Here is a 131,176-nt window from a genome sequence, read left to right as displayed (position 1 = left end):
TTTCGCATGCTTGAGCGCTGACGCGACTTTTTGGCAGTATCTTGCTGGTGCTCTAACTTTGCATAGACTCAGTCCATAGTGAAAGGCTCCGCACCTGAGCCTCGTTAGATTCAGCGGAAGTGTAATAAGTGCAGACCACCCAGATTGGGACAACAAGGGCATTTTCCAAATGGCAAACTTTTGAATTATGCCATTCAAGTGTCTACTCTTAGCTCGGGAGACCAAAAGGGGTGACCCCTAGGTAAAGAGAGGAAGTGAACATCTCCTTCATATCAAGTTGACGATTGTAAACACCTCATTTTGTCACCGTATATACTGTGCTTTTGGTAATGATGAACATCCCTCAAGACATAGGGGTCTGGTATTTATAGATTTGGGGAGTCTCACGCACTTCATGAAACGTCTACAAATCATTCATGAAAATAACCAAAATACCCTTAGAGGAGAAATCCGATGAACAATGATTGTTTGATTCAGAAATTTGTTTGTATGTTCCAATGGCAGATTATTTTGTTATACCTAAGTTTAGTACAAAAATGAGCTCATTTGTTAATTGAAAGAATAATTCATTTTAATGAGTGGGATTTACACTAGAGGCAGTCACTACTGACCAGTACTATCCTTCATTTCCAGACCAATTTAAAGTATGTGAGATATAATAAAAAATGCCTTTAATTTTAAATTATTCAATTTGTCCATACGAGGCCTAAGTATGGGCGTACCTAGATTGCAAAATCAACCCAACTAGTCTAGTTTATAAGAAAACTGGATAAAGCGGCAATATTTGACATTCGAAACTATGGTCATTTCGATATTTAAAAGGGCCCAATTTGCAAACAAGATTCTGTTGCTACATATTATCTAGGGTAAATTACACGTCACCCCCTGATTTTCAAACGAAACTCAGATTACCCCTTGGTTTTTGAAAAAACTCAAATCACCCCCTCTATAGTAACGGTGTTAGTCTGCTGTTAGTTATTGGTGTGAAAGGACTACTTTACCCTTGTACTAAAACATTGAAATTAAATTTACAATACTACCCTTCCTTCATCTTCAACATTGGTCCAAGGTAGTTTAGAGATTTAAATTTATTTAACTAGCTAACATCATCACTTAACAACATAAAACTAACGGTAGGACTAATTTGTCATATTGGGGTCTAAACCAGGTGGTAATTTGAATTTTTTCAAAAAACCAGGGGGTGATCTGAGTTTCGTTTGAAAACCAAGTGGTGACATGTAATTTACCCTATTATCTATTAATCAATAGCTCATTTAAAATGTAATGTCGACCTTATCATGTCCACACATCGACAGACAGAAAGTTATGTTCGGCAATATAAGTGCTTGACTCGATATCAAAGTCTATTCATTAGCATGGCTTCGTTGTCGAACCAAGCTAGATCGACAACGAATTCTGGAAATTTCCCAGTATAAGTGGATTCTATATTTTTGGATGTTGATAGCTTGTATGTGTTGGGAGTTTTTTTGGAGGCCATGAACCCATCTAGGTTCATTCCTTGGTTCCAAGGCATCCTTTAGACGTGATAGGTTATTTTGATTTGCCAAGTGGTGTTAGCAACCTTTTGTACCATTGATGAAAGTAACATAGAGAAAGCAAATTGGACGATTTGGATGGGGTTTGTTGACCCTAAGAAGTTTTAAGGGCTGTGTAATCATTCTTAAATCTATAAATACCCTCTCAGTTAGATAGAGAGAGAGAGAGAGAGAGAGAGTGAGTCAAGAAACACTAAGTGTGGGTGACTTGAATCTGAAGTTGAGGCTTCTCTCTTGAGTCAAGAGAAGTCTCCAACCTCTTCTCCGTGTTGGTCTTCAATTACGTAAAGTTCTAAACCAAGTTTTTGATTATTTTCACTCATCTCTTCTTTCTTCTTTACTGCATACCCCAAAGGGCGTGTTATCCTACCCCTCTAGGTAGTGGTCATACACTATGTTTTATTTTGATGTGTTGCATTGTCTTATTTCATGTTCTTTGTTCATGCACGTCATTTTACTACCTTCTTTTTCTTGCATCTTTAGTCTTTATTTTGTATGTTCTAGGCTTAGGCCATGTTCTCTACTTCCTATGTTCATGATTATCCTATGATGTAGATCCATTTAAATGCTCCATTTTGATATGTTATAGTCTTGCCATGCCATGATGATTTGCTCTTTTCTTTTAAGTAATGCTTATACAAGTTTTCGTTTTTATTTTGATTTATTTCAAGGAGAGGGGATTTGTACACGAAACCTTTTGCCTTATTTCAGTTCTCTTCCCTTTATTTATCTTGGAACCCACCCCCTGCTATCAATGGAGGCTGCGTATGTAGTTTTTGTAAGGGTATTTATGTAATATCCCTTCATATGTTCTAATATAATCCTACTTGTATTAATACTCAGGCTGTGAGGGGCAATCTAGTAATTAGTTCATCTAACCTAAACCCTAGATTCCTATAAATACTAGTTGGAGGCAGCAGTCTGGATATTCCAAACTAGATACTCAGGGTGTAATGCTTTAAGCAACCTTGTGCTTAAACCCTAAACCCTAACAATCTTAAAGCATTAGGTATTTTATCTCGATCAACTTTGGAGATCGAATTATGATTGGAAGATCGATTTTGCAATCCTTATTTTGTTGGCGTTTATCATTCACGGCAAGATGATCTCTATGATTGGCTTAGGATTTCGGATCTCTTTCTCTGGCTTTATTTTGTGCATTGTCGTTCACGGCAAGACGTTGTTTATTACTTTGATCCAAAGTGCGTCTACAGAATTTGTCAGGAGGTTTTTTGCATCTTCGCAAAAGAAAGCTTCTGCGTGCTTTGATTTATATATTTTTTTTAAAATAAAAATCAAAAGGACGTTCTACAGCTTTTTTGTCAAAGAACTTTTAATCAAAGGTATTCCATGGTGGTTTGATTACAAACGGTAAAACAGATATATTGCTTTGGAAAAGCATTAAGTCTCTTTTGGTTTTGTCAAATCAAATAAAGTGGAAGTGGAAGATCTATAGAATCGTTGTTTCAAATCTCTTTTCTACTTCCTTTGATTTGATTATTTAAAAAAAAAAAACAAATGAAAAGTAGAAGAAGACAAAACCAGTTTTTGTCCGTACAAACCTTTTGGTTGTTTGAAAAAAAAAAAGCAGCTTTGGTAGAAAGTTTTCTTTTCTTGGGTTCAGCCACTATCTGCGAACAGTCAACACCGCATCAGAGCCAACACCACTGCAATTTTGCGATCCTTTCCTCCACCATCTAAATTCAGGGTTCTCCATCTCAGGTATGATTGTTCCTTTGAGTATTTATTTTTATTTGAGTTATTCCTTAGACATATAAACAAATCATGTAACAATGGAGAAACATGTTGTTCCAATTGAGATGATCAAATTGAAAAGCTTTAGTGGCTCTGAGTTCAGTTCTTGGAAAAGGAGGACTCAGTTTGGACTGAAGTACCTCAATATTTTCTACACTATAGTAAATAAATTTTCTGATTGCACGGACCTAACTGAAGCCCAATGGATATGTGATGAAGACTTTTGCAAAGACTACCTATTGAACTGCCTGTCAGATAGGCTGGCAGAGACCTATAGTAAATATGAGACTGCAAAAGAGATTTGGGAAAACTTAGAAGCCCAATTCAAAAATGAGAAGGACCTATCAAAAACTCACTTGGTTGACAAGTTTATGGATTTCAAGCTTCAAGAAGATAAGGAAATACTTCCTCAAGTAACAGACTTTGAAAACTTGAGAACAAAACTGAACCAAGAAAATATCCCTGTTGTTGATGCATTTTTAGTGGGTGCAATTATTTTTAAGTTACCCTCTACCTGGCAATCCAATAAAATTGAGATGCATAGGAAGAAAACACAGGTGGGGCTAGATAATCTCAAACGGTTCATTAGAATCGAAGATGAGAACAGAGCCAAGAATAACTTAGAGATGGTGAAACAACAACAGGCATCTGCCAATTTAGTTTCACAATCCAAAAAAAATTCTAGGCAGTCTAAGCCACCTAAGAAAGAACTCCAACTGTTGGAGGCCAAAAAAACTAACTTTAAAAAGAAGGGCAGATGTCGCAACTGCGAAAAATGGGGTCACTATACATCTGAGTGTAGGGGTCCTAAGAAAGGGAACACTGACACACCACAGAAGGAAGTTCACATGTTGGTGGACAAGACTGAGCCTACTAACTTTGTTGTCATGGTTAGTAAGGGTAAGGGGTTGGCCAGTACATCTTTAGATTGGTGGTTAGATTCTGGGGCGACTTATCATGTTTGTAATAGCAAGGACCTGCTCACTGATGTTGTTCAAGTAGCAGAGACTGTCAATATTGCAAATAGAGACGTCTTGGAAGTGATTCAATAAGAGACAACGAACCTAGTTCTTTCATCAGGTAAAATACTTACTTTGAAAAATATTAAAATCTTTTCTGGTTTTGAAAAGAATTTACTTTCAATTAGAATTTTGCTTGATGCTGGCATGTCTATTACTTTTAGTAGTGGTAGAGTAACATTATCTGTTAACTCCTTTTATTTTGGATGTGCCTACAATTTGAATGGTATGTTTAGGTTGAGTTTAGCTAATGAGACAATAAACCAGGTTAGCCATACTTCATTTGATGCAAAAATACTACACTGTAGGTTAGGACATGTGAACTATAGGAAAATGCTCAAATTAGCTAAAACTCATAATTTACCATTAGACACTTCAATTAGATTTAACAGATGTGAAATGTGTGCTCAAACCAAAATAACTAGAAAACCTTTCAGACCGATTTCTAGGACCACTCAACTTCTTGAACTTATACATTCTGATATTTGTGACTTTAAAAGCTACACAACTAAAGGAGGTCGAAAGTATTTGATAACATTTATAGACAATTTTTCTAGGTATTGTCATTTATACCTGTTAAAATCTAAAGATGAAGCATTTGAAAATTTTAAAATTTTCAAGAATAGAGTAGAAAATCAGTTAAACTTGAAAATTAAAAGATTTAGAAGTGATAGGAGAGGAGAATACAAATTGATAGAGTTCAAGGAATTATGTGTCTCTGCAGGTATAATCCTTAAAACTACTGCTCCTTACTCACCTCAATCAATTGGCATAGGTGAAAGAAAGAACAGGACGTTAACAGAGATGTTAAACTCCATGTTATTGACAGCTGGCATGCCCTCTTGCTATTGGGGAGAAGTAGTGTTAACTACAAATCACATTCTAAATAGACTATCACATTCAAAACTGATTTCTACACCTTATGAACTATGGCATAACCATCCCTATAGATATGACACTCTTAAAGTTTGGGGTTATATAGCTTATGTTAGGATACAAGACCCTAGGAGACCTAAGGGGGGACCTAGAACAAACACTTGTGTGTATCTAGGTTGTGCAGAAGACAGTGCTGTAGACCAATTTTTGGATCTATCAACCAATGTGGTGATAGAATCTAGGGATGCTATATTTTTTGAAGATAATTCCTCAGAGATAAAGGCCTGACCTTGCCTAGTTTTACTAAAATGATTACAGAATCACCTTTGGAATCTGAACCAATTGTTTCTGACACTACTCCCACAATGCTCCCTGAATCAGAACCTAGAAGAGTATCTACTAGAGATAGAGTACCCAAAGATTTTGGTGAAGATTTTGTGACCTACCATTTAGAGGCTGATCCATCCACCTATAAGGAAGCGATGAGATCTAGGGACTCACTGCTATGGAAAAAAGCCATTGATGAGCAAATAGCTCTTTAATGCAGAATGAGACCTGGCACTTTGTTAATCTGCCTAGAGGGGCCAAGACAATAGGATGTAAGTGGGTACTGAAGAAGAAACGTAATCCGAATGGGTCTATAGCCAGGTATAAAGCACGGTTAGCAGCTAAGGGTTATACCCAGGTGAGAGGGATAGACTATTTTGACTTCTACTCCCCAGTCAGCCATTTGACAACGATAAGAATTCTTCTTGCCATAGCATCTATTGAGCATTATGTTGTGCATCAAATGGATGTAAAAATGATTTTTTTAAATAGAAATCTAACAGAGGAAATCTACATGAACCAACCTGAAGGGTTTGCCATGGAAGGCTCAGAAAAAAGAATTTATAAATTAAACAAATCTCTTTATGGTCTTAAACAAGCACCTAAATTGTGGCATGAGAAGTTTGACAAGACAGTAAAGAGCCTTGGTTTTCAAACCAGCAACTCGGATAAGTGCCTTTATTTTTTGTCTGAGTCAAACAAAGTCGCGATTATTTGCTTGTATGTTGACGACATGTTGATTTTAGGTTCTGATCTCTCTGTAGTGAGTGACATTAAAGTAACCTTGTCCAAAGAATTCGACATGAAAGATCTTGGTGTGGTAGACACCATTCTTGGGATGAGAGTAAGCTTCGATGAGCAGGGGATCATCCTTAGTCAGTCTCATTACATTGAGAGGCTACTTTCTAGTTGGGGACACAGTGATTGTAAACCGATTGAGACACCCTATGACTATAACAAACGGTTGAAACCTAACACAGGCGATACTGTGAATCAGTTAGAATATTCTAAACTAATTGGTAGTCTCATGTATGCAATGAGTTGCACTAGGCCAGACATAGCCTTTACGGTAGGCATGCTGAGTCGTTTCACTAGTAATCCTGGAAAAGAGCATTGGGATGCCTTGACGAGGCTGATGAGATACCTTAAGGGTACTCTAGGTTATGCTCTATGTTATACTGGATATCCTCCAACTTTGGAAGGATATTCTGATGCATCTTGGTGCTCAGATTTGGGAGACAGCAGATCCACTAGTGGTTATGTATATACACTAGGAGCAGCAGCTGTAGCATGGAAGTCCAAGAGACAGACTGGTATTGCTCTGTCATCTATGGAATCGGAACTTTATGCTCTAGCTTCTACAGGAGATGAAGCAGAGTAGATAAAGGATCTGATCATGGATATTCCATTGAGGAATTTTAAGTTAAACTCTATATCTATATTCTGTGATAATCAAGCAACAAAGACGATTATGAATAACTCACTATTTAATGGTAAGAGGAGACACATCAGGCTGAAACAGGCCATGCTGAATTATCGAACAGAACAAGGGATTATCACTTTGATTGATGTGAGATCGAAGGATAATATGACAGATACCCTTACAAAGAGATTGAACAAAGATCGAACATTCAAAATTATGGGGGAGATGGGGTTAAAGATCATTTAGTCAGGTCTTAACCTAACCCAGTATTATTTTGAATTATTCGAATCTCATATAGCCTTAAAAAGCATTCGAGACAGTTTACATGTTTCAGATAACTTAGTTAGGTTACTAAGTATGGGGGTTTATGAAACCATTCCAAACTTGATGGTGTAGCAGATTTTCATGTAAAGTTTTCTTACTTTGTTATTCCACAAAGGAATATGAAAATTGTTTGATATGTTTCAATGATATTGTGCTTGTCTTTATGTCATTCCAAATTTGATAACATGTCTTTCATAGTATGGTGTACCATTCCAAATTTGATGATACAACATAAATCTATGACTGATATGGCGAACACAATATTCCAAATGGAAACATGGTAAGGTCACTGTGATAGAGACTATATAGGATCGAGTTCTTATAAAGAAACTTGATGATGATGCTTATTGTTTTTTTTTATTTACCTTCAGCCATATATGGAATATACTAAGTTCTTATTGTTGAACTAGATACTATTGTACAAATGATTGAATTCATATTATCTTATGAAATTCATATTTGACAAATTACAGAAAATGGCGAAGATGGAGGAGAACGGTTGAATCTGGATCTCGATGATGATGACTTACTTGATGAATAAAGTCACATGGACTGCAAGGACTTTTCCTTTTGATTATTTGTTTTGGTTTAGCCACTTGCATTTGGAACTTCGGATTTAGTGTTGAGTTTAGTTTTGATCTAAAACCCTAGTTTTATTTCTTGAAGTTTACTTATTGGTTATTTGATTTATTGGATTATTGATATTCAATTTATTCAATTTATATTGATTCAATTACTGATTGAACAATGATTTTCTATACATGTGTGGTGGATATATGTAGAACATAGGAGGAGATTGTAAGGGTATTTATGTAATATCCTTTCATATGTTCTAATATAATCCTACTTGTATTAATACTCAGGCTGTAAGGGGCAATCTAGTAATTAGCTCATCTGACCTAAACCCTAGTTTCTTATAAATACTAGCTGGAGGCAGCAGTCTGGGTATTTCAAACTAGATACTCAGGGTGTAATGCTTTAAACAACCTTGTGCTTAAACCCTAAACCCTAACAGTTTTTAGGCAGCCCTTCTTCATCTCAGGCGATTCGAATGTTGCCCCAGAACCCTACGCCAACTAAGATGAGGGGCGTGGGAGATAACTTAGAGATCCAACATGCAAAACAGACAAGGAGTCAGGATTGACATCCCCTACAACCATGCTTAGTATTCTATTTGCAATCTTCATGATCAGTTCCTCAATGATTTACCATTCGGATTAGACCCCTTCATGGTTTTAAAACCCTGCACTAACATGAGATCGGCGTCCATCGATTCAATTTTAGTTTAAATCATATCATTATCAATTGAGAATCAATAAAATCGGCCGCAGCCATATATAGTTCATTGGTTTACTGATATTTTACTGACTAAAAGAAGGGAAAATAATAGAAAAAAAATGAAGATCCAAGTGCATTCATGACGGCTTCTAAAAAAATGAGTTGGGAATCAACATTCATCAAAATCGGTAGAATCTGATTTTGAGTTGAATCAGATTATTCCACCGATTCTGATTCAACTTTTTAAATCTATAGACCCATGAATGACCTATATCCACCCAAGACAAACTAACCCCAATGATATTCTAGTCATCTATCAACACAACTTGAATGATCCATAGCCTCATCTCAATCTTTGCCTAATGTTACAAGACAGCAATAATGAAGGCCATTGAAGGCTCTAAGATCAATAAGATATGCCAGCTAGAGAGCTGGACTCACAGGGTAAGTAAACAAAGCATGGAAAGCTGTTTATCTTGATTTTTCACAATGACCACAAGATTAAGCTAAAAGAATTCTTATGAAGCTTTGTATTTACTACAAGGAGTCATAAACAGCCATCTATAGGAAAGATTTGGATTTAATTTGCCAAAACTATGCTTGAGTAAGCTTTTTAAGCCTTCAGCTCATGTAGTTTGGTCCACTGTATCGCACCCTTTGGCATTATGATTTCTGAATCAAAAGAAAATTTGGTACTTAAGATTGTGTCCTGTTCAAATTTATTGGGGCCATGGGGAGGAAACTACTGGTTATGGAACCCTAGTGGGCATCATCCACTGTCCTATCAGGGTAGTATGACAAGAACATGAAAATCCAGATTCTGAGTAACTTATATGAACTGTTTCGGGTGAAAACCAAGGAGGTTACCAAATCCATATCGCTTAGTCTATGAAGCTGAAAAACCTGATTGTGTCAATTTAAATGCTGCATTGCATGCTCAACAAAACAGGATACATGACAACCAGAGACAGTGCCATATGTTTTACATCAGCTACTCAAATGCAGGGGTGACTTGAAACTCCACTCAGCCTGCAGCTATTGTTTAGGTTCTTCTTTCCTCATTTTAACTTTAATAGAAAATAAATGGGCTAAGGTTCTTTGAGCTGGCAGCGGAGATATGTTAGCTCTCTCTCTCTCTCTCCTCCTGACACTCTTTCTGAGCTGGCAGCGGAGATATGTTAGCTCTCTCTCTCTCTCCTCCTGACACTCTTTCTAATCGACAAGTAGCATTCTTTTTCCCCAAAACAAATTCCAGACACGTGTAATGCTTTTTCTATTTTCCTCAAAAGAAGCGTGTAATCTTCATGTTCCACCTTTACATTGTTAAGATCATAAATGAATGTTACTCAGAAAATATGAATGCTCCATTACCACCCCAACCCCCTCCCCCCCCCCCCAACACACACACACACACACACACACAAAAGGCTTGGCTTGTGCCAAAATGGTTATCTGAAGAAAATGCAAAACCAAGCCAAGATAAATGAAATCAAGATCATGTTTCTACTCGCATCAGGAATTGATGGTGTCCCAGAAAAGTTTATTCTATCTGCTTGATCTCTGCAAACAGTGAAGAACTAAATATGAGTATAGAATTAAAGTCGGCAATAAAATGCTAAGATATCTATTCCTTAAATGGTGTATAGATATATAACAAGAGACGATAAGAAAAATGTTGCAGAAAGCTGGAACTTACTTTTGTAAGTAGGAAAGTAATCCACAGTAGATAGTGTTGTCAGGCAAAGAAAATTCAGTCTTGTCAGTCAACTTTGGGTTCACTACACTCATATAAGCTTCCTGTCCTAAATACCAAGAGTCCAGGTTCTGTGCACGCAGGTTCCATATGCCCACATTGTCAAGAGACACTAGAATGGCAGTCCATGCTTCAGGGAACACCTACAATCACTGAGCAGTAAGTCTTCCAAGATCTTGCTTGATAAAATACCATGGGTGATGTAGTTCAAGAGAACAAGAAGGGCAGCAGCAAACCAGGCCTTCAAACTAGACCAAGAGAGGATAAAATACCATGGGTGATGTAGTTTTGAGTGTCCAATGGGTTGGATGGGCAATGGGCTTTATATTTTGGATTCATTTTTGTAATGGGCCAATTCTATAAACCCAAATATTAGGGATTTAAGTTATATACAGGATTAAGTAGTTAGTTCTATTTTAAGTCATATACAGGATTAAGTAGTTAGTTCTATTTTATGTTTCTTATTCGTTTAGAATATTAGGTTTCTATATTTTGGAGTGTAGATTTACTAGTAAGCTTTATTCAATATAATTAATAAAGGTGTACGCATTCCTAGTCTCCAACGATTTTGAAAGCCACTGAATGAGTGCTTTGTGCATGTGTGTGGATTGTGAGAGACATCCATTGTTGTGACAGTCCTAGGTGAGACGCCTTTGAGAAGATGGGTGGGAGGCCGCCTTCAAGTTGGTGGGAGACCAACATGTCCTTCTTTTCTTCTTTCATTACTTTTTTATCACCTTGTTTCTACCGAATACATCTTACCCTTCTGCTCTGTTACTTGAATCACGCACTTCCATTCCATTGACCTGTGCATGGAGCTACAGGGTTAGAGGTGCTTAGTTGTCGTTTTCTAGTCATTGTTCCCAATTAAGAAACTTCTATTTTCTTACTTCCTATTTTGGTTTGCAGGATTTCTGTTAATTATTCAAGTTCTGTTAATGTCCAAGTTAATACTAGTTGTTAATACTTTATTACTTGACTTTCTAATTCTGGTTTTAGAAACTAGCTAATTCTGTAACAGTCCCATAACTTCACATCTAACCATTAGATTTTGATCAAATTTTGAGGTCGTGTTCTCCACCCAATTAGGTTCACTCGACCAGAGTTCTATTTTAATCAGATTGGCTTGTTGTTAATGTATGGCTAGGACACAACTATCCAACCCCCAAATAGGATCATAAACAACCCAAACACAGTACCGATTTCAGACTTTAATGACAGTGCATATATATGAACTCAACAGCATATATCAGTAGGTTCGAACTACTCACACAACACCTACAGTATTCAACGCGTGTAATAAACAACCCCAGCCCAATAGGTCAACAATCAGCAGCTGTATCAGTGCTACCGCAGGTCTGAAATAGGGTCTAAACACCCAGAAAAATTCCTATCAGAATTAGCACTTGCACATAGGATGTGCTCCATGTTTCCATCGAGTTTTGGTTTTAAAGGGGTGATTAACTCCTAAAATTCTCAGACCCAAACAAAGGATAGGGGCTGAGATATCATAGGGTCACACCAGTAGAAACTAAACTCAGATTATGCTGATGTTCATTAAACCAGTGTCGAATGGTGCTCTTGAAGAGTGGAATCCGCCCTCAAAAGATCAGATCAAGTTGACAGTTGGATCTGAACTTATGCCAATTCTTGAATTAGGGCAGAAAAAAAAAAGGAGATTTTTTTTTATCTCCTAAACCATGCCTCAGATCAGGCCAAGCTTCTGGTGGTCGGCTCTGATGCTCCAAAAATCATCCAAAACTAATGGGTGCTTGCTGAGATCTGAGGATGCGAAGTAGTAGCAGGTTTTACAGAGAAAACCCAAACCACAGGTGGTCTTGTATCTCTGATCAGCAACTTTAATAGCAGCAACTTGGGGGCTTCAATATATAGACTTCAGTAGATAAACAGCAGCTCCAAATATGACTTTGGTTGCTCTTAGTTATACTCAGTTGCAGAAAACGGAATAGGGAAGAAAGAGTAGCCGATGGGAGAAGAGAAGGGGAAGGAAGGCTATCTCAGCCAAAGGACTCTCACCCTGTAAGGTCTCTCAGCTCACAGCCTCTCACTGGACAATATTGCACAAAGCACAATGTATTCTTCATTAAAATCATGGGGGAGGACCAGCAGGTCCATTACATTATATAACTAAAACTTTCTTTAAAAAAAAAAAGTACAGCAAAGGGAAACTTATTGCTTGTTCCCCAAACAATTACATGGACTTTGCTAAGCAACAAAGGACTAACAAAAAAGGCAACATTAATTGAAAATAAAAAAGGAAACAAACTAACAATTAAAATAACTTGCTGTCCAAGTAAACCAATTCTCACGATTCTGGTTTTGAGAGAACCAGCAACTCCCAGCCGCATGGGCTGGCCCAGCCAAAGGCTGGTTGGCTCTATGGCTCATGGGCTGGCCCATATTATTAAGTGATGGACCAGCCCGTATATGATCCCTGCGGCTAGAGGCCATGGAATCGATCTGCATCAGTTGTGAGTTACCGAGATTCTCTTATTTCTGGTTTATCCATAGCCCTGCGATTCTAGATGTTTTTTTTTTTGGTTTCCTGATCATTAATGGTTTGGTAATTAGGAATCCATCACTGGGCCTCGAAAAAAAAAAAAAACAACAACAACAGAAATTTGTTTGTGGCTAATCTGCACTTCACATCTTCAAGCTTCAGTTCATTTGCAAGAAATGTGACAAATTCATCATTTGACATAGATTAATGAATAAGAATCATCCTAGTATAATCATATTTCACTCGGCATAAACAGTCAATAATTCACAATCACCCAAAAGACGGTCAATCAATTCCATTCCTCCCTTAAGTAAAAAAGTTTATTTTATGTATCCATATATTTCTCTCTGTTACATAAACAACAACAACAATTCAGCCTTATCCCAACTAAATGGAGTCGGGTACATGGATCCTTTCAAAACAAAGTAGTGAAAAACTAAGGTCCTCACAAAGGGAAAGGAAATTAAGAGGAATGCAGAATAAAAAGAAGAAATGAGATAAGAAAAGTGAGAAGTGGCAAATGAAAAATGAAAGTAAGAGGAAAGAGGATAGCCCATGAAATCAGGAAAATTTCAGCTACATGGTGTCGACAACATGGATCCTTGCCTTCCAATAGGCTCTATCTAAGGTCATACTTGGCACAAGACCCAAACTATGCATGTCATTCTTCACAACCTTACCTATGGTCATTTTAGGCCTGCCCCTATCTCTTTTAGCTCCTTCAATCGGAATCTGATTACTCCTCCTTACTGGAGTGTCCCCAGGCCTCCGTTGCACATGGCCAAATTATCTCAGACGACATTCTCGGAGCTTGTCACTGATTAGGGCAACTCCCACATCAGCTCTAATGCCTTCGTTCCTCACTTTATCCTTCCTAGTTTTGCCGCACATCCATCTTAACATCCTCATCTCCGCAACACATAGCTTCGCTATATGGCACTTCTTAACTGCCCAACATTCTACCCCATACATCATAGCAGGTCGGACAACAATCCTATAGAACTTTCCTTCAAGCTTTAAAGGAATGTGTCGGTCACACAATACTTCAATCGCACTTCTCCACTTCATCCATCCCACTTTAATTCTTTGTGAAACATCATCATCTATGCCACCTTCTTTGTGTATGATATAGACCCCAAAAATCTGAAATAGTCACTTGGCGGTATCTCTCTCCCCTCAATTTTCATCATGTCATCATCTATCATAGTGTGACTGAAGTTACACATCCTATACTCCGTCTTTGATCCACTAATCTTAAAGCCTCTTGTTTCCAAGGTCAATCTCCACATCTCTAACTTAGCGTTTATCCCTGCTTTTGTCTCATCCACCAAAACAATATCATCAACGAAAAGCATACACCACGGTACCTCGTCTTGGATGTCCTTGGTTAATTCATCCATGATAAGCACAAACAAAAAGGGCTTAGGGCTGATCCTTGATGTAACCCAACCGCAATTGGGAATTACTTGCTTGGCCTCCCACAAATCTCACACTTGTCACCACACCCTCATACATATCTTTAATTACATCTATATATTTACTCGATACCCCTCTCTTCACAAGAACATGCTGGATTAAATCTCTAGGGACTTAGTCATAGGCTTTCTTCAGGTCAATAAAAACCATATGGAGATCCTTCTTGCTAGCTCTACATCTTTCCATGAGCCTCCTCAGTAGGTAAATAGCTTATGTCGTGGATCTACCTGGCATAAATCCAAATTGATTCTTCGAGATATGAGTCTCTATTCTTAAACAGGCTTCAAACCTTCTCCCAAATTTTCATAGTATGACTCATTAGTTTTATGCTTCTATAGTTATTGCAGCTTTGAACATCACCCTTATTTTTGTAGACCGGAATTACAATGCTTCTACTCCAATCATCTGGCATTTTCCTTGTGATCATAATCTTGTTAAATAACTTGGTTAACCAAGATACCCCACACACTCCTAGGGCCATCCACACTTCTATTGGGATCTCATCCGAGCCTGGTGCCTTGCCTACTTTCATCTTTCGTAAAGCTTCTTTAACTTCCGCCACACCAACTTTTCGTACATATCTATGATGTGCGGTGTCTTGACGACTAATGCAGCTAACCGGTTCAGTCATATTCGAACTATTTCCATTTAGAAGTTCACAGATATACTCATCCCATCTCCTTACAAAGTCCTCATCCCTTACCAATACTCTTCCATCCTCCCCTTTCATACATCCCACCTGGTAGAAATCTCTACTCTTCCTTTCTCTCATTTTGGCTATTTTCTAAATACTTTTTCTCCTTCCTTTCTGTTTAGATTAATATAGAGCTCCTCATATTTCCTTGCCTTAGCCATCCCCACCATCTTCTTAGCCTCGTTTCTAGCCTCATTATACCTCATTTTATCTTCTGTTTCTTTAGCAGGTGGCCAAGTCTTAAACCTCCCTTTTTTGGTCTTGATCAAGGATTTAAGTCTCGGACCGTATCGTATTGTCTCGGCCGATACGTCTCGGTATCAGACATGGTCAATACGATACAGGCCGAGACGTATCTTTTTTTTTTTTAAATACAAATGTCGCGACTGTATCGAGACGTACCGATACGATACGATACGTATCGATACAGCCGAGAGTTTTTAAAAATATTATTATATTATATTTAAAAAAACGATACGTATCGAGACGTATCGAGTCGTCTCGATATGTATCGCTATGTATCAACCGATACATAACGATACATATCGAGACGACTCAATACGTCTCGATACGTATCGTTACTTAAAACCCACATGTCCATTTCATTTCTAAAAACCAGAATGTCGAACTTTGAGCAGGCTGGCCGAAAAAACCTCTTTCCAGCTTTGAGAAACCCTTCAAAAAACACATTTAAACTTGGTTTTTGGGTAAGATTTGTTGAAGGCTTTTAATCCTTTGCCAAAAACGACCCTAAAGCTGGTGAAATCACATCATTTGGTGCATCTAACAGCCCACATTTGAAATCAAAAGCTGTTCTTGAAGGGAAAGGTAAGTTTTTTGAAAAAAACTTGATTCTTTTGCTTAAATCTTTGATTTTTGGTTTGAATCAAAGGGAATATGTTAAACTAACATAGAAATTGCATTCTTTGTATACATTTACAAAGATTTGACTTCAAATCCATGTTTCTTTGGCATTTTTTACCCAAAACCGAAAATTCCTTCTTTAAAATGACTTTTTTTTTTATTTTCTTCTTAAATTTAAAACAAATGCTAATGTATATAGTATATGTAGTACATTATGTATAGATCTATGACATCCCAACAAGATTATACATTTACCCTAAAATCTGTATTTTTTTTAATTTTTTGGGTATTTTCTGAATTTATAAAATACTTTAAAAAATGTCAAAAATCATGATTTTTCCATCTATACTCTTTCATTATAGTTTGATAAAATGTATAATTGGCTGAAATAGAAGAGAAGAGTTGGATTCATATATGTAGTACATTATGTCAATTTTTTTTCATTATTTGAAAATTTAAATAATGTGTAACTAGTTGTAGAAAATATAAAAATGTTTAAATATTGTTTAGGGCAACTTTGCTAGGTAGTAAATACATGAAAATGATGCAATGCATGACATGCATCATAATGTTTGTCTATACTTGTATAAATTATTGATGTGTGGATTTGAATATTTTTTAATATATATCTTATATAGTTATCTACTTTTGTTTGGTATTTAGGACGATGCCGCGACAACAAGACATTGGGTGGTCTTATTGTACCAAGATATATGCATGATATATGACACAAATTGCTTGTTTATATTGTTTTTTGTGTCCAAAAGTGTATTTTCATGTGTATTTTGATCATTTTCATGCGTTTCTGCACCGATCGATACGTATTTCCGATACGATATGATATGATACGATACGTCTCTTAAAATCGCTTGACCGATACGATACCCGATACCGATACTTAAATCCTTGGTCTTGATGGCTACTTGGACCTCCTCATCCTACCACCAAGTCTCCATAGGGGCCTGACGACTATCCGTTGCTTCCCCTATACTTCTTTGGCAACCCTCTTAATATAAGTCATCATCACGTTCCACATCACATTGGTGTCTCCCTCAAAGTCCCACTTTTCTTGTTTGACCACATTTTCAACAAATGTGCCTAGGGACTTCCCTTTTAGTCTCCACCATCTTATCTTAGGGTACATAGGTTCCCTCCTCCTACGCTTCTGTGCACTAAGGCACATATCCAAGACCACCAGTCTATGTTGGGTGGTTAGACTCTCTTCAGGAATAACCTTACAATCCTTACACAATATTTTATCTACTCTTTTAGTTAGGAAGAAATCTATTTGACTGGTATGAGTCCCACTTTCGTAGGTAACTAAGTGTTCCTCTCTTTTTTCATAGAAAGTGTTCACAATGGATAGATCATAAGTTACAACAAAGTCTAGGATTGAGGTCCCTTCCTCATTCCTCTCCCCAACCCCGAAGCCTCCACGGGCACCTTCATAGCCCCTACAATTGCTCCCAACATGGCCGTATAGGTCACCTCCAATAATAATCTTTCCATCCTAACTAAAACCCTGCATTAAATCATCCATATGGTCCCAAAATTGGCACTCACTACTTTCATCAAATCCTATTTGGGGTGCGTAAGCACAAACGATATTGACAACCTCTTTCTCCAACACTAGTTTGATGGATAATAAACCTATCACCCAATCTTTTGACCTTCACTACATCCATCTTTAAATCATTATCCACTATTATCCCTACTCTGTTTCTAGTACATTGGTCTCCCGAGTACCAAAGTTTGAAGTCGTCCAACACTTTAGCTTTGTTACCCTTCCATCTTGTCTCTTGGATTCAAGCTATATTAATCCTTCATCTACTCATAACATCTATCAACTCCAGGCTCTTACGCATTAAGGATCCAATGTTTCAGGAAGCTAATCTTAACCTACATTTCTAGGTTGGCATAATTCCTCTCACTTGTCCTTGCCTACTTATCACCGCATTTGGGCGTTGACGCAGCGTGGCGCATACGGGGGACGCCCTAGAAGAAAGAGGACAAAAAGACATGAAATCAAGAGAAAATGATCATAAAACAAAAGGATCCGTGTAAAAGGTGATTGGCTAAATATACTAATGTGTCGGCTGCTGACCTGACACACCACTATATGAAAATAGATATATTTATTAGAAAAGTATAGACAATGAGTTCCCAAGCATTAAATATAAGGATAAGAATAAAACCAATACAAAGAATCACGTAGGCATCAGACACTAGGTTCCCAACCAAGTAGGTCGAAAGGAAGAAACATCAAAAGCTGACACAGCAAACTAACAGAGACCGTCAATCTCTATTGTAAGTACCTTCTTAGCCTAAAAACAAACTTCGCCAAATAAAAGACAAGAAAGAAAACTTTTGACACAATATAGCACCACAATAACAAGAAAAGAGAAGGGCCACCCTAATGTATCAGCAGCAAATAACAAAAGTATATCAGACAGACTACTTGCGAAATGAGCTACAGGCAGTGTACCAGAAATAAGGGAGCTAACAAATAATCAGATCATAAATAAACAAGTAGCGGCCTTAAACAGCTCTAGAATTGGTAGTTAAAGCAACAAATTAAACATAGTAATAATCATAATGGAAGGCAGCCTAAACATTATGTGGATAGATGCATAAATTCTACAATGTAGGATCTCAGATGGGATTAAACTTTATAAAAGGGTAGACCTCAAGGTTTCTTTCTCACATGTTATGTTTCAGCCCAGTCAGAGTTGGCCAAGTGGCAAAACAAAACATTGGAAAATCCATGACTACTAGGAGGTCGCATGGACAGACAAGGGAAGGGTTTTACTCTATATCAGAGGATCTATGATTAAATTTGGGTCTTGAAATTTAGCACATAGCTATTCCACACCATTCCTTCGATAATCAAAGGTTTGAACTTCCGTATCACTCTTCCATAAGGAAGAACAAGGAACATCCATCCAAAGATTCCATGTTTACCACTGTCCACAAAAAGTTTTGCTAATTAAAAAATCTCATTTATCATGGTATTTATTACCATCATAAGCATACCAGAAACAGAAGGCTATATGCACTAAAATGCATAAGCAAGGACGTTGACAACACAATCATAGTTGTCAAGGCGTTGCCTAGCCGTCTAGGTGCCCTTGCTGGACAAGCGCCTTGGGCACTAAGGCACCACCCAGTCGCCTTTTTGATGTCACGCCTTGATGTCCAGGCCCCCTCCAATGCCTTGGGTTGCCTAGACACTGACAACTATTAATACAATTACCAGTTCACAGGCCACAGCTACTCATTTAATTCAATGACAACACAAGTAATATGATCTGCAATTTAGCATGGAAAACGAATTTTTTGTAAGCAATCCCATGATATTATCATCGTGTGTATTTATTTGGTTGGGGACAAGGCATATGAATACCTTTATGGAGCACGGAGAAACCAAGAAGGATCACTTGATTTATTAGGACATTGTCTACTTTGCTAAAAGAAAACGGGCTTATTTATGATGAATTAGGACGAACAATTTATTATTTATATTTTTCTGAAAGTGCTCCACTCAACAAGCATTTTAGGCAACAGAATTTTACTAATATACATGGCAGAACTGTAACAAGTATGGGTATATCGCTCATGTTCACAAGTATGAATTCACTTAGATTGTCCCACGCTTGCACTTGTATACACTTCAACAAGATTTTTTGGATATCCACTGAAAAAAAAATACTGCATTCTGAATCAGTCACATTTAAAACACTTTAGTGCTGTCAAAGAACAAGGATTCTAACAAACTCTTTCGAATTTAGAGGCATTCAATTAAACTTTTGTATTATTCAATCAACATCAGGGTAAAATAAATACTACAAGAACTTTTGTGCTACGACCCAATCAAATCAAATAGTCCACTAACTCACCATCTGAATTACAAACAAGAACCACTCACACAGAAAATCTTGCCAACACCTTTATTTTTTTGGGGGGAAGGGGGGGTACATACCAGTTCAGAATCAGAGGTGTTAGGAATGATGTGACTTGTCACTAATGACAGAGGTCCTCTTTATTCATAATGAGATTACAACCCAAGGGCTAAAAAGGTAAAAAGGCAAATAAAGGAAAACCCTAATTAAAATAAGATGCTAAAGATACTAATCTCACGGTTCTCAACTCACCACTCTAGTTGGTGCAAATATATCATACATGCCCAACTTGGAGACCAGTGGGTGAAAAACCTTACAATTCAACCCCTACGTAAACACATCAGCAAGCTGATTTATAGAACTAACAAAAAGGATACAAACAATCCCTTGCTCAAGTTTTTCCTTGATGAATTGTCTGTCGATCCCATATGTTTTGTCCTGTCATGTTGTATTGGATTATGGGCAATGCTAATGGCAGCCTTGTTGTCATAGTAGAGGCACATAGGACCTTCAGAAGTAACTCCCAGATCACTCAATAACCCCTTAAGCCACATGAGTTCACATATCCCTTGGGCCATGGAACGATATTCTGCTTTAGCACTAAACTGAGATACAACAAATTGTTTCTTGCTTCGTCATGTGACAATATTACCTCCAAGGAAGGAACAATAACCAGAAGTAGATCGCCAATCATCAACAAATCCAGCCCAATCGGCATCAGTAAATGCTTCTAGTCTTAGGTTCCCATTGTTAGAGAAAATGATAACTTTTTGTTGGGGCAGACTTCAAGTACCTCAATATACAGTGCACTATATCAAGGTGGGATGTTCTAGGATCATGGAGAAACCGACTCACAAATCACAATGCCTACAGCATAGGAGATATCAGGTCTAGTGTGGGACAAGTAAATCAGCCGGCCAACCAGTCTCTGATATTGCTCTCTGTCAACCAAGTCTCCCATGGCACTACATAGCTGATGATTGACCTCAATAGGAGAATATGCAGGCTTACATCCAATCATTCCTGTTTCTTCAAGAAGGTGCAAGACATACTTTCGTTGGGAAATAAAGATACCCTGGTCTAATCTGGCAACTTCTATCCCAACAAAGTACCTAAGTGATCCCAAATCCTTCGTCTCAAACTCCTTTGCTAGTAGAGATTTTAAATGGGAAATTTCAATATCATCATTTCCAATGATTACAATATCATCTACATATACAATCAGGGCTGTAATTTGGGTACCACTTTTCTTCACAAACAGGGTATGATCAGCTTGGCTTTGTGAATACCCAAACTTCTTCACGCTTTTCAGAAAGGGACCAAACCAAGCCCTAGGAGATTGTTTGAAGCCATAAAAGGACTTCTTAAGTCTGCAAACATGACCAGTAGAAGGCAAGGGAGTAAATCCTGGGGGCAAGTCCATATACACTTCCTCTTCAAGATCTCCATTCAAGAAGGCATTCTTAACATCCAATTGTTGAAGATTCCATCCCAAATTGGCAACACATAACAATAATGCCCTGACTGAGTTCATCTTTGCAACTGATGCAAAGGTTTCCTGATAATCAATTCTATAGGTTTGGGTGAAGCCCTTGGCAACCAAACGTGCCTTGTATCTCTCAATGGTGCCATCTGCCCTTTGCTTGACTGTGATCATTCATTTGCATCCAACCAATTTCTTCCCTTTAGGACAAGGAACAAGTTCCCAGGTACCATTTTTGTCTAAGGCCTCCATTTCTTCTATCCTGACAGCCTTCCACTTCAGATCTTTGATAGCTTCTTTCCAATCCTATGGGATAAACACAGAAGAAAAAGAGGAAACAAAGGCCTGATAGGAGGGAGATAAATATTCATAAGAGACAAAATGTGAAATGGGATGTTGTGTGCAAGAACACAAACCTTTTCTAATAGCAATGGGACGGTCATCATGAATAGAAGGATCAAACACATTATCAGCGGGAGAGAAGTATTACCTGATGGTGTGGGCGAATCTGGTGGAGGCGCCACTGTGGATAATGGTTGGTCGTTTACGGTTCCCTTTTTCTTGAGTCTACTCCGAGTGTAAGTTATTGTGTCCTAATCAGGTACAGAGTGAACTGTGAACCAATGTCTCCTCCTTACCACTAGTACTGTCAATAATAGGTTCCCCGTGGACAGGAAGCTCCCCCTGAACTGGGAGACTATCAATAATCATAGGGGCAACTGACATCTCTTCCTCAAGACTCTCCCCCTGAAGAGGTGCCGTAAAATAGGGTTTCGACTCATGAAAGGTTACATCCATGGTGACATAAAGACGGCGAGAAGGAGGGTGGTAACATTTGTAACCCTTCTGGGAGGCCGAATAACCAAGGAAAACACATTTAAGGACCCAGGGATCCAGCTTGGACCGGTGAGGAGAGGAATTGTGGGCAAAATAGACACACCCAAAAATTTTGGGTAGAAGGGAGGAAGCAATAGTAAGATCGAGAAGAAAGGAAAGAGGGGTTTTAAAGTTTAGGACACTAAAGGGAACTCTATGGATAAGGTAGGCAGTAGTAAGGACAGCATCTCCCCAATAGGGTTTAGGGACACCAGTAGTAAACAGTTAGATTCTAGGTTTAGGAAATAAGAAGGGAGAAGGAAGAGATTGGAGGAGGAAGAAGATAGTAAGAGAAGAGAGAAGAGGGTGTTTGGGCTGTAATCGATTGTGAATTGAGAGACTTCTCCATTCACCATATATTCATTAATCACAACTAATATGGAATTACATCCACCTCCCTAGGGAAGTAAAAGGGAAATAAAGAAATAAAGAAGAATTACATAATAAGGCAACTAGTAATAGAACTAGTTCCTAAACTACCCCTAATACATGACTTCTAACACTCCCCCTCAAACTGGAGAATATATATCATGCATTCCCAGCTTGCTTAGGAAGGAACTAAACTGAGGAGAGCCAAGAGCTTTGGTGAAGATATCTGCCAACTGATCACCAGTCTTCACAAAAGGAGTACAAATACAACCAGAGTCTATCTTCTCCTTGATGAAATGCCTATCAACCTCAATGTGCTTAGTCCGGTCATGTTGCACAGGATTGTGTCACAGTTGAGCACATCTTCTACATCTAGTATGGCTGGATCCTCATCATCCTCAGCTTTGTAGGTCTCCACCTCAGCTTCCACTAGCGCCCAGTCTTGGGTCATTGACTCGGGTGCCACAGACCACATGACTGATACGTCTCATTATTATGATTCCTATACCATTTGTTCTGGTAAGGACAAGGTTAGGGTAGCTGATGGCTCCCTTTCCTCCATATCTGGTAAGGGTAATATCCCTATGTGACATCATCTATTTCACATTCTTCTGTTCTTCATGTCCCTAACCTTACTCTAAATCTTCTATCTGTGAGTCATCTGACTAAATCTCTCAACTGCTGTGTCACATTTTTTCCTTCTCACTGTCTTTTTCAGGATTTGGTGACGAAGAGGATTATTGGTAGTGGACGTGAGGAGAAAGGCCTCTACTTTTTTTATCCGTTTTTGCCCACAGCTCATTCCTATGTGTGTGGCCGAAACGATAGTAGTTCTGTGGATTCTGTTATGTTATGGCATTGCCGTCTTGGCCATCCATCTTTTGTTGTAATGAGGAAACAGTTGCCCCACTTATTTTGATCTATTGCCTCTTCTCATGTTTTTCAATGTGAAACATGTATGTTTGTCAAACATTGTAGGTCTTCATATCCTTATCATGGTAATAGAACTGTTGCTCCTTTTCATATTGTGCATACTGATGTGTGGGGTCCTTCCCCTACTACTTCTTTATTTGGCTATCGTTACTTTGTGTCATTTATTGATGATTTTTCCCGTACCACATGGACTGTACTTTTGAAGCATAAGAGTGATGTTTGTGATGCCTTTCAGAATTTTTACCAAATGATTCTTACCCAATTCGAGACCCGCATCAAAATTGTGCGTTCTGATAAAGGGGGAGAGTACATGTTTGGTGGCCTTCAAGCCTTCTTTACTACTCATGGCATTATCCATCAGCTAGCGTGTATTGACACGCCCCAACAAAATGGGGTTGCTGAGAGGAAAAATCGCCATCTCCTAGAGGTCACCCGTAGTCTCTTGCTGGGCATGCATGTCCCCAAGACCTTCTGGTCTGCGGCTCTTCTAACCGCCTCCTTTCTCATCAATCATATGCCTACCAAGCTTCTTAACTACAAATCTCCCTTGGACATCTTATCTCCCAAGGCCTCTGTCTTTTCTCTTCCTCCTAGAATCTTTGGTTGTGTTTGTTATGTGCATGTTAACAAATCTGCTCACACTAAACTTGATCCCAAAGCTCTTAAGTGTCTCTTTCTTGGGTACTCTTCTACTACCAAGGGATACAGGTGTTATCATCCTTCTTCCCGCCAAAGTTTCATTTCCAAGGATGTTACCTTCCTTGAATCTGTCCCTTTCTTTGTTCCTTCTCAGCATCCTCTTCAGGGGAAGAATTGTGGGAGTGAACAGGCTACTGATGATTTCTTCCTTTCTCCTCTACCTACATCTCCTTTTCTACTTGACATTGGAAAACACAGGACTGTAGATGTGATTGAGATTAATGATCAACCAGGGGGGAATACAGATTTGGTTGTTGAAAGTGGTTCTGGTAAGGAGAAGGATTACCACATTACATACAAAAAAGGTGAAGGCTTACATAATACAAGAAAGAAGACCTACCAAGAGTCCTCTTCAGATCCAGATCCACATCCTGAGATTCATCCTTCTCAATCAGGTGACATTTCTTCTCCTCCATCTGATTTGGACCTTCCTATTGCTATTAGGAAAGGGAAAAGAACTTGTACTAATCCTATATCCCAGTTTGTTTCCTATGATGCAATTTCTCCTACAGGCCTTGTCTTTATTACGGCTCTCTCTACTGCTTCCATTCCCAAGAATGTCATTGATGCTATGTCTGACCCAAAGTGGAGCCAAACCATGTCTGAGGAGATGATGGCACTTGAGAAGAATGGTACTTGACAACTTGTTGACCTTCCCAAGGGACGTGTCCCAGTTGGATGCAGATGGGTCTATACAATCAAATATAAATCTGATGGCAGTATTGAGAGATACAAAGCAAGGTTGGTGGCCAAGGGGTACAGCCAAGTCTATGGAATTGATTACCAGGAGACATTTGCCCCTGTGGCCAAGCATAACTCCATAAGAGTTCTTTTATCCTTAGCTACCAACAACGATTGCCCTTTATATTAGTTGGATGTGAAGAATGCCTTCCTTCATGATGATTTAGAAGAGGAAGTGTACATGCAAACTCCACCAAGCTTCAAGATGCCCTCAGCTGAAGGGAAAGTGTGTCTCATTAAGAAGGTTCTATATGGTCTCAAACAGTCACCAAAGGCATGGTTTAAGCGCTTCCGACAGACCATTCTGAAGAATGGATATTCCCAAAGCCAAGCTGATCATACTCTCTTTACCAAGCGGAGTAATGGTACTATCACAGCTCTCATTGTCTCTGTTGATGATATCGTGGTCACCGGAGATGATACAGCTGAGATAGGTAAATAGAAGAGCTACCTGGCACAGCAATTTGAGATCAAAGATCTGGGTCCCTTGAAGTACTTCTTAGGAATAGAAGTATCAAGGACCAAGAAAGGAATCAACATATGTCAGAGGAGGTTTATTCTTGACCTGTTGACAGAGACAGGGATGTTAGGCTGCAAACCAGCTAGCTCTCCTATTGAGCAGAATCACAAACTAAGAGAGGATTGTGGTCCCTCTCTTATTGATGCAGCCATGCAGGGAAGTATCAAAGGCTAGTGGGGAAACTTATCTCTCTCTATGACTCGGCCAGATATCTCTTATGCAGTGGGAGTTGTCAGTCAATTCATGCATGCTCCCAAGAGTGGCCATTTGGATGTTGTGTATCGCATTCTAAGGTATTTGAAGTCCTCTCCAGGGAAATGACTGTTGTATGCAAGGCACAACCATTTGAGAGTGGAAGGTTTCACAGATGCCGATTGGGCTGGTTCCATTACAGACAGGAGATCTACCTCCGGCTATTGTACCTTTGTGGGAGGTAACTTAGTCACAGGGAGGAGCAAGAAACAGCATGTTGTGGCCAGATTTAGTGCCGAGGCAGAATTTAGAGCTATGGCACATGGAGTATGTGAGCTCATCTGGCTAAAAAGACTTGTTTAAGAACTGGGGTTTGACACTGAAGGGCCCAGTAGACTTCTCCATTCACCATATATTCATTAATCACAACTAATATGGAATTACATCCACCTCCCTAGGGAGGTAAAAAGGAAATAAAGAAATAAAGAAGAATTACATAATAAGGCAACTAGTAATAGAACTAGTTCCTAAACTACCCCTATTACATGACTTCTAACACTCCCCCTCAAGCTGGAGAATATATATCATGCATTCCCAGCTTGCTTAGGAAGGAACTAAACTGAGGAGAGCCAAGAGCTTTGGTGAAGATATCTGCCAACTGATCACCAGTCTTCACAAAAGGAGTACAAATACAGCCAGAGTCTATCTTCTCCTTGATGAAATGCCTATCAACCTCAATGTGCTTAGTCCGGTCATGTTGCACAGGGTTGTAGGCAATACTGATGGCAGCCTTGTTGTCACAGTACAGTCTCATGGGTCCTTCAGTGTCAAACCCCAGTTCTTGAACAAGTCTTTTCAGCAAGAGATTTACATAGGAACCTCTTCCTTGAGATCCTTTGATCCTTTGAGTTCTAGGATCTCAAAGAGAGGGAAAAAAATAAGGAAAGGAAGATGATAGGACTCTCAAACCTAAAGTTCTGATACCAAGTTAGATTCTAGGTTTAGGAAATAAGAAGGGAGAAAGAAGAGATTGGAGGAGGAGGAAGAAGGTAGCAAGAGAAGAGAGAAGAGAGTGTTTGGGCTGTAATCATAGTACTAAAACTCGCGAAATTTCGGTCGAGATATCGAATATTTTGAGTATCTCAACCTGTCTGAAACGAAACGCAAGTCCGAAATGAAAAAATGCAATATTTCGAATATTTTGGTCATCTCGTTTCGGAAATTTCGGAAATCTCGGACATTTTTTGCATTTTACACCCACAGAAAAATACCATATTTCGACCGAGATTTCGACGAAATTTCGGTATCTCGGAAATTTCGGTCAGACCGAAACACCAAAATGAAACGAGCTTTAGTACCATGGCTGTAATCGATTGTGAATAGAGAGACTTCTTCATTCACCATATATTCATTAATCACAACTAATATGGAATTACATCCACCTCCCTAAGGAGGTAAAAGGGAAATAAAGAAATAAAGAAGAATTACATAATAAGGCAACTAGTGATAAAACTAGTTCCTAAACTACCCCTATTACATGACTTCTAACATAAACATCAAGGCATGGGTCACGTCCAAGAGATGACGATTTTTCCGTTCAAGGATGCCATTTTGTTCTGGTGTCCGAATACACTTAGTTTAGGAAAGGATCCCATGGGAAGAAAGGTAATGCTGAAAATTATTATCAATATACTTCGTACCATTATCGCTACGAAGAACATGAATGATAGCATTAAATTGAGTCTTAAGCATGGCACGGAAAGATTGAAAGCAAGAGAAGAAATCAGACTTATGGTGTTAAAGGTAAACCCAAGTGAGGCGTGTGCAATTATCAATAAATATAATGAACCAACGAAAACCATTACGATCAATGGTCCTAGAGGGACCCTAAACATCAGAATGAATGATTGAAAAAGGAACGTCACTTTTAATTTCACTAATACATAGTTGTCAAGGCGTCGCCTAGACGTCCGGGCAAATCTTTAGGGACCTAGGCGACTGAAGATATTATTCATAAATAAGCAAATACCCCCGTATTTGAATCCAATAAAAATAGTTAAAAAATAAAATTCCTAAAGGATAAAAAGTCAACACCCTAGTTCAAGAACAAAAACTGGATTTTTGGCGATAGGTGAAATTTTCAACTTTCTAATGTTGAGTTTTTTCTCAAATCTAAAAATTCCATAAATCTTAATATGGTTAAAACATTGCTAAAAATTCAAAGTGCGGTAAAATATTCATTTGTTTTGATATTTAAAAAAAGGGTTTTTGACAAATGCCACCCTAAAAATGCCCATTTGTCCAAATGCCCCCTACAACTTTTCTAATTGCAAACTCCCCCCTACTTTTAAAACTTTGTAGCACTTTGGTCCCCGCCGTTAATTTGGAACTTTAAATGTTAGTTTCAGGATATCTAATGACCAAAATGCCCTTCTGATAAAAATCCACCAGAATTTAAAAATAAAATGACCAAAATGCCCTCATCTTCTCAAAATGGTTTAGGGTTTAAAACTGAAAATAAAACCCTAAACCAGTTGGGGAAGATGAACCCTAAAATCAAACCTCCAAAACTGAAAATCAAACCCCCAAAATTGAAGGTGGCCCTTTTCAAATCTCCCTGAGAATTCAACTTCGATCGAGCGGGTCTCTCTGTTCTATAAACTCAAAAGTCTCAAAAATAAAATGAAGGAAAACCAAGAAAGTTAAATCTAATAAAGTTAGCCTTTTCCCCTCTTAAGTCTTCAGTAAGTTTCCATTCTCTCCTACCTTTAGCCTTTCTAATAATGGTTTGCATTTTGCCTTTTTGTTCTTCTCTCATTCATTTTATTTTTCCTGAACTTCCCATCATTAGTTGTTATGAGTTGCTTTGTTTCATCTTTAATTATAATCTGCTCAATCAGCATTTAAAAGAACTGGGTTTGTCTTGTTCTAGTGGATTTCTCTTTATATCTTTGATTTTTGCTGTGCTAGTATTTGTTTTGATTGAATCATCATTTATCCGGTATGGTTTTCGTTCTATTCCACTGACCCAATTTGTAGCATTTTTTTTTGTTCAAAACTTGATTCCGTATTATCTGCTGTGGGTGAAGGCATCGAAAGCATGGATTTTTTGTTAAACTGATGAACCTATTAGCTTGAATGAAATGAGTTCTGGTTTTGTTTTTTGGGTGGTCACTTACTTTTATCAATTGTTCCCCAATCGGAGTTGTTCTTGAAAATTGTAAGCTGTTGTCCACTAATCTCTAACTTACCAAGATAGCCAGAATTCAAGTTAGAGAAAGGTTCTAATGTTGTAAACAAACATCTTCAAAAAGCAAGGTTCTAAGACTCGGGTCTCGGTGGCATCTCGACCAAGCCAGCAACCGAGTCGAGTCGAGATCTCGGCGAGTTGCTGCATTTTTTTTTTTTTTATTCGGACCCCCAACTTGGTGGGTTTTACACATATTTTGGGTCTGAAACTTGGTATCCAACCTATTTCAGGCCATTTAAACACAATGTCATGCCCAGATTTGCCAAAAAACAAGTCCAAATATGAGTTTTACTTTGGAATCCTACAAATAGGTGATGATTCTTGGACTGTTGGAGTTGAATCTTCACTTTAGCACTTGAATCTCACTTCAAACAATGCAATCCACCCAAGATTTGAAAGAAAGAGGAAGATATTTGAGGGAGAGAGTTGTTTGAGTGTTTTCCCCTTTGTTTAGAGAGCTATGGACAGAACTATTGACATTTCCGAGTTCTGTCCATTGCCCTCTTTTGATAAAAATGGGCACATGGGTCAAATGGGCAATTAAAATGGGTAAAAAACCATGTTCTAACCCGATACCGAGATCTCGGCGAGATATTGAACTTTTAAAACTAAAAAAAAACTAGAAAAAATGTGTACCGAGACAATACCAAGATCTCGCCGAGAAAGTGTAATTTTAGAATGCGTATGGCATCTCGTCTCGGGATCTCACGAAACCGAGAAACTCGGCGAGATCTCGGCGAGATGTCACGAGTTCTCGAACCATGTCAGAAAGAAGTTACGAAAATTGATGAAACATGACTTCAATGGGAAGGTTGGTGCAGTACAAACATAATGTTATTTGAGCCTGTGGGCCTTAATAAGTGTGGGGATTTGACTGGGTAGTTTTTGGATTCGCTCTCACAGATCAGAATTTAGATCTGATGGAGAGTTGGAGTTGGGATTTTGGAAGACCCAAATAACTTCAATTTTGGAGGTTTGATTTTAGGTTCATCTTCCCTAAATGGTTTAGGGTTTGATTTTCAGTTTCAAACCCTAAACCATTTGGAGAAGATGAGGGCATTTTGGTCATTACATACCCTGAAACTAACATTTAAAGTTCCAAATTAACAGCAAGGACAAAAGTGCTACAAAGTTTTGAAAGTAGGGGGGAGTTTGCAATTAGAAAAGTTGTAGGGGGCATTTGGACAAATGGGCATTTTCAGGGGGCATTTGTCAAAAACCCTTAAAAAAATTCATTCAAAGCGATTTTGACAGCATTCGCTTACACCAGATAAGGTTTGACCGGAACATAACTCCTTCAAAATAAATCAAATTTTAGCAATCTAGGATTTGTTGGAAAGCAGGTTTTGTGTTCTACCTAATACAAAAAGTCTCATGTAAAAATAAAATCATTTGATCAGTCAAACTTCTTAGAGAACAAGAACATTTTTCTAAATCGAGAGCAATTTAATTACTTATTGATAAGATCATATTTTCTAAGAATATATAAACCAAATGTATGTTTTGATTGTTTCAAACTTCCAATAGCTTGTTCTTCAGTTCTATTGTCTTCTAATTCTATGTTGATTTTTGATGACTTTATGTGGCTTAATATTGATTTTTGATTACTTAATGTGACTTAATGTTGATTTTTTATGACTTGATGTTGCTTAATATTAATTTTTTATGACTTAATGTGGCTTAATGTTGAGTTTTGATGATATAAGGTACATATTGTAGCATAATAAATAATGTTAGAAAAGAGGGGAAATAAAAATAACACTTGGGTGCCTCCTAGGCGGGTGCCTTGCCACCTAAGCTCTTAGGTCGCCTCGCCGCCTTGACAACTATTAGGATAAGAGTCTCGTGTATGCTTTGCAAATTCACACACATTACAACGGTGCTATTCTAAACCATAAATTCTAACTAAACCAGAAAACACAGAACGTAAAATATGAAAAGAGGGGTGTCCCAAACGGCGATGCCAGTGATGAAGCTTGGTTAATACTCTATCAGAACAAGGAGTGTGAGCTGAAGTGTGACCAGGAAACACAGAACGTAAAATATGAAAAGAGGGGTGTCCCAAACAGCGATGCGAGTGATGAAGCTTGGTTAATACGCTATCAAAACGGAGAGTGTGAGCTGAAGAAGGGAGAGGTATTGTTGGTCTGGATTCCAAGTAGTAGAGACCATCACGGACCCGACCATACCCAATCGTTGCGCCCATCACCAGATCCTAAAACATCTAATGAGTGGAAAAGAAGTGAACTGAACGATTCATTTCACTGGTTAAACGATAAATGGACAACAAATTTGCACATAATTTTCAGACATGTAAAACAGATGTAAGAGAGAGATGGGAAGAGCAGGGGACTAAACCTTTACCAGAAATGGAAGACATAGACCCATTGGCAACACATACCTTGTCTCGGCCAGAGCAAGGAAAATAGGTACAGAAGATCTCTGAGTTATTAGTCATGTGATCAATAGCACCAGAGTCAATTAACCATAAGGGACTGAAAGAACCAACATGGAAATTATCTGACTAGGCAAGATTGGAGATAGAAGAAGAACTAAAAGTAGTCAGCTGTGTCACCAAATTTTGAATTGCAGCCATCTGATCCGGAGAGAAAGGTGCCAGTGTAGAAGTAGCAAGGGAACTATCAGTTGCATCAAAGAGGTGCGCCTAGGAACGAGTGCTGCTTGGTTTGGGATTGCGTCCATTCTTAGGGCGTCCATGAAGTTTCCAGCAAGTTTCCCGTGTATGATGAGGGCGACCACAGTAGTCACACTTCATGAGTTTCCGTACAGAGGAAGGAGCCTTGGAAGTGTCCATAGTGAGAGGCGCAGGTGGAGTAGTAAGCAAGGCCGACCTTACGGGAGTAGCAGGGGGCATCATAACAGTCCGACGATGTTCCTCAAATTGAACAAGACTATATGTCTGAAGAAGAGTAGGGAATGAATCACGCCCTAGTATCTGAACCAGGACCTGATCATATTCAGGATTCAAACCAGTCAAGAAATCATATACACATTCCATCTCCCTCTCCTTTGAAATGTGCTAACATCTTCAGGGTGAACCATGGGAACGGGATGATAAAAATCTAATTGTTGCCAGAGGATGGTCAGGGCCGAATAATAAGTAGTGAGAGATAACTCTTTTTGAGTAGTGTTGCGAACCTGTCGACATATCTAATAAATCTGGGCGTAATTCCCTGCTTGTGAGTAAGTCTGGCGAACTGCATCCCATAGATCCTTGGCAAAATTGAATAGAACAAAGCGGGACTGATAGAGGGCTCCATAGAATTAGTAGGAAGGACATAACCAACGCATCATTAGAAGACCATGCGGAAGCTGTAGTGGGATCCGTTGGTTTGAGAGTTTCTCCTGTAATAAGGCCAGAGTAGTTGTGTCCTCAGAGTGTGAGAAGACATGCTTGGGACTAGGAAAGATAATTCTGACCATTCAATTTTATGGGGCCAGGTTGGAGAGTGTGATGCCTAGTGGTACTTGATCGACCATAAGGGTGCCCCTCAAGTGTGCCAGAGGGTGCACTTAAAGAAGTAGTACTCGTATTGTCATCACCCATGATAACCAAGAAGAAGAAAACTCAAAGGCAATAACAAATAAGGAAATCGTTAACACCAACAAGAGGCGGCAACACCGACCACGGGAGAGGTCAACGGTGAGGCACAGCAACCAAGGAGGGTTGCGGCGGCACCGGCAAGAGGAGCTGGCGGAGAGGCGTAGCGATCAAGAGGTGGGTCGTGGCGGAAGAAGGCACGGCAACCAAGGAGGGTCGCGACAGAGAGGGGCAGCGACCAAGAGGGATCATGGTGGAAGAAGGCACGGCAACCACGGGGTCGCGGCGGCAGTAACGAGGGCAACCAAGGGGTTGCAGCTCGCAGAGCAGTCGCAGCAACCGAGGAGAGTCGCAGCGGAAGGAGACATAGTGGAGCGAACAAGGCGCAGCAACCAAAAAAGGTGGGTCACAGCGGACGGCGCAGGTGAGGCCACCTGAGGCAGGGTTGTGGCAGTGAATCCGGTTCATTGGAGAAAGTGGAAGAATGCGCGGTGAGAGAGGTGCAGGAAGGAGAAGGCTAGTATGGCATGGTTCAAGTTTTGTCTACCATGCTAGATGAGGAGGTGGTGGCCCCCAACGGACAGTGGCAGCGGTGGTGATGGAGAAGAACATGAAGAACGAGAAAAACTTTCAAGGGTTTTGGGCTCTAATACCAAGTTCAGAATCAGAGATTTTAGGAATGATGTGACTTGTCAGTTGTCACTAATGACAGAGGTCCTCTTTATTTATAATGAGATTACAACCCGGGGTAAAAAGATAAAAAGGCAAATAAAGAAAAATCCTAATTAAACCTAATGTAAGATGCTAAAGATATTAATCTCACGGTTCTCAAAAATACCCAACTCAACCTAGCCCAATAACTTGGGTTCAGCTACACAAATTCTGTTCTGCCATTCAAAAATTTACTTTTGATAGAGTGAACAGACGAAAGATTTGAATCAGAACACATATATATGTGACAAAACTTGATCTAGAATACCAGGATCAAGGAAGAAAAAGAAGGAGGGAAGAGAGAAGGGAGAACAATACGATAGAGAATAGGAGATGAAGGAAAATTTCCATAATTGCTCCAATACAACTTGATAGAGCTAACAGGGAATGAACGAAAATCGCCATAATTCCCACGACTCACTCCATCTGTTCCAGTTGCTGCAGTGGTAACGCCTGACATGACTGTTGATCCCAGATGAATCACAAACAAAAAGAAAAAATTATCTGCAGTGCATGCCTCAGTAATGGAAGCAACCGATCTTCGCAACAATCAAATCTCCATGAACAAGGGCTCTCAGGCCATATAGATCCAAGCCAAAGAGCACAAAAGAGACAAAAGGGCCCTCGATGGAAAAAAAATACCACCGAGGGCAATAGAGACAGTTCGGCCCGATGAGAAGAGGGGCCTAGAGAAAGAGAAATGACAGAAAGGGAGGTGAGGGTGGAGGACAGTGCTAGGGTTGTGGCAGCTCCACAGTGGTATTAGGGTTTGGATTTCAAGGTGGATCCTTGCTCTGATACCATGATGATTTTTGGGGAATAATGGCTTGTATCTCGAATAACAGCAGCCATGCTTTATTTATAATAGAATAGAATGAGTACAAGTACAGTTATGCCCCTAGGGACAAATCTACCCTTATACCCATATTACAACAGTTTTTTCACTACTACTTCAGAATTCTTTAGCACTTGGCTCTGTATCCAATCCATTCGAGTATTTAATCTTACCAGGTTTGTGAACAAAATGAATATGGAGTGGATTTATCTTGATCCATATTCACTCTGTTTTAATCGCTTATCCATAAGCAGTTAGCTATCTGTTAGATCCTACCTTTAAGGATTCATATTCAAATTCATGGATTAATCAAATATTGTATCCAAATCCAGATATCCAATCAACTGGAATTTTTTATTAAATAATTTGTATCCCTATAAAAAGTGATAAATATTGCTTAACTCAAATCCACCGGGCACCGATACGCCTTTACACCCCCCCCCCAAGAAAAAGGTCCACCTACATAAACTGAAAGTACTTTTAAGGGGTAATACTGTCTGACAAAAAGCAAATATAAACTTAACCAGATTGAATCATGCTATATCCATATTCTTTCAATTATTAACTGGACAAACAATAACAACTATCAGATCCGAATTGGCTCCGACTAAAGGTGGATTAAAAATAAAATCCCATGTTAACACCTGCAGCTCTTCCCCTCAGCGATCAACTGCTCCAAACAGAATTTCATTATATAACCCACCAACCTAGCCCCAACCACGTCTTTTCCTTGAATTAGGATATGATTTTCAACCCAATTAATATGCAGGTGGAGTAGGATTCAGTAGTTAAACTTTACCAGGGCTAAGCACAAGCCAAACCTCACCACTAACACCTGCAGTAGAAGCTAGACAGGGGAGTTTAAGATGGTACTAGCAGACATATGCAGTTGGTATATTAGGGAACCTAAGGAGTAAAGATTTTAGGAGAGTTATATACCTGTGTAGTGCAGCGAGCAACTCCATCCCATTTGTTATAAACATTTCTGCTGTTCTCTGTCCACACTCCATAATCCATACTACAATCAGATAAAAGTCAGAAGCAGTCAGTTGCTACTTCCCAATTGGCAGATGGGAGGAATAAAGATATAAGAATGTCAAACCGTAGTACTTACCCCACAACAAAAAATGCATATCCGTCCATGTGGTAACTTTGAACAGTAGTATCATTGTTTTGGAGTATTATTTCCATAAAACCTTTGTAAGTACCATTAATTACCGATGTGTCAACCTTTGCAGGTCTGTTCATCATTCTATTTGGGAAGTCAAGCTTGTAAACTCCAGGAACATTATATTGTTGGGCAAGCCTTAGGGGAGTTTCAGGTGCAAAATATGAAATACCATTCAGGGTAGCGCGCCACTTCCCATCTATGAGTTCAGCTGGTCTGTTAAGCAGCACATATACATCAGTGACAGTAATCTGACCATATTTAAAAGATCCCTGGGGGTTAGGACGAGCAGCACCAGCAGAGACATTCATTCTGAAGATCAGAGCACCAACATCAGAGTGGAGAGACATAAAATGCCAGATTCAAGAGAAAAACCACTAGGTTACTTCAAGTAAAGTAAAGAAGATGACAGAAATAAAGTTTTGAAATAATATACCACCTGATGGACCTCGCTTGGTTCATAGAAAAATATGTGTCATACTCATTTGGTGGGTCTGGAAGAGGACCTGAAGCAGGACCCTGAGAATTGGAGTAATGCAAGATGGCAACACCAGTGACTCTATCCCAGGAAGCAGATGAGCTAAAAAACCGAGGACTCGCAACAATGTAATAATCGCTGCTAGCATTTTGATCCATTGTGACTAAGAATGAATATGACTGACCCACATGAATATCCATGTTTGAGTAGTTCTGTTGAACTGTATAGGATCCTTCTGTCTCCACAAGAAGTAGATTGTGATTTTGGATTCTGAAATTCAAGCTGGTTGAGATGCCAACATTGTGTATACGGAATCGGTATGTTTTTCCTGTTTCAGTATCAAGGAGAAAAACTAAATGCAATCTGAAAAGATGTGGACAGCACAAACATGGAGCCCTTTCAAATACTAAAACAAAGTCACACTTGTAAAACGTAACAAAATTTTCTCCTCGGGTGGATTCAGAAACTTTTGAAAAGGGAGAGGGAAAAGGAATATACAGAGTACACACACACATGCCCACATATTGAACCTTGTGAAAAGTATCATGAATCTTTTCAGAAAATTTTGTGCAGAAAATAATAAAGAACTTCGAGTTTCTAGAAAGACACAAGTTCTCTCCCTTTGGGTAGTTATATCATAGATTGGGTTTTTTATTTTTTATTTTTTGGGTTACATTGTAAGAGGACTAATTTATAAGCCCAAAAAATGAAGGTGAAATTATTATATGGTTATTAGTAGTTAAATTAAATGTTTGAGTTAGATTAAGATATTCAATAGCTTTTAAGAGTTTTGTTTTGAGTTTAATTACCTTATTGAGTATGTGTGAGTATTCGAAAGTCCTTTTATGAATCAATTTAGGAATTTCAGATCTTTATATATGTAACACACCCCCATCAATTAAGGATGTTTTGAGTAAAAAAATTTGAGTATTTTCGGGAGTTATAGTGTTGTTGAGCAGTGCATACGAGATTTGTATCCCAGACATGATTTCCTACCTTCCTTATTCTTCTGATCTGCTTTTATCAGGTGTGATCTTACCCTCTTCTCTTCTACTATTCTTCTTCTTCTTACTTCTTATTTCTCTTGATTCCACACTAGGTGGAATCCCTGCTTCTGGTTCAATTTTCAGATTGTTAGATTTGATCATCTTCCTTATTCTAGTTTTATTTCATCCACTATTTGCCCTGCTCTTTCCTATTGATTCTACATAGATTCTGGTATAATTGTAGTTCTTGCTTTAAAAATTTTTCTAAAACCCTGAACTGTATTAATTGGTATCAGAGCCTCACCTGGCCATGGATACAGCTTTATTTCAATATTAGAGTTTGCTTGCCCAATAGAAGAACTACTGTTTTATTAATTTATTCATAAATGAAGGGCAACGTCCGTGGTGAAGTTGTTATCTAAGACAAATGAAATCATCATTAAATTTGAAGGTTGTGTCATCATCAAATTTTCAAATTCTCAATACTTAGTTGGAGATTGTTGTGAGGTGTTTGATTCTTCCAAATGTATCATTAAAGTTAGTCCACAGGAATTGGAAGGGCGAAAGTATATAGTTAACCTAAAGCCTTCTCACATATTACGGATGTTATTTCTTCAAGGACTGTTTGATGAAGAATCCTCAAAGCCAAAAGAAACTGTCCCTACAAAAGGCTTGATGTCCATGAAATTCCTACATCGCTTGAGAAAAATAGCAAGTTATGGCAACAGAAGAAGAAAAGTTTGTTGTTCGTTAGAAGGATACAACCCAATTGTTCAGGTGCAACAAGATGTGATAATGGATGACAAGGAGGAAGTCACTAATGTTGTGAACATTCCTCCTATTAATTTTGTTATTCGTCACAATTTTCAAAACACAAATGCAATAACGAAGATTCATATTCTGAATTTTGTTCGAGTTGCAAATAAAGAGCTACAAGTGCTCTCTTAAGTGTTGTTATTTCTCCTTTTCTACAAAACTCGAGGACGAGTTTTTTCTAACACTAGGGGAATTGATGCAGTTGCATTGACATCAATCCCATGTGGAGGCTTATGAACAAACTAGGGAGCCCCAAAAGGTGCTTTTGGCAGTCCAATGGGATGAAATTGGCTTTGGGGTAGTTATATTATTGGTTGGGCCGTTTATTTTTTGGGTTTCATTATAATGGGACTAATTTATAATCCCATAAAGTGGGGGTGAAGTTAGTGTATGGGATTTGTAGTTAAGTGTTTGAGTTAGATTAGGATACTTAATTGCTTTTTAGAGTTCTATTTTTGGTGTATTTACTTTATTGAGTGTGTGCAACTGATTAGAAGTCCTTTTATGAGTCAATTTACAAATTTTAGAAGGTTTTTATATATTTTATACACCCCCATCAATTAAGGATGTTTGAAGTAAAGAAATTTGGGTTTTTTGAGAGTTTTGGTGTTATTGAGTTGTGAATATGGGATTTGTATCCCAGACCTGATTTCCTTCCTTCCTTCTTCTTCTGATCTGCTTTTATTAGGTGTGATCTTATCTTCTTCTCTTCTACAATTCTTCTTCTTCTCATCTCTTATTTCTCTTGATTCTACACCAGGTGCAATCCCTGTTCTGGTTCAATTTTCAGATTGTTAGATTTGGCCATTTTCCTTCTTCTAGTTTTGTTCCATCCAATATTTATCACTGCTCTTTCCTATTGATTCTACATAGATCCTAGTATAATTATAGCTCTTGTTTCAAGAATTTTTCTACAACCCTTGAACTAAATTAGAGCCTCTTCGTAATTTGTTTATTTTTTTCTTTTTCTTCTTTCTTCCTCCTTTTTAAAATAAAATGACATCATTAATTTAAAATCAGAGAAATTCCGAGACTTCTGCAACATAGGATTTGAGACGGAACTAATGTGATAACATGATATACTCTTATAACCAAGTGCTACAAACCTGGTTCAACGTTTATGATCTGGAAAGAAATACCATCAGGAACAAGTGACTCATTGTAGCGATAGGGACCAAATCCATTAATGAGGACACCATCAGGCACTCCAAGGTCAATACCATCTCCAACATTCTTCCTCAATTCCTGATGTTTCATTGAACTGGTTAATTTTAGTAGCCAGCATTCACCCCAAATAATATAAGAAGTCAAAACAAGACAAACCTTATGACTCTTGGTATACCAATCACTGATAAAGATTGTAATATCACCATCTGGTGTCCCGAAGGGCACTGCGATGACTGCCCTGTTGTTAATGATGATTCCTCCATAACCACCAGCAGCTCTCTGAAAATTTAGGGAAGGGAAATAAAAGAAACTCCCTATCTGATCTTTAGCCTGAAATTGATATGTCCAATTCCAGCCAACAGGAATAGGACAATTAGTCCCTGACACACCATCCTGCCAAGAGTTTTTCCTTTGTTGTATGCCATTCCTACATCAAATCATCATAAATCATAAATAACATCACCAACTTTAACATCTGCCAAGACCATCATTATAGAGGAAACAACCTACTTACCAAGTGAGAAGTAATGGCTCATCTAACTGATTCTTGACATTCACAACAACGTTCCAGTTAGTTGTTGCATTGAGAATTGGTCCAGGAAAATATCCATTAATTCCAATTACCTGAAAATTGCAACCCAAATTACATCAGCAGTCAAATATTTCACTAATTAAAAATGGAAATAAAAGGATCAAAGAAAAACAACCATGTAACTATGGAGTTCTTAAATAATTAGATAGTTCAACTGGCTAAGGAGATACCAAAGATGACAAGTTCATATATTTACAACCTACTAGCTAATATTGCAAAGTTTCCTAATCATAATAAATTATAGGCACCTTCACATCCAGGATTTTTTTTTTTTTTTTTTTTTTTTTTTGGGGGGGGGGGTGGGGGGAGGGGAACCTAAATGTATATAGAGAGAGTTGAAGCCTCAAAAACAAGGACTAATCCACAAGGCAGAAGTTCTTAACATAATACTTAACCTTTCCATAAATCTGCAGCAGAGGTTACAATACCTATCAAAAGCTTTTTTAGTTTTTGGCATAAAAACCCTAACCAAGGATTTGAGTAGACTAAGCTTGACTTGAGAAAATATAGAACAATTACATGTTTGTATGTAGAATTGAAATGCACTGGAACAATACAAAGTGCTGTGCCACAAGTGCAGCCCAGCTTACAGTTCGTCATCCTGGAGGTCCTTAGCTCCTATGCCCTGGACAATTGCATTAGGCTTGTACTTCACGTTGCCAAATCTACGCCATAATTTCCTAGGACAATTTCTTCTCTTTGCTTTTTTTTTTTTTTTTTGTGTGTGTGTGGGGGGGGGGGTGGAGTGGGGTGCAAAGCCTACCTAGAACCGTAAACCAATGCTATCTTTCGTAAATTAATAATGAGAACCAAATTCCTTCAACCTCAGTAAGCAAATCACTCTTACAAAACCTGATTCCCAACAATTTTGCTTAGTTGAACACACAGAAGTGATTACCTCTAGTTACTTAAAACTAGCCGCACTCGCAATGACATCAGAAAAAACTAAAAAAAACCCCACTGTACACTCTTACTAGACTATCTCTTGCACTTTTTGTTCAAACCCGTCCATCCTAATTGGTTCCTTTTCTTCTTTTTTCCAAGTAGGTAAGCTAGGTAGTGAGTAGTCAGCTAGCAGGCCAAGATGAGCTTGAAGCCTAGCACTATAATATGAAAATACTCACATATTTTAACTATGCAAGCTAATAGTGAGCATATCTACTACTCTATTGGGTTTCCACTTTAAATACATCCTTCCTTCCCTGCATTTTCTCAGTTTCTCAATAAATAGACACTAAACCAGATATCTTGGCCACAGAACTGGGTTATATTTTCCATGAATAACAGTCACATACGAGTTATACATATCTTTCACAGGTTTCTTCCTCACAATGAGAAGATCTCAACTGGAAATAAAGGAAATGAGTAGAAGAAAGAGAAACAACAGGAAACAAACCTCTTGCTTGACACCAAGGGGAGAAGCAGTGATGTATGAGACTGTCCAATCGTAGAATATAAATGGGTCTTCGGCAAAAACGAAAGAGGATAAACAGAGAAGGAAAAAGAAGCAGAAACAAAAGATACCCAGATGAAAATGCATCGGATCTCTGTGAGCTGAGACTAGAAGGAGAAACAAAATAGACAACAGAACCCACTGAGACACTTGAACCGGCGAAGGGTTTTTTTTAAGTAAGAAGCCAACTATTTATTGAAACGTGAGCAGCTCAAAGTGTCAGAGTTACAATTATCCGACAGCCATGGTGTGGAGATAGGCCAAGATGTCCGACACGATACGGATAACGCCCTCCGAGCTAGGGAGTCGGTCACACTGTTAATCTTCCTATGAATGTGATGAAAGGAACAAGACTCAAAGAAAGTAGAAAGATACTTAATATCTCGAACAATAGTGAGAATGTCCAACTGAGTAGGTCCGCTGTTGTGCACTAGCCGAGAGATTGTTTCCTTGTTATCCGATTCCACTATAAACTGAGACGGCGAAGGGTTTTTAACCTTTTAGTCTTCCAGTGTGTAAACTGAGACTGTGAGTCACTATCACTGTATCAGATACTCACAATTTCACATCACATGGATGAAATTGGAAGAATATGGCCTGAAAGTTGAATAAGACGGTTTTGGGTACCTGAGTTTGCATCTTGTGGGCCCTATTCTTCAATCTCCTCTGACGGTGAAGAGATAGAACCACGTTTATAGCACAGAGTAGCAGAAATATTACACAGTACAGAGCCCACAAAAAACCGCTAGAGAGTAGAGACTAGAGAGTGTTCAAATTGAGAAAAGGTTTTAAATTTTAATCGTTAATGGGGAATAGGGCCTACCAATCAGGTCTTTTGGACCCAACAAGCGCCAGCCAGTTCATAAGCAACCCTACCAGCCAATCAGGTTGAGTTGAAGACAATTGAAAGAAGAATCATTCTGTACATAATTAATGGAACAGGTCCCCACTCCCCCCACTCCCCAAGGGAACTTATTCATTTCCCATGAAATTAGGGTCCTTAATGTGAATTGTGCCCTGATCTGTTGACCTTGAGCTTGGTGAAAGTTTTAAGTTGTCTAACACAGATCTTTAGGAAGGTGATGGCAGCAGTGCGTGTTGCCCAACTCATTATCCATGAGGCCCGTTTGTTTAGAGGAGAAAGTGGTATAGGATTATTGGGAAGATAGGACCCACATGTTGGTGGGGTTTTGTTAAGTAAAGTTATTTTATTCATAAATAGTAATCAATTATGTGGGATTTTAGATAGGTTAGGGATGGGATTTTGAAATGCCACATTGCCAGACAAAATAAAATTTATCATGCAATAAGATAAAGCTTTGAATTTCGTTTCTACCAAAAAAAAAAAATTTTGAAAAAATGATTGACAACAAATAGACAACTAAAAATTAAGGAAAAGTCTCAAGCACATTCTCTCATGCTCGGATCCTTTGGTTTTTTATTTTTTGGTATGGATTGGCTAGTGTGATACACATTTTTTTTCTAAATAAACAGACCCTTAACAGGTCTATTTCCTTTGAAGAAATAAGATAATTCAAGTACACTCCCTAATATGTTCTCTTTCGATCTGTGTGTGGTGGATGCATGCATAAAGCTGTCATTACTCTTTCTTTTTTTCCTTTTGGTAAGATAAAACTTTCATTTTTACCAAAAATAAATAAATAAATAAAACTTTCATTACTCAAAGAGGATTTGCCTATGGTACAATTGACACCAAAATTCACAAGGGGACCCTCTACCGAAAGAATAAAATAGAAACCTCCTCTCCCACTTTACATATCACCTCAAAAAGCTTAAGGCAAAGGTAATGAAGAAATTTTTTTTTTTTTTTTGGTAGTAAGGTGATGAAGAAGTGTTGCTCAATCTTAAGCTGCCAAATACTATATTTGGGTTTTTCCTATTGGTGCTTCTTGTAGGGCCTCATCATTCTAGGACCAATTATAGAAGATTTAAATAAAGCTGGTGCATGGATGGAAGAAGAGGAATTTATCAATTGGAGAATGATGTCTTAATATATTGTATGTCCCTATTGAGGATGAGTTCTACCTATGTCCCAAACAAATTTAGCGTAATTTAATTAAAGAACATGAGTTCAAATCTCTTTGGGACCTACCTATCAAAAAAAAAAATGTATATTTAAAAAAAAAACTGCAATGAGTCCCTTCTTATCTTTATGTGGAGCATCCATGAGTTTGAGTTTTCACTTCGTGGCATGGGAATATGTTTGTAAGCCAAAACAGTTTAGTGGTTTGGAGTTGAGCAGATTAGAAGAAATGAATAGTGCCCTATTGGATATAAATGGTTGCATGTGGAGGTTTAACTGCGAAGAAGTGGCCCTATGGAGATAGGTAATTAAGAAAAAGGTAAACCATTCCTCTGAACCACAATGGGAGGTTACGCTAGCACCTCTCTCTCTCTCTCTCTCTCTCTCTCTCTCTCTCATACAGTATTGACCTTATTCTCCTTGATATGCATAAAAATACTCCATCAATGACCACTCGACACGTGGCACGAGACCATTCTGCAAGTAGCCGACAGCTGAGATATCAAGAACCGCCTGTGTCAGAAATTTGGGTTTCTTATAAAATCCTAAACAAATCTCGTACAAGTACCTAGAACATGATATAATAAAATAAAAAGAAGAGAACCAATGTGTACCTTGAACCAACGTATTTTGATGAAGAACGATTACAAATCCACGAATAAACTTGGATAGCAAAATACCCCTCTTAGGGTTTTAGTATGTTCCAAAATACCCTCTCGATATCCATTATTGCCCTCTCCTGTACCTCGGTGAATGAGATCCCATTCACCGTGGGTAGAGGGAAACTCGGACCAATAACATAAGGTTAAAGATTATTTAACTAATAACAAAAACCCTTTACAAAAAAATCTCAATAGAGAAGTGACAAATAATAAACAATATTAAGCCCATCTCCATGAACATCTTTACACAATCTATGAATATTTTTCAACCTTCACCTTCTTTTTAACAAATTATCCATAGTCAACACCATTTCAATACAACAGTCCACATAAAAATGTGGCTTGACACCCATCATTCCAAATAAACATATTATTTTTTTTTTTTCTTTTTCCTTATAAGATGGTCATTTTTATTGTTCATGCATTTTGGTGGCTTCTTATGCTGTTGGGTTTCTTTTCATTTCTTGTGTCCTGGTCTCTTTCCCCCTTGACTTCAATGCTTGAAGCTTTCAGATGATTTCTTGTGACCTAGATCTCTCCGTTTCCTTCAATTAGCCATTGGATATGTGTTGCCTAAAGAGGTGAGGAGAGGAGTGGCAATGTGAAGTACTGAGGAATTACCCTCTCTATTTACGATTTTGCTCTTCTCTAACTGTGGCGGAAGTTGGAGGATTCAGCCCAGCAAAAACAGGAGGGTTTGAATCATTTCATAGAACCAGGTCCCCCCATTACTTCTATAGGTGACACGTGTCATGAAAAAATAAAAATTTAATAATAAATGAAACATAGAAGGAATTTATTTCTTATTTATTTATTTATTTATTTAAAGTGGAGAAAATTTATTAGAAACATGAAATTAAACATGCATAGATCCATGGCGGTGTTGCTAGCTGCTTCATCAGTGACAGGTAGCAGTGGCAACAGAGAGAGGATACTTGAAAGTATTTGCATAGTTGAAGCCGAGTGTTTGTGCAGGTGGAATTGGATTGCCGTCGTTGACAAGACAGTCATTGATGGCAATACGTCGGAATAGTTTTGGGTTAATCAATCGAGCTGAAGCGAAATTTCCGCAGCTAAGATGAAGGTCGGAGACGGAGCAATTGATGCATGTATTTGTTATCTGTACAATGTATGTTGGGATACCATTTGGAAGTGGGTCTCCATTCCCCTGACTGATATCTATATTGTTTGCGCATTTGTCGCCGGAAACTCGAATATCATCTTCATCATCATCATCGTCATCATCATCAAATATCAAAGCGAAAGAGAGAATATTAATTAGTATTAGTAGCAAAGATGGCAATAACTTCAAAAATAACCAGGCCACCAACCCACATAAATATGCATGATTTGCAGTTATAATTAAGGAAAAGAAGGGGAAAGAGGGGAGCTAGGGGTGGTATGACATCAGAGGTTGGATCAGGTTCTCGTACGCTCTTAAGTGCACAAATGGAATTTACGATTCACTCTCTTGGATTCCATCTATGCGCCTGAGAGCATACGAGAATGGTTCTCATACAAGAACTTGAACCATTCTCATGGGTATATAGTAGAAGAAGGGGAATTCAGATCCTCTCCAACGGCATTTAACCACCAAAGTCGCCTACACCCCATGGATGGTGTGAGATCGACTTTGGTGGTTAGAGGCCAAACATCTCTCTTTCTCTCTCTCTCTCTCTCAAACACACACATTCGTACACATAAAAGAAAAGGGATAACCTTGGTGTAACCAAGAAAGGTGACAATAATTCGTCACTATGTATGTGGTACACACAAAATATTGGAAATATATATCATCCTAGATAAAATAAACACCATTAATGAGTGTGGCTTTCTAGGTACCCAAAATACCTTTTATAATACAGGTTCAATTCGAAAGAGTATCAAGCACATTTGCTAGCAAGACCGAAAAAGGAAAATAGAAAGAAAAAAAAGAAAAAACCCTATCTTCCAACTCTTATAATGTAATAATAGAGGAGAAAATTTTCAAACTAAAAAAGAAGAAGCTTTTGTAATCATTATCTAACACGACTAGAGTATCAATAACTCTCAAGCATTCCAAATTTTATTTACCTGCTGAACTCAGGAATTTATGAGCAATGGTGTTATTTTCTTTTGGAGTGATTGCTCTTCCAATGTCCATGTCCCTAACCATCTCTAATGAATGAGAAACCTCTGTAAAATCATAAAAAGAAAATGATGGATTAGGTTTAAGATTGCCTTGAGTTCCAAAGCATGGATCAAGATATATTAGCTTTTAATCAGTAATGTACTTCTTTCAACTCAGTGAGTCACCAACCATACTCAACTCGATGACCTACTGAGTCGAAGACATTAGGAACCCAAGACGGGTTTAAAAACCAGGAATCGGGATTGATCAGAATTGGCAAGAATTATTGGAAAAATCAGCTAAAAAAACCTTAAACCCTAGTTTCCATACAGGATTAATCCGATTTGATCCGATTTTTCAAACCCTAAACTCAAGGAAATTAAATACGTTACCAATGAACAATAGAAGCAGAAAACTGAGACTCAAAACCACTGGAACCATCAAAGATCTCTGATGGCTGCTCTTCATCATTGTTGATCTCTTTTAAACCCTATTAAGATCACCTGTATAATGTCAAAATGGAATATTAATTCACTGGATATATAACAAACTAGAAATCAAATTAACCATAATGGAATTCAAAAGCAGATAGACAAGAGTTGGGGGAAGGAGGGGAGATGTGAAGATGGACAAATTTGGCACCTACCACCTTATAACCAAGAAGGCTTATTAGACTATCTGTGCTAGGGGTTCCAAGTGACTTGCCCTATATATAATTTCTAATGATTGTAAGAATTATTTTGACCAAAAGAGAAAGATGGTATTAATATCCACGATGGATTTTGTGTAGATTTTATACATTTTTGGTAAAAATTTAGATTTACCTATTCTTGGAAAGTACAGATATATGTGACTTGTAACTTTTTTGGTAAAGTCTGAACAGGTTTTGGGTTTGGTTCAGGGTTTCTGTGTCTGAATTGGAGTTCAGTCTTAGCATGCTCTAGATATCTACAGTTATTCTTACCAAATAAATAAATAAATATCTCCAACTATTGGATTGGATTTTTTTCTAATATTGTTATTGTTAATTAATTTCCCATAATGGTTTTCTCCATTTCTCATTAATGACTAATCATACCTTTTTTTGGCTAAAGGTGCTTGGCAAAATTTTATATAAGGACAGATGGAATAAATAATACATGATTTTTCCACCTTCGGCATGACAATCAGTAGAGAAAACTTGTGAAGTGAGCTAGACTTGATGTTGGTGAGGTAGTCATAGCATACTTATATATATTTAGGGGAAAAAGAGCCTGTCCGGGAGCCTGGCCCCAATGCCTAGACATAGGATAGGGCAAAATGACCGCCCCTACCCCCACGAAAGGCACAAATCCCGCCTTTGTCCGCACACTCTCCCAGTGGCCCTACACTAGTGTTGGGGCCACGCTCTTGAACAGATACTTTTCCCCATATATTTATCTATAATAAAATATTAAAAAGGAAACATCTGTATGTAATCAAGCTGGTTACAATAGATTTATAAATTATTTTTTTTTCATCGCCCACAAGATAGCACAATATTATTTTAAGATGGGGACAATTTTGTAATTGAACTTCAGCTTCTGCATGATTGAATATGATCCATTATCTCAATTTTCATTTTCTTCTCAGGATTTTGGGCTGGTTTTATTGGTTTATACATGATCAATACTAGAATTATTTGCTTCGTTCACTTTAAACTTTATGGGTGAATAGACTTTATTAAAAGGAGAAAAAGTAAATACAAGCACCCAATAGGGAAACCAAGAAAACAATATACAGGCAATACAACAATCTAGAAATATTGACCAAATCTAGAAATCAATCTCATTTGACGTTCTAGGGAAGATGCAATCCCCCCCCCCATTAAAAAACTGCTTGCCACCTGTAACAGAATTGTAACCACTCCTTAACTTATAGGGATTGATAAGCCCCATAACGATCCTTAAGTGCATGAAACGAATGAAATTGAAGGTAAGTAACCATTGGTCACTGATGAGGCATAAAACACCCCACCTATCAGAGGCTGCCACGTGGCCGACCCGACCTCAGTCCGAGAACCGAGTTGGGCCGAGCAGGAAATTGGGCCGACCCCATATCCGATGAGTCACCTGACAAAGCCTGGTTTGAGCGAGCTGGCCGGTGGCTGAGGCCGAGATTATACGGGTCAGCCATAGACTCCTAGCCGACCTCATGGCCGAGACCAACCTCCTCCTGGGCCGACCCCCATTGCCGACCTCGTAAGCCGAGCCCTCCTCCATTGAGGCTCTCATAGCACCCCACCGGGGATCTCCGGGCCACGTCAGCACATCCCGAGAATCACGGGATAAGGACCGAGCCACGATCCCAGCCCAACACGGAATCACACTCTACATGGACTCTTACCTTAATAAGAGTCCGACCCCGAAAATAACTCTCCACTCCGCTCTACGAGAGAGAACCTTCCGAAAGAAGGACTCCTACCATACTAGGACTCTCCCAACCGTCTCATCTCCTCCTTACTCTATAAATACCCAGGTATGGAGCACTATTCCACATCTTGCTTTTTACTACGCAGTTACGCTGTCGCGTTGAAGACCTGACTTGAGCATCGGAGAGTCCTAGGCCGGAGCCACACCGGCCCTCTTGCGCTCATTGCTTGGTTTTTACAGGTTCATCCACGGGCGAACCAAGTACCGGAGGTTTTCACACGCAACAGTCACTATGGAGGTTGATGAACATTAGCTATTCTAGCAGAGAATGTGGTGTAACCTTTGGGCGCATGTTGAGCATTTAAATGTGTAACCGTTTGAATTGGGTTATGACCATTGAATGCAAAAGTTAATTGAAGGGAACAAACCATGAGGAATCATTGTAACGGCACCGACGGCTAAGCCACCCTATTGGCAACCAGTATTCACGACACTGACAGCTAAGGTCGATAATCGAGTTGCAAAAAAAAGAAAAGAAAAAAAAAACGAGAAACATTAGCACTATGGAACGAAAGCTAATAATCTATGCACATACATGCACTTAACATGGACCCTGGGAGATTTTAAAAAAATGAACATAGATGTAGGTCTCATCAACTGAGTGTTTCTAGTGCAGCTTGATTGTTGAGAAATTGAAGGATATTATGATTCATTATTGATTGAAGAAGCTCATTGCTACTAGAAAAATACTGTCGACCTATAACGGAAAAGTAACCACTCCTTAACTTGTAGGGATTGACGAGGGCCATAATGATCCTTAAGCGCACGAAACGAATGAAATTGTGGTAACTTATTCCAGTAACTGATGAAATTGAAGGTATGTGTAACCACTGGTCAACTGTGGAGGTTGATGAACATTAACTGTTGTAGCAGAGAATTTGGTGTAACCACTGGCTATAGATTGAGTATTTAAATGTGTAACAGTGGTTGAAGGGAACAACCATGAGGGATCATTGTAACGGCACCGTCGGCCAAGCCACCCTGTTGGAAACCAATATTAATGGCACTGGCAGCTGAGGTCGGTGGTGGAGTTAAAAAAAACCCCGGAACATTAGCACTATGGAACGAAACCTAATAATCCACGCACATACATGCACTTAACATGGACCTTGAGAGATTTGAAAAAAAATTAACATAGATGTAGGTTTCATCAACTGAGTGTTTGTAGTGCTGCTTGGTTGTTGAGAAACTGAAGGCTATTATGATTCATTATCGGAAGCTCATTGCAAGTAGGAAACTGCTTGCCATGTAACTGCTAGCCGCATGTTGAGCATTTAAATGTGTAACTGTTTGTATTGCGTTATGATTATTCAATGCAAAGGCTGGTTGAAATGAACAACCATGAGAAATAACCATTGGTCAAGTATGGTGGTTGATGAGCATTAACGGTTTGGTTTTTAGTCAGTTTTGGTCTCGTACGGTTTCGGTTTATTTTGATTTTTTGGCATCGGGTTAATTTCGGTTTAGATCAATTTGTTTTCAGGCTTAAACCATAATAAAATCATAAATTCATAACCTATAGTGAGGAAAGATTTAGTAAAAACACTTTAATCATCTTCCAAAGTCAAACAAGTAAACAACCAATAATAGGGAAATTAATTTGATGTGTTATAATGTTGTAATCGGAACAAGAGGAATGAATTGAAAGGGAAGATAGTTAATATTGAAATCAATGGATAAATAGAGTTTGTAGCAAAATCATTGTCACAAATCAAATAGTTGTTTATCATTATAAGGGAAAAATAACTAATATTGAAATCAATGGATGAGACGATAACTAACATTTATTTAAATGTCCAACTAATTTTGTATAGTGAACAAGGAGATCAATGGAAGCATTGTTACCTATCGATTTTCCTATTCATATCCTCGTACTCATTGATTTATAACAACTCCCTTTACAACCAGAATCTCACTAATATTGAAATAAATGGATAATCAATTCACCTGTTCGTAACCTCATAATCAATGATTTTTTATCGGTTCATTTGGTTTGGTTTTCGGTCTGGATATCAGTCGGTTCGGTGTGGTACGGTTTTCAACCGATCCCATCATACCCCAGCCCAAAACCAAACCGATAAGGATCGATTCGGTTCAGTCCAGGTTTTTTGGGTCGGTTTTCTCATTAAAATTGTAGTTTCATGGTGGGTTAGATGAAACTACAATTTACAAGTGGCATTTTCAGTTTCTGAAGTTTCTTTATGAACCCCACCCCTACTGCCCTACTGTATATATATTTTAAACTTCTGTTGTCATGTGTTCAAGTTTTTGGAAGGACAAAGATAGAGGTTCTGTTCTCTCTAGCCATGGCTATGGATAAATTCTTTTTCTGTAATCTGTTGGGTTACATGTTCCTGAGTTTAGTTCTCATTAGAGCAGCACCTGAAAGTTCCCTAGTCACAAATCTTCCTGGTTTCAATGGCACTTTCCCTTCCAAACATTATTCTGGGTTAGTACTATTTTCCTTCCCCACTCCAACCCTCTTGTGGTTTTTGATGAGCTCTGATTTTTTACATCACTTTGGTGTATCCTTTGGTTTGTATTTTGAAGGTATATCACCATAGATGAGACCCATGAGAAAAAACTATTCTACTACTTTGTCATTTCAGAGAGGAAACCATCACAGGACCCAGTTGTTCTGTGGCTCAATGGTGGACCAGGCTGCTCTAGTTTAGATGGTTTCATGTATGAACATGGTAACCAACTGATGCGTCTTTGTCCCTGCTTGATTTTATTCTTGTGATTTAATGGAGTGATTCATCTATCAGTAACTCTGGTTCATGTTTTTTCAGGCCCATTCAATTTTGAAGCAGGAAAAACAAAGGGAAGCCTACCCCTATTACATCTCAATCCAAGTAGCTGGTCCAAGGTTAAAATTCCACATCTCTTGGACCTTCCTTATTGTTTCTTTAGTTCCATGAAACTATTGCATCTAAGAATGAGTATTTACAAAAGCATCCCTGAATTCTGAAACTGTTACTTCTCTGTTATGATATTTAAAACTTCATCCATATGGGTCCTTGCCTTTCAGGTCTCAAACATTATCTATTTGGATTCTCCTGCTGGTGTTGGATTGTCTTACTCTAAAAATAAGGATGACTATAATACTGGAGACCTTAAGACAGCCTCTGATACGCACACATTTCTACTCAAGGTATTTGTTAATGAAATTTTGAGCTAGTATGGGTAGCATCAATTTCTTAAAAGCAATGTAACAAATATTACAAGTTCATTTATTAATTCAACCATGTCCTCTAGCCTTAGACTTACAAGTTAAGCAAGATAGACATCTATGTCCACCACACACAATATAGTACATAACATAGTTATGTGTTTCTTGTTTGTTCAATCAGTGGTTTCAGCAATACCCAGAGTTCCTTCCCAACCCACTTTACTTATCTGGGCAGTCATATGCTGGAGTATATGTGCCAACTCTTGCTTCTGAAGTTGTGAAAGGTACTTTTGTACTGATCTCATATTACCTATGTGTTTGGGATAATGTCCTCACACATAATTTGATCTCACTTGCAGGAATTAAGACAGGTTTAAAGCCCATTCTGAACTTCAAGGTATGGCTCTCTGATCACCCTTATTTTTCATGATTAAATTTAATGATTGTGTGTCTAATCTTGAATTGGAGCCCAATATTTGAAGGGTTACATGGTGGGAAATGGTGTCACTGATGGTGAATTTGATGGGAATGCACTTGTACCATTTGCACATGGTATGGGCTTGATCTCAGATGATTTATATGAGGTGGGTAAGTAGGTCAGGCACCTTATATTGTCATAATTGTCATATTCTACTTAGCTGTTCTCAATAACCCTATTTTGAACTTAGTGGCTTTCTGTAATGCCTGTTTAATGAAACTATTTATTCCAACTTTCGCACTAATTTCTCTAATTTGAGTGCATATCATGAGATAGTTTATGGTAAAAAACTGTATGCAGGAGGCTAAAAGTGCCTGTAATGGAAGCTACTGGAATCCAGTTTCTTCTACATGTATAGCTCAGATTTCGAACATTGACAAGGTAAGGTGAAAGTATAATACCAGTTCTGAGTGAAATTTTATTTGTTAAGAATAAATTTAACTCTCTTTTTTCTTTTTTTGTGTAATCTTGGACATAAATCCAGGTCCTTAATGGTCTATACATATATGACATTCTTCAGCCCTGCTACCACAGCCCAGAAGCAAGCAAGTCTGAAAATAGTACCTTCCAGTTACCTCCTAGCTTCAGGCAGTTAGGTGAGACTGAAAGACCTCTTCCTGTAAGGAAGAGAATGTTTGGACGTGCTTGGCCTTTTAAAGTTGCAGTAAGAGATGGAATTGTCCCATCATGGCCACAGATTCATGGTGAAAGTTTACCATGCACAGTAAGTTTTTCAAAATAAGCTATTTTCAATATCTTGAACTTGAACATTAGTGGAATTTTTATAATTCTTCAAAATCACAAGCAGGTCGCAATGAATCCACAAATTAGTCGTAGGTTAGTACTGCTTAGACATGTCTTGTGGATATGTTAGAGATCCCTTTGAAAAATAATCAGAAGAGGGTAAGAAATCCAGAAGTGCAAAACCCAACTGATTAGAAGTTAGAATTTAGAACTCATTCTAAAGCAATCTTACAATGCCACAGCCCCATAGACAACCATCAATATTTTCTTTTTTCATCTTCATTCCACTTGAGATAATTCCACCAAAACCCTCATTAATCTCTAGTGCACATTAGACATCACTATTTTTTGGTCCCTATTATCTCATGAGTCATGTCACCACCATCTTATATTCTCTCTCTCTCTCCCTCAGATACAGTGATACACATACATGCACACCTACACCCACAAGAAAATGTCCTATTATTGCAACCCATTATCAAGTTTAGAATTTTGAATAATTCAAAACGAAGCATGTTCGTGCTATTATTCTCATACATTTGAACAAATTCTTGGCGTGTTTTATGTCATATTATATGTTCAATGCTGTTAAAAATTTCAACATTTTTCCAAGCCATTTGGAGTTACATTTTCGACACAAACTCTGTTTCTATAAGCCCTTATTATTTTCACAACTGGTGGAAACCCTTTACTGATTTCTGACACTGAAGTCCATATGTTCTTGTTAGATTGCAAATAATGAACTATTCTCTCAACAGAAAGGCTGAAATGTAATCTATCTGTTCCTTCAAGTCTTGTCATAGGAAGCATATGAAGAAAAATTTTGAAGCCAAGAAAGTTGCTAATCAAATTGCATCACTCTGAGATTATCTATTAACCTCTAGCTGAAGCCCTTATGCAGCTTCTCCTCATCCTTGCTCTGTTGTTGGGTTGCTTAGCTGCATTTTCTATCCCTCCTTCATCATTAGCCATCACTTGTTTTGCTTCTCTTTCTTTCTTCAAAACCCACATTCTTAGGTCCAGCATTATAACAGTGACACTGATTTGATTGTTATTTTTATATCTTGTTAATGTAGTAAATTTATTTTGAATTTCATATTCTGTTTCTCTAATTCTAGTATGAGAATTCCTACCTTTAATCTTCCACTGATTCTGCTATTCACACTCTAGCCGGCATGTTTCCATATAGCTGCTTGATTTTATGAGCATACTTGTTAACAGATTTAGACTTAGAGTAAGGCTTGGATGATTAATGATCACCCCAAGCTCTTTATTTATATCATTGAGAATAGAGGACAGAAGTACAAATAAGCAATGTGGGACTAAAGCCCACATAATAGAAACATAAAAAACACAAGAAAAGGGTCCAAAATATCCCTACGGTTCTAACACTCCCCCTCAAGTTGGAGCAAATATGTCAATCATGCCCAACTTGACTGGATTGGGATGGAACAATTTTCCAGACAATCCCTTGGTGAAAACATCAGCAACTTGATCAGTTGACTTCATAAAGGGAACACAAATCAATCCATCTTCCAACTTTTTCTTGATAAAAATGTCTGTCCACTTCAACATGCTTCGCGCGATCATGCGGTACTGGATTGTGAGCGGTTGATTGCAGCTTTGTTGTCACAGTACAACATCATAGGAAGATGAACAGGAACACCAAGGTCTTGTAGCAAGTCTTTCAGCCAAAGTAACTCACAAATGCCTTGTGCCTTAGCATGAAACTCTGCTTCAGCACTAAAACGAGCCACCATATTCTGCTTCTTGCTACGCCAAGTGACAAGATTGCCCCCTACGAAAGAACTATACCCAGAGATAGATTTTCGATCAGCAGAACCAGCCCAGTCAGCATCGGTATATGCCTCCACCGGTAGGTGACCATGAGGAGGTAGAAGAATGCCTTTTCCAGAAGCTGACTTCAAGTAGTGAAGAATCCGAAGAACAGCCTCCATATGAGAAGAATAGTGGTCATACATAAACTGATTCATAGTACTCACAGCAACAGCAATAGCAATGTCTGGACGTGTGTGTGAGAGAGATAAATCAGCTTCCCCACTAGTCTTTGGTACCGGCCTTTATCAACAGGTTTACCCTCCTTTTCTTTGAGATAAACAGTAGCCTCCATAGGAGTATCTAAAGGATGACATCCTAACAAACCAGTTTCAGACAACAATTCTAGGATATACTTCCTTTGGGAGAGAAAGATGCCTTTAGAAGACCTGGCAACCTCAATCCTTAGAAAGTACCGTAGCTTCCCTAGATCTTTAATCTCAAACTCCTGCCCAAGAAACTTCTTCAACCAGTTGATCTTATCACCATTGTTGCCAGCAACCACAATGTCATCCACATAGACTATAAGAACAGTGAGGGTTTTTCCAACCCTCTTTATAAAGAGAGTGTGATCAACATTACTCTGTTTATAGCCCACAGAAATCATGGCCTTGTGAAACTGACCAAACCAAGCTCTAGGTGACTACTTCAGCCCATAAAGTGCTCGCTTCAACTTCTACACTTTACCTTGATTACTGTCACAAGAAAACCCTGGTGGAATATCCATGTACACCTCCTCACCAAGTCCTCCATTTAGGAAGGCATTCTTCACATCCAGCTGTTGTAGATCCCATCCAAGATTGACTGCAGAAGATAGCAAAACCCGAACTGTATTCAACTTTGCAAGAGGAGCAAAGGTCTCCTGGTAGTCAATCCCATATGTCTGAGTGAAGCTTCTTGTAACCAGACCTGCCTTATACGGATCCACAGTGCCATAAACCTTCTGTTTGACCACAAACACCCATTTACATCCCACTGGTTTTTTCCCTGGAGGAAGATCTACAAGATCCCAAGTATTTTTTTTTTTCAAGGCTTTCATTTCTTCCAACATAACTACCTTCTACTTTCTATCTACATAAGCTTTCTGCCAAATTTTTAGGAATAGAAACAGAAGAAAGAGAAGACACAAATGCATGAAAAGACGGAGAAAGAGAACTATAAGAAACAAAGCGAGAAATGGGATGCAAGGTGCAAGTCCTAGTACCTTTGTGAAGAACAATAGGTAGTTCGGAAGAAGAAGTTTCACTAGGAGGAGGAGGACGAGGATCTAGATCCTGAGCTGGCAATTGGATAGGTATGGGTGCCACAGTGGATTGATGCTGCCCTCTTTTGGAGCATCTCTTTTGATAGGTGATAACATTCGAGTTGTCAATTCTATTTTGAAATTCACTAATGGTCTTCTGGATTGAAGTCAACTCCCCCTGACTAGGAACATGACCATCATTATTTTCTACAAGCTCCCCTTGTAAACGAATCCCTATGGAAGAAGGGGCAACAGCCAAAGTAGGCTCCAAAGTAGGCTGGACAGCAGACATAGGCTCCAAAGTAGGAGGAGCCTCAAGGGGAGGAAGCACAAACACATCTTCACTAGAACCAGAATTCTCCCCCTGAAGATGTGGAGATGGATAATAGGAAAGACATTCATGAAAAACAACATCCTTATTAACCAGTGTACGACAGGAAGGGGGATGGTAACACTTATAACCTTTCTGGGTTGGAGAGTAACCCAAGAAAACACACCGCAACCCACGAGGGTCAAGTTTACCATAAGATTTCGTGTCTCTGGTATAACACACACAATCAAACACCTTGGGAGGAACCACAAAGGTGGAATTCCCATGTAAAAGTTCAGCCGGACTGCGGGAGTCAAGAACACGAGAAGGCAACTGATTAATGAGATAGGTTGCAGTAAGGGTAGCATCCCAATATTGGGAGGGGACATGGCGCCAAAACATCAACGCGCTGGTCACTTCCAACAAATGTCGGTTCTTCCTTTCAGCCACACCATTTTGGGCTGGGGTATCGACACAACTAGTCTGGTGAATAATCCCATTATCAGCCAAATACTTCTAAAATTAGTTTTCCTTATACTCGGTGCCATTATCACTTCTCAAAACCTTGAGATTAGCCTGGAACTGAGTTTGGACCATTCTATAGAAATACTGAAAACAAGAAAAAACTTAACTCTTAGTGTGCATAAGATAAACCCATGTATGCCTAGAATGACAATCAATAAAAGAAACAAACCAACGATGACCAGAAAGGGAAGTTTTACGACTAGGGCCCTAAACATCAAAATACACCAATCGAAAAAGTGAAGAACTCCTTTTATTTGAAACCGAATAGGTAGAACGTGTCTGTTTGGCCAGAACGCAAGCCTCACAAAAAAATCGGTCTTATCATATGATTTAACCAAAGTAGGAAATAAAGATGCTAATATTCCTAATAGAGGGTGACCTAATTTAGAGTGCTACTGGTAAATTTCAGAAGAGATTAAGGAGTTTTGATGTGGAGATGCTAACGGGGGTGGAGTGAGACGACCATCATCAAGCAGGTACAAGCCACCATGCACTTTACCCAATCCAATTGTCTTCCCAGAGGCCAGATCCTGAAACACACAATGAGAAGGAAAAAAAAGTCACTTTACAGTTAAGATCACGAGTAAGACTACTAATAGAAAGAAGGTTAGTAGTAAAATTAGAAATATGCAAAACCGAAGACAAAGTAAGGGAGGAAGTGCAGTTGATGATTCCTATTCCAGATATGGAGGAAAGGGAACCATCAGCTACTTTGACCTTGTCTTTCCCAGAAGTGGGAGAATACCGATGGAACAGGCTAGAGGAACCGGTCATGTGATCCGTAGCCCTAGAATCTATGATCCAAGGATGGGAAGCTACAGAAACACAATGACCACCAAATGGAATACCTAACCGGGCAAAGTGTGAACCTGAAGGAGCAGAAGAGGCGGCAGGAGTTGATGTAGTAGAGGCAGCAGCCGAAGACCTTAACAGTCGTAGGAAAGCCTATAGATCATTTTAGGATAGGCCAGTATCAGTAGCCGGGGCTGTAAGAATAGATTCAAAGTAGTTTGCCTTATTTTTTATCTTTTTCTTGGCAGCCTGTTTAGCCTTAAAATCAGCAGGCTTCCCGTAAAGTTTCCAGCACTTCTCTTTGGTGTGGTAAGGCTTGTGATAATGCTCACAAGTAACAATCCCTGTAGTAGAATCACCAAGAGAAACATGTCCGACAGGGGCAGGTAGCGTAGGTATCAGACTGGAGGGCTAATCTGTCAGTAACAGGAGGGTGGAGCATAGCAGCCCGACGGTTCTCTTCAGAGGAGACCAAAGCATAGGATTGTTTAAGTGTGGGAAAAGGGGAATGACCCAATACCTGAACACAAATCTGGTCATACTCCATGTTCAAACCAGCCAAAAAATCATAGACCCTGGTTTTGTCCAGATGCTTCTTATATGCAGTGATATCAGCAGCTGCAGTGGGATGGTAATAAAAAAAATGGTCCAGTTGCTGCCAGAGATTGCGCAAAGTAGCATAGTATTTGGAGACAAATAACTCCCCCTTAGTAGTATTATTGGCCTTCTTCCGGAGTTCATACACCTATGCATCATTATCGAGCTGTCCATATGTTTCCTTGCTAGCAGACCAAATTTGATGGGCTGTATCAAGGAGAAGAAAACCATCGGCAAAATCTGAGTGCATTGAACCAATCAAATAGGACATAAATACACCATTGTTGGAGATCCACCTAGTCAGAGAAGGGCCAGCTTCAACTGGCATGACAGTAATGCCATCAATATGGCCAGTAAGCCCACGGCCAGCAATGGCAAAGTAGGCAGCGAGACCATATCAGGTAATTGCCCCCATCCAGTTTGATAGGATTAGGGAGAAGATCACTGGTGTCATTCCTACTGTACCCATTATCAGTAGAAGTACCAGTAGAAACTTCAGATTCAGCCATAAGTGCAGCAAAAAAAACCAAATTGCAGAGAAGGGCTGGGGTAACAAGAAACACAAGAAATCTTCCAAATTAAAGGCTAAAAATTGGAGGAGAGTCCCCTTTCAATGTCACAAGATGTGTCTCCAAAAATCAGCAGCAGCAGATAAGTGTAGTAGCCCTTAGATTGATTTTTTCAGGGTTTTGAAAGAAAAAAACCTGTTAGGCTGAAATCGATATAGGGAAGAATAGGCCCAAAAACTGAATTGTTGAGGCTCAAATTTAAGGCAGATATGTCTTTATAAGTGGAGAACCAGCTTTCAAAAAATCAGCAACAATAGAGGCTCAAAACCCTGAGATCGATTTTTTCAGGGTTTTGAAAAAAACCCTGATTTTGTTGAGATCGATGTAGGGAGAGAAACCTGCAAAAAAAGCACTGGATTGAGCTGAAACTTGGCTCGAGTGTGGGTCTAAAAGAGACTGAGCACCCCTCCAAATATCAGCCCCAACAGAGGACAGCAGCCCCTAGATTGATATTTGTCAGGGTTTTGAAAAAAACCCCGTTTTTGGAGAAATCGATCTAAGGGGTCTTCAAGGCAGATCTGAGATAATAAAAAAAATTCAACAAAGGAACATGCTGCAGTTCTTGATATTCAATAAGGGAGATTGGTTCCTTACAGTTGAGGTGAACTCAATCAAATATGGGAAGCTTCAAATATCGCAGCCAAGGTGTTGTTGATATCGAAAAACTTATTTAACCATGGAATGAGGTGAGCAAGGGCAGCAGCTGGATCCATGGATCATCTCATCAGTGCTGCCCTATTGAAGAATAGAAAACAAAAGAAGAAAAGAGAGAAGAGAAGAGGAGATCGAGAGAGAGAGAAGAGAAAGAAGGAGCAGAAAATAGAAGGTAGAGGATCCTAATTCAAAACCTGCTCTGATAACATGTTAACAGATTTAGAATTAGAGTAAGGTTTGGATGATTAATGATCACCCCAAGCTATTTATTTATATCATTGAGAATAGAGGGCAGAAGTACAAATAAGCAATATGGGACTAAAGCCCACATAATAGAAACATAAAAAACATAAGAAAAAGGTCCAAAATACCCCTACGGTTCTAACTACATGATTGATTGAATTCTAGTCAATGCCATGTCTCCGTTGCATGGTATATGTGCGCTAAAAATCAAGCTTCTTAAGTTATAACCAGCATATGGACCTGTAGACACTGAATTTTGTCACCCCCCGACGATGATGACAACAGGACACGAACAGACATCGGTATCTCTCTCAAGAATGACTCTTGTCCCTACATCTGAACCAAATCACCCTAAACATCCCTAAAATGGCTTATCAGACCCTTTTACTAAACGCTGAAGGAGGTATTGCTCACCCTCCTCCTTCCCACGGCCCCGTAGGGACGTGTACTTGATTTCTAAGCCACCATGAAGGGGTGTGACATCAGCCTGCTAACGTCACACACGGTGCCATGGAGGACTTATCTGGTAAGGGCTGAGGGTCCCCCTCCCTTATTTTTCAACCTTTTCTCGAGTAAGGAGACCCTCCAAGGCTTGTTTTGCCCCCTTTTCACCCTCTTTTCCTCCGTCTTTCCCTCATGAGTATGTGAGTGACTGGAGTTCTTCGACGTGGGTAGATCCTTCGGTTACCCATCCAAGCATAGAGCGATTCTGCTCTTGAATATTGTTATCCCGTCAGTATACAAATAACGAAAAACCCCCTTCACAGCCGTTATTCTGTCTGTATACAGATAACAAGAATCACTTATATAGCCGTTACTCTGCCCAAAGTTTGAGTAGCGAAACCCATCTCATATAGTCCTTACTCTGTCCGACAAGAGAGCGACAAGCCGATCGTCCGTCTCCACCTGAGCCGTGGGACATCACATATTTCGCACTCGGTGCGCTTTCGTTTATTTCGTGTATTTCTTGACAGGTATCTATATCTTTCCTTCTTATTATTTTTGGCATAATGTAGACAATTAAAGTAACTCGTTTTAGTGTACATAGTAAATGATTTTTCTTTCTTTGTCATGATTAGTGCATCATAACTTAGCCTTACATGTTAATATAGGATATATTATTAAGGGAGAATATTCGAAAACCAGCATCTAGTAGAAAGACCGGTTTATCCGAGCGAGGTGGGTGCTTAACACCTTCCCACCCTCGTAACCTGACTACTTACCCTGAATCTCTGACCAGACCATATGGAATCACATAGCCCTTTCCGCTAACCCCGGATGGGGCTACACCCATTGGGTCCTAGGCCCTAACCCTAGGTGGCGACTCCATTTCTTTATAAAGCATGATCCCAATCCCCATGATGATATATCGGAACGATACACCGTTATTCATCGAAGCCAATCCTTGTCGCCATAAGGCTGAGGAACCCTCGTCCCGAGGACCACGGTACTTACAGGACTACATAGATTTTATTCCTTTGTTTTTTAATTAGTAACAAATATTTTATTGAGAATAAAACATAGGTAATAATACAGCCTCAAAAGAGGTAATGATGACCACCAAAACAGAAAACATAAATCCATAACTGAAAACAAGTTGCAAACTAAAGCTTTGCCAAAGAATCTACAAGTTTTAACCACCCTTCTCTTGGCCAAATTATCAGCTTCCATGTCTAAAATTCTCCTTTATTTAATCGAATTTTTTCTTCCAATTTGAATGGAAAATTGTTCGACTTGGATCACTCACATTATATGTATTAGTCTTGGACTATGCAAATGCATGCTCATTTAATCTTTAAAAGTGAACCAGCCTAGATAGTATCATGCTGATGCAAATGGCCTTCCTCCACTTTTGGAAGCTGTGTTATATATCATCATGAGCTATGCTTATTGGATGACAAAGTTGCAAAAATATTGCTTATAAATGATTTTTCCCCCTGTTTATTGTTTTCTTTACATATCCAATCATAGTAACCATTGAAATAACACAGAATGACGAATTTGCAAATTCATGGTTGAACAATGAAGCAGTTAGGAGAGCAATTCATGCCGAACAGGTTGTTTCCATGGTAGTTTATCTCTATTTTGTTATCTACATATACATCTTAAAATCAATTCTCTGATCTATCTACTTCTTTATCTATCTTTACACATTAGGAGAGTGTGATCGGTCCTTGGGAGGTATGTTCGGACAAACTTAGTTACAAATCTGATGCTGGAAGCATGATCAATTATCACAAGAACCTTACTTCTCAAGGCTACCGGGCTCTTATGTTCAGGTATGCTCTCTGTCATATTTGCTTCAGTGAAGACAATATCTATCTATTACCAATAAAGTGCTATTGTTTAATTTTATTCATAATCTCTAAGTTCATATTTTCCTCTGCACATGAAGGTAGCACCATATTACTTACCTTAGTTAAGGTGTTTACCCTTTGAATGTCTTGCGCTGTCCTTGGGGGCTTATGTTGTGATACTCATACGCATTACAGTTTTCTCCCCAAAAATAATCCTTCCTGAATTGGAACTGAGCGTGGATCACTTAGAATATACAGCCATGTTAATAAACAATTAACCAGATCAGTTGGCATTAACTCTAGATGTAACACAATGCTCCAAAATCCATGCCAAATAGTATATGGAGGCAGCCATTGCTCTGTAAAGAAACTTAAAAAAAATTCACAGTTTTTCCAACAAAAACAACTTTGTTTCTTAGGACTGGTTTTTATTCTCATGAAAAACATCATGTTTATGGAAACTGCAATGAAATGTAGTCTAGGGACAAGAATCCACATGTTGGGTGGATGGGCTTCAAGTTCATCGATGATGTCACAAAATCTTTAAATTCCTAAAGGGCTGCAAACATTAACCTTGTGCATGAAATGTTGTCAAACTTACAAGATTTAAATTTATTTTTAGCATTCATTGAAGCGCACCTATTCGGACTTCCATTGCCCCAGTTTTTTTGTCAATCACTTTGCATTGGTTCCTTAGATTCTTATCAAGAGATTCTTCCTTGGGATCAACATGCCATAATGCATTAGCCAATATGATATTGGTAGGAATTCTCTTGATGACATATGTTTTCTGAGATGATAAGTGTGTGTTACTTGCAGTGGAGACCATGATATGTGTGTGCCGTTTACTGGGACTGAAGCATGGACTAGATCACTTGGATATGAAATTACTGATAAATGGAGGCAATGGTATTATGATGACTACCAAGTTGGAGGGTAAACATACTTTCTCTTTATCCATATTGGATTTACTCATCTGTTGAGTAGGAAGAATCTTGGGTAGACATACTGATCGAATTAATCTTATGAAATGAATCAGCTAGACATATGGCCATACTGCAGATAAAGCATATATATATAACTCACTGTTGCAGTATTTCATCTGTTGCAGGTATACACAAGGCTATGCGCACAACCTCACATTTCTTACTATAAAGGTTTATACATTCATAACTTCTCTGTTACTATATTTTCTTGAGCTTTACTAACAAAATCTAGATTTAAATTTTATACTTGCTTACCCTGTGACCAACTTTTGTTCTGGAGTTGGGTGGATGAACTTCCTTCCCTTGACACTCATAAGCAAATTGGTCAGAGTTTTAATAGATGAAATATGATTTGCTGTTTATTCTAATGTGGATGTTCAGTTAAATTTTCTGTTTTATAAAGAAATACAAATGCTTAGTATAGCACTGTAATAAAACCAAAAAATGGAGATAGAGAGAGAGAGATTTCTGAAGATAACACACACAAGGAACACTTAAATAATTTATTTGAATTCAGTTTGATTCAATTTTTTTTTATCAGGTCATGATGATGATGATTTCTCTGTGGTGCAGGGGGCTGGACATTCTGTTGCTGAATACAAACCAAAAGAGGCATTGACCTTCTATAGCCGCTGGCTAGACGGAAAATCCATATAAAAGAAATTTAGAGCATATATAGATATTAATAGTGAGAGTGTAAGAGAGTTATCTGTCTCCATTTCTCTTTTCAAGTTTTGTGAAAAGGAATAAAACATTATTATATATACAAATAAACCAAAGAGGTTATTTAATCAAGGGAACCTTTAGTTGTGCATTATCAGATCTGGTGTTTCGTACTGAAGTCTATGGGTGTGTTGGTTCCTATATGTGTTTAGTAAAAGTGATACCCTTGGGGAATCTATCTTTCTAGAGCTGCTATGGCCAATCATGGGGATCATTCCTTTCTGTGAGTGTTCTTGTGCCTCTGTTGTGTCGAGCAACTGGTTTTCCCATGGCTTTTCTTCTGAACAGCTCTACATTCTCATCCTTTGCTCTTGGTGAATGCTCTAGTACCAAGGTCTTTGAAGATCAGTTTGCTGCAGAGTTCTCTGCTAAGCTTGAACTACCTAACATGCAAGTCCCCTCTATGGAGGTTACTGATCAGGCTCTTCATCAGGCTCGCTCCAATTTCCAGTTCTCTATCATTGGGTGGGTGCATGATTAGGTTGGTGTTTCTGCACTTGAGATCCGGTCTACATTCAATCGTGCTGGACATCCTAGGTCCATCAGGTGGAAGAGATTCATTTGGTCGATCAAGCTGCTGACAAGTTTATGTTGTGAATAACACTGGGATTTTGTGGAAATCGCCTACTAAGTGCGGGTCTTAATGGCATGAGAAAATGACGTAAAAACAAACATACACAAGAAACACAGGGATTTACGTGGTTCGGCTTTTAGCCTACATCCACGGGTGAAGACGGCGAGATGATTTCACTATTGAACAACTGAAAATACAAGAACACTCTCTCACTCTAACCCAAAGCCCAAATACAATCCCTGAATTCTTCCTATCTCTCAAATAGAAACATTACAAGAATTCTATGTAATTCTTTGCTTGGGTTTGCTATACCCGATTAGCCTGTCCTTTGGTTCAATCCCCTCTTCCTATTTATTGTAGCAAAGGAAATTGAACTGTTCTATCTCCATCCATTAAATGCCCACCTTAAAGGCTCTCATTTTTTTCTCCTTTGGGATGCACCGTCTAAGACTTTCTCATTTGGAATGTGTTGTCAATGGCCGGTGCTCTCTATCTTCTTCTTCAATGCATTGTCTTTGAATGCTACAATGGACAAGTGTGAGGTGAGTGATTTACTCTTTTGACTTAGAAGTTGCAATGTTACCTTTTTCAACAATGATGGATGCCAACCAATCCTTCATTAATGTTGGAGAAACACATTTGTCTCCATCTAAATAACTCAGTAACCATTGTTGACTTTGGCTGCTTTATTCAAGACTTAACAACAATTCTCCACCTTGACTTAAATTCTCCCATGTTCAAAATCAATCTTCTCTAGCTATCTCCACCTCAGCCCCCAATGGGGCTCTCACGTGCTACTGACACCGATCAAGTCCAAGCAGTGCTTGAACTTGACTACTGGAATATGCTTGGTCATCATATCTGCTGGATTTTCTGCCGTTGGAATCTTCTTCACTGTGATTCCTCCTTGAGAGATTATATCTCGAATGAAATAAACTCTAACATCAATATGCTTGGTTCTTTCATGATACATCTGATTTTTGGTCAAATGTATGGCACTCTGACTGTCACAACACACAACAGTCTGATCCTGTTGCAAGCCCAGATCACCAACCACACCTCTCAGCCACAAAGCTTCTTTCACTGCCTCTGTTGCAGCTATGTACTCAGCTTCTATTGTAGACAAGGCAACAACAGATTGTAATGTTGCCTTCCAGCTAATGGCATAACCAGAGAGAGTGAAAACATAACCTATTAGAGATCTTCTTCTATCTAGATCTCCAGCATAATCAGAATACACAAAATCGATGATATGTTCACTGAAATCACTATTCCTATCATACACCAAACCAATATCTGCAGTACCCTTCAAGTGGCGCAATATCCATTTCATTGCCTACCAATGCATCTTACCAGGATGTCCCATATATCTACTGACAACGCTGACAGCTTGTGAAATGTCTGGTCGAGTACACGCCATGGCATACATTATATTGCCAACTGCACTAGCATAAGGAACACGAGACATGTGCTCCTCCTCTTCTTCAGTCTGAGGTGATAATTCACCTGAAAGCTTAAAATGAGCAGCAAGTGGGGTACTTACAGACTTCGAACTCTGCATACCTAATCGCTCAAGCACCTTCTTGATGTACTTCTTCTGAGATAAGTACAGCGTGCCTGCTTGTCGATCTCTACGTATCTCCATACCTAAAATTTTCTTGGCTACTCCCAAGTCTTTCATCTCGAATTCACTACTCAACTAAGTCTTCAACCTTTTAATTTCTGACATGTTCTTGAAAGCAATTAACATGTCATCAACATACAATAATAAGTACACAAAAGATCCATCTGAGAGCTTCTTGTGATAAACACAATTATCATACTCACTCCTTGAGTATCCGTGTTCGATCATGAAAGTGTCAAACCGCTTGTACCATTGTCTAGGAGACTGCTTCAGGCCGTACAAAGATTAAAATGATCTTCTTATCCTTGATTAGTAAACCCCTCTGGCTGCTGCATATAAATTTGCTCCTCCAACTCTCCATGTAGAAAGGCTGTCTTGACATCGAGTTGTTCAAGCTCTAAGTCAAACAGAGCAACCAACGCTAGCAACAAGCGAATAGAACTATGTTTCACAACAGGTGAGAATACTTTGTTGAAGTTGACACCTTCCTTCTGAGTATAGCCCTTCGCCACTAAGCATGCTTTAAACCTTGCATCTTCAACCCCTGGAGTTCCCTCTTTCTTCTTGAAGACCCATCTGCACCCAACAATCTTTTGGCCTATGGGTCGTTTCACCAACTCCCAAGTATGATTCTTGTAAAGAGATTCAATCTCCTCAGTCATGGCAACGGTCCACTGGGCAGACTCAGAACCCGTGATAGTTTGCTGATACATGGAAGGCTCTTCTACGTTCTCAGCTACAGATAATGTATAAGCAACAAAATCTGCATACCTCCAGGGTTGCCTGATTTATCATTTTTATCTGCCAGTAGCAATAGTGTACTGTTCTTCCTCTTCTTCTGCTTCCTCCTGGATGGGCTGTGAATTGTCTGGAGTTTCAACTTCTAACTCCCCCCTTTTACTGACACCGTGGTCTTTTCCTGCATCGATAGACTCCTCCTTTTGCTGGTGTAGCATCGCAGACTCATCAAATTTTACATCTCTGCTGATAAGAAACCCAGGTGACTTAGGATCGGTGCACGACAACCTATATCCTTTCACACCTGATGCATAGCCTAGGAATATGCATTTTCGTGCCCTCGGCTCAAGTTTGCCATCATTCACATGAGCATATGTAGGGCAACCGAACACTCTCAAAGTAGAGTAATCAGTAGGAGTACCAGACCATATTTCTTCAGGGATCTTGCAATTGATAGCAGTCGATGGAGACCTATTCACCAAATAACAAGCAGTGTTAACTGCTTCAGCCCAAAAGTCCTTAAAGAGACCAACGTTTGACAGCATGCAACGCGCCCTCTCTAAGAGAGTTCTATTCATCCGTTCTGCAATTCCATTTTGTTGTGGTGTTTTTACAACAGTGCGGTGTCTCACTATGCCTTCATTCTTGCAGAACTCATTGAACTCATTTTCACAAAATTCCATGCCGTTGTCCGTTCTCAGGCGCTTTATTTTCTTCCCAGTTTGCTTCTCGATCAACGCCTTCCATTGCTTGAAGTTGACAAAGACATCATTTTTGTGCTTCCATAAATACACCCAGACCTTTCTTGAAAAGTCATCGATAAGGTCAAAAGATATCGATAGCCACCCTTTGATTGTACAGGAGCGGGACCCCAAAGGTCTGAATGGATGTAATCCACTGTACCTTTGGTCCTGTGGATTGTCGTGCTGAACTTGACTCTGCACTGCTTATCGAAGACACAATGCTCATAGAAGTCTAGCTTTCTGGTGTTCTGACCGCACGGCAAACCTCATTTGCTCAGAATTGTCATGCCCCGTTCACTCATATGCCCAAGCCGTATATGCCATAGTTGAGTGGTATCACTTTCTGAGTTTCTTAACTCAGAAACTAATATAGTAGCTGATACAGTGTTCCCTTAAAGGTGGTAGAGGCCATTGATTAGTTGCCCTTTCATCACGATCAGAGCACCCTTGCAGACTTTGAGAACTCCATCTACAGATGAATATGTGTAGCCTTTGGAGTTGAGAGTTTCCAAAGATATGAGATTCTTCTTCAATTCTACGTCTGTCAAAGTCCTCACAATGCCATCTTGCATCTTGATTCGAATTGTTCCTACACCAATAATTTTGCAAGCCATATCGTTTCCCATCAAGACAGTGCCACCATCGGTTGATTGATAGGTGGTAAACCAATCTTTCTTGGGACATATGTGAAAGGAACAAGATGAATCAAGAATCCATTCATTTTTCGAACGACCGGTGGTCACGGACAAGACATTTTCTACAACATCAGAATTCTCCTCTACAATAGCTGCTTCAGCACTTGTAGAGGCTTTACCTTTATCTCCTTTATCTTTTCTCTCTGGACAGTCTTTTCTAAAGTGCCCTTCCTTATGACAGTGGTAACACTTCATTTTTCTGGACTTGGATTTTGAGCGACCTCTGTTTCTTGAACCTCTTGCTTTGTCTCTACCTCTCACAACCAAACCCTCTGCCTGATTTTCTATTCCAATTTCAGATGCTCTCTTTCTCAACTCCTGAGAGTTCAAAGAGGCTTTAACATCCTCCATAGAAACAGTATCCTTTCCATAGAGTAGAGTATCAATGAAATGTTCGTATTTGGGAGGTAGAGAACATAGCACAATCAAGGCTTGGTCCTCATCACTTATTTTGATATCAACATTTTTCAAGTCCATAATGATTTTATTGAACTCATCAAGGTTCTCAATTATTTGTGTACCTTCTTTCATACGCAGGGTGTATAACCATTGCTTCAGGTACAGCCGATTTGTGCGAGTTTTTTGCAGGTACAACTTCTCCAATTTCTTCCATAGATCGGAAGTCGTCTCTTCGTCTGCAACTTCTCGTAACACCTCGTCCGTCAAGCTCAATTGTAAAGCACTGTGAGCCCTTGCCATCAAGTCTTCCTTTTCTGTTTCTTGTAGGCTTATAGGTAATTTTTCTTTACCCTTTAAAGCCTTGTACAACCCTTGTGTAACAAGCGAAGCTTTCATTTTGATACGCCACAGGCTGAAGCTATTTCACCCATCAAATTTCTCGATCTCATACTTAGCAGCTGAGACGTGTGCAGCCATTATAACAAGACACCGGTAGATAGCAGCCCTGATACCAGTTTGTTGTGAATAACACCGGGATTTTACGAAAATCGCCTACTAAGTGCGGGTCTTAATGGCACGAGAAAATGACGCAAAAACAAACACACACAAGAAACACAGGGATTTACGTGGTTTGGCTTTTAGCCTACATCCACGGGTGAAGACGGCGAGATGATTTCACTATTGAACAACTGAAAATATAAGAACACTCTCTCACTCTAACCCAAAACCCAAATGCACCCCCTGAATTCTTCCTATCTCTCAAATAGAAATATTACAAGAATTCTATGTAATTCTTTGCTTGGGTTTGCTATACCCGATTAGCCTGTCCTTTGGTTCAATCCCCTCTTCCTATTTATAGCAAAGGAAATTGAATTGTTCTATCTCCATCCATTAAATGCCCACCTAAAAGGCTCTCATTTTTTTCTCCTTTGGGATGCACCATCCAAGACTTTCTCATTTGGAATGTGTTGCCAATGGCCGGTGCTCTCTATCTTCTTCTTCAATGCATTGTCTTTGAATGCTACAATGGACAAGTGTGAGGTGAGTGATTTACTCCTTTGACTTAGAAGTTGCAATGTTACCTTTTTCAACAATGATGGATGCCAGCCACTCCTTCATTAATATTGGAGAAACACATTTGTCTCCATCTACATAACTCAGTAGCCATTGTTGACTTTGGCTGCTTTATTCAAGACATAACAATAGTTTATCATCAAGCTTAAGTCTGCTAGAGACATGAATGTCATATTATTTGCCCAACCCTGGATTTACTTGGGCCATCTAATGGTTCTCCAACAATGGAACCCAGATGTACTAGCTGAACAGGTCTTTTTCTCGATGGCTGTTCTATGGGCCCAGATGGAGAATTTACACTGGAATTTTTTTGGCAAAGATATCCTCTCTTCTATATTATCCAAAGTTGGTAGGTGCTTGGAATTGGAGTGCCCTGCTAGAGCAGTGAGTTCCAGTTATAACCCTGCGGCAAGATTAATCATCCCTCTTTCTCATGCTCTTACACTAAAAGTCATTGTCAACCTGGGTCTTGCGGGTTCCATAGAAGTTGATATTTCTTTTGAGAACCTTCCTTCCCAAGTGTGCCCTAACTGCATTCAAATTGGACATATTGGTGAGGAATGTCCTTTCAAACCCAGGATTGAATATCTGAATGCTTTTGCTAATGTTGATCCTTCTGTTGAGCTATGCCTTGTCCCTAAGGCAGCAATCCTGCCTCGCCGTCTCAGTCTTCTCTCTCAAGTGTGCAAGGTTTATGATGAATTTTTTTTGATTAACTCAGAGGTTCCCTCCAACACTTTGGTGAACAAAGGGAAGGAAAACGACGGATGATTCCCATATGCCATATTCTTAGAAGCGCAAGACTGAAATCCTCCAACCTATCATTAACATTGCTCATACTTTTTGGATTGAGTTACCCCTTACATCAACCAATACCAGGAAAGTCATGCTCGATCTGCATAAGAACAACAATCATGTTATTCCTGTCCATGTTCCTTACCAACAAAACCTGAACCATGCTGAGATCACCCCCTATCCGGTGATGCTGAGAAACCCAACTATCCCCTCTTCAAACTCTGCCTTTCATTGCCCTCACAAAGTGCATAACACTCCTCAGGTTGGTACCCTTGCTTGCATGCCCGCTGCTGCTCTGCAGAACCAAGGAAGGTATTGGCTGGCTAATGCTGATGGCTCGGTTACCTTACAAGGTTACCCAATCAAGGGCGATTCTCATCAAGCTCCTATAAAAAAAAAAAGGCCTATTCTGATTGAAGATGATGATCCTCTAGTACTGCAGCTTTGTACTCTCGGGTTTAGTGAGAGCTCTAAGAAGAGCAAGCACGATAAGAATTCTGACATGAACATGGACTCTGAGGCATCGATGGCTGGCCGTAAACAATCACTCGGGGGGAAATGAAGATTCTAGCCCTGAATTGTCGTGGGATTGGTCACCCCTCGACAATGCGGAAAATCCGCCAACTAGTAAATAAGCATAGACCTGCAGTGTGTTTCCTCTCTGAAACTAAGAAGTCCAACACTAATCTGTGCAGCTTTTGTAGATCGCTCAGCTTCACTAATTTTGATTGTACTCCTGCAACATGTGGAGCTGGAGGTCTTTTGCTTATGTGGTCCACTAGCATTTCCTATAACATCCTGTGGAGGAGTGATTGGTGTCTGCATGTCGAGTTGTATTTCAGTGATCTTAATCAATATTGGACTTCTACTTTTGTTTATTTGAGTTGTTCTGAACAAAATAGAAGAAACCAACTTCTTTCCTTCACATACTTATCTTCATTCATTGACAAACCGTGGGTACTAGTAGGAGATTGGAATTCATATTTATGCCCGGAAGACAAGGTCGGGGGAAGACTTATCACTCAAAGTCAGATGCAGCCATTGAATTACTTTATTAATCAAGCTTGTATTGCTGATATTCATCTTTCTGATAATAGATTCACATGGGATAACCGTCAATTTGGAGATAAAAGAATTGAGGCGAAACTTAATAGGTTCTTTCTGAATTCTGATTGGGTTAATCTATTTCCCAATGCTAAGGTCACTTCTGAAATTGTTACATCGTCAGACCATAAGACCATTATCCTCAACACTGATAATATTCCCAGTCGATCGGCAAGACCGTTTCGTTTCGAAGCTTTTTGGTTAACGGAGCCGGGGTATCAGAATGTCGTGAAAGCGGCTTGGGCTTCCTTCTCTGTTATCGGTTCTCCCTCTTACAAGGTGTGCAAAAAACTGTGTGCTCTACAATCAACTCTTAAGAGGTGGAATAAAAATCATGTTGGGAACATCTTTCAAAATATGGAGAGAGCAAAAGCTTGCCTGGCTACTCTTTACAATATTAGGCCAACGTTAAGAAATGATCAGTGGTTTCTGGATGAGAAACATCAAATTGCTATCATTAGGAAGCTAGCATACCAAGAAGAAATTCTTTGGCAACAAAAATCTAGAAACAATTCCAAATCCTTCCATCTCTCTACCATCAAGAGAAGAGCCAGGACCATTGTAAGATTTATCAACTTGGGGGGTCTGACTATTATTGATAACTAGCAAATTGGCTTGGCTTTCTTAGATTTCTACAAAGACCTTTTTGCTTCTTCCAATCCAGTCGTAGATGAGTCTTACTTTGAGCCTATTAGAGGAAGAGTTTCCTAGGAGGATAATTGTAGGCTTATGAGACCAGTCACAGAGGAGGAAATCTACAATACAGTTCGGAAGATGCCATCCAATAAGGCACCTGGCCCAGACGGTTTCTCTGGCATGTTTTTTCAGAATTCCTGGTCTATCATTGGAAAGGGGATCTCAAACTCTATCATGAAGTTCTTTATTTCGGGCACTTTCACTTTATCTCTCAATCACACGTATGTAGCCCTTATTCCCAAAGTGGATCATCCTTCTTCAGTTTCTGAATTCAGGCCAATCAGCTTGTGCAACTTCATCTACAAGATTATTTCCCGAATAATCGTCAATCAGTTGCGCCCCATTCTCAACAAGATTATTTCTTTCAGTCAGAATGGTTTTATTAAAGGTAGGCATATTCAGGACAATGTTCTTATCTGTCATGAACTTCTTCATAAAATCAAGAAAACCAAGAGAGGCAATAAGGGTTGTTTTTCTCTTAAGATAGACATGAATAAAGCTTATGGCAGAGTCGAGTGGAGCTTCTTGAGAAGCACTCTTTCTAACTTTGGATTTGACCAGACTTGGATCCAGAGGGTTATGTTTTGTGTTGAAAATACTCAATTGGATTATTCTTCTAAATGGTTCTCCCCTCCCATTTTTGAAGCCACCCAGAGGTCTTAGGCAAGGAGATCCGCTCTCATCTTATTTATTTGTGCTCTGTACGGAGGTCCTCTCAACAAAATTGGCTATCACCCTTCAGGAAGGCAGAATCAAGGGTTTACAAATCAATACAGGGGGTGAAAGGTTGTCTCACATGGCATTTGCAAACGATCTCATTTTTTTTTGGAGAAGTTTCAATGACAGAAGCAAGGGCTCTTAATGAGGTTCTAGATTCTTACTGCAAAGCTTATGGTCAGGCGATTAATCTTAATAAATCCACGGCCTAGTTTAGTCCTAATGTTAATTTGACCACCAAGAGACAACTCAGAGAATTTTTCCAGATAATCCCCACCTCCTCCCTTGATACATATTTTCAATGGTAAGATCTTTAAGCATCATTGTGCAAATCTGATATCTAGAGTGTCTAAGAAGTTGCAGCATTGGAAGTCTCAATACCTTAGTCCGGCAGGAAAGACAGTTCTGATTCAATCTACTCTATCGGCAATGCCTCTTTACACTATGTCTTGCTTCAAGATCCCAGTATCAGTTGAAAAATCCTTGGACTCAGTTAGCAGAAGCTTTTTCTGGTCCAATGTTAACAGTTCTCTTGTGCCAACTATCTCCTGGAGCACCATTTGTTTGCCTAAAAAAAGGGAGGGTTAAATATCAAACTTTCAGCTCCTATGAATCTTGCTTTATTAGCTAAAAAGGGGTGGGAACTCCTGTCATCTCCTTCCTCTCTATGGGGGAGACTCATGAAGGAAAAGTATTTTCCTACGTTGACCTTTCTTCAAGCCAATTGTCCTACTTCAGCTTCTTGGGGTTGGAAATCTGTGTGCTCCTCGCGCGATCCTTTTTGTCAAGGTATCTTTCATTAGGTGGGTAATGGTCGAGATATAAACCCATGGCTCGACTACTGGATACCAACTTTCCCTCCTTCCTCTGCTCCCTTCCCTCTCCCTCTCATGCCCCCCTCTCGGTTGATTTATTCATTGATCCTCACTCCCAATCCTGGATTTGAGAGAGGATCTTTCAATGGTGGCCTTCAGAATTCTTACTATCCCCATTCCAATTTTCCACTGCAATGATCGAATTGTGTGGCAGAGTACTTATACAGGAAAAATTTTGGTTGCCTCTACTTATAATCTCGCTATTATTGGAGATCTTCAGCCATCTAATACTATGTGGATCAAAATCTGGCATCTTTCGACATCTTCGAAGATCCAACATCTTATTTGGAAGACCCTTCACCAAAAACTCCCTTTGCCAGATCTCCTAAATTTGAGAGGACTCAATCTAAACCCACATTGCTATATTTGCCAACAACACGTTCAATCTTCCTCTCATTTGTTTTATAATTGTGATTTTGCTAAGAGCATTTGGCGTCAAGTTGGATTGCTTAATTTCTTCTCTAACCATGATATCAGATCGGGAATCATAATGGTGTTGAATACTCCTTTCAAGCTTAGTAGGGTAATTGGATCAAAGTCTCCCTGTTCTATGGAATCATTTAGCACATTTGGAATGCTTATTGGGATTTAATCTTCAGGCAAGTTCCTTTTAATCCTTCAACTATCACTCTCAGAGCTATTGCTAGTGCAAAGGATCTGGTTTAGAGTTTTATCGAGCCCCGGAGAAGAATGGTTAGAATGGCGAGATGGACCCCGCCTATAAGTCTTTTTATGAAGTTCAACGTCGATGGTGCGAGTCAAGGCAATCTGGGCGATGCTGGAATTGGCGAAGTGTGCAGATCCTCTAATTCCTTATTTATCTGCGGATTCTCTCAAGGAATTGGGTGGAACTTTGCATTGGTGGCTGAAGCTATGGCGGTCCACGTTGCTCTAAGGACTGCTCTTAATTTGGGTATATCTCTGTTGGTGATTGAAAGTGACAATCTTCTTGTGGTGAACATTCTCAACGACCACTCTCTTGAAATCCCTTGGAGAATCAATCCTATAATTAGGGACTGCAGATCTTTGGCTTCTGGTTTTCAATGTATCTCTTTTGTGCATTCCCTTCGAGAATCTAATCCGGCAGCAGATAGTTTGGCCTCTCTAGGGGCTTCTTCCCAGGCTAATCTTTACTGGCTCGATTCTCCCCCCTCTTGTATCCTCCTTTCCTTGTATTCTGACTTGTCTGAAACCTTGTTCCAGTGCTAATAAATTACTTTCATAAAAAAATAAAAAATAAAAGAAAGATAAATAAAGGGCAAGAGATCTCTAATGATGTGTGATCTAGGAATCAATCTCATCAGTTTACTGTTTTAAAGCCACATTCTTCATTATAGATGCCTTGCCCTAAGCATGCAGATTTTCACTATTTTCTCTAATACTAGTGATCCAAGTCAAGTAATCACACAATTTATTAAAAAAAAAGATCACACAAAAACTTTAAAAAATAAAAAAAAACCCTAAAAGCCAAATCAAACTGGACGTTTACATGTAAGACATCACAATCCCAAGAATGCCATTTAATTAATTCTTTGAAACCATTGTTGGTTTTTTTTTTTCTTCGTAAAATTGTTGGGGTCACCTATGGTCCAATAGAAACACACCAGTTTTATCCCATAATTCTAGTATACACTTAACACTTCTTTCTTTGTAAGCAATATGAGAGGTGTAACAATGATTGAATATAACCCTATTCTCCATTGATAGTGAAACAGATCTCATCTCATCGTGGACATAGGCAATCTTATCGAATCACGTGAATCTTTATGTAGTTTTAAGGATCGATAGCAGATCAGCAGAATCGTTTGGATTAGATTGGTGTCAATCGTGAGCGATCTCGATTTTGGGATAATCCTATATTAAAGGATTGGTGTAGGACAAGGGTAACAAGGTACAATTTTAAATAAACAACAAGGGTAAATCTGTCCAATTCAAATCGATACAGAGCGATCTAGATCGGTATCAAATTGAAGATTTGATTAAGTAAGAGGATTGTTAGTCGTTAGACAATGAAATTTGATTAAGGCTAATCTAGACCATGACCACTCTATCCAAAGGTCACAAAAGCCAAATCCATACGTGGCAATAATTTAGGTAGCTGTACATCAATAGGCCGTGAAGGAAATGCATTCCAATTTTTTTGATGAAACTGTAATCACACAAACCACACACCAATCCTAAAAGGTTAACCGACTTTTAGGACCGTGGAATGGTAATGTATTCCAATTTTTACCTAATAAAATGGGGAAGTTAAATTAAGATCAACAGTCGATTTTGTTTCTAATTATAGAAGCAGGGGACCCACAAGCAAATTTGATTTACAATTTAGAAGCAGGGCCCACAATACTCGTTTATGTTTCTAATTTTTGAATTTGCTTTTCCCCTCTCTCTCTCTCTCTCTCTCTCTCTCTGTCTCTGAGTTCATCTGACCATTATATTATTCATTCCTAGTCCTAATTTGATTTTCTAATTTCACTCTACATTGGAGTCGATTTGTTGCTTTCCAAATTCATATATATATAGGACCATAGGTGTTCTTACTCTTCTTTACACGTCACCCCCTGATTTTTGAAAAAACTCATCCGTCCCCCTCTACAGTAACAATGTTATCTTAAGTCAAACCAAATAATAAAAAGATAATTTTAACCTCAACTAAAATAAGATAAACAATGACAATTGAAGTATCCAACGTTTATAGAAAATGCACATTAGATGCCCAAAGCTTATAAATTACATTTAAGATACTAATTTTGATATTTTCAATTATACCCTAAATCACCACCACCACTACAACCACCATTACCCCTGTCACCACCACCACCACTACAACCACCATTGCCCTAGCCACCATCACCACCATTACCATATTGGTGAGGTGTTGCGCAATGGCAGCGTTTGGAGTGAGGTGTTGGGGAGTGGGTTTTCCCTTTCATTGTTTATTTTTTATCTTTTTCACAGTTGGGGTCTCTGTCTCTGACGTTTCCTCCTCCTCCTCCTCTTCATACTCGTCTTTCACTTCTTCGTGCCTTTTTGGACTTAACTATGTGAATAGCAAGGCTCAACCTCTGAACCCTCTTGCTCCTCCCTTTTATCCTTCATTTCTTCCAACCCTACAACTACAACTTCCACTAACTTCCTCTCATTCCACCACCATTCCTAGGAACATCACCAGGCTACCAATATTATTTCCCTGTTAATAGAGATCCTTCTTCTCTTTTACCGCCTGCTCCAACTTATATCTGTAACAGAACCACCACCACCCCCTCCAAGGTTACCGGCAAACTTACCATTACTAAAAATACAACAAAGGCGGTGGAGAGGGTTGAGGGTGATATGTAGGTGATAGTGGGTTTCAAAGTGGCGGCAGGTATTGTGACGACAGTTAACAGGTGCAAGAGGGTTTCATTGTTAAAACCCTTAACTCCATTCTGGTTAGCAATTTGAGGAAGGAGAGGGAATATTCTTTCTTCCATTCCTTGTTTTAATTTAAAAAAAAAAAGACTTCACATCGTTTTGGGGTTTCTAGATCAAGGGTAAAAAAGTAATTCTACATTAGACAAGGGTGGTTTAAGGATTTAAATTTATTTAACTGACTAACATCATCATCATCATGTAATAACATAAAACTAACAATAGGGACTAATTTGTCATATTAGGGTCCAAATCAGAGTTAATTTAAATTTTTTAAAAAATCAAGGGGTGATCTGAATTTCATTTGAAACTCAGGGGTGATGTGTAATTTACTCTATAAATTAACCACCACATAAGCCGAAGAAGGAAAGAGGAGAATAGGACGAAACTCTGTTCGTTGTTGTTTCTAATTTTTGAATTTGTTTTTTCCCCTCTCTCTCTCTTGGGTCCTTAAACTTTCTATTTTGTTCATTTGACCGTTATATATTCATTCTTAGTCCTAATTTGGTTTCCTAATTTCACTCTACATTGGAGTCGATTTGCTGTTTCCAAATTCTTATATATATATAGGACGGTTGATGAGCTTACTCTTCTTATAAATTAACCCCCCTCATAAGCCGAGGAAGGAAAGAGGAGAAAAAGAAGAAACTCTCTTCAGTTCGTCACAGCAGGTATTATTTGCCTTTCCATATCAGTTACTGTTTTAAATCTCTTCCCTGTTTTGAATTCCTCCAACTAAACTTTTTTTTTTTTTGTTTGTCACAGCTTCAAGACTCGATTCAAGATGGTGCTCAATATGGGTTTGAACCTGGAAGTGGCCCGGAATTATCAGAAGGACATGGAATTTGTTCAGGTGGATGAATTAGAAGCTCCAGCTCCAGAGGAGTTTGATGATGCCAATCAGGCCATCAATTTTGAGGATCTGGTCAACAACCCTGCAAAGCTGCTAGAATGGATTAGAAAGAAAAAATTAGAGTCACGTGAGATTGAGGGTCAGATGAGGAAGAAATTCGTTAAGGTACTTGAAAAGCTTCCTATTGCAATTCCTGATGATGAGCCCAAGATTCATGATGCCCAGAAAAGAAAAGCTGATGCTTCTTTGATGCTGGAAGACAAAAAGAGAGCGAAAAAAAGACAGAAACCAATGAAGAAGAAGAAGAAGAAGGTGATCAATAATAATTCAGTGAATCGACCAGTTGCACCCAGGCATGCACCTGCAGTACCAGCAACAATGCCTAGAGAGCTTCTCAATGCAATAATCAATGAATATGGAGGTGACAATGTGGTGTGGGTGATAGAGAAGACACTAACAGCTACTGATGTGAGTGGGGGTCATAACCGTCTATCCATACCAGAAAACCAAGTAAAGTTGGAAGAGTTCTTAAATGATGCAGAGATAAGGCAAGCTTCAAATAAGGAGGAGATACCTGTAGATGTATTGGTTTTGGTAATGGGAGCCGAAAAGCCTGAGTTGTGGAACTTGAACTTCAAAAAATGGGTGATGAACAGAAGCAGCATCTACGTATTAATCAAAAACTGGAGCAAGTTGGTGGTGAACAAACATTTACATAATGGTGATACAGTCCAAATCTGGTCCTACAGAGCTTCACAAAATGGAGGAGGAGGAGGAGGAGGGAAGAAGCTCTGTTTTGCAATTAATGTTCTTCAGTAATGATGTTTGTTCCCACAAGCTAGGTAGAACAATGGCATTGAGATATCCCTCTTTATGATTTCTAATTAATCTGCTATAGTGAATTTTTTTTTCATGGTTTTTCCCTTCAATTTGAGGGGCTTTTCACATTAAAATTTTGATGGCAATATATCTTTATGTGGCATGATTGTTTTCTATTTTATATTTTTGTGTAAATTTGTAGTGTTTCCTCCATCATCTATTATACCACTCTTGGTAGTGGTAAGGGCTTTAACTGTCAATAGTGGAGACGGATCCATATCCTCTACTGCCGCCCCGTCCTGCCGTGTGCTGCGCAGTTCTTTGTGGGGGAATGAAGGGGGGGCAGCTAATGAGAGCACGCCCGCTGGCTTTTCTGAGGGGTGATCATTTCACCCCATCTAGGTGTGGCCTGCACCCATGGAACCGCATAATCCTAAAAGCTCAAACTCGATAAGTTTTTTCGAGTTCATAAACCCTTTACTTTAACACCCCCCACCCCCAAAAAAAATAAATAAATAAATAAAAAACCCTTTCCAGTTTGGAGAGCCTAAATCTTGTGAACAAACAACTGAGTGTTTGTAGTGCTGCTTGATTGTTGAGAAACTGAAAGCTATTATGATTCATTATCGATTGAAGTTCATTGCCAGTAGGAAACTGCTTGCCATCTATAATGGAAGTATAACCACTCCATAACTTGTAGGGATTGACGAGCACCATAATAATCCTTAAGTGCATGAAACAGAAGAAATTGTGGTAACTTATTCCCATTAGGAGATGCTGTAATTGATCAAATTGAAGGTATGTAACCATTGGTCAACTGTGGTGGTTGATGAGCATTAACTGTTGTAGTAGAGAATTCGGTGTAACCGCTGGCCGTATGTTGAGCATTTTAATGTGTAATTGTTTGTATTGAGTTATAATCATTTAATGCAAAGGCTGGTTGAAATGAACAACCATGAGAAATAACCATTGGTCAACTGTGGAGGTTGATGAGCATTAACGGTTTGGTTTTCGGTCAGTTTTGGTCTGGTACGGTTTCGATTTATTTCGATTTTGTAGTATCGGGTTAATTTCAGTTTAGATCAGTTTGTTTTCAGGCTTAAACCATAATAAAATCATACATTCATAACCTATAGTGAGGAAAGATTTTGTAAAAACACTTTAATCATCTTCCAAAGTCAAACAAGTAAACAACCAATAATAGGGAAATTAATTTGATGTGTTAATGTTGTAATCGGAACAAGAGGAATGAATTGCAAGGGAAGATAGTTAATATTGAAATCAATGGATAAAATAGAGTTTGTAGCAAAATCATTGTCACAAATCAAATAGTTGTTTATCATTATAAGGGAAAAATAACTAATATTGAAATCAATGGATGAGACGATAACTAACTTACTATCAAATATTCAAATCATTCATTTAAATGTCCAACTAATTTTGTATAGTGAACAAGGAGATCAATGGAAGCATTGATTTATAACAACTCCCTTTACAACCAAAATCTCACTAATATTGAAATAAATGGATAATCAATTCACCTGTTCATAACCTCATAATCAATTATTTTTTATCAGTTCATTTGGTTTGGTTTTCGGTCTGGATATCGATCGGTTCGGTGTGGTACGGTTTTCAACCGGTCCCATCATACCCCAGCCCAAAACCAAACCGATAAGGATCGGTTCGGTTCAGTCCAGGTTTTTTCGGTCGGTTTTCTCATTAAAATTGTAGTTTCATGGTGGGTTAGATGAAACTACAATATACAAGTGGCATTTTCAGTTTCTGAAGCTTCTTTATGAACCGCATCCCTACTGCCCTACTGTATATATATTTTAAACTTCTGTTGTCATGTGTTCAAGTTTTTGGAAGGACAAAGATAGAGGTTCTGTTCTCTCTAGCCATGGCTATGGATAAATTCTTCTTCTGTAATCTGTTGGGTTACATGTTCCTGAGTTTAGTTCTCATTAGAGCAGCACCTGAAAGTTCCCTTGTCACAAATCTTCCTGGTTTCAATGGCACTTTCCCTTCCAAACATTATTCTGGGTTAGTACTATCTTCCTTCCCATCTCCAACCCTCTTGTGGTTTTGAATGAGCTCTGATTTTTTACATCACTTTGGTGTATCCTTTGGTTTGTATTTTGAAGGTATATCACCATAGATGAGACCCATGAGAAAAAACTATTCTACTACTTTGTCATTTCAGAGAGGAAACCATCACAGGACCCAGTTGTTCTGTGGCTCAATGGTGGACCAGGCTGCTCTAGTTTAGATGGTTTTATGTATGAACATGGTAACCAACTGATAAGTCTTTGTCCCTGCTTGATTTTATTCTTGTGATTTAATGGAGTGATTCATCTATCAGTAAATCTGGTTCATGTTTTTTCAGGCCCATTCAATTTTGAAGCAGGAAAAACAAAGGGAAGCCTACCCCTACTATATCTCAATCCAAGTAGCTGGTCCAAGGTTAAAAATCCACATCTCTTGGACCTTCCTTATTGTTTCTTTTGTTCCATGAAACTATTGCATCTAAGAATGAGTATTTACAAAATCATCCCAGAATTCTGAAACTGTAACTTCTTTGTTATAATATTTAAAACTTCATCCTTATGAGTCCTTGCCTTTCAGGTCTGAAACATTATCTATTTGGATTATTCTCCTGCTGGTGTTGGCTTGCCTTACTCCAAAAATAAGGATGACTATAATACTGGAGACCTTAAGACAGCCTCTGACACACACACATTTCTACTCAAGGTATTTGTTAATGAAATATTGAGCTAGGTGTGGAAACAACACTGCTTGGGTATGGGTAGCATCAATTTCTTAAAAGCAATGTACAAATATTACAAGTTCATTTATTAATTCAACCATGTTCTCTAGCCTTAGACTTGCAAGTTGAGCAAGTCAGACATCATTGTCCACACACAATATAGTACATAACATAGTTATGTACTTATGTGTTTCTTGTTTGTTCAATCAGTGGTTTCAGCAATACCCAGAGTTCCTTCCCAACCCACTGTACTTATCTACGTGCCAACTCTTGCTTCTGAAGTTGTGAAAGGTACTTTTGTACTGATCTCATATTACCTATGTGTTTGGGATAATATCCTCACACATAATTTGATCTCACTTGCAGGAATTAAGACAGGTTTAAGGCCCATTCTGAACTTCAAGGTATGGCTCTTTGATCACCCTTATTTTTCATGATTAAATTTAATGATTGTGTGTCTAATCTTGAATTGGAGTCCAATATTTGTAGGGTTACATGGTGGGAACTGGTGTCACTGATGGTGAATTTAATGGGAATGCACTTGTACCATTTGCACATGGTATGGGCTTGATCTCAGATGATTTATATGAGGTGGGTAAGTAGGTCAGGCACCTTATATTGTCATAATTGTCATATTCTACTTAGCTGTTCTCAATAACCCTATTTTGAACTTAATGGCTTTCTGTAATGCCTGTTTAATGGAACTATTTATTCCAACTTTTGCACTAATTTCTCTAATTTGAGTGCATATCATGAGAAAGTTTATGGTAAAAAACTGTATGCAGGAGGCTAAAAGTGCCTGTAATGGAAGCTACTGGAATCCAGTTTCTTCTACATGTATAGCTCAGATTTCGAACATTGACAAGGTAAGGTGAAAGTATAATACCAGTTCTGAGTGAAATTTTATTTGTTAAGAATAAATTTAACTCTCTTTTTTCTTTTTTTGTGTAATCTTGGACATAAATCCAGGTCCTTAATGGTCTATACATATATGACATTCTTCAGCCCTGCTACCGCAGCCCAGAAGAAATAGTACCTTACAGTTACCTCCTAGCTTCAGGCAGTTAGGTGAGACTGAAAGACCTCTTCCCGTAAGGAAGAGAATGTTTGGACGTGCTTGGCCTTTTAAAGTTGCAGTAAGAGATGGAATTGTCCCATCATGGCCACAGATTCATGGTGAAAGTTTACCATGCACAGTAAGTTTTTCAAAATAAGCTATTTTCAATATCTTGAACTTGAACATTAATGGAATTTTTATAATTCTTCAAAATCACAAGCAGGTGGCAATGAATCCACAAATTAGTCGTGGGTTAGTACTGCTTAGACATGTCTTGTGGATATGTTAGAGACCTCTTCGAAAAATAATCAGAAGAGGGTAAGAAGTCCAGAAGTTCAAAACCCAACTGATTAGAAGTTAGAATTTAGAACTCGTTATGTACCAATCTTACAATGCCACAGCCCCATAGACAACCATCAATATTTTCCTTTTTCATCTTCATTCCACTTGAGATAATTCCACCAAAATCCTCATTAATATCCGGTGCACATTAGACATCACTATTTTTCAGCCCCTGATATCTCATGAATCATGTCACCACCATCTTATCTTCTCTCTTTCCCTCAGATACAGTGATGCACATACATGCACACCCACACCCACTAGAAAATGTTCTATTATTGCAACCCATTATTAAGCTTAGAATTTTGAATAATTAAAAACGAAATTTGAACAAATTCTGGGGTGTTTTATGTCATATTATATGTTCAATGCTGTTAAAAATTTCAACATTTTTCCAAGCCATTTGGAGGTACATTTTCGATACAAACTCTGTTTCTATAAGCCCTTATTATTTTCACAACTGGTGGAAACCCTTTATTGATTTCTGACACTGAGGTCCATATGTTCTTGTTAGATTGCAAATAACGAACTATTCTCTCAACAGAAAAGCTGAAATGTAATCTATCTGTTCCTTCAAGTCTTGTCATAGGAAGCATATGAAGAAAAATTTTGAAGCCAAGAAAGTTGCTAATCAAATTGCATCACTCTGAGATATTCTATTAACCTCTAGCCGGAGTCCTTATGCAGCTTCTCCTCATCCTTGCTCTGTTGTTGGTTTGCTTTTCTGTATTTTCAAGATTGCTATCCCTCCATCATCATTAGCCATCACTTGTTTTGCTTCTCTTGCTTTCTTCAAAACCCATATTCTTAGGTCCAACATTATAACAGAGACACTGATTTGATTGTTATTTTTATATCTTGTTAATGTAGTAAATTTATTTTGAATTTCATATTCTGTTTCTCTAAGTCTAGTATGAGAATTCCTACCTTTAATCTTCCACTGATTCTGCTATTCACATTCTAGTTGGCATGTTTCCATATAGCTGCTTGATTTTATGAGCATACTGATTGATTGAATTCTAGTCAATGCCATGTCTCTGTTGCATGGTATATGTGCGCTGAAAATCAAGCTTCTTAAGTTATAACCAGCATATGGACCAGATAGATTTTATTCCATTGTTTTTTAATTAGTAACAAATACTGTATTGAGAATAAAATATAGGCAATGATACAGCCTCAAAAAAGGTAATGATGACCACCAAAACAGAATAACATAAATTCATAACTGAAAACAAGTTGCAAACTAAAGCTTTGCCAAAGAATCTACAAGTTTTAATCACCCTTCTCTTGGCCAAATTATCAGCTTCCAAGTCTAAAATTTTCCCTTATTTAATCGAATTTTTTCTTCCGATTTCAATGGAAAATTGTTCCAATTGGATCACTCAGATTATATTTATTAGTCTTGGACTATGCAAATGCATGCTCATTTAATCTTTAAAAGTGAACCAGCCTAGATGGTATCATGCTGATGCAAATGGCCTTCCTCCACTTTTGGAAGCTGTGTTATATATCATCATGAGCTATGCTTTTTGGATGACAAAGTTGCAAAAATATTGCTTAGAAATGATTGTTTTCCCTGTCTATTGTTTTCTTTACATATCCAATCATAGTAACCATTGAAATAACACAGAATGATGAATTTGCAAATTCATGGTTGAACAATGAAGCAGTTAGGAGAGCAATTCATGCCGAACAGGTTGTTTCCATGGTAGTTTCTCTCTATTTTGTTACTACATATACAACTGAAAATCAATTGTCTCTGATCTATCTACTTCTTTATCTATCTTTACACATTAGGAGAGTGTGATCGGTCCTTGGGAGTTATGTTCGGACCAACTTAGTTACAAAGCTGATGCTGGAAGCATGATCAATTATCACAAGAACCTTACTTCTCAAGGCTACCGGGCTCTTATGTTCAGGTATGCTCTCTGTCATATTTGCTTCAGTGAAGACAATATCTATCTATTACCAATAAAGTGCTATTGTTTAATTTATATTCATAATCTCTAAGTTCATATTTTCCTCTGCACATGAAGGTAGCACCATATTACTTACCTTAGTTAAGGTGTTTACCCTATGAATGTCTTGCGCTGTCCTTGGGGGCTTATGGTGTGATACTCATACGCATTACAGTTTTCTCCCCTAAAATAATCCTTCCTGAATTGGAACTGAATGTGGATCACTTAGAATATACAGCCATGTTAATAAACAATTAACCAGATCAGTTGGCATTAACTCTAGATGTAACACAATGCTCCAAAATCCATGCCAAATAGTATATGGAGGCAGCCATTCCTCTGTAAAGAAACTTAAAAAAATTCACAGTTTTTCCAACAAAAACAACTTTGTTTCTTAGGACTGGTTTTTATTCTCATGAAAAACATCACGTTTATGGAAAATGCAATGAAATGTAGTCTAGGGACAACAATCCACATGTTGGGTGGATGGGCTTCAAGTTCACAAAATCTTTAAATTCCTAAAGGGCTGCAAACATTAACCTTGTGCATGAAATGTAGTCAAACTTACAAGATTTAAATTTATTTCTAGTATTCATTGAAGCGCATCTATTCGGACTTCCATTGCCACAGTTTTTTTGTCAATCACTTTGCATTGGTTCCTTAGATTCTTATCAAGAGATTCCCATGCCATAATGCATTAGCCAATTTGATATTGGTAGGAATTCTCTTGATGACATATGTTTTCTGAGATGATAAGTGTGTGTTACTTGCAGTGGAGACCATGATATATGTGTGCCGTTTACTGGGACTGAAGCATGGACTTGATCACTTGGATATGAAATTACTGATAAATGGGGGCAATGGTATTATGATGACTACCAAGTTGGAGGGTAGACATACTTTCTCTTTATCAATATTGGATTTACTCATCTGTTGAGTAGGAAGAATCTTGGGTAGACATACTGATCGAATTAATCTTATGAAATGAATCAGCTAGACATATGGCCATACTGCAGATAAAGCATATATATATATATAAAAACTGTTGCAGTATTTCATCTGTTGCAGGTATACACAAGGCTACACGCACAACCTCACATTTCTTACTATAAAGGTTTATACATTCATAACTTCTCTGTTACTATATTTTCTTGAGCTTTACTAAAAAAATCTAGTTTAAATTTTATCCTTGCTTACCCTGTGACCAACTTTTGTTTTGGAGTTGGGTGGATGAACTTCCTTCCCTTCACACTCATAAGCAAATTGGTCAGAGTTTTAACAGATGAAATATGCTTTGCTGTTTATTCTAATGTGGATGTTCAGTTAAATTTTCTGTTTTATAAAGAAATACAAATGCCTACACAAGTATAGCACTGTAATAAAACCAAAAATGGAGATAGAGAGAGAGAGATTTGTGAAGATAACACAGACAAGGAACACTTAGATAATTTATTTGAATTCAATTTGATTCAATTTTTTTTTTATCAGGTCATGATGATGATGATTTCTCTGTGGTGCAGGGGGCTGGACATTCTGTTGCTGAATACAAACCGAAAGAGGCATTGGCCTTCTATAGCCGCTGGCTGGACGGAAAATCCATAAAAAAGAAATTTAGGGAATATATAGATATTAATAGTGAAAGTGTAAGAAAGTTATCTGTCTCCAGTTCTCTTTTCAAGTTTTGTGAAAAGGAAGAAAACATTATTATATATACAAATAAACCAAAGTGGTTATTTTACAAAAGGAACCTTTAGTTGTGCATTATCTGATCTGTTGTTTCATGCTGAAGTGTATGGGTGCATTGGTTTCTAGATGTGTCTAGTAAAAGTGATCCCCTTGGGAGATCTATCTTTCTAGAGCTGCTATGGCCAATCATGGGGCAGCAAACAGCATCATAAATGGTATTTCAGTCTTATCATACCCTAGATAATGAGATGATTAATTATATTATCTAATGGAAGGCAACATTCATCTAAGGAAAATTGATGGTGAGATGATGAAGTTTGAGCTACGATTAAGGTTAAGAAATTTAGTTTTAAAATTTGGTGAAGGACTGATGATGAGGATGATTTTAAAAGATATAAATTTGCTAGAAATTAAGCTAAGAATTTAGTAGGGAAAGCAAGGACTAAGAAATATGAGGACAGGTACAAATGAAGAGAAAATATATTTATATATTATTTAAAATGAATAAAAATAAAATTTTAAATTTCAATCATATTAGATACATTAAAAGTGAAGATGATAATGTATTAACAAGTGATAAGGATATATTTATTACCAACAAAAAAAAAAGGTGATAAGGAGAATAAAGAGAGAGACAGAAAAACGGATGTATAAATGACACCTCTATAGGTGTATTTAGAACTCGACTCCTTTTAATTGTCTGTTGTCTTATTCCCAAAAAAATTATCAAAAGATGTAATTGTCATGCATACTTTTTCAAATATACATGTGAAATTACACTATTACCCTCATTAGAAAAAATTGTGTGTATCATATTAAAAGGGGAAAAAAAAAAAAAAAAAAAGATTATAAATTATTTGAGGGGATGTCAATAAGAAAATCTCTTATCTTATATATAGGCATTTAAGTAATCAATTCTAATCTAGTTTAGCTCTTGCTTGTTTATCAGAAATTAAAAAATAAATAAAAAACCAGACAAGTTTCATTGACAGCCTAGGTGAGCCAGCATGGCTCATGAGACTCCTTCCTTCTATAAATAAACTAATATATCATGTGCGTGTAATGCTTTGTAAACAGACAAGAACTTATAATTTATACAGAGCTTTTGATTTTGATTCTAATAGTGGGGTTCTTTGAATTTGAATATAGAAAGGTAATGAGTCAAAAATCACTTTGTAAAGCCAGAGGGGAGAGGTGGCCTTGTAAGATTCAAACGCAATCAAAAGACTGATTAGTTTAAAAACTGACGACATGAAACCCAATATATATATATATATATATGCATGATTTGTTGCTTTTGATACAACAAATGGATGGTTTTATTAGCCTTTCTTGTCTTACACAACTTTTCACCTTAATCTAATTTGTGCGCTTTTTCTAATGGACACTGTGAATGACATCTCTACCGGTGTATTTAGAACTTTACATCTTCTTGTATTTGCCCTTTGTCTTATTCTTAGAAGTTTTTTCAAAATAAGGATATAAAGGGGTTTTCAAAAATAATTCGAAAGTGACATCATCAAATCATTATCAAAATTATTGTTGTACACATTTTCCGTGTACACGTATGTAATGGCACTAGTTGTATATCGTAAGATTATTATGTATATATATATATATATATATATATATATATATATATATATTTATTTAATTTTAATTTTATTTTTCTTTTTCTTTAGTCTCCTCACTTTTAAAAGATTGTATCTCCCTAACCCTATATCCGAGCCAAGTGTCTTTGAAAAGGTTTCTACATGTACTATCCAAGAGTAAGACTTGGGCAATAGGGTCCAACTGACAATAGTTTGAACAAAATAGTAGCTAAACTAAACCTTTTTCACACCATTTTCTAACACATGATTTGTGATGATGAAACACACTGGTTTAATGAAGTTTGGGATCGAACTGGAAGAATTGGAAGTTAAACCCACCACTAGGGTTTTTTCCCCTCCCCCCTATTTTACCTGAAAACCCCTGAACTTTTTCGTGACTATGATTTCCGATGAAATTCCAAGAGGTTCTTTTCCATCAGTATTGATAAAATCCTCGAGGTGACCAAATTCGATGTTTACACACAATAAGCAATGTGTGTGGGATTGGCCTAACTGCGCATACATTGGTAGCACATGTATTCCATGAACAAATCCAATGGGTAGGTACTCAAAAGAAAAAATGGGAAATGAGTGTTTCCTTTGTAGGTTTGGTTACTGACGTGGACCATATTCTACGGAAAGCGCTAGCATGACGTATTGTCGGGGAAGTAGAGGTTTGGGACTGTGGATGCTACTAGCATTAACTATGTGTCAATGGCACACATGCTTGAGAGAGTGGCTATTTCATTTCATATATGCAAGTGTGCATGTCCTAGGCATCATTTGGGTTAGGCATGCCTTGGAGGAGTCCGTGTTGGTGTTAGCTATTAGCAAGCATATTGCGATAGTGACGACCAACATGGGCGAGTGTGTTGTAGGTTTGGCAAGCCTTGCGCATACATTGTTCCATTCAAGTGGGCTGGAATGACACCTTGGGTGTAAAAAAGATGGTTGGCTTAGTGGTAGCCTTGAGTTGTTGAGTTGGAGTGGCACTAATTACAGGTTGCGACGTTGAGGGATTGTTGGGGCGAGCAATGAAGCATCGATGTAGGCTAGGTCAAGCAAGCTTCGACAAAGTGTCATGGTTCGTGCGCAAAAACATGTACCGTCGATTATTTTGAAATCAGTTTGGGTGAATGTTATGATGGCTTGAATGACCTTAGGATTGCCTTGGTCAAGTATTGGCTGAGGCGCCGTACAGACAAATTGGTTCCACCAAAAAATTTTAGTGACTATGTGGCCCTCTATCGACGAAACCGTCTACTATACCCTGATTGGTGTGGCGTGGGAGACCTCTACACTGTAGGCACTGGAACCCTATCCTAAAATAGATATACATAGATTACCTAGGGTCCAATTTTTCTACATTTATGGTGAAGAGAGAATATCTTCACCATAGATATATGATCTTTTGATTAGCATGGGAAATGATAATTTTTTGCCTTGTATAATGGTGATGGAAACTAATGATGACACAAGAGCCCAATCACAAACATCACGAGTGATGAAGGAATTTTTCTTTACTCACAAGTGAAGGAAAACTTAATCCTAATGCCTAACCTGTACTTTCAAAATAGGAATCATAATAGTGTATCTTGCTCCATCAGTCTTGCTTCTACTTCTTTGGTACTAACTGTTGGAAATTATTCTATTAAAATAAGTTTCAAAATACCTTTATTTGGTTTTGAATTTTTTTCTTTTTGTGTGTTCCTTCCCACAAGGATTTAGTTTTGTGAGTTGCTTTAGAGAAAGACACTTTGTATGTGTAAACTTTACTCCCATGTTGGAAGTGGAACAGAATGTAAAGAGTTTAATATGTAGGAATGAGAATCTAAGGGTAGAGTTCCTTGAAGAGATGTATCTCTCCTCCCACATGTCTAGATTTGGTCCAGGTTACTTTATACACACACGTGAATGTCGAGCATGGCCGAGTCGTGGTGTGGCAAGACATTAATATATATAATATTTTTTATACTTCGGATCGGATATGAATCCAAATTTATTTTGGCCGACGTCAGAGGTTCACATTCAAAGCCTTTGGGGTTTTTCCCGATGTTAGTCGTAGATCGTTTGATGCTGGACATAATATAATCTAAGTCAGGGTCTGTCAAAAACTTCTAGCTTCTTTCACTCTCTGTCCGACATTAACAAATGTTTTACTGACATCGTTAGGGCATAGACGACGTCGGGCCTTTCTGTGGATGTTGGCACCTCCATCGGCTCAATTGGCTCTATGTTCAATGCGTTAGTTCATTTAGTAGACGTTGTTTGACTTGTCAACGACACCAACGACTTTGTTCTTGTAGTTGTGCAGAACCCTTTTAGGGTCGGTAACGACTAGTTTTCTAAAGACTCGCCTCTCTTGGAAAGGATGTTTTCAACGGGTTTTTCACCTCTATAAGTAGAGGTCGTCTCTGACCTTTCAAATTAAGAGCATGGGACGAGAATGCTATTGATCGCATGCAGTGCGGTTGCTACGCCCAGACACAAGGTTGCACAAAATGACGTTGTGCCCTAGGGATTTCTGTCTTTCCATTGGGGCACGACGGTCATTTTATGCGACCCTATGTCTAAGTGCAGGGGCCGTGCATTGCACACAACCAGGTAACGTTCTTTCTCCCTAAAAGCATTTGTATAGTCTCTCTCTCTCTCTCTCTCTCTCTCTTCTCTCTCACAATTCTCTTCTTGTGTGCTTACTCACATAACACACAATTCATTATTTCCTTTGTTTTACCTACTGTATTTTCAAGATTTTTGCATTGAATCCAAGTACAATTTTTTGTAGAACTCAAAGGATGCAGTAGGAGAGTGCACTACTACTTGTGAATGCTAAGGATTGTGTTATCTTAAAGACCAATTCACACATTTCCCGATTGAACTATATGAAACGTCAAGTTATAATCTTTAGGACAACATTAAGTGACGTGAATCAGTCAACATACAACATTTTTTGAGCATCATTTGGCAACATTTTGAATGACTATTTGAATACGATTCAGAAAAATTTTAGTTATCTCATTATTCTTATTTTTACAACTCTCTTAAACTTAAAGATGAAGGTGACCAGTCAACTCCATATGATTAGGTAAGGTCTAACAAGTCTAAAGGTAGTTATTATGAAGACCTTGAGCATAGCAATAAGCACGCCATAGAAAGAACCATAGACAAATAAGATGAGACACCATTTTCATTGCCAACAAATTCAACAAGGACAGCTATGGCCCCAACCTTTCTTGAGTTGGGGCGTAGTGTTCAAATGTTCCGCCATCAACTCCTACAGGACAAAAGGCAACAGCTTCTTTATGACTGTCACTACATGTTGGACTTTGACAGTTCTTAAAGAGTTCCATAAACCCAGAATTCTGTTCCTTGGATTTTATAATCAATGTTTACCAAAAGAAAAAATTTCATAATCAATGTACATATAGAGAACTTTATGATATTGTAATTCTTAGAGTAGCATTTCTCTCTCTCTCTCAACAGGTAGGCAATGAACAACAAAAGGGATAAAGGGAGCACTTGGCATAGCGCACTTGGTAGCTTGTGGTGTGTAAAAACCCATTGCTATCAGGTGGTTTTGGATTCAACTGTTCAAGCCTATTGGTTCACAACATCCCTCCCACCTTAACTATAAAAAAAAGAGGGATAAAGAACTGCACCTCCCCAGACCGTGCAATGGTGGGAGCCTCATGCACTAGGTACACCTTTTTTTTTTAATATTTGATGATGATAAGAACATTGTAAGCATGCCAAACCTGTAAAAGTACCATCTGAGGTACACAGCTGAAACCCTGACATTTATCCCAATTTTTTTTTCTAAAAAAAAAATGTAAAATTCATGGCTGCTAAGGGATGTCAAGTTTCCTGGTGATGTGAAAGCTTATATTACACCTAAGAACAGAAGAAACAAAAAAACAAAACACAAAATACAGCCTTCAAGGGAAATTGTAATTATGGCCAAAAAATGACAGTTCAACTCAGTACATGCAATTTTTCAGGAGGCTTCAATATCACAAAATTATTATCAACATAATAATAAGAAATAACACTATCACCAAAAGAACAAAACAAGAAGATAAGAAACCCCCCCCCCACCCCCACCAAGGAAAATTCAAAAGAACATGGAGTACAATTTTTTTTTTTTTACAAAACTTCCATATCTACCCAGATATAATAGAGAGAGAAAGGAGGATTCTCCAGACACGCTAATAAAGCCCGGTCCACCTCTCCGAACCAAAATAAACAAATGATGCCCCCCCTACAAACACTTCCTTTCTGTAGCAAGGGAAATCATAAATAATTAAACAAAAAAAAAGAAGAAGAAAATAGATATGATTTTGGTGATGCTATGATCAAGAAAACTGAAACCAAAATTAACACCTTCAATCATTTCCGAGTCTTTGTACCTCCAGTGTGCCTTTTATCCTCAGGTCCAGCAATAAACCTTGGTAGAGTCAACAATGTGTTCACCCTTGAGACACCTTCCAGAGCAGACCAGTCCTCTCCTATCCCCGTCAGCCTTGTAGCTTCATTCAGGGTTTCTTCCTCCTCTTGTTCCTCTGGCTGGATCTCAGGACCTGCTCGTACTGTTCCTGATCGATTCAGCCCACCTAGGCTTTGAGGCTCTTGTTTCTCATGACTACACTCATGTTGGTTGAACGAAGTCGACTGTGATTTCGCTTTGGAGAAGGAGGGACTGGAATTGTCCGAGTTGGAGTCAAGGAAGAGGCAGACTACCGCACAGTCATCAATCTTGGAGGTCGGGTATTTGAATTTCCATGCACGAACTGCTGACTCGACCAAGGCTCGAGCAGCTGTAGAACGTATTGGCGTTGATGCCACTATGTCTACGACTTCTTTGTTTGATAGCACATCCCAGACCTGCCAAGAGTCCAAGCAAATTATGAATTTGGAGAATGATAAAGTTCACAAAAAAAAATCTGGCCCATGAAACACAGCACTGATTGCCAAAGACTAAATCAGCATTCCACAGCTCAAAGCTGTGCAAGTACAAGAGAAACCAACATTTTTCATCTCCCTCATAAAAAGGGAAAAGTTTTATTGATGAGCAGAGCAGGTAAGATCACCCATCTCTCTGAATCTAGATCAGCTGATCAGCAATTGGAATACAAGTATGAGATCTGCTCAAACTTTCTGGCTTTCTGCACATTTAACAGATATAATTACACCCCACATCCTACCACTGATTAGACAATAATCAGATTCTTGTATCAATCAATCGCTAAATAGATCAGGCTGTAGGCTTCAAGCATGGAACCCAACATGGTTGCTGTTATTTCTCTTTTTCGTTTGTCTTTTCATGACAAAGCTAGCCAAATGAGTGAACCAGATAGTCTACAAAAATTATGCAACACTGCCTGATTTTTATATGGATGGAATGGCAACTACGGTAAAGTGATTCAGCCTGCTGCGGAAGATGGATATATCAGACCTCATAGAGCAGGCAGGCTCCCACACAGCGACACCTGCTGCAAAGTCCTCCAAATACCAGGCATTGCATTTAAGTATATGCAGCCATTTCATTGGTAAGAATATATCTATTACATGACTGAAGTAATAGGTAGTTGACGACCTCTCAACCCACTACATGTACAAGTCAGAACCAGACGAACTATGTAATAATCACAGTACATATTTACAGACAGAATATCAAACCCATCAAATTAAAAGTTGCATCTCAAAACAACAGCTTAAAACATTACAAAATGTGAAGGATCATGAGCAGATTGCACAGCTGCAATAATATATATATATATTGCATTCAAACTAAACAGACAACAACGAGGAATAAAAGATCAATATTTTGATTAGTCTCTTACCCCATCTGTAGCCAACACTACAAATTCATCCCTCTCAGTGAGGTGTCGATAAGATATCTCTGGCACAGAGATCAAACCAAAATCCTTGAGGCAGAAATCCCCAAAAGCCCGGGCCATTGCCAGTCCAGGGGAGTCATTGTGAGGCAGCCACACTCGAGAAACCTCAGGCTCATCCTGAAGGGCGAAAACCCTTCCGTTACATTTCCTGATTCGCTCGGCTTCCGCTAGAATCAAAATAAAAGATGGGGAAAAGAATTTTAAAATTTTTAAAACAAACTTAGACAATATTTGGATCAAACATTTTCTTTTTTCTTTTCATCTCATTTCACACCTTCACTTTAGCTCATGACAATGTATATTTTTACCTACATAACAAGGATAGTGCATACAAAACAGAAACATTTGAAGCATAAAGACTTACATTTTCATTTCCGCCACAATCCTAATTTATCATGTATTTGGTTATTCTTTACACACAATTTACATGGAAAGTTAGTTAAACATATTATTTCAGTACCATATACATATATGATGTATGGGGCTGAACATTGGGTGGTGAAGAAACAACATATAAACATAGTTTAGCTGAAATGACGGTGTTGAGATGGATGAGTGGAAAACTAGAAAAGATAAAATAAGGACTGAACAAATTAGAGCTAATTTAGGTGTAGCTCCAAATTCCAATACATGATAAGTTGAGAAAAATTCGCTTATGGTGGCATGGACATGTACAACGCAAATCTTTGAATGCATCAGTAAGGAAGAATTATATGATACAGATTGAAGACACTAAAAGAGCCATAGGCAGGTAAATGACTAGGAGAAGTGGTGAGTAAAAACATGCACAGCTTAGGACTGACAATATGTATGGCTTTAAATAGAGTTGATTGGCGAAAGAGGATCAATGTAGACATGGTTTAAAATATCGGTATCCGTCTCGTCCGATACCGATACAGATTGGACATATTGACCCATATTGGACAGTTTTGCCCTCATTTTCTTAAAAAATCGATTTTTTTTTTACGGTTTGACCCTTACTACGAATCATTATGGCAATACGGTATCGGCCTCAGGTGATACCTATATGGTAGATCCAATACCGAAATTTGAAACCATGAATGTAGCTGGCCCTATTTAGTTGGGATAAGGCGGAGTTGAATTGAATAGAGTGTTATGACAACGATTAAAGGGATTAAACAACAAAAAGGTAGACCACAAGTGACTTGGAAAGTAGTGATAAAGGATATGAATAGCCCAGCTTGACAATTAACTTGACCTTAAATAAAATTAAATGATGGAACAGAATTCATGTAGCCAACCCCATTTTTTTTGGAGAAGGCTTAATTGAGTTAAATTGAGTTTAGATACCCATTGGATTTTTGGGTTCAGGTTTGCTACATTATACTCTGTGTATAATCTCCCACTCATCTCTATAAAACAGATTAATAGTTAACACAAGGATTTGAAACTGCTATGGCTACCATTCCAATGTCTAGTTAATTTTCAGAACTTGAGCTTGTTTTCAGTATGAGCTTTATCGCATAGAAAAGCTAATCCATTTCTTGTTTTAGAAGGACAAGGAATACATAAGCAGATAGATGACCTGACAAAATGGAAATTGGTGACACTTCATGTCCATCTTTCTGCTGTACCTCTTAAATTGATATTGCACTTTGGAAGAGTCCACGTACATGTAGCATCAGGCTTTACTTACATCATCCTATCCTACATTCTTAACTAGATATCTCAACTGGGAATTGCTTCCAATTCTTCAATGCATATATATATAGCCTGTTTTAGCACATTATATGTTTTAACGATCCTACACATCTCAACACAAAGCATCATTTTGTTGAATTTCACATTTGATCACTCTATGCAGTCAAGTTAAATTCAACCAAGAAACATTTCCATTTGATGGAGAGAAATGAACATGTACTTACAGTTAGAGGTATGACCCAGTTTCAAATAAAGATTAACCTGTTCTAGGCAGTTAAGATGTTATTTTCGTACCAAAACAAGGGCATAGAACTTTGGAGATGCTAAAACACCAATAAATTACAGGAGAAGTTGATAGCACTTTCATCATAGAGAAACATACCTGGAAGGTTTGGTTTGAGGTCCACAGTCAACTGAACAGGGATAAGTGTTTCATCTTGATCCCTTGTACCCAGTACAGCTCTAGAGTCCCCAACATTTCCAATAATAAGATCCTGACCCTAAACACAACTAAAACATTTGTGACCTGGAAAGAACTCTAGCTGAAGTCTGTTAAATTAAAATTCGTAAGGCACATAATCCAATACCTGCTTGATCAGGGTGACTGCAGTTGTCCCACTACAGAAACAATCAATATTGTGGTGCAATTTCAGTTCCTTATCCATAACTTTGAAAGCCTTTAGAAACGACTCTTTCAGTGTAAAAAAAATATCTGGGTGCTTCTCCTTCTCTTCAAGATCTATAGATTCCCTGGATACTTCATCAAGACATAAAGAGGCAGTTTCTTCAGAATTCATGCTTCCCAAGACACTGCTGCTAAGTTCTCTGGACACTTCATTGCTGCCTATATTTACTTCCCAATGGACACCTAACTTCAATGGAAGAGAATCTCTCACTCTCTTTGCAACCATATGGCCATAGGGACCATGGCCATCAAAAACACCACAGAAGACTGTGTCTGTTCTCGAACCAAAATTCTGTAAATACAAAACATCTTTCAGAGAAAATGGACTTTCTGATGCCTACACATGAAGATGGTAATGATACTAGATCTGAACTAAAACTGAAGCAGTAATGGTGAGAGGAAGGATAGAACTGAAGCGAATCAGCACAACAACAATAACAACAATGATAAGATGAAACCTCAGTAGAACCATTATGAGCATATCCTCACTGGAACATTCACCTGCGATGAAGGAACTTGAATATTTGTTCAAGCAGAATAGGGGGAAGGGGAGAACAGAGAACATGCGTTCAAAGAAGAAAGGAGAATATTCAATTTTCTTTGGAAAATGAATTCGTCAGTATACAGTTCTTTCAAGTATGATCAAATCAGGAAGCACAATTAAGAAGATAAATACATATTCACCCAAAAAAAGAAAAAGAAAATATATACATGTTTTTGAAGAGGTTAAATAAAAAAGGAGAAAGTTTCTCTTCACTGTGGGTGACCAAAACTTGGCCCAACAAAAAAAATCCAGAATTAAGAGAAGAAGATATGTGAAGCAAATTCCCAGGTGATACCCATAAAAGGGCAAATAACGGAAAAGCAAGGAAGCTCCAATTCGGTATAAACTGAGAACAGATTTTAACGTTTCTGTATTCAACAGGCCTGTAAATCCCAACAATTGAAGAACTCAAACAAACTTGATCAATTAAAAAGGAAAAATAACACAATTAATGACAAACTAGCATGTTTGAGATGGTAAAGAGAAAAAATACCTCCCAAACGATCATAGCATCTTGGTTGGTTCCTTTCCTGCCCTGTTGGGTAAACAGAGAAGCAACTTCGTTAGCCCCGTTCAAGAACATCCTCCCTGGAATCCTACGCAGCTGCTCATCCCTCTTGTAATCGAACGAAGAAGTTCGCATCCCACGCCTCCTTCTTCCGCTCTTCCTCTTCGACTCAGAAGTCGGCGAACCAGGGAGACCACTCCTCCCATCCACCGATAAGCAGGACCCCATCCTCAGGGCCCTGATGATGTTCAGTAGGCACTCCAGAACAGCAGAAAAACCACAGCACTTCTTTTCAACGGCAGGATCCGTAAGAAACAAATCTGAAAATCCGGTTTTGCTATTACCAACACACGGCAAAGCAATAAAATCAATTGATTATGAGACACTCTTCAAGCTCTCCAATTGAAGCACTTAAAAATGGAATAAAATTTTGCCCAGAAAAACTTCGGATCGAGTCAGATCCAATCCAATCTCCCAAAAGATAAAAGTGCAGCACACAGAGTTTGAAAAGCAAATCTTTTCGGTGTCCCTAGAAGTCTTGGAAGTGCAGCGCACGAAATTTCACTGTTTCAATTGCCTTCTTTATTTTATGAAAAGCCTATGACTTTTTTTTCTACAAAGCAGAACTGTGAAAAGGCCCAAAGATGAAAAAAAGAAATATTTTTTCCGCGAAAACAATCGACCTTCTAAATTACTGCGTTTCTCCACCAGAAAGCTCTCCACAGATATCAGAATCGCAAAACAAAACGGATAAAGAAAAAAAATTTCACGGATCTCGAGGCCAGCTTATTCGCAAAAAGGGATAAGCCTATCCATCAAAATTATGCGAAACTGAACATAACCGAAAGAGATGGAATTGTAACAGAACGGATTGTAATCGATATCTGAACCAAAGAGAAATCATTCACAGTTCACAAGCAGATATAAAACCAGAAGAGGAACAATAATATCAAGGATTTGTCCACAGAGATCAAAGAAAGGAAGAAATAGAATCCGGACTCGAACTCGAACTGATAGAGATAAAAGAAAAGGGAGATACAATTACACGAACCGAGGGATCCATCGCTTTGGAAAACAAACAAAAATTGAAGAAAGGAGAATCAAATCAAATCGAATCAAAGCATAATCCTAGAAATCTGAAGAATCTGAACAGAAAGAAAGAGAGGGGTGAAGCAGAAGTAGTTGTAGGAGAGATGGAGATACGGAGAAGAAAAAAGAACAAAAGACCTTCGCTTTTGAGCTTCTGGATGCTTGACCCGATCGAGATTCCAATACCAATTCCATGGTTTCTCTTTCTTCTCCTGTTTTTTGTTTTTTCTACACACACATCTCTCTCGTTTTTTATTTATATTTTCTTTTTTAGAAAATGAGGGCTCCCTGGTCGCGTAGCCCCTTTACCCAAAGCGCAAAATTACCTCCCAAGCTCCCACCCATCCTGTTGGATAAAATTTGGATCCATGTTGATGCCATCGCTTGCGTTCTCATTGGTCCCCTACACTAGTGTAGAGCCACGCGATCAAACAGTGATTTCTTGTTCTAATATTTTTAGGAAAATTTCGGTCAAATCCCTAAACATGACCTATAGTTACCCAAAAAATATATTTTTTTCTTATTGGCATCCTTTAAATAATTTATAATTTTATTTTCTACTCTCTTAGTGTAAAATAATGACAATTTTTATAAAGAAACAATCATAAATTATTTTTAAACTTTCTTTTATTCCACAGTAAGAAACTTTTGGAACAATATAAAAGACAATCAAAAGAAGGTGTTTCTATATTCGAAAGATTATCTCCTCTAGTTCCCCAGTGCCTATAATAAGGGGGATGGACCCTACCCGGGCAAAGTATTTGGGTAGGGGTAGGGTGGTCATTGCGCCCCCACCTCCTTATTACAAGCACTAGGGGGAATTGAAGGGGATAAAGATCCTTCTATATACAAGAACAAAGATCCTTCTATGTACACCTATAGAGGTGTCATTTTGACAAAGCTTTAAATTTATATTCAACATAAGTATTGTAAAACATGGAAGAATTCTCTGAGGGGGAGCGTGGCCCATGCTTGTGTGCAAAGCCAATGGGAATGTGTGTAGAAGAATCGTGGGGTGGCAAATGAGTTTTTCATGGGGCCGAAGCAGTCATTTCAGCCCCTATGTCTAAGCACAACACACTCACACACTGACACACTCCCCCACAGTTCTTTTTCCAACAACCCAATAACTTTTAGCGTTGAGTGCAACTTGTTACCAAGGTTGTGAAATGAGAAGTCGTAACTTTTTTTATGGGATTTTCTTAGTGACAAAATGAGCCCTTAAGGTGTTAAATAATTTGTAACTTTATTTTTTTGCCTTTTTAGAATCATGCAATTTTTTTCAATGAGGGTAAATATTATCATTTCACATGTATACCCGAAATATGTGCATGGCAATGACACTTTTTGATAATGAGGTAATGATATCACTTTTCAATTATTTTTGAAAATCCTTTTATACCCATAACTTGAAGAACTTTTAAGAAAAGACAAGGGGCATTTAAAAGAAAGGGTTAAATTCTATATACACCTATAAAGGTGTCGGCTAGATACTCCCATTTTCTATTGCCCATGTCTTATTCTAATAAATTATTTAAAGTGAGGGTAAAATTAAATATAGACATTGAAAGAATAATATAACTCTTACAGAAAAAAAATATTATTATTATTATAATTAGGTTATTTCAATACATACTCAAAAGGTATATTTAATAGTACAATGAAAGAAAAGCAAAAATGAACTAATAAAAGATAATATAAGAATTTTAAAATTCAAAGAATGACAAAGAGGTCAAAAGCTACATTTATTGGTAGGATGGAAAAAATAAAATTATTTGACACCTTTTAAATAATTTGTAATTTTACTTTTTTTACCTTATTATATGACACAAAAAAAATTTTCAACAAGATTTATTGTGTCATTTCACTTGTGTATTAGTAACTGTGCATGACAATGATATCTTTTGATAATGACATAACTTTCAAATTATTTTTGAAAATCCTATTATATCCTTATTTGGAACAACTTTTTTAGTATAAAACAAAGGGCAATAAAAGTTGTCAAGTTTTACTGTTTTTAGTATATATACAAAGGTATCATTAAGAAACATTTTTTTTTTCTTTTTCTTTTTCTTTTTTTAAATTCACTCTATCTTGTTTTTTTTTTTTTTATTTATGGAAATGAAATACAATTAATATTAAGAAATATATTCATTGTTCGGGGTATGTAAAAACTCAAAATGGCCAAATAAAGTAGTAGAGGCAAGGTATCGAACCACCTCCTGAACATTGCGAGATCTATTAACAAAAGAGATTGTGTTTTTAAACAGATCAAAATTCTGAGTAAGCAGAGAGAAAGATCTCTAGTTCCAAATTCCTCTCCATAGATGAAGAAAATAGTTAGGAATCATATGACTTTCGCACCAAACTTCATGAATTAAGGAGGACATTCCTACTTCGAGCCTATTTTAAACCCTCCAAAATCCCATGCAAGCTTCGCTATCATTGTTAGTATGCACAAGAACGGAACCATCCATCGAAATGCAAAAGGCCCAAGCAGAGGTTCTTAGGACTGGGATAACAATCCTTGCGCAAATTAGAATTGGAAAATTAAAAAGGGGGAGGAGTCCAATTACATGAGCACATGAAATAACAAAACTTAACGTGGAATGATCCACAATAGGGATAGTTATAGGGAGATGAATATCCATATCAGTTAACCATCTACAAATAGTATTAAGAACGATATTGGGGCCAGGCTTAGCTAAGCCCTTAATAACCTCATTCCGGAGAGACCAAATATAGTAACAAGTTACAATAAAAACAGAGAAAAACCAAGAAAGAGATTGTTATCAAGGAATCTATCATTGAGGAAAGAGGCACAAAGATAAGCTAAGGAAGAGTGACCTAAGCACTCTGTTCTCAGTCCCAGAGGACCTGCAGCCCAAACATGCTTAGACCAATCACAGGAGAGGAAGAGATGTCAAATTGACTATGCATAAGAACCACAAAAAATACAATATGGCTCAATCAAAATCCATTTGGAGAGGATAGCTTTATCTAGGATTCCTGCATGTAAAACACGTCAAAAAAAAAAAAAAAAAATAGTTTAAATTTAGGATGCAATTTTAACTTTCAAAGGAAACGCCATCACTTGGATAAAGAAGTAATTCTAGAGGGGTGATTAGAATGAGATACAAATTTTGCGGCAAGACTGGTGGAGAATCAACCATCATGAGACAAAGTACATAACCCTCGATCCACATTGCCCGAAATTGTAGTTTTAGTAATCGCATCTACAAATAAAGGAAGAAGCATAGAGTAAAGTATAGGTCTGTTCCATTGCCTTGGGGAAACAACAGTCTTCACCCGGCCCTGATGCTCATAGGAATGGAAGCCAAGAGATAATGACAAACCTGGAATGAAAGGTATCCAAGGATCAACCCAAAAGTAAGTAGATTCCCCATTACCAATAGAGACCAAAGTATTCTTTTTTAGAATGGGAAGAGCAATGGTAATACTATTCCTTGTCCAGGAACTTCATTTGAAAAGGGCCTTGTTATCAAAAGGGGAAGTACTATGAAAGCACTTGGCCTTTAAAATCTTAACCCACAAAGCATCATTGTTAGTGATCAAGCGCTATCCCAAATTGAGAAGCAAAGCTTTGTTATGGGAGGAAGATTTCTTGAGCTCTAATCCCCCTTCAAAGATTGGAGAGAACATCTTATCCCAACCAATGAGATGAAGCTTTTTAGAGGCACCATTCCAAAATTTAAGGCAAATGGAGTTTAGGGTCTCACAGATTTTTTGAGGGAAAGAGAAAGCAAGACATGAGATAGGTAGGGATTGAAGCTAAGACAAATTGAACAAAAATTCTTCTACTTGCGAAGGAGAGGAAGTTAGTTTTCCAAGAAGATAATCTATTCTTAACTCTATCCACAATAAAATTCAGATCTTTAGATTTCGATCTAGAGTGAAAGAGTTTGGAACCCAGGTAATGGGATTCATGGGACATTTCTTTGATGCCAATTAAAGAGCAAAATCTTCGACCATCAGTCTGGAAAACATTTTTACTAAAAAACAATTCACTTCTTTTAAAATTAATATCTTGCCCAGACAAATCAGAGAAAAGACCAAGAATGGATTTAATAATAAAGAAATCTTCATCAATGGCACCACAGAAAATGAAAATATCTTCAACAAAAAATAAATGAGAAACTTCAAGGGCATGTCAGGCCACTTTAATCCCTCTAAAATCTGTAACCTCATTGCACCCTCTTTTTTTTGGGAGTCAAGCAAATCAAAGTGTGATTACATTCTTTAGGGAAGGAATGAGTACTAAAGAAAGAGGACACAAATGCAAAGAACTGATTCACACATGCATATTGCAATACCCCTAAAAAAGGGTGGGTTGGGGGGGGGGGGGGGGGATAGCTGTCAGGTTGTGTGGTTGTGTGCAACCTGCGTTAACCCCAGCCAATGGGATGTCCAATAGGGGGTTGCTTGGTCATTTCACAGCCCCTTGTGAGAGGGCATAGGAGAATACAACCAGGCAACATTCTTTTTTCCAAAAAATTAATAAAAAAACACTGATGCAACGGCTTTCTTATGTTACCCAACCATGTACACATATAATGAAAAGGCACCAAATCCGTTGGTGTACAAACATGGTTTTAGTAATCGTTATCGGGATCCGGATCAATCTCGACCCATATGGATCGCCCTGAATCAGGTCAGATCAGATAGATTTCCTCATTTACCCCTGTTTTTCTTTAAAAAAATTGGATGTTTTATCTTTTGGTTGGTACCGATCCATTGATACGGGATTGCCCCAGAATTGGTATTCCCTGTCTCCCAATTCGGATTTACGAAATACCGGAATTTTTGTGATCCAATACCGATTTCTCAAACCATGTGTACCATAGATTTGGCGGGAGCGGGATTCCATTTGTGATTAGTTATTATCGTTACATTTACTTCCCTTATTACTAGAAAACAACACTGGTAGTGTCTGTAATTACGATAATACCACTGAGTACTCTTGTTCAATATCCGTCGTCCATTTGCAATCGATGGGGTCCATACCTGAATCAAGGGATGAGATTCAGGATTGGGATTCTGAGTTGTCAGAATAAAAATTCCTAGATACGTTATGTTGTGTAGAACCGACGCTGCCATTGTAAAGGTTTAATCTGTATGGATTACGGAACTAACTACAAAGTTTATCACTTTATCCGTATAGATTTATTGTCTCTAAAAGGCTTATTATAACTGCCATATATATATTATGTGTCTTTGGATAAATGATTGATTAATTAATTAATTCTGTTGCAGATAATTATAATCCTTAATCACGATTCCATGTGGAGCTCTTACAGTGAAGATCCACTTATGGTCATTGGGATTTGCGAGATTTTATTTTAATGGAAATACAATTCGATGGGTATTAAAATGATTAGATTAATCTGATTATTGTGGAAAAGGATCACAGCTCAGGATAAATGCACCGACTCACAATCAGCTTTTGTGATGGAATTATTGAGTTTGGCAAGTATAGGTACACTTGTTTCTATTATTGTATTTTATTTTAGGGTAGAAGATCTCTGATAGGCTGCGTGGCTCCTGCACAAGAGTGGAGCCAATGACAGCGGTAGGGATATCAGTGGGGTGGGATTTTTTATTTCATGAGAGATAGAATGGTAATTCAACGGTAGAGTTGCTCCACTGTGATCAAGTGATCACGAATTCGAGTCTAGAAACAATCTCTTTATGAAAGTAGGGATAAGAATGCGTACATTATATGACTCTGCAGTGGCGGGAGCCTCATGCAATGAGTACGCTCTTTATAGAGTTGAAATGGTAATTTTGTGCACTCCGGTGTCTAGGCAGAAGATCCACGCCTTTGGGCAGAGTTCTTTTTCCCTTATACTTTATTTATAGCAAAATGTGTGGATTCAAATACACATGGAATGTTAGAAAAGCAACATCAAGCGTTAGGATCCAAGTACATTAGCTACGTAAGGCTCTAAAGAAAGTACTTCTGATCCATAAATAATTTTTGGAAAAAAATTTTATCCCCTATACTTACACTATATTAATATATTTACTTAAACTTTTCTACTCAATTTTTTTTTTTTTTTTTTTTTTTTCTGATTACTGAATTTGTTGTTCGCTTGCTTCTTCAATGTAAATTCACCAAAAGAGTTTGGATTGGGGAAACTTAGGTTTGAGAATGGAGTTGCCCACGAAGTATTCTCTGTTTGACATTTATACTTTTTCTTCTCCAACAGGCCGGTAACTTCAAAATTGATTATAGTTGGTTTTTTTGTTATCTGTGATGTAACAATTTACTTTGTTTGGATACACAGGAATTAATCAAGTCATGTTTTAAAAAAAAATTAAGCCAAATCTAGTAGCTATTCTAACTAATGTTGATCGATGGATCTTTGATCTTAACATCTCTCCATTTCGATCTAAGGGAGAGCTGAATGTCACTGCCTTTTTTGGCAATTGAGACTTTCAACACTTTTAATATTCCAACCATAAGTCATCTTTTGATTTTGTTTGCTGGTGATTTTGATTTTTTATCTAATCATTTTTTTTTAAAATCTAAACAGACTAAATTTTTGGGACTTGGTTGTGATGTCGCAGGAGATGAGTTCGAAGTCGAGGCCAGGTCATATAAATCCTCTCTAATTCTTTAAAGTGTGGTAGTGCGGCAGTGCTAGGTGGAGATGTCAACACCTGACAGTTGTACATCCAACGTCCAAAACCCTTGCTTGAAAAGAAATAAGAATCTTTGTTCTCTATTTTGTGTTGTTTAATTATGTTTGTAAGGTTTCAACGAAACTTCTCTTAAATAGAAAAGCACAGTTAGGAGTTATATTTTAATGGACTAGATTGCTGAGTGGTGTGATCCTAAAGGGTAACCTTTAAGTTGTCCTTAATTGCACTAAAAGATGACACTATAAAAGATGTAACCTAAAAGCCCCTAGTAGTTAAAATTTTCATTACACTTTCTCCCTCCATATCACTAACACCCATAATGGACATAACAAAACATGGAATAAGATCACCGCCATGTAACAAATCTATTGTACATAAATTTGACAATGTTGTGACCAGTGGGTGGACACATAAATACTTGAAAACATTTTTTAAAATTAATTAATTTAATATAATAAATAAAATATTTTTTTGCAAACTCTTTACAAAACAATTACCAGGCCCTGGATTTCAACCAGTTACAATCCGACAACTCTCTCTCACTTGAATGTTCTCCCTAAACTGGTAGTGAAACCCTTATTGAGTGTCATCCCCGTTACCATTTATATTGTGCATGTCGAGCAGTCGGTGTGTAGTCAGTCCTATCGGTAGACACCAACCATTGGCACACCACAGATACACAAAACACAAATGTAACGGTATGTGCCTCTCGAGTACTGTAAAAAATAACTAACAAAAATTTCTGTTGCCAAACACAATTGACGATAAGCCATTCAGGAATTTCTATGGATATTCAATACATCACAATCCTTGTATTTATATTTCCATCCAATCCCCATTGGAGAATTATACAATACAACAACCCTAGAACAAAGTGCCTAAATTTGTCAATAGTTGAGAAACAAGTAACAATACTTAGTGAATAATTATACAACATATAACAAATACATAACAAAAATGTAATTAATTAATTTAATCTGATTAGATTGGACTTGATCGACACACATCAAATGTCAAAATATCCAATAATAACTTTGTAGAATAGCTCACAATTTGAATTTGGACGAATTTAACATATAATATCATTAGTTTCTATTGAAGACTTCACCCATTGTTTTGTTTTGGATTCAAGGATCCCTTCTCTACGTCCGCATGCATATGGCACAGAAAGAATTGAAGAAGATTATGGGGAAAAATGGCTCTCCATTTCATATTTGAAAGTTATTGCAAAGCTTTGAGAAAGATTTGATCCGAGACTTAAGGAGAAGGGGAATTGTCGGGGAATGACAAGAATGTTGGAGAAGTTATATAAGTGTTTGGAATGCCTTAGCAGTTTGTCCACCACATGGATATTGGAATCGATGGATTGGAAGGATCTACCGTTTTCTTTTTGGGTAAAAGAATGCTACTTGATCTTGTGGATATGCTTAAACATAGAAACACACAAAAGAACCGCGATGCCCTGTGAAAAGGTAGAAATTCCACTTAGATTAATGCTTGCATGTGCTCCCATTGGCCAATGCGTTTAGATTATTTTTTTAATAAAAATTCAGAGTTTTTTTTAACCTTTGACCCTTGATTTGTACCAATCCATTGTAACGGGATCAGCCAGAAATAAATCGATGCGATACTAATTCCTCAAACCATGGTCTGGATCACAATTCACAAGCGTCAAAAAACCGATAAAGTTTCTCTGTGGGCAGCGCAGAGCATGCTAAACCACCATTTGATGGATTCCACTTAGGACATAGCCCATTATTACGGATTTACTAGTACAGTTTTCAGAGGTTTAGGATTCCACGTGTCAAATTCAGATTAGTAAATCAGCTTTGACATGTCCATTGTGTGTACGCTGCCGTGTACTGGAGCAAATGACTCTTAGGTGGATGATGGATGGTAGCTGGGCATGAAACTCAACTACTCAAGGACCATGCATGCATGGAAGTGAGAACCGGTGAGAATTACACCAGTGAGGGGCCGGTGGGCCAAAGTTGGCAAGTTGCAAGATTTAATTCATGAAATAGTAGCCCTTGGCGTTAGGCCCACTAGGCCACAGGACCACCGCACTTATGGCTCTGCGCCCCCAAATAAGTTACCCAATGTTTCACTTTATGATCTCTGGGCTTTTTAGACAGAACGCGGAGTGGACCCACTTGGGCAGAGTGGTTGGGTAGGGGTGAAATGGTTATTGCGCCCCCTTGTTAGGGGCGTTGGGGATCTAGGTCCGGCAGAGAATTGGAGGAGTTAAAGATTCCCCATGTTTTACCACTAGACAAGAAATTGTGATTTATTGCCAAACTAAATTGTAACAGTATGAAATATATGTTCATTTTTCTCCTTACAAGGATAATTTATCTAAAGGACCGATGAGCTTTCTATTGGAAAGTTATCTCCACTAGTTCCCTATTCGGCCGAGTTCCCCAGTGCCTCTAATAAGAGGGGTGGATTCCACATGGGCAGAGTGTTTGGGTTGGGGTGAAATGATCATTCCCTTGTTATAGGGGCACTAGGGAACTAGACCGGGCAGAGAAATAGAGGAGATAATTTAGATCTCTAAAATTTCATGAAAATTACAAAAATACCATTTTCATATTAGTGACATGCCCATGACTCTTTTAACTTTGACATTATTAAGGAATATCCGCCTACCATATTTGTAATCCACATATCATACTTGTAATTGTAATGTCCATGTATTATTGTTCTCCACCTTGTACTGTATAATACACTCTCTTGACCTATATATATATAGAGGCCTAGGGAGTCCGATCCGACCCAGTTAGCCCATTTTTTTTGAGATGACCATTTTGTCATGGGCTTAAAAAAAAAAAAATGGTTTCTTTCGTCTTTGATGAGGATCCAGATCTTTTATGGCACAGGCTGCCCGTTTTGCCTGTGCTGCGTAGACACAAGACGAAGCGTATTGACCGCCTTACCCCTGTCTGAACTTTTTGCCCGAACAAGGATAAGGCGGTCAATGCGCCTTATCCCCGCATGACACATACGTATCCCTCCATGCATGGCCTTCATGCACATAACAACTTTCTCCCCCTCTTGAGAATCGGACTTGTCCTCAAGTCCGTATGCAAGGAACTGCTGTTGGAAGACTTTAGAGGTCTTCCCATGTGGCCTCCTCTGCTAGGGATAATCCTTACCAATGGATAAGAACTTTATTTTTGTTCTTATGGCTTCATTAATCCAAAATTGCTTTTGGTGCCAAGTGGAGTATGTCGTGTTTATCATGGACCATTGGAAGATCATCTTGGACTTGGTGAGTGTATTCCCAATCTTTTGTTTGAGTAATGACACGTGGAATACTAGGTGTACGCGAGAAGCAATGGCTCCAATCCTTTAGAAAATTTAAACATATATATAGGCCATTTAAGACCAATCAATTAGCATTTGTTTATATCTCTCACCAAAATGTTGCATTGCATGCGTTTTTTTAAAGGGAAAAAGGGTCTCTTACATGTTTAAAACTCGATATTTATAAAGTTTATGACAATCTAGAGTGGACTTTCTTGAATAGGTTCTTTTAAAACTAGGTTTTGCTAACACATGGGAGAATTGGATTATGCAATGTATTTTCCGTCTAAGGTTTCCCTTTTAGTCCCTACTTCTTCATTCTATGTCAAGAAACCCTCTCGTGCTATCTACGCCATTATCATTTTCTAGGACCGGGCTGTTGGAAGGCAGTGCAATGTGGAATACTTAGATGACTATTGTAGGGTTTCGGGCCAGCAAATCAATTATCACAAGTCCAATATTGTATTCAGCCCCACTATCTACTCAATTACTAAAAGGCACATTATTACTCTTATGGGACTAACTGAGAGCCCAAACCATGGCAAATATCTTGGTCTTCGTACCTTCTTAGGAAGATTAAAAACAGAATCTTTTTCTGGGATTCTTGAACTTGTCCAATTAGCAGGTTGGAAAGGTTGCTTTTGCATGGTCAGTGGTAATCACTATACCCTCCTATGCAATGTCCATGGTCTTCTCCTTTTTTTTTTTTTTTTTTTTTTGGGGGGGGGGGGTGGGTGGGGGTAAGTGTTGTTTGTTCAGGAGCATGGCTCTTGCGCATGTGTGGGGGCCAATGGAAAAGCTCACGGGGGCATCAAGCGAAGTGTCATTTGTGCATTTTATGAAGTCTGGCGGTCATTTTGCCCCTCCCCCCATGTATCTAGGCACAGGGCACACAACTCCTGGACAGAGTTCTTTTTTCCTTTTTTTTTTTTTTTAGAAATACCTATTCTATCCTATTCTGGGGGGGGGGGGGGAGGGGAAGTGAGGAAGATGAGAACCAAGAAGCTTGAATCCAAGACGTCTTAGTAGGATGGACTTTAACACTCCACACTTCTACCAACTATACTAGACAATTGTTCTCACCTTCTCCTACCGGCCATCTCTCTAAAAGGATAAAAAAAAGTCTTCAAGGGTAAGTATTTCCCTAATACTTATTTGGGGGGCTTCTTCTTTGATAATGTAAGATATCTATCTGTCGGGCTTCTTTTCTATCCATTTTTTGTGCCAACCAAACATACCCTTAAGTTGAACCGTTTAAATAGGTTATTATGACGTTTAAGCAAGCAGAACGCATTTGCATGCATGGGGGTGTCGTCCAAAAGACACAACCGTACGTACGAGATTTCCAAAAAAGAGTCACGATTCTTAAGTCGCGACTCTGAACCTCACATACATAGTCACATGTAAAAAACCGGACCGTTTCAAAACCTATAAATATTGACTCACTGCTTACCAACATTCCCTGCCACCCCAAGTCGCGAATTAAATTATCAAAAACAAGAAATTAAGATATATAATGAGCAACAGGCCAAGGCCGACCATTTTCTACAGCTTCTTTGAACCGGAGGATACACCTCAGGTATACTACATGAGAGTGGAGCAAGGTGGTCTCAAAACCCGAGATCTCATGAGAGAATGGCCAGTGAAAAAGATTCTGACTTCAAGAGACATAAACTATAGTCAAGTTGTACTGCCAAGGGATCAAGTTGAAGACTCTCTACTTCCAAAATTAAATCCCGACGAGCAGAATAGGATTAATCGCGGCCAACAGTTGCCGATTACGGTGAGAGACCTCGAAACCTTAACGGAGCACCAGTTGAAATTGTGGGAAAATGGTTCTTCCTATGTTCTTACTTCTGGGTGGAGTCCTTCTTTTGTAAGGCGTAGGGCACTGGAAATTGGTGAAGAAGTAGGATTTTGTTGGGATCAGAGACTTCGTGTGCTGCGTTTTTCTGTGCGTAGTCGTCCACCTGCTCGTCCTCTTGCTACTGCTGCTTCTCCACCTCCTCCTCCTGCTAATCCTGTAGAGTTGATCAGTTTGGCCATGAGATGAATAAGGACTCGGGTTGTCATGGAACAATGGATATTTTATTGAGTGTTGGGCCAGGGTTTATTATTAATATAATTATATTGTAATGCCCATATTTGAAATTTAGTGTTGCATGCTACTTATATAATAATACGCCAAATGTTCTCCGTGCCGAGGGCGTACGCTGCCCAGACACATGGGGTGGGCGACATGATCACCCTGCCCCCCCTGAATGGCAAGTCTATGTGTCTGGGTGCATGCTGCGTTGAGGCACAGAGAACATCAGTCCATAATAATAATAATAAGGAAAAAAGATCTCTACTTGGTGGTGTTTCCTATGCTCTCCAATGGGTGAGCACGCCTGCGTATCTACTTAGGGAGCAAAGGCGTCATTTCACGGTGCCCTGTGAGAGTGCGTAGAAAACACCACCAAGTAGAAATCTCTTGGCCTAATAATAAATGAATAAATTGGTTTTTTTTTTTTTTTGTGTGTTCATCTGATTATATATGCTGAGTTTTGGGAAAGATATTATTTACCAATTATCTCTTAATGTCAAAAATGAATAATTAAGGATTAATAATTGTAGCCCTCCCTCATGCATATAAGAATTCTCGTCTCAAGGATCATAGGGGGGGGGGGGGAGAGGGTGGTTGTAGATTTGAAACCAAATGTAGGGCTATGATTATGTAAAGTCTTTAACCAAAAAATTTGTATGAAATCTAGGGGTAATTAACCTAAGAAGGCATATGATCAACTAAGGTTGTCATGCATTTTTGAATTGAATATGGGTCTAGATCTCATTTTTTAAGCAAAAAAAAATAGAGAATAATTAATTGGGTTTCAAATTGTGTTTCAGACGTAGAATCTATTCCAAAAATTTGCATATCAAACACAGTCAAGTGACCGCTGCACATGGAAGAAACAATGCTGCCAGGCTGCATAACATACCATCCCTGTGTTTATCTCTCTCATCCCCTCATATGAAATGACATATTTATCCTATACTATGGGAGGAGAGAAATAAACATAGGGAGGCGTAGCATACGCTACGCAGGAAACTCAATCCCTATTGTGTAATAGTGTAGGGAAAATGATAGACAATGCTGGAAGTAGACACCCCTCTCTCTCTCTCTCTCTCTCTCTCTCTCTCTCTCTCTCTCACACACACACACACACACACACACATACACCAAGCTTCATATGTGATGAAAATGGTAGTCCAAAAGACTCATAACTTTAAACTACGGCCAACTCCCTTTAAGCACAAACGAATAGAGAAGCCACCAGAATGGGAATGGATCACCACCAGACTCTAACTATGGCTAATGGCTCCCAATTTGGTCCACTTTTAATTACTTACTCCATGTAAACTCTCTTCTCTAGCTTAGTTTCAAGCAGACGAGTCAGGACTCAGGAGAGGCATCCTCTATCTTCCTTCTATTACAGAGGTGTCTTGGTCTATTATGTGTCGGCCTAAATCCTTGGGAGGGCTTGGGTTTAGAAGTACTCATATTCATAGTAAAGCTTTACTTTAAGTTAGCTTAGCTAAGTATTTTCCCAATACTGAGGTATTGAACCTCTTATCTCTTCAAAAGAATGTTTCTTGTATTTGGTCTAGTATTAAAAAGTTCTTCTTCTCCTTAAACAGATGGTCTGTTGGAAGATAGGAGATGGTAGGAGCATATCTATTTGGGAGGATCTTTAGATTCCATATCTTGAAGGTTACTCTATGCCTCTGAATATAACTTCCAATAGAATGTTCTCTAGAGTTTATAAACTGATTCATATTAATGAAGAATGAAATCAAAATCTTAATCAAGGCAGTGATTAGTATGCATTCTTGGAATGCATTCCAAGTTGATTTCGCATTCTCAAATGATAAAAATAGTTGTTTTTATCTTTCGAGAATGCAAAATCGACTTAGAATGCATACCAAACACAGCCTAAAATTCCAACAAGTCATATTGCTCATCATGAATTTGGATCTATCCTTTGACAAAATCTAGGTCTTTCACTGCTAAAGTTGCACCGGTTTTGTTATCCCATTCATGTGGAAATGTGGATGCTATGAGAGAGAACAGTAAGGTATGGAATTTTAGGTGGAAGTTCAGCATTCATCCCTAATTCAAGATCTTCCTTTGGAAAGTTTTAATTTAATTGGAGGGCTTAAAACCATGAAGAAACTCTCTCATTTCTTGAATATTGATTCTAGATGTGTTTTTTGTAGTAATGAAGTGGAATCTGATTGGTATCTTCTTCTATTTTGTGATCTTCTCTAAGATATATAATTGGCCTTTAGGACCTTCAAGTTCCTTATTGATTTCATCCTTTTTAAGACCTTGGTCTAAACAGGATAAGGTGGTAATTCTATCTGTGGCTACTATTACTTTCTATTTTATTTGGTTGCATCAAAATCATTGTATCTTCCAAAATCAACATCCTAACCCCTCTTCTTTAAGGAATATCAATGTTTTATGTTATGGGGATCGCCCCTAATAGAAGTTTCTGGGGTGGGTTTTAGTCATTTGTTTTTTCGACTAACAGTTTATTATGGCTTTTGCCGATTATGGTATTACCGGATGTGTCAAGAAGGAAAAATCAGGGGGTGCAACAAGGACTGCAAGGTGCGTTGGAACTAGGATGGAAAGGGTGAAGCATGGACAGATTGTAAGGAGCTAACTGATTGTATTAAGATTGTGTTTGAAGATGCAATCGCACCTTGATTTCATTGAATGGAGAAGGCAATATTTATACAACATTGTATAGTTATCTAATCCTATCTTACATGGTATGAACAGTCAAGAATCCTATCTTAAGTATATAAGGTATGTACAGTAAAGAAGATAAGATTGTAGGTGTGCATGAATTGTCATAGTTAGAGACTGGCTCAGTAAGAGGCCAGAATCTGGGTGGTCATTGCAGTTATTTTTTATTCTTATGATGTGAATGTTTTAGTTAAAGATATTAAGTCGATCGGTAATATTGTTTAAGAAGGATAGATTGTTAGTTCTAGTAGCTCATCATTTGGCTATGAAGGCCAGAACAGGTAAGGTGAGGGGGAAGATTGCTGAGAATCAAGACTCTATTCTCTTTCCTTAGTTCTTTTATAAAGTTTTGACTAGGTTATTCTGACTATTGGATAGATTGTGAATCCCTGGATGGTAGATAGGCCATTACCTTTTATATCTGTCACATTTATCAACATCAGCATTTGAACAACAAACATTAGGGAATAAAACTTTATTCTACAATTGAGAATTCTCTTTTCCATATAACTCAATGAAAGTAGCAACCAGAACGAAAAAGGATGAAAAATGCCTTCTCCTACAAATTGTATAATGTGTACCAAACTATGGTTTTACTAGATACTTCCAAGTATATCAAAAAAATTAAGTTTGACAAGTTGTATAATGTTCATCCCAAGTATTGGGTAGCCTTGGTAAGAAAATTACTGGTTCGACAATTTGTCCTACCTTGGCTTCAATGAACACAGTAGAAGTCTCAGTTCCTTCATGAACTAGCACACAAACCAAAAGACTACACCACTGGCTCTGTTAGACTCGAATACTTTAGTATTTATCACAACTGACAGGATTGGCACTACAACAAAGTCTAATTGTTTGAAAAGTTGCAGAAAAGAGAAAGAGAACGTGAAAATCCAAAGACATCATAAAGCATTTATCATCCTCTTCATCTCGGCAGACCTCCTAGGATCAGGGTCTTCAATGGCTCTCTCTGTAAGTACGTGTTTGATTCGACACATTGACTTCCTCACCTGTATATTTCAATAAGAATTCAATGTAACTACATAAGGAAAAATAAATAATTCATATGCGAGTAGTTCATCGAGCATGAAACAGTCATCACTCTGAAAATTAGTATAATATTTGTAGGGGAAAAAAATAAATGAATTAATCTATATGAAGTTTAAGGAATAACATAGAAAATAAGATGCATTCAATAATCCTCACAATTGTATTTTGATTAAACTTTTGGCTACCACCTTGCAAGAATGGATATGACAGAAGAAGGAATCCAAGAAAATATTCAAGAATTTCAAACACCCCCTCATTACACAAACCCACGAGGAAATACAGGTTCCAGGGCCCTGGATGCCAGAGAAGATCCTCAAGCTCCTGACTTTTCCATGTACTAAAGTGCAACAGTAACAACTAGGTATCAAGTGCTTTTAAGAGGGAAAAAAAAGGTAGAAAAATGAGGTCAATCATTTCATCTTTCCAGTTTCCTTCCTCCTCAGGCCTGAGAATTTCATGCTCCAATTTATGCAGCTCTAAAGACTGCTTCAACCAACAAGAGAGTGGAGGTGGAGCACAAGGTTATTTTTACTGTAGAGTTACTAGGATGACCCAGACAATTTTAAATAGGTTGTGTTAGAGTTGGAACTCTTTTTCCATTCCGAGTTACCCAACAAGAACTAAGATTTATAATGTCTCTGTGCTAGCAAGGAATCTGAACTGTGAACAAAGTAAGGCCAACTGCATGGCTCTTTCTACGTATAGAAGACTGCAGCATCCAAGGTTCAAGTAGGCAGAAATTCTAAAATATTGGCAACGGGATTAGCCTCTGTCGATTCCGATTCAGCGGAATCAGACTGAACCTTAGAAATCCAGTACGAATTGGCTGGAATCGGAATCTCACCCAGCCGATTCCGATCAGGTTCAACTGGAATTAGCAACCCAATTCTGGTTCATCACCGAGTCCGATTCCTCGAACCATGGCAGCATCACCACAAGTGAGTGAAGGTGAAGAGATTAAGATTTTTCTTCAGTTGAATTCACAAGTAAGAGAAAACTTATATGAGATATTTTTAACTCTCAGTTACCCAACATTTACCTAAAATGTATAATGACTCTCTCTTAACAAAGAGTCCAAATTATAAAACCAATCTTTCTATGTGTGAACCCCTAAAGATTAACCACTCCCAAAGGCACTTCTATTTCATATTCTGATCGAAAACCTGATGGTTGCTGCAGACCCAACTTTCTGAAATTAAGAGGAGGTGAGAAGAATAAACAAGTAACTCCTTGTCTCCTGCATTCCAAATTTTGCTCAAACCCATCCCAACCTGCTTGATCGGATATCATAACTTGTGCCCGATACCCACCTCCCACTCCTCTCCAACTCCCACAAAAAAAGTGAAAAAGAGCAGCAGCCCACAGCGTTTTTTTTATTTAGGGGAAGGTGGGGGGGAGGCACGGTGAGAAGGGGAATAAGTTTCAATCATCCTATTCCACCATTCTTTTAAGGTTGTATCTTCCATCAAGTCAATAATATGCCGGCCTTCTCTAACCACTCTCTGTAGGGCCAAGTCAAAGAAACTCTAAATGGATTGACATGGTTTTATCTCGGTTTCACAAGAAACCGAGACGAAACCCAAGAGTAATACAACTTTGTACCTGGTTTCGACCATGCTTCAAATTGGAGTTCGAAGGAAATCAGATCAGTGGATTGAGAGATATGGAATTTCTCCTATTTATGGGGTTGTGCTGCCTTTTTACTTCCTGCAACTATAATTTTCTATGATCTATTGCTGCTCTGATCCTGCGATTGCATTTTCTATCTTGATCTGTTATTGTTACCTGCAGCTACTATTCTTGATAGATCTGATTTGATATGTTTTATTTATTCTGATGATCTGGTTACCTGCAGTTGCTACTTGTTCTTGTTCAATCTTAAGCCATTCTTCCCTGTGGAGGTGCCTTGATCTGATTCCATCTGTTCATGGGAGTATTCTTCTCCTGTTTCAGATCTGATTCCTTCTGATATTGGGTGTATTCGTGATGCAGAATTGAAGACCTACCAGCATAGGAAGTCCAAGATAATTCAGTCCTACCATGGCCCAGTCTATTTTAAAAGCTTGGGTCCACTTTGTTTTTAAGTTGTTTCCTTTTGTTTTAAGTGTTTTAAGCTAGTCCCGGTTGAACCACTGGTTCAATTGGTCCAGTTTTAGTGGATGTTTGTTTCTTTTCTTTTTATTATTTTTGGGTCCACATCAATATTAAAAGCTATTAAATTTTAAAAAGGATTGGCCAAGTTGTAAGGGAGTAGTCGGCTAGGGGGTTCCCTAGCTTGACTCCAACTCTGCTTTGCAGTTTTTATAAATAAAGGAATTGGGACTCATTAGCTCATGATTTTGATGATTGAAAAAGCTTGTCTCCGCTGCCTATCGTGGTATGTCTTCCTTGTGGTGAATCAGGGTGTGATTGGTGGTGAACCTAATTAATACCTTGCGGTGGGAAGCCCAGGTACTGCTGCTCTTTGTTTTGACTCTTCTTAAGTTATCTATTTTGTTCCCCTATTCTCTGCATTCTGTTTCAATTTTGTTCATGCGATATACTGCTGTTCTTTGTTTTGACTCTTCTTAAGGTATCTATTTTGTTCCCCTTTCTCTGCATTCTGTTTCAATTTTGTTCATGCGATATTAGCATTCCTGTTCTCTCTAGGAATGCTGCAAATCAAGGTTCTATAGACCTGATTTCGATTCTGACTTCAGGAAACTATTATTGACAATGTTCTAATTAGTATTCCAGTCTCGGTTTCTGTATCTGCTGCACAAATTCTGTAGTCCTACTTCAAATAGGATCATTGGTCTGTTATGTCTGAATTCAATATCACAAATTGATTTTCTGTTGGTCATTTTAACTCTGTATTCTGACCAGTCATTCAACTCTTAATTTGACTGGTTTTGACCTATCCTAGTTCCACTAGGACTTGTCCACATCAGCAGATCTGACCACTGGATCCAGCTGAGATTTTAGGATTGCTTCTACTCATAAAGAGGACCACTCGACCAACCCTATATGCTAATCTGATTTGTTAATTGTGTTTTATGAGGTTCTCTTAGTTCTGGAAATTATACTCTGTATCGATCCTGTTTTAGTACTGGTTTTAACTTCTAAATCAAAACCAAATTAAGTGGTATCAGAGCTATGGCAGAGAACAGCTCAAGAACTCAGCTGGCTATTCACTCACTTTTTTACAGACCAATGATCCTTACAATAGGATAGTGGAGATGTTACAACTGACTAACAACCAAAGAAGCACTGCTGATCGACTAACTGCAGTAGAGAACAGAATTACTACTCCTATCCACGGCAGTTCTGCACCTCCTGAAGGTGAGGCAAGACAACCAACACAGTCTATGGCTCATAACCATACTGAAAGGTTCATGGATAGAGGTCCACAGAAGGTTTACACACCCCAAACAACTTTTGAAGACCACATGTGTGCATATGTTAATGGTGGTACTTGTGCACCCCAAAGGCGCTTAGATGATAGTATGATACACAGAAGTCCAAGCTAGAACTGCAAACCCCAAGGGGTTAGCTCAGTTGGCAAAGATCAACACCTCACACTTAAGAGGTCACGAGTTCAACTCTCCTTCGGGCCCTACCTATCCAAAAAAAAAAAAAAAACTAAAACTGCAAGAGTATAGTGGACGACATGATTCACAGGTATTCTATGACTGGTTGGCAAGCTTAGACTATTTTGACTGGTTTGAAGTCTTTGAAACAAGGAAGAATTGATTGGTGCAGCACGTGAATGGTGGACTTATGAAAGGAAGCTTCAGAGTCATGGCAAAGCACCCACTACGTATGAGGGAATGAAAGAAAAACTGAAGGAGAAATATTTACCCGAAATACAGAGGTTGACTGCAAGATCAATTGAACTCCCTTCGTCAAGGGAATTCATCAGTAGTTGAATATGCCTAAAAGTTTGATTCTGTTTCTGCTTATACAGACATTGAAGAAGATGATATACAATTATTATCCCAGTTTATATTGGGATTGAAGCCTGATATCAACAAGGCAATTGGCATTACAGATGTTCAGTCTCCAGAATTGCTTTGAGAAGGCTATGCATGCAAAAGAACTGCTGACATCCGCAGTGAGAAGATATGGGTTTCAAGCCGGGGAGAAATGGAAAATTTTCCATGACCTAGACACACTTCACCGGGAGTCAATGCAATTGCTAATGTGGTGGAAGACGCTGATGATGATGACTTATTTCCCTATCCACTTGATGATGAAGAAAATGCTGGTGATGTTAATGATGATGATGATGATGCAAATGAGGAGGAATCCTATGGTGTTCACGTGGTTAGCCCCATTCTAGTAGCTTTCAGCATCTTCTACACTCATATGCATTCAGGAAATAAACCAGCGCAAGTGATCATAGATAGTTGGAAGCTGCATCAATGTGACTTCTAAGGCTTTTGAGGAGAAAGCAAAATTACAAAATAAAAAACACTCACAACCATATAAGGTTCTCTCTTCTTCATGGCAGTACATTGGATGTAAATCAAAGGTGTTCAGTGGTTTTAAAGCTCCATCGTTATGAGGAAGAAGTGCGGTGTGATATTGTGCCTATGAAGCTGATAGATGTACCAATCAGATGGCCATGGTTATATGACAATGATCTGATGGTGGGAGGTATAAAGAATCAGTGTGTGTTCCAGTTCAACAGGACGCACACAATGTCCTACCTGAAGAAGTCAAGCATAAGCCATAGAGAACTAATCCTAAGGATATTGATGATGGAAAGAAGGTGGTGACTATCACACGGAAGGAGTTTATCAAGTCTAATCAGGATTCGGGACTTATTTTGGCTCTTGTTACTAAGGAAGTGACTCCTCAAGCAGAGGTCAAGCTTTCCAAGCCAATTACTGACCTGATTTTCCACTTTTCAGATTGAAAGCTACCAGATGAGTTGCCGCCCATGTGTGACATGCAACATGCTATTGACTTGGTGCCTGGCTTAGTGTTACCAAATTTACCAGCTTACCACCTCAGCCCTACGGACCACAAGGGGTTACAACAAAAAGTAGATGACTTGCTACGAAAGGGGTTCATTCAAGAAAGCTTAAGCCCGTGTGCAGTACCAGTCTTGCTTACACCTAAGGACGGCTCATAGCGTAAGTGTGTGGACAGCAAGATCATCGTCAAGTACAAATTCCCTATTCCACGGCTTGATGATATGTTAGACATGCTATCTAGAGCTAAGGTCTTCTCAAAATTGGACCTTAGGAGTGACTATCATCAAATTCGTATTCAGCCAGGAGATGAGAAGACCGCCTTTAAGACCGAGGATGGACTATTCGAGTGGAGAAACATACCTTTTGGTCAATGCACCTAACACTTTCATGAGGATCATGACACAAGTACTTTGTCCCTTTATTGGTTGCTTTTTGGTTGTTTACTTTGACGATATTTTGATTTACAACAAGCGTCCAAACGACCATATTGATCACTTAAAACATGTCTTGAGAGTACTATGCAATGAAATTTTCTACATTAACCTTAAGAAGTGTTCCTTCATGCTGCCCAGGGTGATATTCCTTGGATTTATAATCTCTTCAAAAGGAGTGGAAGCTGATCCTAATAATCAAGAGTATGCAGGCCATCTCTAATCACACTCTGTAGGGCCAAGTCAAGGAAACTCTAAATGGAATGATTGTAAGCATGGTTTTATCTCCGTTTCGCAAGAAACCGAGACAAAACCCAGGTGCGATACGACTTTGTACCTGGTTTCGATTAATTTTGGATGTTTTGCAAGTTTCGACCTGAACCTGAGTTAACCAACTATATAAATTCACTTATCCCCATCGAAACTTGACGAAACATGAGCTTGAAATGGTATCGAACCAGGTTTGACACTTATTTATGCCAAACATCATTTAAGTAAATGTTTTTATATTTGTTATTTCATTTACTTAAGATATTATTCATAAATAAGAAAATACTCATATTTGAATGCAATAAAAATTGTTATAAAATAAAATTCCAAAAGGATTAAAAGTCAACCCTCCAGTTCAAGAACAAAAATTGGATTTTAGGCGGCAGGTGCAATTTTCAACTTTCAAATGTTTGGGTTTTTCTTAAATCTGAAAATTCTATAAATCTTAATATAATAAAACATTTCTAAAAACCAAAAGAGAGACAAAATAATCTTTTGTTTTGGTGACTAAAATTTATTTCTATTCATGGCGATTTTAAACAACATTAGCACACACTAAATGAGGTTTGATCGGAACATAACTCCTTCAATATAAATCAGATTTAAGCAATCTTCTCTACCAAAACAAATCCAAGATTGCTTAAATCTGATTTATATTGATGCAAAGGGAAACATAGACCTATGCAACATATGAAATGCCATGGGAAAACACTGTCCTCTATGCAAATGGTTTTTTTGAGATGCAAAGGGAAACACAAGCCAATGCAACCCATGAAATGCAATAGGAAAACATAGTCCTATGCAATTTTTTTGTTTTTTTTTTTTTGAGATGCAAACTTTATTTGGTATGCGCGAAAGCTGTCTAAAATCACCCTAAGTGGAAGTAAATTTCTAGACATTAAAAAAAAAATCCGCAGCAGGAAATGCTATTCGTACAGTGGATTAAGGTATGCAACGAGCAGAAGTCATGATAACGGGTCCAGGTCTCGAAAGAGATGCAGCATTGTGAGCCATTTGTAGAAGTTGTATACTATTAAGTTTCGAATTTTTAGATTTGTGAAAACCCCAGCATTTGAAAGTTGAAAATTTAACCTATCACTGAAAATCCAGTTTTTGTTCTTAAACTGGGGGGGTTCACTTTTTCATAGTTGTCATGGCGTCTAGGCGAACCAATGCGTTGGAGGGGGTCTGGACACAAGGTGAACAAAACGTCGACCAAGGCAATACTAGTTCTCAAGGCGCCTAGATGCCAAGGGAATAGTCACCTAGGCGATGCCTTGACAACTATGGACTTTTTATCCTTTTGGAATTTGATTTTTTAACTATTTTTATTGGATTCAAATAGGGGGTATTTGCTTATTTATGAATAATATCTTAAATAAAACCATTTACTTAAATGATATTTAGCATAAATAAGTGTGACAAACCTGGTTCGATATCATTTCCAAGAACAGTATATACTAGCAAACTTGGGTCAAAACCACAAGTACCATCATTTTGAGTGCTCTTTTTGTGAAACTAATTCATGGATCAGGTTTAAAATGTCATAAATAGGCAGCACAGATAAAATCAGGGAAAATCCCACTTTTTGGGCCTCGAACCAAGGTTTCGAGTTGGCCTGGAAAAATACCAGGTTTCGACCTTGGCAGTAGTGCAACGGATATATTATAAATGTTTTGTTTCTCTCAGGGTAAATACTGTTAATTGATCTCTTATGGGTTTTATCCTTACTCCTCCTCCGCTTCCATATTTCTCTGCACAGGTACTGGTTTCAACTACTTCTGATATCGTAACAGGAGTGATTAGGATCCTAGTCTAATTAGGAATTTCAAAAGGCTATATATAAGTATACACCTTGATCAGTTAGACATGGTTCAAGTAAAGAGTACGAGTTTTGGAGCTATTGAGCTGTACACACAGGATTAGTATTTCAGATCTGATCTCCTTCCCAGTTCTATACTTCTTTTAATTCTAACCTTCAGCACATTTAGGTGCTATTTCTCCTTAATTCCTTAATTCCTTAATCCTTCTTCCTCTCATCTTACTTCTTTAGTGCCCTCTTCCTTCCCTTTTATACTGAATAACTATCTCTACTGAAAGATTGTTTTCAGTCTTAAAATTTGACTTCCGAATTCTGTTTACACCAAATCTAACCAGCTCCTCATATCTGAAGATCCATACTTGCAATAATTTCTCAGGTCTTAGTTCTTACTTGCTTGAACCTTAGACAGGTTGGAATGAACTAGAAATTTTAATCTGATTTTGAAGGTTCACATATCAATTGATATATCCAATACACCCTTACACTCGATCCAACATTTTAAAAATCAGATTGGATCGGAATCGACCGAGGCTCATCCTGATTCCTCCCAAGCCAAAGCGGGCTTAACTGTATTGGTCTCAGATTGGATGACTATACCAATCGATGCATGTAAGACACATGGCCAGTGTATCACGATTAAAAAAAAACTTCCAAAGGAAGAGTCGGACTGTGGGAGAGGGAGGGGGTGTTGCAGAAGGAGGGGGAGAGAGAGAGAGGGCAGGGATATTGGGGTCGTTTTAGGGTGGGCAGGGGAGGAGCTGTGGGGGGTTGCAACGGTAGGAGGAGGAGGAGAGGAAGGTAGATAGACTATCCGCCAATGAAGAAGAAAACAAAGCAGCGACGGCCATTAGAACCCACTCAGTCAGATGACGAGAATCCCTCCCTTTGTGATCGTAGCCATCTTCTTCACTGCCTTCGTCTTTCCTTTGGTGTCCCTTGGCCTCGGTTCAGCCTCTACTCTCTCCGTCAGCAACGACTCAGGTACAGTTTATGGAATCGTCACAGGCAGTTTCACAAAGAATCCAATGCTACAGAGGGGTCAAACAATTTTGATCATTCCTAACTTATCCTTCAAAGTCGTCTCAGGTGATCGAGATTTCTTTTGTGGGCTGATTTAGGATGGATCGGTTATGCCAGAAGGATCTAGAATAACACTAGCATTAGATTGAGGAATGTAACGGTCGGGGATGATCAGGTCAGCGCCATAGCGGATGACACCCAAGTCACAATGTGTTGGAGACAACGAGGGAGGGGCCAGGCAGGAAAGCTGCAAGGGGCAGGGGCAATGGAAGAGGCAGGGCAGTGGAGGGCAGGTGTGCAGTGTGAGGGGGAGGGGAAAGGGAGAGAGGGGAGTGTGGGACCACGAGCGGGGAAAGCCAAGTGAGGGAGGCCGAGAGGGAGAGGGAGATGGAGGGTGGGGTGAAGACAGAGTACGGACAGGGACTCCAGGTGGTGGAGGGACAATGGGAGACGGAGCATGGAGGTGGCTGGTAGGGGAAGGGACGTTGAATTTTTTTTTAAAAACTGATTCACAACCGATTTACAATTGATACAAAGTGGACCGATTCAAACCGATCTAGGCCAATCTGAATCAGAATCGGATCGGAATCGGCCAGGACTGATCCGGATTCTGATTCTGGGTTTGTAAACCCTGATTCGACCAGATTCATGAAACAATCTGACTGTTGGATTATGAAATATTTAACTCCCCTATAAGCTAACAATTCTGTCCTATTCTGTTATTATCAATTTCTAAGTGATCTTGGTTGTACTTCTTCTTTATAGATTCATTCTAGAATCCTGAACTGCATTAGGTCCACATGGTAAACTCCTAAATTTGCATGTCAGCCACAGTAACTCAGCGTAAGTCATTGACTAGTCAAACCTAGGCAGCTGATTAGTTTCTACCGCCAACTTATGCATGAGTGAGACAGCCCATGCCCCATGCATAGGGCCTTGGGGGGGTTAGATATCCACTTGTATAGTATGTGTATAATTTTTCTGTAGGTCCCCCCTACCCCATCCCCTCTTCTTTGCAAAAAATTGCAGCATTGCCTCTCTGCCACAAGAGAGAAGAGAGAACAATTTCTAAGAAAAGGTTAGGGCAGCAAGAATTATTATTGCATCAGGTGACCGCCAAAAGAAGGTGAGTTGTACCTTGGGGAGACGTTCTGGATTTGGAAATCGGAGATTCTGTGCATGAAGCATTTGACGTTGAGTCATAAGCATGTTCTTCTCCTTCAACAGCACATACCATAGCTTGTTAAGATCATCCCAAGACTTAAGACGCAATTCAGAAGCCTTCCAACTGCGACCTGAACAAGATAGGAATATGAAAAAAGAGCTATGGAAACTCTATTTCCAGTTATAATGACATTCAAAGTTGTTGAATCCAGGCTCACATGTAATGCACATAAGAATCAATGCAATAGATGATAGGAAATTTCCAATGCATGATATTGAGGAGAAATATGGCAACTTGACCATTAATCTGAGCCTCCAATTGTCAGAATATCACTTAGAAGGGGAAAAAGAAAGTTCAAGAAATTAAAATCCAATCATGTTTTTCCCCAATTACCTTCCAAGTCAAACAAAGGTTAAGTTAAACCCAATATGCAGAATTAAAGCACAAAGAGAAAGGCCCAAACAAATAAAGCATTGGCATCCTTGCTTGTTTTCTCTTTTAGACAAAGAGAAAGGCCTTTCCTTGTATGGTGCATGTCACATTTAAGTACCTTAGTATTTTAAGACCAAGATTAGTGTTAAGTACACCAAAATGATACCAATGTAGGATTTAAAAATGGAATAATATGCTGGAGAGAGAAGAAACGGTACCATAAACAACCGGTTTGTCATCATCTTGACTTCTATCTGCCTCAAAGAATTCCTCCAAAGGATTGTATGATGTTCTAGCAGAAGAAGCAGCTGCAGCAGAAGCTTCTGACTTGACTGCAACACCCGCAGCAGAAGCTTCCGACTTGGCTGCAGCCAAGAGTGTCCTCCCCAAAAAAATTGTCCTAAACATGCTGATAACAATATTCTGTTCAACCTTTTCATGAAACAAGTAAATTATCAAACCTACTCTACTTCAATTTTAAAATTATATGCCACAGAAACCAAGAATGGGCATTTCAACATTATACAATCTAGTTAAAACTTATTCCAAGCAGGAAAGAGTCCCATACATAAAGTCATAAACCAGACAGGAAGCACTGGTCATACCCAAATTTAACCTGAATCAAACATATCATCCAGCACTCTCAAATGATAAAATTTAACACTAAACCATCTGGAATAAAAAAATCCAAAACACAAGAGAGAGAGATGTTGAACTTATTGATAGAAGGACCGCACAGGAGTCGCTGGAAGCTGTTCGACAGAAAACCCAAGAGAAGACAAACACAGATGGTTCAAATAAATGAAGGTGCTGGGGCTTTAGAATCAGCACAAAAAGAAAATGATTGGGCAATTTTTTCAAATGGGTCAAATTCAATAATTAAAAAGTTATGTCCGATAACAGTAATCACAAATATACGTGGAGTACGAGTTCATCATTAAAATGGCGGTTGTTATTACAACAAACTATAGAGATCATTGATTAATGGGCAATCGCCATTACAAGAGAAGAACAGAGAAGCTTGCTATAACAAAGAGAATAGAGTATCTATTATTGGGTAATTGATACAAAATGCGCCATACTTAATCAAGAGAAAAATTGCCTTCCGGTTATATACTGTAATCGCAAACATCGGTGAAGTAAACTAAAGGCAAACAATGCATGAGAGAAGGGTGTCGGAGCTCACCTCGTTGAGACGATCAAGCCGCTTGTAGAAGAGGTACGACACTCAGGTTACGGCAAGGTTAGACTGCCGCAATATAGAATACGAGCAGCTCTTTCCGGTCGGGTCGGTCGGTTCGGATCCGGTTCGTCCAGATTGTGCACCAACTGTCTATTGTCTACCACCACCACTCTTCCCTTTCCTCTTCTATGCTCCTATTCTTCCCAGGAATTGCCACCCTGACCAGACCTCTGTTTCTTCTCTGATTAAGGTTTGTGGGTTCTCATTATCATGTAAAACAAATATATATCTTCATGGGTCTTCTTCTTCTGAAACTAAAATGGCAGAAACTGAAATTGAAAAGCTGGGTTAACTTGTAAATTTTGTAAATTGGGTGTTTCATTGACTTGGGTACACCCAATTGGGTTGCCATGTTAACCAGACTTCGGTTTCTCTTCTTTGATCAAGTTTTGCGGGTTCTTGGTTTTCGTCATCACATCTGTTATTGATGAAGCCTGATCTCAGTTCTAATCCAGGAAGTAATGTGGTGTTTTCAGCGCCAGAAGGGCCAAACAGTGCATACATCAGCGCCGTAGGGTTGATTGGGGGCAGTTTGGTACTTTCTTGGGTTAGTGTTTTTTTATATATTGTGGTTATCTCTTTGAGAGATACGTGAGAGAGTTTGCATTTTTCTTCACAGAAATAAAGGGTGAACCACGTAAGTTGTCTTGTGTGCTTAACTTCTCTTTCGCTTTGTTTTCTTCTGCAAAATCGTCATTCTGCTGTGTTGTTTTGCTGACAACATCATCATGGTCTCCTTATGAAACTGAAAACCTGGGTTAGATTGTAAATTTGACGAATTGGGTGTTTTGTCGACTTGGGTGTCTCCAATTTGATTGACACAGTTAGTTCTTGCTGCTGATTTTCTGTCAGGAACCTAAAAAACCCATGAAACTATGTGCATTGTGCAGTCATGAAGCATCATTTTCAGTGGCTTGATCTAGTTAAACAAAAAAAAATGGGTGTCTCTGTTGAATTCGATTCTGCTTTTTCTAGTTTTCCTAGTAATAGTTGGAAGTAGGACTATAAGAAACAAAAAGGGTAGAAACTGATATTCGAAACGTAGCTTAATTTTGAATTTGGCAAACTGGGTGTTTCACTGACTTAGATACCTCCAATTTGAAACTTGAGGCAGTCATGAAGTAGTATTTTTCAGTAGCTTCATCTAATTAAATAGGCAAAATGGGTGTGTGGGGAAGTAAAAGTGTAGATGATCTCTCATTCTCTTGTATGGATGGTTGTTACAGACAGTAGGTATTCCAAGGAAGATTCTAACGTGGAATATCAACTAAATATGTGAAACTTAGAATGACTTTATCATACTAACACAGAGATTAAATGAGTTGCAGGGACTTACTATAAGTGAATCATACTTGTATTGGATTACCTACTTGCTATACCTAAGGATAATACTTTAGCAATGCTGAATATCCATGATCTGGATTTTGTACTATACAGATGTGTTTCAAGTTTTCAGCTACACTTTGAGTCTTGCACTTATTTGGCCTGGAATGCAGAAGGGGTTAGTTCTTTATTTTCTAACTTTCCCTTCATAGTTTTTGTCTGTATCTTGGATCTGTCATCTGAATTACAATACATAGAGCTTCTGTGAAGGTTAATGCTTTCCCAAAGAAACAGAATGCTTCTTAGCTAATTACATGGATGTTCTTTATTCTTTTGTTAAGGTTTTAGGTGTCACAGATAACTGATATTGTGTACATTAGGCAGGAATTTCAAGAGGAGTTGTTGGGATTAGACATCCTTTATGAAATCTTCATGGAAATTCAATACGTGTGTTCAGAAGTGAAGGACTGAAGATTGATGTCCTCAGAGAGGATCTGCAAAGTAAAACAACTAAGGTGGTAGAATCTGTTAATTGCATTTCTTACATCGCATCACAAATCTGCCAATGGTTGTTTCATGTTCTGATCTTCTAATCTGTCTCAGGAATTATTTGGAGACTTTGCTTGTAAATAAATAAATACATTCAGTGACTTCTCTCTCTCTCTCTCTCTCTCTCTCTCTCTCTCTCTCTCTCTCTCTCTTCAATGTTTTGAGATTCAACATCACTTTTTTTATCAGCACTGGGAAGGCTATTTTATTAGTGTATATAATAAGTAATGTAGCATACCCCATTTAGTTGGGAGAGGTTTCATTCTTCATTATATACATTAATAAAATAGCCTTCCCAATCTCTCATGTATACATGGAGACTGTACAACGCATGAACTGTGTTGCCTTAGTCTCCTCAGATCTTCTATGCTGTGTCTCCTGTAGTCCATCCCCTTGTGTTGCAAACTTGCAATTCCTTCGCTCATGCCCATCTCTTGAACCTCAGGAAAGAGAAACAAGAGAGGAATCTCCTGCTGACACACAAGGCACATAAACTGGGAGGAACAAGATTTGCAGCTAGCTGTTCAAATATTTTCTGTAACACAAGAAGCTGCCACTGGAAGCATCAATGCAATTCAGAGATAAATGTTTGATCTGTATATTGAAGAACCCTATTTGTGGAAAGCTAGAATGTTGGTAAGAAACAGATGTGCAGTAAATAGTTTTGGTTTTGATCTGCAATTAATGAAGATTGAATTGTCATTCGGTATATGAAAGATCTCGATGAAGGGCTTGCAATTCTGTATGTCATGAGTATATAAGCAGTAACTGAATGAAAATGAAAGTCAGGGATATTGGTTAATTTTTAATTATAGCTGTGATAAAAAATTTATTAATTTTCCTCAAACTTTTGTACTATTTATTTCCTTTATGTTTTATGTATGGCTATCATCTAGCTGAAGTTGGTCTTGGATAAGGGAGGCTTTTACAAGATTGTATCCATGTGCCCAAGGGATTTAAACTCAAAAGTGCAGACATAGTTGACAGCCTTAAGGCCTAAAGTGCTTCATATGTTTGCCACAACTACCCTGCAATAAAATTTGATCTTAGCTGGTTGTGCACATCCAATGGGGAATTTCCAATGCTTTCACATCATGAACCTACCTCCTTCCGTGACGCTTCTACTAATCTTTACTAGCAGAAAAACAATGGCAGATGAGCTTAATGCCCTTCATAAGACTTGCACTTGGGATTTGGTTGATCTACATACTGACAAAACTGCAATTGGATGCAAGTGGGTGTACAAGACCAAGAATCGATCCAATAGAATCAATTGAGAGGTTAAATGCTCATTTAGTTGTGAGATGATACAATCAAGAATATGACATCGACTATGAAGAAACTTTTTCCCATGTTACTCGATTGACCACTTTTCAAACTCTCATTGTTGTGGCAGTTGTCCGTCAGTGATCTTTTTTTTCTTATGGATGTTAAAAAAGTTTTCTTTAATGGTGATTTTCAGGAAGAACGGTACATGAAACCACCTCCGGAATATTCCCATCGCCCTCATTTGTTGTGTCATTTATGACATGCCTTATACAGCTTTAAACAAGCCACCCTTGCTTGGTTTGCCGAGTTTACTTCTACCATCTCTGAGTTTGGGTTCTCGTTGAGTCTGCATGACAACACGAATGTTGCTCAAATTGTTCACAATGATGTGTTTCATGAACGCACTAAATATATTGAGATGTGTTATGTATGTCATGTATCTTCATTTTGTTCATCATCATTTGTTTTGTGGTGTTCACTCTTCCTTTTGTTTCATCAATGCATCAAGTTGTAGATATGTTCACCAAACCGCATCATCCTGATCATTTTCGTTCATTGGTCTCCAAACTCAAGTCCGTTTTCTCCGGTCCACCTTGAGTTTGAGGGAGTGTTAATTGTAATATTGTGTAAATACTCCTTGTATCTTTCTTTCCATGTATTGGGTTTTCTTGTTTATATATTGACATATTAGATGGCATTCTTATGTATTTATTCTCATCTCTGTAATGAAATATACTGACAGTTCCTTGATGCAACGGTAAAGGTTGCTCCATTGTGACCACAGGTTCAAGTATGGAAACAGCCAAAGCAAGGGGTAAGGCTGCTTACATTATGACCCTCCCCAGACCCCGCAATGGCAGGAGCCACGTGCACTAGGTATGCCCTTTTCTGTAATGAAATATACACACAATTTTAACCATAGTTAACAAGGACAACCATCAAGCGTTTTTTGCACGATGCCAGACAATATCCCAAAAGACTTATGAATGGGAAAAGTGAAGCAAATGGTCAGGCATCTTTCCCATCCCGATGGAATACTATATAGGACTTTCTCGAACCCTTCCCTCTTGGAATGCTGCAAAAGCAAGACTTGCACCAATTCATTTGATTTGAATTGTAATCTCATAGCACATAATCCTTGGTTTAAATGAGCAAAATTACAAAGATTAACCAGACTGAAATTCTCTCTCCCCCCCCCCCCCCCCTCTCCCCCTTTTCCTGTTCATTCTTAATGGGCACTTCCAAAGCAATTGCTTCTGTATCTTTCAAATAATAATACCTACTTTATCATGATAGAACAAATGATAGAATTCTTACAACTAATTATAGAAGATTTTAATCACGGTTGAAACGTGGAACTAATCTCTAAGCTGCTTAACCTGTTATCATCATGATCATTGCCTTCATCATGATTAAGATTGGAATCATTAGGTTGCTCTATATGGGTCAGTGGCTGCACCATTATTTCCTGTATAACAAGCCTTCTAGCTCTGTTGATGGTTAGAAAACACAAGCACACATGATCTTCTAGCTCCCCTAGCTGCTCCAGGAACCAGGACTCACTGCTTTTAAAATCCCTCAGCACCTCAATCAACATTTGCCTCTTCTGATTCTTCACACACATCTTGGCAATAGTCTTACTGTGCTCTATCTCATTATGTAACTTCATGACAAGCCTACTCATAGTGTCCAGATCCCTATTCAATATATACACCCCCTTAGCTGCTGCATCAAGCTGTGCACCAAGCCTGGCAAGTGTGCTCGAATTAAGCGCCATTCGAGCAGACTTAATCCTCTTTTTCAAGCCAGCTAAACAAACAGTGAATATGGCTGGTGAAGCTGCAAGTCCTACAATGCTGTGCACCACAAGGACTATTATTGCAATTGCAAGTGCACCACAAGCGATTCCAAGGCTCAATCCTGCAACTTTCTTGGATAAGCTAATGAATTTTGCTCTCCTAGCAATCTTTTTATGTGTCAACATTAGTTGATCAAGCATCAACCCATATCTATCATGGATTGAACTGAATTGTAGTGGACTAGTAGAACATGAGAGTGGATTCTCACCCTTTGAGAATGAATTGAGCTCTCCAAATATGACTCTGCATTGGTCATCTGTGTAATTTCTGAAGTCTGATACTCTGTTTGTCGGGTTGATGATACTTTGAATTCTTCGATAATCGGCACGTGTTTGATCGACGCTTTGAAGGAGCAATCCACATATCTTGGTTGCTTCTAAGCTGCATTCGAAGTAATCGATTAGGAGTCGATGGAGATGGACATTGGAGTTCCCAATCATGTCGATTAGGATCTCTTGCTGAGGCTCAAGCAAGTAATCAGAGAGGTGTTTGTAAGAAGGAAAAGGAGATAAAGAGAGCTTATCTTCAGTTGTTCTTCTCATCTGGGATTGAACTTTGCCCCAGATTTCTATGTAAGATTTTGTTCTGAAAGCTTCCTTATATTCCTCATTTATATTTAACTTGCTGCTTACGTTATTGAGGTGTTCCCTTGAAGACTCACCTGAGAAAACCAAAAAACTGAAATCAAAACCCAAAAGGGCTAGCAGACATCTACATATTTCAGTTGAGAAATCACCCATGAAGCATCAATTAATTAAAATGAAGGCCCTTTCCTCCAACAAATGGGTACCCAGAAAAGGTTTGAGAACCATTAATCCATGAAAGGAATAAAACAATTGAAGCATAGAAATGTTTTAATGGAGTCACCTGTAGTCCATGTTAGAGAAGATTTCAACTTGGGCGACATAGCTAATACTTCTGAGATTAGATTTTGTAAGGGAAGAAAAATGAAGAATTTGCAGAAGAATTAACCAACTGATCTAACTATACATGGAAGGCAGTTGTCTTCGTTTTCTGTTTGATCAAGAGCTTTTCTGCTTGCAGAGAATTTGAAGGAGAGAAGAAGGAATCCGATACGGT

At 38.4% G+C, this 131,176-nt stretch overlaps 7 protein-coding genes and 1 pseudogene across 8 annotated transcripts; 4 read left to right on the top strand and 4 right to left on the bottom strand.

Annotated features, from left to right (window-relative positions):
- Nucleotides 1–9,996: 9,996 nt before the first annotated feature.
- On the bottom strand, nucleotides 9,997–40,735 carry LOC122670039 (monocopper oxidase-like protein SKU5). The gene is made up of 9 exons (XM_043866982.1): nucleotides 40,540–40,735; nucleotides 39,066–39,175; nucleotides 38,708–38,978; nucleotides 38,491–38,629; nucleotides 35,544–35,910; nucleotides 35,051–35,416; nucleotides 34,876–34,954; nucleotides 10,255–10,454; nucleotides 9,997–10,118 (listed from the first exon to the last, which is right to left on the bottom strand). The coding sequence occupies exons 1-9, from the start codon at nucleotides 40,681–40,683 to the stop codon at nucleotides 10,007–10,009; spliced, it is 1,788 nt and encodes a 595-aa protein (XP_043722917.1). The 5' UTR covers nucleotides 40,684–40,735; the 3' UTR covers nucleotides 9,997–10,006.
- A 9,475-nt stretch (nucleotides 40,736–50,210) lies between these two features.
- Nucleotides 50,211–62,965, top strand: LOC122669347 (serine carboxypeptidase 1-like). The gene is made up of 14 exons (XM_043866095.1): nucleotides 50,211–50,311; nucleotides 50,413–50,558; nucleotides 50,655–50,731; nucleotides 50,894–51,016; nucleotides 51,216–51,318; nucleotides 51,394–51,431; nucleotides 51,517–51,618; nucleotides 51,813–51,893; nucleotides 51,997–52,236; nucleotides 61,017–61,082; nucleotides 61,183–61,304; nucleotides 62,142–62,258; nucleotides 62,434–62,479; nucleotides 62,882–62,965. The coding sequence occupies exons 1-14, from the start codon at nucleotides 50,211–50,213 to the stop codon at nucleotides 62,963–62,965; spliced, it is 1,446 nt and encodes a 481-aa protein (XP_043722030.1).
- Nucleotides 62,966–77,260: 14,295 nt separating this feature from the next.
- Nucleotides 77,261–78,148, top strand: LOC122668469 (putative B3 domain-containing protein At2g27410). The gene has a single exon (XM_043865030.1). The coding sequence runs from the start codon at nucleotides 77,261–77,263 to the stop codon at nucleotides 78,146–78,148; it is 888 nt and encodes a 295-aa protein (XP_043720965.1).
- Nucleotides 78,149–80,090: 1,942 nt separating this feature from the next.
- On the top strand, nucleotides 80,091–86,094 carry LOC122668468 (annotated as a pseudogene).
- A 5,452-nt stretch (nucleotides 86,095–91,546) lies between these two features.
- LOC122667987 (probable protein phosphatase 2C 33) lies at nucleotides 91,547–97,223 on the bottom strand. Its single transcript, XM_043864495.1, has 5 exons — nucleotides 96,832–97,223; nucleotides 95,697–96,086; nucleotides 95,492–95,609; nucleotides 93,391–93,614; nucleotides 91,547–92,431 (listed from the first exon to the last, which is right to left on the bottom strand). The coding sequence occupies exons 1-5, from the start codon at nucleotides 97,072–97,074 to the stop codon at nucleotides 91,937–91,939; spliced, it is 1,470 nt and encodes a 489-aa protein (XP_043720430.1). The 5' UTR covers nucleotides 97,075–97,223; the 3' UTR covers nucleotides 91,547–91,936.
- A 12,200-nt stretch (nucleotides 97,224–109,423) lies between these two features.
- On the top strand, nucleotides 109,424–109,960 carry LOC122668467 (B3 domain-containing protein At2g33720-like). The gene has a single exon (XM_043865029.1). The coding sequence runs from the start codon at nucleotides 109,424–109,426 to the stop codon at nucleotides 109,958–109,960; it is 537 nt and encodes a 178-aa protein (XP_043720964.1).
- A 3,420-nt stretch (nucleotides 109,961–113,380) lies between these two features.
- LOC122666970 (39S ribosomal protein L47, mitochondrial-like) lies at nucleotides 113,381–125,109 on the bottom strand. 2 transcript variants are annotated; one of them, XM_043863108.1, is made up of 4 exons: nucleotides 125,040–125,109; nucleotides 124,072–124,495; nucleotides 123,394–123,551; nucleotides 113,381–113,712 (listed from the first exon to the last, which is right to left on the bottom strand). In XM_043863108.1, exons 2-4 carry the CDS (start codon nucleotides 124,259–124,261, stop codon nucleotides 113,605–113,607), a joined length of 456 nt encoding a protein of 151 aa, XP_043719043.1. In that variant the 5' UTR covers nucleotides 124,262–124,495; nucleotides 125,040–125,109; the 3' UTR covers nucleotides 113,381–113,604. The 2 variants fall into 2 exon arrangements, with proteins under 2 accessions (XP_043719043.1, XP_043719044.1); XM_043863109.1 differs by having other exon boundaries at nucleotides 124,072–124,285; nucleotides 125,040–125,057.
- Nucleotides 125,110–129,576: 4,467 nt separating this feature from the next.
- Nucleotides 129,577–130,836, bottom strand: LOC122668466 (UPF0496 protein At1g20180-like). The gene has a single exon (XM_043865027.1). It carries the CDS (start codon nucleotides 130,834–130,836, stop codon nucleotides 129,577–129,579), a length of 1,260 nt encoding a protein of 419 aa, XP_043720962.1.
- Nucleotides 130,837–131,176: the final 340 nt, after the last annotated feature.

Source organism: Telopea speciosissima, chromosome 7 (genome assembly GCF_018873765.1).
Source record: "Telopea speciosissima isolate NSW1024214 ecotype Mountain lineage chromosome 7, Tspe_v1, whole genome shotgun sequence".
NCBI classification, from domain to species: Eukaryota; Viridiplantae; Streptophyta; class Magnoliopsida; order Proteales; family Proteaceae; genus Telopea; species Telopea speciosissima.
This window is presented reverse-complemented; position numbering and strand designations above follow the sequence as displayed.

Excerpts from the sequence above, each read along its gene's own strand:
- LOC122670039 (XM_043866982.1), bottom strand. The coding sequence starts at position 40,683 with ATGCATTTTCATCTGGGTATCTTTTGTTTCTGCTTCTTTTTCCTTCTC. Across the intron at positions 35,417-35,543 it reads AACCAAGCGAGGTCCATCAG|AATGAATGTCTCTGCTGGTG; the intron begins GTGGTATATTAT and ends TCTGATCTTCAG. Across the intron at positions 10,455-34,875 it reads TTGCTCGCTGCACTACACAG|GTGTTCCCTGAAGCATGGAC; the intron begins GTATATAACTCT and ends CAGTGATTGTAG.
- LOC122669347 (XM_043866095.1), top strand. The coding sequence starts at position 50,211 with ATGTTCCTGAGTTTAGTTCTCATTAGAGCAGCACCTGAAAGTTCCCTA. Across the intron at positions 51,017-51,215 it reads CGCACACATTTCTACTCAAG|TGGTTTCAGCAATACCCAGA; the intron begins GTATTTGTTAAT and ends TTGTTCAATCAG. Across the intron at positions 51,319-51,393 it reads TGCTTCTGAAGTTGTGAAAG|GAATTAAGACAGGTTTAAAG; the intron begins GTACTTTTGTAC and ends TCTCACTTGCAG.
- LOC122668469 (XM_043865030.1), top strand. The coding sequence starts at position 77,261 with ATGGTGCTCAATATGGGTTTGAACCTGGAAGTGGCCCGGAATTATCAG.
- LOC122667987 (XM_043864495.1), bottom strand. The coding sequence starts at position 97,074 with ATGGGGTCCTGCTTATCGGTGGATGGGAGGAGTGGTCTCCCTGGTTCG. Across the intron at positions 96,087-96,831 it reads ATGCTATGATCGTTTGGGAG|AATTTTGGTTCGAGAACAGA; the intron begins GTATTTTTTCTC and ends TTGTATTTACAG. Across the intron at positions 93,615-95,491 it reads CCTCAAACCAAACCTTCCAG|CGGAAGCCGAGCGAATCAGG; the intron begins GTATGTTTCTCT and ends TTTTGATTCTAG.
- LOC122668467 (XM_043865029.1), top strand. The coding sequence starts at position 109,424 with ATGAGCAACAGGCCAAGGCCGACCATTTTCTACAGCTTCTTTGAACCG.
- LOC122666970 (XM_043863108.1), bottom strand. The coding sequence starts at position 124,261 with ATGTTTAGGACAATTTTTTTGGGGAGGACACTCTTGGCTGCAGCCAAG. Across the intron at positions 123,552-124,071 it reads TGACAAACCGGTTGTTTATG|GTCGCAGTTGGAAGGCTTCT; the intron begins GTACCGTTTCTT and ends TATCTTGTTCAG. Across the intron at positions 113,713-123,393 it reads ATCCAGAACGTCTCCCCAAG|GTGAGGAAGTCAATGTGTCG; the intron begins GTACAACTCACC and ends TGAAATATACAG.
- LOC122668466 (XM_043865027.1), bottom strand. The coding sequence starts at position 130,836 with ATGGGTGATTTCTCAACTGAAATATGTAGATGTCTGCTAGCCCTTTTG.